General features: G+C 37.3%; 5 protein-coding genes and 3 long non-coding RNA genes across 11 annotated transcripts; 3 read left to right on the forward strand and 5 right to left on the reverse strand.

Moving 5' to 3' along the window:
* Positions 1 to 7,942: 7,942 nt before the first annotated feature.
* LOC139147454 (uncharacterized) lies at positions 7,943 to 11,859 on the reverse strand. Of its 2 annotated transcripts, none has more exons than XR_011555723.1 (3): positions 11,704 to 11,859; positions 11,069 to 11,122; positions 7,943 to 9,419 (listed from the first exon to the last, which is right to left on the reverse strand). It is a non-coding gene; the product is annotated as an uncharacterized lncRNA (long non-coding RNA). The 2 variants fall into 2 exon arrangements; XR_011555722.1 differs by lacking the exon at positions 11,704 to 11,859 and adding an exon at positions 11,380 to 11,650.
* Positions 11,860 to 14,199: 2,340 nt separating this feature from the next.
* On the reverse strand, positions 14,200 to 17,705 carry LOC139147460 (uncharacterized). Of its 2 annotated transcripts, none has more exons than XR_011555725.1 (3): positions 17,558 to 17,705; positions 16,926 to 16,979; positions 14,200 to 14,388 (listed from the first exon to the last, which is right to left on the reverse strand). It is a non-coding gene; the product is annotated as an uncharacterized lncRNA (long non-coding RNA). The 2 variants fall into 2 exon arrangements; XR_011555726.1 differs by lacking the exon at positions 17,558 to 17,705 and adding an exon at positions 17,237 to 17,376.
* Positions 17,706 to 18,485: 780 nt separating this feature from the next.
* Positions 18,486 to 24,499, reverse strand: LOC139147459 (uncharacterized). The gene is made up of 3 exons (XR_011555724.1): positions 24,360 to 24,499; positions 23,218 to 23,271; positions 18,486 to 20,244 (listed from the first exon to the last, which is right to left on the reverse strand). It is a non-coding gene; the product is annotated as an uncharacterized lncRNA (long non-coding RNA).
* On the forward strand, positions 24,469 to 34,610 carry LOC139147457 (large ribosomal subunit protein mL38-like). Its single transcript, XM_070718563.1, has 8 exons — positions 24,469 to 24,628; positions 29,930 to 30,061; positions 31,156 to 31,364; positions 31,794 to 31,866; positions 32,098 to 32,143; positions 32,811 to 32,969; positions 33,301 to 33,437; positions 34,152 to 34,610. Exons 1-8 carry the CDS (start codon positions 24,496 to 24,498, stop codon positions 34,265 to 34,267), a joined length of 1,005 nt encoding a protein of 334 aa, XP_070574664.1. The 5' UTR covers positions 24,469 to 24,495; the 3' UTR covers positions 34,268 to 34,610.
* Positions 34,611 to 39,172: 4,562 nt separating this feature from the next.
* On the reverse strand, positions 39,173 to 84,116 carry LOC139147455 (DENN domain-containing protein 11-like). Its single transcript, XM_070718561.1, has 8 exons — positions 83,816 to 84,116; positions 57,235 to 57,334; positions 55,858 to 56,016; positions 52,378 to 52,549; positions 51,800 to 51,938; positions 44,737 to 44,865; positions 43,871 to 44,090; positions 39,173 to 42,774 (listed from the first exon to the last, which is right to left on the reverse strand). Exons 1-8 carry the CDS (start codon positions 84,066 to 84,068, stop codon positions 42,576 to 42,578), a joined length of 1,371 nt encoding a protein of 456 aa, XP_070574662.1. The 5' UTR covers positions 84,069 to 84,116; the 3' UTR covers positions 39,173 to 42,575.
* Positions 84,117 to 84,159: 43 nt separating this feature from the next.
* On the forward strand, positions 84,160 to 86,010 carry LOC139147456 (CST complex subunit STN1-like). The gene has a single exon (XM_070718562.1). It carries the CDS (start codon positions 84,324 to 84,326, stop codon positions 85,461 to 85,463), a length of 1,140 nt encoding a protein of 379 aa, XP_070574663.1. The 5' UTR covers positions 84,160 to 84,323; the 3' UTR covers positions 85,464 to 86,010.
* Positions 86,011 to 87,146: 1,136 nt separating this feature from the next.
* On the reverse strand, positions 87,147 to 109,580 carry LOC139147461 (bifunctional polynucleotide phosphatase/kinase-like). The gene is made up of 16 exons (XM_070718564.1): positions 108,731 to 109,580; positions 104,828 to 104,874; positions 103,418 to 104,089; positions 102,749 to 102,828; positions 102,468 to 102,525; positions 102,076 to 102,096; positions 101,135 to 101,221; positions 100,537 to 100,657; positions 99,747 to 99,814; positions 92,660 to 92,752; positions 92,028 to 92,096; positions 91,659 to 91,686; positions 90,373 to 90,434; positions 90,027 to 90,136; positions 88,633 to 88,720; positions 87,147 to 87,783 (listed from the first exon to the last, which is right to left on the reverse strand). The coding sequence occupies exons 1-16, from the start codon at positions 108,981 to 108,983 to the stop codon at positions 87,595 to 87,597; spliced, it is 2,046 nt and encodes a 681-aa protein (XP_070574665.1). The 5' UTR covers positions 108,984 to 109,580; the 3' UTR covers positions 87,147 to 87,594.
* A 9,707-nt stretch (positions 109,581 to 119,287) lies between these two features.
* LOC139147462 (uncharacterized) lies at positions 119,288 to 133,393 on the forward strand. Of its 2 annotated transcripts, none has more exons than XM_070718565.1 (12): positions 119,288 to 119,459; positions 119,939 to 120,002; positions 123,430 to 123,683; positions 124,325 to 124,551; positions 125,320 to 125,520; positions 125,887 to 126,056; positions 126,539 to 126,684; positions 127,875 to 128,011; positions 128,275 to 128,458; positions 129,361 to 129,522; positions 130,720 to 130,868; positions 132,173 to 133,393. In XM_070718565.1, exons 3-12 carry the CDS (start codon positions 123,503 to 123,505, stop codon positions 132,431 to 132,433), a joined length of 1,818 nt encoding a protein of 605 aa, XP_070574666.1. In that variant the 5' UTR covers positions 119,288 to 119,459; positions 119,939 to 120,002; positions 123,430 to 123,502; the 3' UTR covers positions 132,434 to 133,393. The 2 variants fall into 2 exon arrangements, with proteins under 2 accessions (XP_070574666.1, XP_070574667.1); XM_070718566.1 differs by having other exon boundaries at positions 119,288 to 119,444.
* Positions 133,394 to 144,179: the final 10,786 nt, after the last annotated feature.

Genomic DNA, 144,179 nt, shown 5'->3' on the forward strand with positions numbered 1-144,179 from the left:
TGTCTCAGGTTTTCTGTAGAAAGATGCATTTTTATTAACAAAATAACAGTTAAAAAAGGCAGTTTTTGTCATTATTAGCTGTGCTTTTATGGTTTCAATGTTACAAGAAAAGGTCCTCTCAAACACTGTACACATCAGATTTGGCTAAAAAAGCTCTCTATGGCTCACTTAAAGATTGACACTTTGAAATTCCTATCTTACAACTGACATGTCAACAATTTCATTAAAATATAGAATGATTATTTAAAATACTTGTAAAATATACAAAATAATATATACGTATATATATATATATATAGACCTATATATATATATATATATATATATATATATATATATATATATATATATATATATATATATATATATATATATAATGTATTATATTGCCTTGCTCTGTCCATTGCGTTTTAATTGGTTGAGCTGAACTACGTGATTACCCACAAAGACACAGTAATGGGTTTGTTTTCATGCCTGTGAATATGAATAATATCGTAAACATAGTAACTTTACAGCTAAAACAAAAATTGTGATTTGTACAAAGATCATAATCAACCACAAAATAAAATGGAGCATTTGTGGGCCAAGTTTAGACGCTTTTTTCAAACAACTCTCTGGATTTGCAAAATTTTTGCAGTGCGTGCACTACCCACTGACAGGTTCTGGGGCCCCGTTGTTGTTTGCATGGGAAATTTCCTTAAATTGTGACGGTTTTTCACGGTTTGTTGATAATATAATTGAAATAACAGACTCTTCGCTGACCATTAAAGTTTATTTATGGGTGCTGCAAGAGGAAAACCGAATAAACGGGCGAGGCTTTGGCTTTCCTCTCGCCCTTGCCCATTGATAAACGTTAATGGTCAGTGCGTCGTCCGTTATTTCTATATTTCTTCTAATGTTAATTGTATTTGTATCTTTGCATCATTTGTATTTCAGGTGAAATAAATAAATAAATAAAAACAAAGTAAAAAACTTCTCTAGTCAATGAACACACCTGCATGCTTTTTATGGTCACTTCATTGTAACTCTGAAATGTTTTGTTATATCACCGTCCCTCCACCCACGTGGTTATATCATTGATTAAATGACCACTGTATTGTTCCTACAAAGTGTACATGTGATAAACTTGTCAGACTCTATATGTCCTTGTGCATAAGCATGCATGTATATGTTGGAGGGGGGCATTGGAAAACCCCAGGAAATATCAGTCAATCAATCAATCAATCAATCAATCAATCAATCTTTATTTACTCAACACATACTAACAGAGAGTATGGTATGGTACATCAAGATGTGTTACAAATGTAAGTGAACAATACAGAGAAAGAAAAACAACCATTCATCTCTGTAATACGAAAACATGCAATGATTACATTCATTGGAATGCTTGAGCTCAGTATAAACATTTGCTCTTTAAGAAAACAGTAAAAGTCTGAACAACAAATGAGCAAAAGTTACCAGGACATTTTTCAGCCCGGAGCTGCTGGAGGGTTCAGCATACATTTGTATTCTTTAGAAATACAGCTAGATCAAGAACATTTTGTTCCATAACTTTTTAACAACTTCTTCTTTTTCTAAGAGACTATAACATTTACAAAAATCTGTACCACTACTTTGTCCCAATAAAATTCTTTCTGAAGTATGATTTTTACATGAAAATAATAAATGAAATTCATCATCAATTTCATTATAATCACATCTCTGACAGATTCTTTCACTCAAAGGTAATCTAGGTTTACTTTTTCTTCCCATTTCAATACCCAAGTTATGGTCACTCAATCTGAATTTGGACAAATGTTTACGGAGTGTAAAGTCAGACAAGCAATCTAAGTAATTTTCGAAGACAAACTCAGTTTTGAAAATTCTATATGTACGTAATTTGTTACCATTTCCATTTTTTCTTACATCATCAAACAGATTTCTCCTCCATGAACCCAAATATTCACTTGTAAGATTTTCTTTTATTTTCTTCTTCAGTTGACAATATGATTTCACTCCCAATGAACTGAAAACATGTATATGATTACAATCCCCCAAATTGTGATTAATAAATTTCACCCAAGAAGATTGAATTTTTCTGTTTTCTGTGAGTGCCTTTTTAAGAGTGTGATTTGAAGGCAAACTGTTCAGTCTACACCAATATCTTATAACAGACATATAAAGTGAGATCTTCAATGGTAGTCTACCCAACTCAGCTCTTATGCCTTCCAAAGGAGTAAGTTTACTGACTCCTAGAATAAATCTGTAAAACGACATACAAAGACTTTCAAGACAATTATCAGTACTAGTGATTTCTGTTGCCCAAATTTCAGAAGCATATGAAAGAATTGGAACAATCAATGTGTCAAAAAGTTTTAAACAAAGTCTAGGATTTAACATTCTTTCCCATAAAATTGACCTTTTTATGCTGAATAAAGCTTTCATTGCTTTGTTTTTAAGATTATTCTGGTTTTGTTTGAATTTTCCATGAGGGGGTATAGATTTTCTTCATAATTTAAAAATCACCAGGAAAATAGAAAATCCTCCACACACACACACACACACCAATATCAACATGAATTCCTTAAACATGCAACACTAAGATAACAAACTTTCTCAAAGGATTTGACAACATCGCTCTTTAATAGCTTCCAATAAGTATTCTTATTGGAAGCTATTAAAGAGCGATGTAAGTATTCTTGGGGATGCAAATGAGACGTCATCCAGTGCACACGTAGAATTTGGCGCTCCTCGGGAAACCGAAATTGGCATGTAAAATTTGGTCAGTACAGCCCAAAATTCAGATGAAACATGCTCTACTGAGACCCTGGAAGTGAGGAAGAGCGATGGGTGTGGACTTGAACACGTATAGACTGAGAATTGGCCAATTTGCTGGAGGGAGACCATGTGGTCAAGTCAAAACTCCTGCCATGTTGGTTTCTTTGTACTCGTTCCTAGTGTCGAGTGGGACCATGTCGCTGGCCGTAAAGGTATGCTTGTTTTATCTCTTGATAATTGGAAATGTAGAGCAAAACCCAGGACCCCAGAGTGAAACTAGAGAAACCCAAAGCGGCACTATACCAAAACGAGCGTTGCGAAGTACATCAAAAAGTGACTCTGACATTACAAGTGATATACGGTCTGATATACAAATGTTGAAAGACACCATGCTGAATAAACTTGAAACCATCGCTGCTGACATAAAATTGATGAATGGCAGATTCGAGTCACTCGAACAAAGAATAAATAATGTTGAAGATGAAATTTTCACGATGAGAGAGGACATTGCTGGAATACGAAATGAAGGTTCTGATATCACTAACAGAAATGAAACCGTTGGAAACCTTCAAGAAGAAATACGGCAACTCAGACAAGAGATGGTGAATACCAGAGAAAGTGAAGATGACTTGATAAACAGAAGCAAAAGGTGTAACTTAATATTCTCCGGCATTCAACAAGAAAATGAGAATGAAACATGGGAACAGACCGAACAAAAGGTCAAGGATACCATTCGAGGAAAATTGGAGATTGACAGAGACATAAATTTCGAAAGAGTCCATCGTATTGCAAATGAGCCTACAGTGAACGGTAGTAAGTTGATTGTTGCTATGTTTAGCCGTTTCAAGGATAAAGAAGAAGTTGCACGTAAATCCAGAAAACTACAAGGAACGGAAATCTACATAGATCAAGATTACTCTAGAAGAACACGAGAAAAGAGAAAGAAATTGTTCGCGTACAGAAAGACACTGAAAGAAAAGAAAGATATCACCAAGATGACAGTAATCTTTGATAAGCTGATTGTGACAATGGCGGATAGCACGCGCCGCGTGTTCATGTGTAACGGAGAGTCTGCGGACGTAGTGGAAGTGAAGAGTAAAACTTTGTAGGGATTCGGCCAAGGCCCTGATGTAGAGTACAGACAAAATGATTTGAGATTCATGGTCTGGAATGTTCGAGGCATTGCCTCACATTTATCAAATAGTGACTTTATTTCGTTCTGTCAATCTTTTGATATTTTTGGTTTAGTCGAAACGTGGTCACAAGAAAAGGACTCTGTATGTATTTTCAAAGATTTTGTCTCATTTAAATGTCCAGCTGTTAAATTTAGCAGGAGGGGGAGAGCTAGCGGTGGTGTAGAAATATTTGTTAACAAAAAATTAGCACCAGGTGTCAAACAGATAAAGACTGACTTGAATAATACTGTTATTATTTTACTCCGAAAGAAGATTTTTCATTTTGTAAAGGATGTTCTCCTAGTGGTTACATATGTATTACCAGAAGGCTCAAAGCTGTATGCAAATCGCAATGATGACGGGGTGGAAAAACTGGAAAGCCACCTGGTTGATGTGCTGAATACTTTCAATGGGGATGATGTTAGTATGATAATAGCTGGTGACCTTAATGCAAGAACAGCGTCCATGCAAGATTTCGTTGAATTTGATGATTCAGAATATGGAGTAGGTCACTGTTATGAATCAAATAGTCTCAAAATTCAACGTAGTTCACTCGATCAGGGGATAAATAATTTTGGTCTGTCATTAATCACGCTTTGTAAAGACATGTCACTTTACATGTTAAATGGTAGGAAAGAAGATTCTATCAAAGGGGATTTTACTTGTATTTCAAATGAAGGGCGTAGTGTTGTCGATTATGTACTGGTATCAGAAGAACTATTTCATAATATTATGTCTTTTCATGTACCGACTCGAGTCGAATCAGATCATTTCCCATTATGTTGTTCATTTAAAGTAACAGTTGAGCGTACCAGGGAGGTCCAACACCCCCCCCCCCCAGCCAGCATATTACGTTGGCGTGAGGAGTTGGTACATCAATCTAAAGATAACATCGGTTGTGGAGAAAGTCGAGAATTTTTACATAGTTTGATGACAGCCAGGAACTTTGGTGTAAATGATGTTGTTGAAGGTATTACACAGGCTTTGAAAAGTTCGGCTAAAGGTATGTTTACTGAAAGAAAACATGAAATCAGTGATGACTCCTGTAGAAAGACCTGGTTCGATAAAGAGTGTACAGAATCTAAATCAGGTATGCATGGTATTGAATTGTTCAATTACAGATGAAGAAATACTGAAGGCAATAAGCAAACTTAAAAATAACAAGTCAGCGGGACCAGATATGTTAATAGCAGAATTTTTTAAGAATTCAATAGATGTGTTGTTACCTTTCCTAAATAAGCTGTACAATTGTATTTTTGATCAGGGAATTTTCCCGAATAGCTGGTCAGTCGGTACAATAGTACCACTATTCAAGAAGGGTGATTCATGTAAACCAGAAAACTACAGGGCCATCACACTTCTTAGTGTATTTAGCAAGATTTTTACCAGTATCCTAAATGAACGGCTAAAAGAATGGGCAAAGGAAAATAAAAATATCCCAGAATGCCAAGCGGGCTTTCGGGAAGGTTACTCCACAGTAGATCATTTCTTTACACTGTTCGCAATAATACAAAAGTCGTTATCAATGGGAAGTGGAAGTAAATTGTATTGTCTCTTCGTCGACTTTGAGAAAGCATTCGACTCTGTCGATAGAACTCGTCTTTTGTATAGGTTAGCCTTAGAAGGCATTGACGGTAAAATGTATCAGATGTTGAAAGGAATTTATGCAGACGTGAAATCAAATGTAAGGAGTGGTAATGTAACAACAGATTATTTTGATCTGCATAAAGGTTTACGTCAGGGCTGTATGTTAAGCCCGATTTTGTTTAGTTTTTACATAAATGAGTTAGCAAAGATGATGGAAAATTCCGGTTTATCCGGAATCCAGTTAATACCAAATGATGTGATACAGCTGTTTCTGTTGTTATATGCAGATGATATAGTCATATTTGCATATACAGTGGTGGGTTTAAGAAGACTTATTAATATCCTGTATGATTTTACTTTGAAATGGAAAATGAAGGTCAACCTTCCAAAAACTAAGGTAGTTGTGTATAGGAGAGGGGGATATCTCAGTAGACATGAGCGTTGGTTTTTCGGTGAGCAAGAGCTAAAAGTAGAAAGTGCTTATGAATATCTTGGTCTAGTTATGTCCTGTAAAGGATCACTAGTTGTAACTACAAGAAATACGGCTGTTAAGGCAAGAAAGAAAATTGCAATGCTAGGAAAATATATCAAAAATATGAAAGCTCTTTCTCCAGATGTGTACTTTAAACTTTTTGATGTCTATATTTTACCTGTACTTAGCTACGGGTCAGAAGTTTGGGGCTTTCAACCATATGAACATCTTGAAAGAGTTCAATCATTATACTGTCGTCGATATTTAGGAGTTTCAAACAGCGCACCAACATGTGCTGTGTTGGGTGATTGCGGCAGATTGCCGTTATTTTGTTACTATGTTAAAAGATGTGTAAAATTTTGGATACACTTATTGGAAATGCCAGAAACTCGCTTACCTGCTAAAGCATATAAAATGCTATTCAAAAGAGACGAATTGGGAAAGTATACGTGGGCTACTGATGTGAAAAATCTTCTGTATCGATATGGTATGGGGCATGTATGGTTAAATCAAAGTGTTGGTAATACAGAGTTTTTCCTGTCAGAGTTTGTCAACAGAGTAAAAGATACAAAAAGGCAAGAATGGTGGTCAGATATAAGCACATGTGAGAAAACTAGTTATTATAGAAATTTTAAGACAGATGTAACATTAGAACTGTATATTTCAAGTATAAATCTTTTTAAATATCGACGAGCCTTGGCAAGATTTAGATGTGGAAACCACCCATTAGAAATAGAACTTGGACGTCATAGAGGTGTGGATAGAGAATTTAGGATCTGTCAATTATGTCACAAAGAAATAGAGGATGAATATCACTTATTATTTAAATGTAGTACATGGAACTATTTAAGGGAAAAATACCTTCCAAGTAATCTTTACAGGTCGCCATCATTGTTTACTTTCAATATACTTATGGAAACAAAAGACGAAAATCAAATAAGAAATCTAGCTCTATTTATCTATCACACTTTCAGAATTAAAGAGAAACTGTAATTATTGCTATTTTCCCTTCATTGCTGTAAATGTATTATTTCACGCCATACTTCTTTGTATTTTTGATAAAAATACTTGTCTCTGGAAGACACATAGATATTGTAAGTATAGGATAAAGCCTGAGTACGAGGGCTCTTCTGGTATATAAAGTCCAACGTAACGATAAAATGTCGAGGCCGCAGGCCGAGACATTTTATCCTAGGGTTGGACTTTATATACCAGAAGAGCCCGAGTACGAGGGTTTTATCCGACTTAAAAACTATTGCCCCTAACTGATATGTTTTCGTTTTCAATGTGTTTACGTCAACCGTCCTCTTTGTCAATGTAACATGTTTAGGATATGAATTAAAACCTTTTTTTTGTGAAATAGCCTTCCAATGTAATGGAACATCCTATAAATGCCCTTGGGCACATTAGTTTATGTTTGTACCACCACAGATTTTGTGTTGCAGCTGGTTTCCGCTGTGTTACCAAATTTGAATATTAGGGAAAAAACGTACCAGATGTCTACAGAATATGACATGTTCACTTTTGATTGGACAGTACTTTACTACGGCGCTGTCATTCGTTTCTGGAATTTGATGACCAAGGCTTTATGAGTGAATAAAACACCTTGAATTGAGCACTCTGATTGGTCAATCAACAGTAGATAGTTTTTAAGCTCATATAAGGGCCGGAGGCCTACATTATGAAGGAATAAAGTAACTTATTATTAAATAAGTATTCTTTTCAAAGTCTTCTGAAACTTTCCCTTTTTAACATCACAAACAAAAGTAATACACTACACACACAAAAATTTTCAACATTTGTGTTTGTTGCACGCCCAAAATTTCATGAAGAGCAACATTCCCAAGTCTAATGAAAGACTATAAAATTTAAAAAAAAAATCAAACACAAGGTAAGAGCCAATCACCTTTCAAATAGTGAGGAAACAGTATCAAACAAACTTTAAAACATGTTCATTCTTGAGGGCAGGATGACTTTGGTTTATTGTCACAACATTTTAGAACATGGAAGAAAACTGGCAGTCACATACACAGAAGTTTTAAAGAAATGTATTGCATTATTGTCTATTGAACAAAGCAAAATCACCATTGACATAACACTCATGGAAATTCATTTTTGCAATGCAAATTTTGTTAACATTTAATCAGTATCTGAGACACCATACAATGACAAGAAGGAAAAGAACATGTATAGCGTATTCTTAGAAATATATTTTTGATATAGGCAAACTTATAAAACTTAGCATCACAAGTTTTGTTGTCTTGGTATCCAATACAAAGAAAAACAGTATATATCTTGTTATTATTCCAGTGTTTATTGCTATGAATAGTCTATTTTTCCCATGAAACATTATGGTAGAATGTGCCTTGGGGACAGATATTCAGACTCCCAACCTTTTCCAATTCTTTTCTTATCTGCCACTTGTGAAGGTTCATTTTAAAGCTCTTGCAGTAAAAAAGATTTTCACTGTCTTACTTTTTTGAAAATCGAATTTTTTTTTCTCTACAGAGTTAATACAGGGATGGCAAATGTTTTGAATTTCATATATCGGTAAATCTTGGGTAATTGTTTCTCTAGTACCAAAATTTGCTTGCTGACCCCTGATATTTATTCTTGTTTTGGTAAGCGTATGACTGGAAGTTTCATTAAGGAAAGTTTGAGCAAAACTTTAAGTCTTCCACTTTCGAGGCACATACCTTAAACTGCTGACTCTATTATCCCAAGTTGTTTGTGAAAAGACGGTCAAACTACACTAAATTGTACACAATCGGGAGAGACCACTGTGTGTTGGGATTGACTGGGTGAGGGGTTCATGTTAGCTTGACCTAGGATGAGCTGAATAGAGAGTAACTTTCCCATCTGCTGATTGACAATAAATTGAAATTGTAACTCAATGAGAAAAAATATAAACAGTAGATTAAATGACATTTAACAACATTATCAGTCATTAAGGCAGTACACTGAGAAAAAATTCCTCAAAAGACTGAAGGAAAAAATAAATCTGAAGTATGAATGATGAAATAAATCACTCATTCATTGAAAAATTACAAAATGGACATTGCTCAAACGATCTGAATTTCCCCCAAATTAGTTCCATAATAACAAGTTGAAGACTCTCCATACATCCCCTTTATATGGGGTCTATAGTAAATCCTAACAGCACACAAACTTTTTGACTTAAATATAAATCACTTCTGAAAATCTTGTGATTATGTGTCCAAGGCTGTCATCTACATTGTACAAAAGTCATGGTTTCTTTGTCACAATACTCCAGGTTAGATATCAAAATGTTTTTCATGTAAATAATAATATCCACTCGAATATCCACAGGACAATCCTTATCAGCTGCTATCCTTTGGTGTGTCTTTCTTCTCGTATTTCTTCATGACACCCTTCAGGTCTGACATGATATCCTTTATCTTTGGAACCTGACAGATAACATAAGAAAAGTGAATGTTTCTAGTGTTAAGAAGTTCAAAAGTAACAACACCACATGATTGACTGTAAACATATAGTCACTTGTACACAAAACCTCATTTAGTTACATATGTCAATTTTTTTGATGAAGATCAAATCTCTGTTAACCCTTAGAAGTCTAAAGTCAGTTTTGTCACCTTTTATAAAATATAACCCAGACAATCATTGTTTCAAGTCCAAACCTTTTTTTTCAGATTTTTTTTCAAAAATATTGATTAAAAACTGTAGGCTATGTAAAGTGCTGTCCATTTGATCCAAAATTATCAAAAGAATTACAGAAAAATTCATAAAAATTGGTAAAATGTTGCACTAAAATTTTGGTGGGAAAAATTACAGTACTCAAAGGGTTAAATACAGCAATGAGCCACAACTGACATGAAGACAACAGAATAGGAATTTTTGAATGCAGCTGCGAATCTCACATGCTGGGAAATGATGAACTTATAGAACTCTTGTGCGGCACTACGAACAATGATACATAAAGTCATTCCATATTTCAGTCTGAGTAAAACACAATATAACCAGCATGCTTTGTCAGGCTGCATCGAGCATAAACAGGATCTGTTTCCCAAACACTTTGAATGGCTTCAAATACTTTTGCAGACAAGCTTGATGAATCCTACTTTGTACTTGATTTTGGGCATGGTTCTCATATATGGAGATAGATTTCCATTTTTGCAGTCAATATATGGCGGTACAGTAGCATTAGGGCCCCTACAAGAGTACTGATCATATACCCACTGCATATCCACCTATCATGGTGGAAATTTGCTGTCTTCTTTCGAGAAAGACATCAGAATGGTTAGTTGAAGAATTAGAGCAGTGGTTTGAAGTCTAACATCAAGTAGTTTCTTATCCATTTCAGAATTTTCACTTGATATTTTGGAGTTGAATCTGTGATGCTAATTATTGCTGTAATATGAACTGCATCTTTGCTAGCGGAAAGGTGCTTCTTCGGGCATTGACCCTCCATCAAAACATCACTTGGTGGAAAGTGCCTGTAAATTATCTGACTGGTAAATGCCATCCTATGGTAGGAAATAGTCCGTGAGTGGTCAACTCCTCAGTGCTGTGCTGTAGTGCTGCAAGATGGCAGCCTTGATATAAAGCTAACAAACCAGGCTAATGTGAGTGACCTTGAGGTTTGTATCATTGAATTTCTTCTTTCAAGAGTTTGATTGACAATAAAAGAAAGGTAGTGTACTCACTTTCAAACAGACTGATGTCTTTGTTAGAAGTAGAATTGAATGTGGCATAGCTTTAGCGTTGGTGAAATCGTCCGGACCGAGATTTTTGTTTAATACTTTGCCAGTCCTGACTACAGGATTTTCTTGCACAGTTTGGTTGCGGAGACTGTACTATGCCAACCTAGTCAAGCTATATGGGTCTGCGAATCTATGAACTGTTGAATTAATATAGCTGTATATGCCGTTGTGGTGAGAGTGACCAAGGGATGACCCTATTTCAATTTTCATACAACCACCTCCTAAAATGCCACATTCAAAGCTTATCACTCTCTGTGAATACGGTCATTCAATGACTGCACTTATAACTCATCAGGACATTAATATCATGGACTGGCAACTGCTAGTTTTCTTACCTCATAATTCTGCGCTGCATAAACTCCAAGCACCCCACCTACTACAAAACCAGCCTGAAAAAAGATTAAAAAGGGAACATATATCAGCTACAAACACATCTACAGAATATGCATTTATGTTAAAGGTATGGCTAACTGAGTCAACTATGGGTATTGGTAATTGAATATTAATATGACATTTCCAACAAACGTAACAGTCGGTGTAAGTGTAATATTGGGGGAAAAATATGGATATCATGTGAATAACGGTTTATGAAACTCCATGTACAGTTGGGTTAGGGTTAGGGTGAGCTACAGTTATAATCAAGTACCAGAAAACCCATTTTTCCTCTTCTTGGATAATTGAATTCAGTCAATCTTAATTGGTGATGCCCTTGCGCTCAGCTTTCACATGAAGTCACTTCACTCTAAACTTCTGTCAGATCTCTGGTCTTCAAGATTAGTAGTCTCTCTGAGATATCTTGTCAAACATTATGCCTGTACACACCCCTGTGCCTCTATATATATACTACCACAGATGCTTCTCATGCAATAATAGGTGAGTATTTCAGGTTCAGTATTTCATCAGAATATTGTCATTATCCTTTGGAACTTTCACTACTCTTTCAAGTCGAATGCATTACCGAATGACTCACCAGCGCTCTGACACAAATAGGAGTTTGACATGTTCCCATGGCAAGGAAAGATTCCCATTGTGGTAAAAATAGATCCATTACCCTAACCACTGAGATATGTACACGCAAGCAATGGGTACTTTCTTGTCAATAGTTTAGAGTTCTTTAGAACACGTCATTGTCAGTAACTTCACAATCACAGTTCCTCTATCACTCACTCGACTCTACAGCACGGTCACTTACTGTAGTGCGAATGATCTTCTACATTATTGTTGTTGTTTTGTCCTCGATCAATTTATTAGAGTTCTTTCTTCCCAACAGCCACTTAGATGAGCTCTCAAAATCAGTTTTAATATCTCTGTGATCGATAGAAGCGCAGTTGAGGGACCGTGGTAGAAGTGACGTCATCTTTCAAAATTAACGAAATCGATATAATAGAGAGCTAGCTCAACATCTGAGAGAATGTCGTAGACCTGTCAAGGCGGGGGAGGGTCAGAACTGCCTTTATGGTATGATACCCATACCACGGGCACTAGACACGTCGCTTCACGATCGGTACCGATTCACAGTAAACTGTTAACTGTGAATTAGTACCGATCGCGAAGCGACGCGTCTAGTGCCTGTGGTATCAACAAGGTACGTTGGAGTTTGATAAAGTGAAAATGTGTTGTTCATAATGTTGCTGTTATGTTGACGTGATACATTTAGATATCCTGCATGTGATATTTTGTTTGTAAACAAGAGTCTCACAGGCGCAGTTCCGACTGTATAGACACAACCACAACAGGTCAATGCTATGTCTCTGATACTTTTACAGTATTTGCCATGTCTGCCTTGGGGAGAGTGAAGTTCTTTTGCAGACAGACAGACAGACACACACACACACCAATGTCAACATGCATTTCTTAAACATGCAGCACTAAGAGAATAAACTTTCTCAAAGGATTTGACAACATCGCCTCTTTAATAGCTTCCAATAAGTATTCTTTTCAATTGGTCTTCTGAAACTTTCCCTTTTTAACATCACAAACAAAAGTAATACACTACACACACAAAAATTTTCAACATTTGTGTTTGTTGCACGCCCAAAATTTCATGAAGAGCAACATTCCCAAGTCTAATGAAAGACTATAAAATTTGAAAAAAAATCAAACACAAGGTAAGAGCCAATCACCTTTCAAATAGTGAGGAAACAGTACCAAACGAACTTTAAAACATAATGTTCATTCTTGAGGGCAGGATGACTTTGGTTTATTAACACTACATTTTAGAACAAGAGAGAAAAATGGCTGTCACATATACAGAAGTTTTAAAGAAATGTATTGCATTATTGTCTATTGAACAAAGCAAAAATCACCATTGACATAACACTCATGGAAATTCATTTTTGCAACGCAAATTTTGTTAACATTTAATCAGTATCTGAGACACCATACAATGACAAGAAGGAAAAGAACATGTATAGCGTATCCTTAGAAATATACTTTTGATATAGGCAAACTTATAAAACTTAGCATCACAAGTTTTGTTGTCTTGGTATCCAATACAAAGAAAAACAGTATGTATCTTGTTATTATTCCAGTGTTTATTGCTACGAATAGTCTATTTTTCCCATGAAACATTATGGTAGAATGTGCCTTGGGGACAGATATTCAGACTCCCAACCTTTTCCAATTCTTTTCTTATCTGCCACTTGTGAAGGTTCATTTTAAAGCTCTTGCAGTAAAAAAGATTTTGACTGTCTTACTATTTTGAAAATCGAATTTTTTTTTTCTCTACAGAGTTAATACAGGGATGGCAAATGTTTTGAATTTCAAATATCGGTAAATCTTGGGTAATTGTTTCTCTAGTACCAAAATTTGCTTGCTGACCCCTGATATTTATTCTTGTTTTGGTAAGCGTATGACTGAAAGTTTCATTTAGGAAAGTTTGAGCAAAACTTTAAGTCTTCCACTTTCGAGACACATACAACCTTAAACTGCTGACTCTATCATCCCAAGTTGTTTGTGAAAAGACGGTCAAACTACACTAAATTGTACACAATCGGGAGAGACCACTGTGTGTTGGGATTGACTGGGTGAGGGGTTCATGTTGGCTTGACCTAGGATGAGCTGAATGGAGAGTAACTTTCCCATCTGCTGATTGACAATAAATTGAAATTGTAACTCAATGAGAAAAAATATAAACAGTAGATTAAATGACATTTAACAACATTATCAGTCATTAAGGCAGTACACCGAGAAAAAATTCCTCAAAAGACTGAAGGAAAAAACTAAATCTGAAGTATGAATGATGAAATAAATCACTCATTCATTGAAAAATTACAAAATGGACATTGCTCAAACGATCTGAATTTCCCCTAAAATTAGTTCCATAATAACAAGTTGAAGACTCTCCATACATCCCCTTTATATGGGGTCTATAGTAAATCCTAACAGCACACAAACTTTTTGACTTAAATATAAATCACTTCTGAAAATCTTGTGATTATGTGTCCAAGGCTGTCATCTACATTGTACAAAAGTCATGGTTTCTTTGTCACAATACTCCAGGTTAGATATCAAAATGTTTTTCATGTAAATAATAATATCCACTCGAATATCCACAGGACAATCCTTATCAGCTGCTATCCTTTGGTGTGTCTTTCTTCTCGTATTTCTTCATGACACCCTTCAGGTCTGACATGATATCCTTTATCTTTGGAACCTGACAGATAACATAAGAAAAGTGAATGTTTCTAGTGTTAAGAAGTTCAAAAGTAACAACACCACATGATTGACTGTAAACATATAGTCACTTGTACACAAAACCTCATTTAGTTACATATGTCAATTTTTTTGATGAAGATCAAATCTCTGTTAACCCTTAGAAGTCTAAAGTCAAGTTTTGTCACCTTTTATAAAATATAACCCAGACAATCATTGTTTCAAGTCCAAACCTTTTTTTTTCAGATTTTTTTTCAAAAATATTGATTAAAAACTGTAGGCTATGTAAAGTGCTGTCCATTTGGTCCAAAATTATCAAAAGAATTACAGAAAAATTCATAAAAATTGGTAAAATGTTGCACTAAAATTTTGGTGGGAAAAATTACAGTACTCAAAGGGTTAAATACAGCAATGAGCCACAACTGACATGAAGACAACAGAATAGGAATTTTTGAATGCAGCTGCGAATCTCACATGCTGGGAAATGATGAACTTAGAACTCTTGTGCGGCACTACGAACAATGATACATAAAGTCATTCCATATTTCAGTCTGAGTAAAACACAATATAACCAGCATGCTTTGTCAGGCTGCATCGAGCATAAACAGGATCTGTTTCCCAAACAGCTTTAAATACTTTTGCAGACAAGCTTGATAAATCCTACACTTTATACTTGATTTTGGGCATGGTTCTCATATATGGAGATAGATTTCCATTTTTGCAGTCAATATATGGTGGTACAGTAGCATTAGGGCCCCTACAAGAGTACTGATCATATACCCACTGCATATCCACCTATCATGGTGGAAATTTGCTGTCTTCTTTCGAGAAAGGCATCAGAATGGTTAGTTGAAGAATTAGAGCAGTGGTTTGAAGTCTAACATCAAGTAGTTTCTTATCCATTTCAGAATTTTCACTTGATATTTTGGAGTTGAATCTGTGATGCTAATCATTGCTGTAATATGAACTGCATCTTTGCTAGCGGAAAGGTGCTTCTTCGGGCCCTTCATCAAAACATCACTTGGTGGAAAGTGCCTGTAAATTATCTGACTGGTAAATGCCATCATATGGTAGGAAATAGTCCGTGAGCGGTCAACTCCTCAGTGCTGTGCTGTAGTGCTGCAAGATGGCAGCCTTGATATAAAGCTAACAAACCAGGCTAATGTGAGTGACCTTGAGGTTTGTATCATTGAATTTCTTCTTTCAAGAGTTTGATTGACAATAGTAGTAGTAGTATTTATTTATTAAAGTGACATGTGACATCACTAAAGTCATATACATCACTTATAAAAAAAATACAATATCTCTAGAGTGAGTGGTCACCCAGCCCAACGGGCTTATAAGTCACTATAGTATTGGAACCATTGAAATACATTTGGCACTCAAATAAAAGTACAACAAAAATCTATTTAATATCATTTCTGAAATAAAGTGCTACGTCGCCTATGAAATGCCTTGACTATATACTTCGCTGTAATTCTAGTATTATTTTCCATTAGGAATGCAAGTTTTCGAGTGTCGTCATATAAAACAAAATCTTTTTATCAAACTTATACTGGGCATGTTTGAAGGCACAACGCAATTCTCGTTTGAAACGGGAGTTGCCTAATCGACAAGACAAGAACAACTGTTCTTTTTCATGCATGGATTTCCAGAGGGTATTAAGCTCATCATTCCAATAAGGTTTAGTATGCCGATACCTTTTTTTAGTTCGTCCAATAAAATGTTGAGATGGCAACAAGTTATCCATTTCTTTGACAATACAATTACATAGTTCTGAGTAAATGCCATCAATACACTGTTGATTTTCACGACAAGTTGTAATATTGTCAATGATACCAATCAATAAACGTCGGGTAATTTCAGAACCCATAAATGATGCAGGAATATTACCAAGTTTGTACTTTTTTTGTCCAAACTTACCATTACTTGTGACACGCTCATGAACATCGTCAAGATGACGTGCACAATTCAACCTTGGAATAAAATCAAAAATAATGGCGGAATGATCAGGCTGTCTACATCGATTGCCCAACAAGGGTACTAGATTGTTCTCATCTATAATTTGAGACGTAGTTTTAACTGTAAAATTTACACATTGATGAAGACAGTCATGTGACACATAAAAGAAAGGTAGTGTACTCACTTTCAAACAGACTGATGTCTTTGTTAGAAGTAGAATTGAATGTGGCATAGCTTTTGCGTTGGTGAAATCGTCCGGACCGAGATTTTTGTTACTTTGCCAGTCCTGACTACAGGATTTTCTTGCACAGTTTGGTTGGGGAGACTGTACTATATATGCCAACCTAGTCAAGCTATATAGGTCTGACAATCTATGAACTGTTGAATTAATATAGCTGTATTATGCCATTGTGGTGAGAGTGACCAAGGGATGACCCTATTTCAATTTTCATACAACCACCTCCTAAAATGCCACATTCAAAGCTTGCACTCTCTGTGAATACGGTCATTCAATGACTGCACTTATAACTCATCAGGACATTAATATCATGGACTGGCAACTGCTAGTTTTCTTACCTCATAATTCTGCGCTGCATAAACTCCAAGCACCCCACCTACTACAAAACCAGCCTGAAAAAAGATTAAAAAGGAAACATATATCAGCAACAAACACATCTACAGCATATGCATTTATGTTACAGGTATGGCTAACTGAGTCAACAATTGGTATTGGTAATTGAATATTAATATGACATTTCCAACAAACATAAAAGTCAGTCGAAGTGTAATATTGGGGGAAAAATATGGATATCATGTGAATAACGGTTTATGAAATTCCATGTACGCTTGGGTTAGGGTTAGGGTGAGCTACAGTTATAATCAAGTACCAGAAAACCCATTTTTCCTCTTCTTGGATAATTGAATTCAGTCAATCTTAATTGGTGATGCCCTTGCGCTCAGCTTTCACATGAAGTCACTTCACTCTAAACTTCTGTCAGATCTCTGGTCTTCAAGATTAGTAGTCTCTCTGAGATATCTTGTCAAACATTATGCCTGTACACACCCCTGTGCCTCTATATATATACTACCACAGATGCTTCTCATGCAATAATAGGTGAGTATTTCAGGTTCAGTATTTCATCAGAATGTCATTATCCTTTGAAACTTTCACTACTCTTTCAAGTCGAATGCATTACCGAATGATTCACCAGCGCTCTGACACAAATAGGAGTTTGACACGTTCCCATGGCAAGGAAAGATTCTCATTGTGGTAAAAATAGATCCATTACCCTAACCACTGAGATTTGTACACGCAAGCAATGGGTACTTTCTTGTCAATAGTTTAGAGTTCTTTAGAAAACGTCATTGTCAGTAACTTCACAATCACAGTTCCTCTGTCACTCACTCGACTCTACAGCACGGTCACTTACTGTAGTGCGAATGATTTCTACATTATTGCTGTTGTTTTGTCCTCGATCAATTTATTAGAGTTCTTTCTTCCCAACAGCCACTTAGATGAGCTCTCAAAATCAGTTTTAATATCTCTGTGATCGATAGAAGCGCAGTGGAGGGACCGTGGTAGAAGTGACGTCATCTTCCAAAATTAACGAAATCGATATCATAGAGAGCTAGCTCAACATCTGAGAGAATGTCGTAGACCTGTCGAGGCGGGGGAGGGTCAGAACTGCCTTTATGGTATGATACCCATACCACGGGCACTAGACACGTCGCTTCACGATCGGTACTGATTCACAGTAAACGGTTTACTGTGAATTAGTACCGATCGCGAAGCGACACGTCTAGTGCCTGTGGTATCAACAAGGTACGTTGGAGTTGATGAAAGTGAAAATGTGTTGTTCATAATGTTGCTGGTATGTTGACGTGATACATTTAGATATCCTGCATGTGATATTTTGTTTGTAAACAAGAGTCTCACAGGCGCAGTTCCGACTGTATAGACACAACCACAACAGGTCAGTGCTATGTCTCTGATACTTTTACAGTATTTGCCATGTCTGCCTCGGGGAGAGTGAAGTTTTTTGCAGACAGACAGACAGACAGACAGACACACACACACCAATGTCAACATGAATTCCTTAAACATGCAACACTAAGATAACAAACTTTCTCAAAGGATTTGACAACATCGCCTCTTTAATAGCTTCCAATAAGTATTTTTTTCAAAGTCTTCTGAAACTTTCCCTTTTTAACATCACAAACAAAAGTAAAACACTACACACACAAAAATTTTCAACATTTGTGTTTGTTGCACGCCCAAAATTTCATGAAGAGCAACATTCCCAAGTCTAATGAAAGACTATAAAATTTGAAAAAAAAAATCAAACACAAGGTAAGAGCCAATCACCTTTCAAATAGTGAGGAAACAGTACCAAACAAACTTTAAAACATGTTCATTCTTGAGGGCAGGATGACTTTGGTTTATTGACACAACATTTTAGAACAAGGAAGAAAACTGGCAGTCACATATACAGAAGTTTTTAAGAAATGTATTGCATTATTGTCTATTGAACAAAGCAAAAATCACCATTGACATAACACTCATGGAAATTCATTTTGGCAACGCAAATTTTGTTAACATTTAATCAGTATCTGAGACACCATACAATGACAAGAAGGAAAAGAACATGTATAGCGTATTCTTAGAAATATATTTTGATATAGGCAAACTTATAAAACTTAGCATCACAAGTTTTGTTGTCTTGGTATCCAATACAAAGAAAAACAGTACATATCTTGTTATTATTCCAGTGTTTATTGCTATGAATAGTCTATTTTCCATGAAACGTTACGGTAGAATGTGCCTTGGGACACATATTCAGACTCCCAACCTTTTCCAATTCTTTTCTTATCTGCCACTTGTGAAGGTTCATTTTAAAGCTCTTGCAGTAAAAAAGATTTTCACTGTCTTACTTTTTTGAAAATCGAATTTTTTTTTCTCTACAGAGTTAATACAGGGATGGCAAATGTTTTGAATTTCATATATCGGTAAATCTTGGGTAATTGTTTCTCTAGTACCAAAATTTGCTTGCTGACCCCTGATATTTATTCTTGTTTTGGTAAGCGTATGACTGAAAGTTTCATTTAGGAAAGTTTGAGCAAAACTTTAAGTCTTCCACTTTCGAGGCACATACAACCTTAAACTGCTGACTCTATCATCCCAAGTTGTCTGTGAAACGACAGTCAAACTACACTATATTGTACACAATCGGGAGAGACCACTGTGTGTTAATGTTGGGATGACTGGGTGAGGCGTTCATGTTGGCTTGACCTAGGATGAGCTGAATGGAGAGTAACTTTCCCATCTGCTGATTGACAATCAATTGAAATTGTATCTCAATGAGAAAAAATATAAACAGTAGATTAAATGACATTTAACAACATTATCAGTCATTAAGGCAGTACACCGAGAAAAAATTCCTCAAAAGACTGAAGGACAAAAATAAATCTGAAGTATGAATGATGAAATAAATCACTCATTCAGTTGAAAAATTACGAAATGGACATTGCTCAAACGATCTGAATTTCCCCTAAAATTAGTTCAATAATGACAAGTTGAAGACTCTCTATACATCCTCTGTATATGGGGTCTATAGTAAATCCTATCAGCACACAAACTTTTTGACTTAAATATAAATCACTTCTGAAAATCTTGTGATTATGGGTCCAAGGCTGTCATCTACATTGTACAAAAGTCATGGTTTCTTTGTCACAATACTCCAGGTAAGATATCAAAATGCTTTTCTTGTAAATAACAATATCCGCTCGAATATCCACAGAATAATCCTTATCAGCTGCTATCCTTTGGTGAGTCTTTCTTCTCATATTTCTTCATGACACCCTTCAGATCTGACAAGATATCCTTTATCTTGGGAACCTGACAGATAATATAAGAAAAGTGAATGTTTCAAATGTTATGAAGTTCAAAAGTTAACAACACATGATTGACTGTGGACATATAGTCACTTGTACACAAAACTTCATTTAGTTTAGTATGTCAATTTTTTGATGAAGATCAAATCTCTGTTAAGTACAGCAATGAGCCATAACTGACATGAAAACAACAGAATAGGAATTTTTGAATGCAGCTGCGATTATCACATGCTGCAAAATGATGAACTTAGAACTGTGAACTTCTCTTGTGCGATCTTACAAACAACACATGATAGAACAAGTCATCGTTGATGACACAGTCCCTGCTTGCTAATGGGTACTTTGATTACAGATTCTGTGATAAAAATACTTTGATACAGACGGCAGGCACTCAATGGCCAAGAATGAGTTCCATGGTGATGAAAAACATAAAACCAATGTAGGCCACTGTCCTAAAGGTCATTAAATGAGTCAACTGGGAATTACTTGACAGGATGTTGCAAAACATTTTTTCATACTATCCTAACACTAATAGATTATCACCGGTACTATATTTCATAAAGTTTAATGCAGTGTTTACAACACTATGAGATCAACATCTGTATCAAGTTTCATCAAATTTGACGTTGTATTTGTGGATATATCACTCTAATTAGGAAAGTTCATTACACATGCAATTACATATTAATTAAAGTGACTGATAAATGTCTTTTTCACTGTTAAAGCAATGTGAGCTTAACATCTGTACAAAGTTTCATGAAATTTGATGCAGTATTTCTTGAAATATCAGCCTAATTATGAAACTTCAATAATTGACATGATACTGCTACATGACGTGAAACAAATTGACGAGCATGTATGAAATATGTCAATGTCTTTGTACCTAATAATGTCTGAGTTATGGCTCAGTTCATGAGAAAATCGTAACAAAATCGCCGCCACGCAGCGATATTTGATCTTACTGTTTAAAAAATCAACACATATATGTATGACATAAGTCAATGTCCAGGTACAAACTGAATAAAATCAGTTGAGACTTGCCAGAGTTATGGGTCTCGACATGAAAAAAACCATGATAAAATTGCCACCATGTGGCCATATCGGACCATATCAAGAAACAAATCAAAGTACATATTTATATCGAAGTACATATGTATACTATAAGTCAATCTCCTTGTACCAACTTTGAATAAATTTGCTTGATACATGTCTGAGTAGTGGTTCAGGACATGGAAAATCGTAAGAAAAATGGCCACAAGGCAGCCATATTGGATCGTATCAGAAAACAAATCAATGTGCATATGTATGACATAGGTCAATGTCCTTGTACTGACTTTGAATAAAATCCATTAAGATATGCCTGAGTTATGGCTCTGTACATGAAAAAATCGAAACAAAATGGCCGCCTGGCGGCCATATTGGATCGTATCACAAAACAAATCAATGTGCATATGTATGACATTGGTCATTGTCCTTGTACCAACTTTGAATAAAATTGGTTGAAACATGCCTGAGTTATGGCTCTGTACATGAAAAAATCATAATAAAATGGCCGCCTGGCGGCCATATTGGATCATATCACAAAACAAATCAATGTGCATATCTAGGACATTGGTCATTGTCCTTGTACCAACTTTGAATAAAATCGGTTGAAACATGTCTGAGTTATGGCTCCGTACATGAAAAAATTGTAATAAAATGGCCGCCTGACAGCCATATTGGATCATCACAAAATAAATCGATGTGCATCTGTAGGTCATAGTGCTATGCTTTTGTGCCAAGTTTGAACAAAATTGGTTCAGCAGTGTCTGAGAAACTGTTGATGACGGACGGACGGACGGACGGATGGACGGATGGGACCCAATCTATAAGTCCCCGCTGGACTTCATCTGCGGGGACTAATAAATGATACATACAGTCATTCCATATTTCAGTCTGAGTAAAACACAATATAACCAGCGTGCTTTGTAAAGCTGCATCTAGCATAAACAGGATCTGTTTCCAAAACACTTTAAATGGCTTCAAATACTTTTGCAGACAAGCTTGATGAATCTTACTTTGTACTTGATTTTGGGCGTGTTTTTCATATATGGAGATACATTTCCATTTTTGCTGTCAATATTTGGTTTTACAGTGACATTAGGGCCCCTACAAGGGCATCACTTTGATCATACCCACTGCATAGCCACCTATCACGGTGGAAATTTGCTGTCTTCTTTCGAGAAAGACATCAGCTTGGTTAGTGGAAGAATTACAGCAGTAGTTTGAAGTCTAACATCAAGTAGTTTCTTATCCATTTCAGAATTTTCACTTGATATTTTGGAGTTGAATCTGTGATGCTAATCATTGCTGTAATATGAACTGCATCTTTGCTAGCGGAAAGGTGCTTCTTTGGGCATTGACCCTCCATCAAAACATCACTTGGTGGAAAGTGCCTGTAAATTATCTGACTGGTAAATGCCATCCTATGGTAGGAAATAGTCTGTGAGTGGTCAACTCCTCAGTGCTGTGCTGTAGTGCTGCAAACCCTGAGGTTTGTATCATTAGATTTCTTCACAATAAAAGGAAGTTAAGCTAATATACTCTATTTCAAACAGAGTGATGTCTTAATTTGTTAGAAGTAGAATTGAATGTGTCATAGCTTTTGCATTGCTGAAACCATCCGGACTGAGATATTTGTATTGCCAGTCCTGACTAAAGGATTTTCATGCACAGTTTGGTTGGGTAGACTGTACTATGCCAACCTAGTCAAGCTAAATGGGTCTGACAATCTATGAACTGTTGAATTAATATAGCTGTATTATGCCATTGTGGTGAGAGTGACCAAGGGATGACCCTATTTCAATTTTCATACAACCACCTCCTAAAATGCCACATTCAAAGCTTATCACTCTCTGTGAATACGGTCATTCAATGACTGCACTTATAACTCATCAGGACATTAATATCATGGACTGGCAACTGCTAGTTTTCTTACCTCATAATTCTGCGCTGCATAAACTCCAAGCACCCCACCTACTACAAAACCAGCCTGAAAAAAGATTAAAAAGGAAACATATATCAGCAACAAACACATCTACAGCATATGCATTTATGTTACAGGTATGGCTAACTGAGTCAACAATTGGTATTGGTAATTGAATATTAATATGACATTTCCAACAAACGTAACAGTCAGTCTAAGTGTAATATTGGGGGAAAAATATGGATATCATGTGAATAACGGTTTATGAAATTCCATGTACGGTTGGGTTAGAGTTAGGGTGAGCTACAGTAATTATCAAGTACAAGAAAACACATTTTTCCTCTTCTTGGGTAATTGAATTCAGTTAATCTTAATTGGTGATGCCCTTGCGCTCAGCTATCACGTGAAGTCACTTCACTCTAAACTTCTGTCAGATCTCTGGTCTTCAAGATTAGTAGTCTCTCTGAGATATCTTGTCAAACATTATGCCTGTACACACCCCTGTGCCTCTATATATATACTACCACAGATGCTTCTCATGCAATAATAGGTGAATATTTCAGGTTCAGTATTTCATCAGAATAATGTCATTATCCTTTGAAACTTTCACTACTCTTTCAAGTCGAATGCTAATCTGAATGACTCACCAGCGCTCTGACACAAATAGGAGTTTGACACGTTCCCATGGCAAGGAAAGATTCCCATTGTGGTAAAAATAGATTCATTACCCTAACCACTGAGATTTGTACACGCAAGTAATGGGTACTTTCTTGTCAAAAGTTTAGAGTTCTTTAGAACACGTCATTGTCCCGTCCCTCCGTCACTCACTCGACTCTACAGCACGTTCACTTACTGCGAATGCTTTTCTATTCTACATTATTGCTGTTGTTTTGTCCTCGATCAGGTTATCAGAGTTCTTTTTATCCCAACAGCCACTTAGATGAGCTCTCAAAATCAGTTTCAATATCTCCGTGATCGATAGAAGCACAGTGGAGGGACCGTGGTAGAAGTGACGTCATCTTCCAAAATTAACGAAATCAATGGCGAAGCTAGCCCAACATCTGTGAGAATGTCGTAGACCTGTCGAGTTAACTGAAAAGTTCTCGCTCTACTACAAGGAGATACTTTATCTGTAGATAGAGAAATTCTCTTACCGCAAACCCAAACATCTTCTAACAATATCAATAAGACTCTCTTGGACATTTACGAATATGGATACACCGATTTCTGTACGTGAACTGCGGTGTCATGACGCATGCTCTGTCACTTGCTCACCTCTTTTAATCAAACATGGCTGCGCCCTCGAGCTCAGCGGCTCGGTTGACGGCGATGTCATTTTTTAGGGTATGTCCATTAGCATGCGTTCGTATCGTGAGACTGAACACGTCACAACTTAACAACAGACGCTATCTCTGCACAAGAGGTAAGAGATTCCCCGAGAATGTCACATAAGCCGTGAAATGATGAATATAGGCATTGGAAGTGCACGCAACCACATGGGCCCAGGGTCGTTCCACACTAGCTGCAGTCATGGATGTTACATCCAGGCTGCAGTGCAGTAGCTCGAGGTTTTGCCTGGGTATTTGGGTCGGACGGCAAAACCAGATCTGGTTTTGCCGTCCGACACAAATACCCAGGCAAAACCTCGAGCTACTGTACTGCAGCTACAGTTATGGTAGCCCTACGAGTATGGCGAGAGTGTCCGGCTTTGGAGGTGGGAGGCGGCGTAGCCAAAGCCGGACACTCTCGCCATACTCGCAGGGCTACAGTTATGGATGTTACATCCAGGCTGCAGTGCAGTAGCTCGAGGTTTTGCCTGGGTATAGGGTGACCGGACGAGAGGCCCTCCTATTCCCTACAGTGGGGCTGACACAAGTTTTCTGAGAGTGAATGCTCGAAATCGAAGGCATAAGGGGGGACCCAGGCAGTGATAAATTGTACAAATTCACCTAAAGTATGCATCATTTTTACACATTTATGTATATGAACATGGTAATGATGTGAAAATCTTGAAGTTTATGAACACATTTTGTCAACAAACGTCAAAGGGGACGCCATCTTGGAAGTCGTCTACTCGCACGCGAACGGTCACTATGAGAGATCGCGTGAACGGAAACACTTGCATTTCACAGTGAATGTTGTGAAGACTAGGAAGTCAAGATGAGTGCAAAAATTTCCTAAAAAGGTCTTTTTTCTTCCGAGAAACTGCTGACGAAATTTTTACTTTGAAACGGCTATGACTTTTGGCATCATTTTCCAGAGGGAAGGAATGGCCATGCGGGCAAATTGTACCTTAGATATTTTTCTACTTGTTTTGTGCTCTAAAAAGGCTCAGTTATGCAGCGCAAATTAGCGCCCACGGTTTTTCCAAAGCAGGAAGTAAATTTCGCAATAGTGCCGTACTTGAACAAGTATTTTTTCACCGGTGCGCACCTCTCTTTGACCAGAAACAATGGCTTGTATCCATGATACTGTAAACACAAAGGTCAGCGTGAGGACAATCTTCCATTTTCTTTCACTGGGACTCATCAACCCATACAATATTCTCACAGAAATAATTTGGAAACTATCGATGCACCTTTCACCGGACTCATTATTGTACAGTGAGTCATCTTTGAGCCATTTTAACAATATTTGATCCGATTTTTGGTCATATTGTCTCATTATTCCTCATTACAATATTCTCAGGGAAAGAATTTGGAAACTTTGATTTTCCAGAGGCTGCCAAATTGTGATCATGCCAAATTATTTTTTCAGATTTGGACTTTGTACCAACACTTTCAACAGGTGCCATCAAGATTTTGGCAAAAAATTTCAGTTTTAAAAATCGTCCAGTCACCCTACTGGGTATTTGGGTCGGACGGTTTTGCCGCCCGACCCAAATTCTATTTAGGTCATGGAGGATGGAGGGACACAGATTCATGTGCCATTTTTGTTATGATGCTGTCATTGGAACTTCGATGTCCGGGGGATGGGGGGTGGCGAGGTGGGATTATGGGGGGGGGGGGGAGGGAGGTGGTCAGCCAATTTTTGAGTGGAGTGGGACTATTCTGTTTAGGTCATGGGGGATGGAGGGACACAGATTCATGTGCCAGTTTCGTTATGATGCTGTCATTGGAACTTTGATGTCCTATGTTTTTAACATATTTTAATAGTTTCTTTGATCTGAAAAGTAAATTTACCAACTTTAATAAACCATTGAAATCTGAAATCAATGGAGGGGCTTATACTTGGACAAGTACTACTATGGCGAAGACTCCTCAAGAAGTAAAAAAAATGTCCCGCAATGCAACAGTACATCGTAGAATGAAGTGAACAAACTTTACAAATTTCAAGTCGCCAGTTTGGCAGTTGTTTTGACAGGTCTGAGTGGCCAGTGCGTAAATCAAATTGCCATTTTGCTGTTTGGCGAGAGGTAGTGTGAACACTTTATCGATTATCAACATAAAATAGTTATTTTGATTTTATCGTACATATTGTCATTTTGATTTATCATACATATTTTGCCCGCATTGGTATATGTGAATGAGATAATGTCTCAAGGCTACCTGAACCTTGTTGGTATTTTTAGCTGCACATTAATCATAATTAGCTACTATAGACTATAGTCTATAGAAGCTATTGGCAGGGCTCCCGCTACCTATTCGCCAATTCGCCAAATTCGAAAGAAAGTTAAAAATGGCTACAAAAATTCCTGTTTGGCTAATGTAGTGGCTATTGAATTCTTAGACCTCCTCAACAGAAAACTACAGCTAACAATAAAATGTTGTAAGATGTTGAAACAGTTTACCCTCCTTCCTACAAAGTTGCAATGTATTGAAACAGTTTAATCTCCTTTCTACAAAGTTACAAATTCCCTGGTACGTAAAACAAACACTGTTGCTGTTCGATACTACAATACATCATGAACGTAAGGTCCATGAATACACTGAGGCCTGCTTTGCCTCTGTGAGTCCTGGGTCGTCCTTGAGTCTAACAAAAGTTTTACCTACTTTGCTGTATCAAAATTTGGCCTGCAACTACTCAGTTTGATAGTAAAAACCATAATTTCAAAGGAAACTTTCACAAACGGAGCCATAATACAAAAGAAAAGGAGAAAAACTGAGGTTTTCTGAAAGGTCAAGTCTGGGTCATCTCATCATGTGATGTCATGCATGAAGACCCCCTAATTACACAATTATGGTTCACAAGAAACCACCTAGGGTGGTCCAATAGGTGAAAGGTAATTTTGCTGCCTTTGGCATTCAGCTTGACTGACTCCCATTCGGCCTACTTTCAAACTGCTATAACTTATACAAGAAATTATGTGATTCTGAATGATTTTAATATTTTTGTAGATTCCACCAGTTTAATAATCTAGAAGTGAACATCACCAGACATTTCTTGATGATATCAAAATATCAAATGAAAATATATCTGGGCTAAAATGTTATCATAATCATTAAAACAATGAATGCCCTCAAACAAACAGTGATATCGTTGTGTCTTGTTTTACAAGAGTTTTGTTTGGCCCAGCCCTTTTTGTCTCAAGAAAAGTACTTATACTCAAGATGCTATTTCAGCCTGCTTGATCACAACTATGATATACAAGTAAAACGTGCCCTTAAATACCACAATAATCGTATCTACACTGCCATATATTGTGCTATACCATAAATGCTGTCTTCTGCATGGAAAAATGTTTTACTTGTGTGGCTCAAACATTAAGGTTATGGAAGACTGCATAAATTTGCCACAAGAGAAGCCTGTAACTAATGACAAGCTATCATACTGTGAATACTTACTGAATGTGGCAGAAATATTCAACCTGCACCTCTTGTAATATACACTTAACATTGCTACCAGATTTTTAGAATTCAATTGCTATCTAATTTTATTTCTGGTGTTTAACGTTTACCACCAAAATGAGAAAGGATTTCTATCCCTGAAATGTCATAAAAACACAGATTAGAAATGCAAAAACTAAACACATATTTCGTTAATGTAAAAACCATCATGAACATCAAACAAAACATCTTGATTTGTAAATTAAATTAGGGACTCCTGAATGACGAGAAAGCTGTTGCCACACTTGAGATCATAAACTGGCTAAAAGTTACTCAAAATGGCTAAAAGATTTTTGATTTGGCTAATGAGTTGGCTAATCATTTTGTGACTTAGCGGGAGCCCTGATTGGGATGGGTATCCGTCCGGCGTCCGGCGTCAGTCTGTATGTATGTATGTATGTATGTATGTATGTATGTATGTATGTCCGTTTGTGAGGCGTCCGTCCACTCAAATATCTTGAGAACCGCAGTAGTACTTACTAATTTGATATTTGTTGTGTAGATGAAAAATATGATTTTGAGAAGAACTTTTTTTAATTTTTTGATATTGTTGAAAATAGACAAATTAATGCCAAAAAGGTGTTTTTGGTTAAAAATCTCCTTCTTCATAATCGCTGGTCAGACAGCTTTGTTATTTGGTATACAGGTCCCTAGGGATAACCCAACTTAGATTTGTTCAAATTGTGATGAAATGTGCAAATGTGTATTTTTAAGGAATTTTTCTGTCATTTTTCGTCAAAATTTGACTAACATAGTATGTTATTCTTGTACTGTATAAACCCTATCAATTCACCCAGAAAAAAATAATTAATATGATTTTAAATAATTGAATTAATTAGGAAATCATCAAAGCCAAATAATTTTAGTGTGGAATTATCAGAAAGTTCAACTTTTTTTGACAGTTCATAATGAAATGCTTACCATCTTGGAGGATTAAAACATGTAAAGGCAACTTTCCTGAATCCCAACTTTGATATATTCTGAACCACCATTTATGTTATCTAAAAGAAATTGCTCATAATAGTTTGTCATGATAGGGTGGTGAAATAAATAGAGATAGAGAAAGTTCTAATTTCCATTTATGGTTGACTTGGTAAGGATAAAATAAGATTACTTTTTGAGGAAAAAAATAGAGTGGTCAATTAAAAGAGTGGTCAAAGTGATAGGGTTTTTATGGTAAAGCTGGGCTGTAAGATTCCTCGTGCTATTTATAGCAATTATGCAATCTGTGTAAACAGTGCAATGAAAGTGTAACATGATTCCTTATAATGCTTTTGATGACCTTGAACTTCTTAAGTTTCAAACATTTGTCTCTTCAGTGTGCTTTCTCTAAGTACGTACAGTCTCAACTTATTCAACAGAACTGACTTACAATGTTAATTTGAAAGTTAAAATGTGCTTGGTTAATAGGATGAAAATACTGATATTAAAAGATAACCAGCTCAAGATTCTTTATTATGACGTGAATCTTGATTTATGCAAGTCTTGTTTACTTTAATTAGAATGTAATTAACTCTCGTTTATTTGCTATTATAGACTAATATAGTCTGATGAAATATGCAAATCTGTATTTTTACGGAATTTTTTTCCATTTTTGGTCAGGCCATCCTGAAATGAGCTATCAAAGATATCCACCTTCTTCATCAATACATGTGTCACAAAAGGTTATTCTCTACATAACACAGCAGAGCTCTGTCAACTGTTGAGTCGCTTGTTTTTTCAAAACCGCTGGTCAGACAGCTTTAATATTTGGTTTACATGTCCCTAGGATGACCTTAGTGAGATAATTTCATACAGTCAGGAAATACTTAATTTTGTATCCATGTCTATAGTAGCTTCAGGGACTTTGGCCCTATTATAATTAATAATGAGATGATCCGCTTTATGCATATTCACAGCTTCAATTGGTGTAGACATTGGGCTTTCAAAGCCTAGGGAGTCAAGGAGGACAGAGTTCCAGCAGAGACAAGCCTATCTTAAACAAAATAGAAACGATGTGAAACTTGAACAAGCTGCAAGGCACAGAAAATGTGAGTATACCATGAACGCTATATGTGTATATATGTGTGCACCTACCTACCATTACCAGGTAGTAATTGAAGTGCATGTATACATAACTACTTTCCTGGTTATACTGTAGAATTAATCAAATAATGCTTTTTCACATCAGGGAAAGTCATGAAGCATTGTGTAATATATGGTAGATTGTTCCTGTAAGGATGTATGTTCTATGACTCCTGCCATAGAACTACACTGGAAATTGCTAGAACAAGCCACTTCTACCTTATCATTTTAGTTTTGTACATAGGTGTATTAAAAGAAATCTCACTGTCTCCATGATTCATTATTTAAATACAGGTATTTTTGAGGTAAAAGAGAAATCACCAGTGATATTATTCCCACTCAGTATTTTTGCATGTACATATATCTTCTTAATTCATGGCTGTATTAGATTAAATCATAGCATAATGACTGCTGAATTTTAATGTTACAAAGGATAATCTATAAATACACAAGAACTGACATGACATTACTATCAGCTTTACGATTTGTACATCTTTGCACACATGAAATGACATAACCAAAAACCAAAATTATAATTGTGCTATATTGATTTTACAGTTGATCTAAATGTTAATAATTATACCGTTGATCTAATGATAGATTTCCAGTCACTTGTTTAATACCAACTTATCTATGAATCTCTGTGAGTATTAAACCTTGTACCATATGTGAATAGTTTCCTACAACCATGTATGGGGATGGCGTATTTAAAGTCACGGCCAAAGGCGTGATGTTTCAAAACATTTCTAAAGTCAAGTCTCAAGATCAAGTTGGCCGTGTATACCCTACCATATGTGTCATTTGCCATGATTCAGCAGCCATCTGACATGTTTGCATGTAACAAGTAACCTAAACTGAATATCAGTGTGAGAATTTGATCAACATCTTCAATATGTAAGGATCTGTTTGAAATCAGAAGGTCAAATTAAAGGTTTTGCTCATGAAACCTGTTTGGGTTTATTATTGTGTAGCTCAGCTCATTATCACACATTTTGCATTAAACTTGACTCAGTGCTCTGCATGCTTTTAGTCAACAGTTTGTTGCTGTCTTTATTTCCAGTGAAAATTTCCCTAGATGAGATGAAGAAGGACTGGGAAACAACAGCCGGTCCATATCACATACTGGATGTGGCCCACCATTACAACATATTCCAAGACTTGTTTGATGGTGCACACTTCTTACCTCAAATAATTATGCATGTTAATTATGAACAGAGTCAGGACTTCAGTGTGCCGGTGTATAGAGGAAATGTTGTCAGTCCAGCAGAGGTAAGTATCTAAATATACAGTCTACACAGACACACAGACTCTTGAATTTGTCAGACGTGTACTATTATGTTTGATTCACATTACCTTACTGCTATCATACGTTGGAGAGAATAGTAATAAAATGATAAAAAATTACTCTACAAATCATAATGATACAATGCTGTTGAAGATGGCACACCTCCTTCCTGTGTAAAAAATGGTGGCAGTATATACAGTAAAGTGTCTGGGTGATGGTGAACTTTAGAAATTTCTAAGTACTGCCACCATTGAGCTGCGCGAATGAAAGTACAGGTTGTTTACGTGATTTTCTTTAGCTGGTTACATACAGTGGAAGGCAAGTATGTGCACGGTCAGCCTCCAAGGTTTAGATTTCCCTCCCTAAATGTATCAGTGACTTCATGAAAAGTGCTCAAATGATTTACCTTCCAGGCCACCAACGCACCCTCAGTTTTCTACGAAAGTAGTGCAGATGACTTGTGGACATTGCTCTTTACAAATCCAGGTTAGTTTGGACAAAGTTTCCTTGATCATATTTTGTTTATTTGTTTGTTTGTTTGTTTGTTAAATGTACATTTTACTTTTTACATGTTCTCCATTCTTGTTTTTGATATATAAGTGTTTTTTCTGTTTTGAAGACACACATACAGGAAAGACTGACAGAGACAACAAAAATATGTGAATGTTATACGCCAAATGTTTTCTGTAGGATCAGTTTTTCTGTTTTCATCAACAGATGGCCATCTTCTTGACAATGAAGCCGAGTATCTTCACTGGATGATGTAAGTAGTACAGCTGAGACTTGTAATTCTGAATCATTTGAATATTAACAGTATACAGTCACCTGTAATCTAAATATGCCCATATATGGTCAAAGGGGCATTCCTCGGTATTCAAAATGCCCATGTGAGGGAGCTGTTTTTTAAAAGCGGCCACCCGCTTCAAATCTCTGATTGGTTAGTTTTGCTCTTTCCATGGTAACTGTGGCAAAATTGGAACAGGTGACAGTATACCTTTAACAAGCTAAGCCGCCTAACTTCCAGGATTTCAAAGACTTTGGAATCCATCGATGAATGTCTGGACACATCTCATCCCAATGACACTTGTTTGATAGTAAAGTTTTCATGAGGTCACCAGTGGAATACTAGTTGTAGAAGCTAGGTGTGCTGTATTTTATCCTAGTTTAAAGGACAGAGGAATATTGTCGTTTATTTGTAAATTAGGACAAAGCAAATACCATACTTATCTTTGTATTTCTGTGTTCAAATGTAAAGGAAGCAAGTACATATTTTAATGAGCTTTTGTAGTTTATGGCTTATGACAGTTGTTTCAAAAAGCTCTGTGTTTTCCAAGCTCTATAGCAGATCCTTCACCTTCTTTGAGGTCCATCCACTTCCATTCTCACTTGATAATTTGAGTGAACAGCTTTATCTTTAAATCTATTTTCAGAGGCAATATACCAGGAAATGACTTACACAAGGGAGATGTCCTTTGTGATTACTTGAAACCATTCCCTGCTTCAGGCACTGGTTATCACCGATTAGTCTTTGTCCTCTTCAAACAAAGTCAAAGAATAGATTTTACCAGTGAGCAGAGGCAGGCTCCGTGGTAAGTCAAGAATGTTGAGTGATAGAATACACATTGTACAGGAAAATCAAGAAGGTTATTTTTATAGGCAGATCGTATAGAAAACTTATTGAACATCCATGTACTGTAATGTATCATAGGGTAATTTACCGTACACTGTATTGTATCAGGAAGTCATGTTACTGAATGTTGTTGCTCTTCAGAATTAGTTTATTTTGGCATTTGTAATTATGTTTATCTGTTTACTCTTATCTGGAATCTTGATGCGTAATGTTTTATATTTTTTGTCTGAGCATGGCGAAAATTTCTGTATCTATGAGGGACAATTACTCAAATTTTTTCATGTTCCCAGTTATAGCCTCCGGGAGAGAACATTCAAGACACTCGACTTCTACAAAAAATTTGAAGACTTGATCACTCCGGCTGGGCTCAGTTTCTTCCAGTGTCGATGGGATAAGTCAGTCACTGATGTGTTCAGACAGACTCTTGGTAAGCCGTTATGACTACAGGGTGAAAAAATACATACTGAACAAGACTGCACTGTATGCTAGCCCAGAAAACTAAAACGACTCCTTCCTAACAGATGTACAGTGTTCTCCCCAGAGCTATTATAGAGTGGTGGCCGCCACTCTATAATTTTTGGTAAACAATAGAAACTTATTACCATAACAATTACATTTATTGTTATGCAAATTAGCCGTCATTCTATCAGAAAATCCTGGGGAGATCACTGTGTAAGAAGTCCATATTGAGTTTGGAAAAATCATTTCATTAATATAGTTGGTCTGATAGACACTTTGATTTTCATACTTGTCAAATTTGAGATTGTTTCTGAAAAAGAGGTAAAAGCTCAAACACATCACAATTTATGCAGTGTTCCTGAAGTAGCAACAAGTTCAAATTTACAAGGATTAAAGGTTTTGTTTCTAAGGTGCATATACTTGTATAACAAACAGTTAGCCTGTGTTTTAAGCTTGTTAAAGGCAATACAGAAATGATTCATATAAGATGGAAAATTGGAATACAGGACATTCAGATGATGTATGGAGATCTGTTTGATGCAGATAATATTATCAAGTTGTACACATTATGCAAATTTTACACCTGCAGAAGCAACATCAGAAGACAGCATACTTTCCTTCAGATGGAGAAATATTAAACCATGTAGTTTTGATATTTTATATGTACATGTATCTCTTGCAGACATGAGGGAGCCGTACTTTGAGTATGACCACCCACCTCTCTACATAGCTCCACAGAAGAAATGGCCACGCAGGCGGAGGATACAATACCTCAACAAGTACATCCCACCGGAGTGAAATGATGAAGGAACAGCGATATTGCCCGGATGATTAATCAGTCAGAGACTGTTTAGTACATGCTGTGTAGCTTTGCTTGGTGATGACAAGATAATGTGTAATGATTCTTTGAAGTGTACAGCTTCCTGTTTTAAGATGTCTTCATTTTCAAAGAACATAGGGAAGAATCAGATGTTGAAGATAGCTCACACTATCGTGGTGTGTTACCAAGCAATGCAATGTGGTTGCTGTCTTGGACAATTCTACTGTCATAGTATGATTTCAGAATAGACTCTGTGTTTTCAACATGTGGCATGTACTTTTTGTTCTTGCAAAGTTTTAAATAAAAATAGTTTATCGTCAATGTATTTGCTTCTATCAGATACTGTTTCTATGGAATACTATTTTTAATCGTCTGTCTGTGCAGTGCAGTGTCATATGCAGAGATAGCCAAACACAGCCATGGAGTCTGTAGTTGTAGTTACCCAGAATGCACTGTATAGCATTCTAGTAGCCATCATCAGTCTTGGAAAATGACATTGAAAAATCTGCAAGCCGAGATGTGGTGATAATAACTAGAGCATTGCATCTTGGGAGCAACTGATCCATGATGTAAGAGTCACAGTTCCTGACATGTTGAAACAAAGTCCTGGAAAATATAGTTTCAATTATGTTCTAAGTAATGATGAGGAACTATGACTATGACCCTTGGATCAGTTTTCCCACAGATGCTCTTGGCAGGATAATGCCATCTTGGCTCAAATTTTCAGTGGTATTTTCCTTGGCTGTTTATGGGCCCCGGGTTATGGTCGGTTTGAAAAAAGCCCCCGAGTGCAGTCTGTGTTAATCAAGACAATTGAATCTGTTGTAAGGTTCAAAATTTCATCAAACTTTGATATCAAAATGCCAAAACTGCATCAGAAGTAAAGGTTAAATTTCTTTGTGTACTATATCTAGCCAGTTCCCCACAGCCCTCAGTGTTGAACAGTTGCATTTTGCACCTGCACTCATAGTGTGCACGAATTTCCATGGATGTTGATAGAGGGCGCTCTCATAATGGTAAAGAATAGGGTGGGGTTGGTTGGGTAAATCGAGGAAGAGTAATGTTGTTTAAAAATTGAATGCATAGAATTTCACCAAGTCATACCATAGACAGTAGAGAAATGTGTTTATCTACTGTCTATGGTCATACTTTGTTGAAATAAGGGCTTGTGAGAAAAGTAGATGGTGAAATCTGTCATTGTGTAAGCTGGAATAACGTCATATCAGCCTAGTGTCTTGATCCACAGCTCCTACGGTAAGATGGTTAATGACTAGTATGTGATAAACGCCTGCTCAATAATAGTCCCACATGTAAGCAAACTCTTTCGCCTGGTCTTATACCAGTCTCCATCCACAACAGAGAAACTATCAAACATGTGAAAGACAACCTTGAATCATACTTGTAATATTTTTACTACCATGCAAAGTAGGTGAAAATGCACATATCGTTAGGTCTTGGCTAAAACTGCTAAATTAGTAGAATGGGGAAGTGATGGGCCTGGCTGGATAAAGGTTAAATTGGCCAACATATAGATGTTACTAGTATTGTTTAGCAAAGTATCTTATGAACATGAATAAATTATCATTTCTGCTAGAGGAGATTGAAATTAGCAAATTTTGAATAAATCTTAATGAAATATTTTGTTGCAAATTAGAAAATCCTGGCTGTTCCTGTGTTGTCAAAAAAAAGAAAGATTTTTGAATGGCCATAAGAAAGGAAATTTACTTGTATATATTAAATAGAGTATGTAGGACTACCTGAGTCGCTGATAACTTTACTTTGAAAGCAAAACGTTTAGTAATCACAAAAAAAATTTTATTGGCAATTTGCACTTTAGTATGTTCATTGCCAGTCAAATTTTATCAACATTAATTTAATTAATATCCAGTATTGTGATAATTTAAATGTAAAACTACAAAGGAACAAGCAAAAGAGAAGTAGTTTTGGCTTTGATGTCCATGTGTACAAATCAGAGAGAAACTGAAAGTTCACATGCTGTGTGCATGGGAGTCATCTAAACTGTCTTGTCATGCTGATTTGCATATTACCGATAAAGCAACATCTGCTTGTAACTGTCAGATATAATTGGTGGTGTTCTTTACAATTGGATTAAAACATTCACTCCCCACACACTGTCGTGATATTTCAATACTGATTACTTTATTTGCATCACATCTTGTTTCATGTTTACATGTTACCATGGTAACAGACACACAATCAATTTTATATATATATACATATACACATTCCAAAATGAAAGCCAATGGGATGGCCTCACAAAAAAATTGCACATAGTGTAGATAATAATGTTTGTATTTACAGACTTATCAGAACAACAGCTGCAACTGTTATTTTTCCCAATATTCTATCTTTTTTAAGTTCCATACCTCAAAGGGTTTTAAAATATCAAGAAATAAGAATCTAACCGAAGTCTGCCTTTAGTGTGTATTTGGTACATGTATCTTGAGAACCAATTAAAGATTCAGACCTTCGGGCTCCGTCAGCTGTAATCTTTGATGTACAGTATTTTTCCATTATTTTCATTTCTATATTAGTTTTTAGTCCTGCCAAAATTGTGTCAAAATCCAAATGTGATTGTAGTACCGGTATGTCTATTTATAGTATGCATTGGTATCTTGACAAGCAATTAAAGGTCCAGACCTTAGGGCTCGATTAGCTGAAATCTTTGACGTATCTTCCATTATTTTTGTTCTGTTTTTATATTACAGGTTCTTGTTCTTCTGCCAAAATCATGTCAAAATACCTAGTATTCCACCTATTAACACAGCCTGTATGAGTTTAACGTCCGATGTTATTGTTAAAAGCTGAATTCTAGTCAAGACTAGAATTCATCCGTCCACACTAACACTTTATATTGTACTCAATGCGTAGTGTTTGCAAGGCAAATACTCTGTATTTCAACACACTGTGGGAAGATGAAGAAGAAACTTGTCTTCCAGGACAAAATAATGAAAATATTTCCAAAGTTTCCTATTGTTCCCTAACCCCTTCACCACCATGATTCAGCCCAATTCCATTGTTTTTAATGACAAAATTGGACCTATACACAGGAAAATGGGGGTGTAGGGGTAAAGATGTCTTGACAATGACACGCAGACATTTTGTGAATAGATGCCCCGTAAGGAACAAACGTAACTCGTCACCCAGCTAGATTAGACTACAGTGATGTGTGTCACAAAAAATGACATGAATGTGAAAATAAAAGTTGCAGCTGATGCTCCTTTAAGCAAATTAGAGGCTTTAGGATTCCAGGAGTGTCACTGCATTTGTACCTTTCACTTGTACACTGCAGTGTCCCAAAGTCTCGTAGGAATTCAAAAATACTACATGATTACTCTCAAGGGTTAAGGAGGGTACCTATGGAGACTAACATACTCATAGCCATTGTCTCAGGGTTATAAATGTACAGCTAGTATATCGACGCACTATGCATACATACAAAAATGTTGGCCATCTTGTCAGAAATACAGAAAATTTGAAGTCTTCCTGCCAGCCAAAAAAAGGAAATATATATGTATGTTCAAATAAAGGCATGTTGAATACTACACTGGACAGTCATTGTACCATTCAAGAGCAGAAAAAGTCTGTTTTAACACCATTATTGGCGTGTAGGTGGATACAATGTCTGATTTACCAATCTACACTGTTCAAAAAACATTGTAAAAGAATTCCTGTTAAATTCGTATCACAGTTTTGTGGTCCTCAAAATCTACCAAAGTTTCCATGTTAGATAATGGTTCACAGAAAAAAAAAATTATCATCAAATACACCTGGAAGATTTCAACTCCCTTTGACAAACACAAAAGTGCTGAAGCAAGAAATCTGGTTGAACTGAGCGCGCTCAGATGGTGTCATCATTGAGTTGATATGTTGTGTTCATATTTGAATAGAGTTTGCCTTTACAAGAATCAATGGTGACTTCAATCTCTTTTCAAATGGACTCGTAGATTTGATGAGCTGATGACATAACTACATAGCAGCAATCCTTTCACTGAGGTAAAATAGACAGGAACAGCCTTTAATAAATATAAATATGAATGAATTCAAAGTGATAAAACGAAACGAGTGGAATTCTGTCAACTGCAGCCATTAACAGGCAGTTCATTATCTGTATACGGTACAACTCCCCTAACCTTTGCAACCCACAAGAAGTCTGTCCACACAGTACTGGAATGACAAATTTCAGTGATTCAATTGTGAATTATTTTTCAAATATATGTACGGATTTCTATTTGAGAAGAGATAAGCAGAGAGAGAAAAACAGGATTTTTCTCCATCAGACAATTCTTGAAATGTAAAGAGGTGGACATAAAATATCATGCAAATCATTAGAAATCAATTCTTACAATTCACAATGGCGTCCCTTAGTGTTTGTACTTAGTGTTTGTATCTATTAGATGACAATAAAACCATTACAAAAGAAAATGTGAAAAAACCGTATCTTTTTTTAAAAATAGGACTCCATGTAGACTTGGTTCAAGTCGGTGAATTAAAAAAAATAAAATCATTTATAATAGTTTCTCTTGTGTCTCTCCTATTTCGTACAAACCTATCCGGAATTTGGCAGCTCACGCCAGGTTTTCCCAGCTATTGAATGCGTCGAGTTTGAGTCTGCGCAGTAGTGAGTTAGTTTCTGCCGGATTCTTGTGATTCCGGGTGAAACTCCGCTGCATAGCGTTCACTCCACTCATCGCGTTCACCCTACTCATCGCGTCCACTCACGCGCGTTTCACATGAAAGCAGAATACAAATCATTGCGTTCACTCCACTCAAACATTCACAAATCACAGACTTGAACCAAGTCTAGACTCCAGGCAATGCCTAGTATAGCAAAGAACAGTAACTTTTTTCCTTCTTTTCTTCCAAAATCTCCCATAATTTTTTTCCTATTTTACCAGTGATTGTGAACTTCTACACTTTCACTATTACAGTGTACCCTGTTGGGAAGTTTCATTTCTTTATCAGAAGAGACTTTCCCTTCCCAATGATCACAATTTTTATCAGAGTTTGCATATTCCTCTCATCATATCAGCTACTGTCCTCTTGACCACAAAAAAATAAATGACCCTTTTTAAATTTCTTAAATTTTACATAAATTTTGGCAAGATAACAAAAACACTAAAAATACACAACACTGAAAATTTCTATGTCAATTTTCCAGTGAATCTCAACACCAGTGATTGTACTTTTTTGACAAACATTAAAACTCATCTTCTAAAATAAAATGCAGTTCTGTTTATTTACACTAGTGTTGCCAAAATCTTGGCCTGATTGGACTATTGTTTCTCATACTATTTTCCCTGTGGAAAAAGTTCTAAGTTGTGTCACTTTATAAACACTGGCAAAGATTTCTTTTCCACATACAATCAATATGTCACTCTACAGACTAGACTTTTCTCCTAGTGCCTGGTTTGTAACATAACTTCTGATCCATGCCCCACTCTGGTAGACCTCAAAAGTCCGGCAAAGCCTGGCCTGATGCTAAGGCAGAGTAAAACCAGCCGGGCTTCACTTTAGCTTATTTAGACATGGGCAAGAGAAGCACACATTGCTTAGGAGAGTCTATCTGCAGACATAACTGAATGGAATGACATGTCAAAACTCTTTTATCAAATTACCCATTACTCTTAAGACATTTGAACCCTATTATGCTTCCCTGCAATACCTTTCTGCCTTCATCTCCTCCAACCCTATTTCCCTGTACTAAGGTCCACCGTCACCAAGGAACACAATAGGTAAAAACAAATCTTGGATTAGAAAAGTTGGCTTTGCAGTACCAGTAGCACAAAACAATGGAAGACACAAAATTTTCAAATTTCAAGCGAGCACACGTTATTGACAGCACACATTCAAAACACAAGAAGAGCCAGAACAATGAAGTGGCTGCAATATTTTTCAAATGCTGACCAACACAAAAGAACAAATTTGCAAATTTATGATCAGTATGAAAGTGGACATTGCCAGTGTCCAACTCTATTGAGATATCTCCTAAAAGATGTGGTTGTCCAAACAACAATGTTTTGAATACTCTTGTTCATCTCATTATGTATCAAAATTTGGTTCTTAGCTCTAATGTTTTTTATCACAGTGGGGTTGTATAAATGAGTGTACCTGGGTGTCAGAAATGAAAATTGAAATCTTTCACAACTGGCTTACTTGCATTTTGTAAACAAAAAATACAAAGTCAACTAAAAACAACAATCAAAATCCCAGATTTGTAACCACTTTACAATAGCTTAAAGACAATTTTGATCAGAATAAACCAGAAAAAATGTTATTGTTTCACTCAACTATACAGAAATAACCCTATTGTTTTCCTCTGCAATGGTGGACTTGTAAGCACAGAAATGAGGGCCTAAAAGTTGAGGTACTGACACACCGCAACAGTCGTGGATCAATTTAAACTTTGATCAAATAAAGTGATTAGGAATTTGTGATACAAAGTACTTTTCATTAAACTTGACAATCATGTGATGTCTTCAATGATAAACGTGTTATACTTTTTGTCACATGAAATGACTAGAAATGATGTAGGGAAAAACTGACAGTTTTAGAATCAAGAGATTGCTGCCTCTTATAAATAAATTTCATTATTTTGAAAAGTAAAATTAATCTATCTAGCCATTTTTCAACCACCAGTGTTTCCGCCTATTTGAAGTTAACAAATTTCATTCTAGAGTAAGTACTCAGTAATTTCTCTCATCATTAATTGTATGAGAGTTGAAAAAATATACTTTTTGATTGGCAACAAGGATCTGCACATATCATAATTATAGTTGTACTATAAAATCATATACGTTCATACTTTCAACCACAGGAACATACTGTCCCCTGAACTATGACCTTTGGTCTTTAAGAGAACCACTCTATCATCTATACCCTTTTCTAAAGGCGAACATCCCTGATGGGGGGCACGATAAACAGATAATTTTTGCATTAAATTTTCAAGTGAGAGTGACATGTTCAGTGTTTTTGAAAATGAAGAATTTTCATCTGTATTGGGTTTTGAACTAAGTGTTGAGTGGCCTGCATGTTACACATGGCAAGAAATCATTTGGAAAGACTACAATCAGACTATTTGTAGCGGAAAAAAATTTGCATAAAAATGAAACTTGACCTCTCACAAGCGCTCCTGAGATTCTGAAAATGTACCACAGTAAAGCGAATCCCTGCAGACAGTGTTTCAGATGTTACAGACTACGTCTTGGCTGCCTGTCAATATTCTTTTGACCAATCACAGGTGGCCTACAATAAACCTACCAGTATCATACAAGTACAGCTTAAAACATTGGCACACATATTGAAATGCAAGGTAGTGATATCAAAACTTTTGAACAGATTCTGCACAGCCTGTGTGTCACTCTGACTTCCCTACAATCCATGACCATTTTCGCTTTTTTATTCAACGCAAAGTTGACTTTTGCAAGGTTTTTACACCAGCATACGCATTTTTTTTTTTGAGTAAGCAAATATGCAGATAAGGTGACTTAAAGTATCTTTTATCACAAATGTCTAGTTTGGTTGGCTCAAACTACAAGTGGACAAGTAGGACAGGGTTAGGAAGGTATGCACAGGAATTTTGTTTTTCCTATTGTTTCCTTAATCACCATAATTGTGCGTTAATTTCCATTCAACAACTTTCCTCCAATTATGAAACAGGGTAGTATGGAGAAAGTATTCATTACGAGGTTATGAACGCATTCGTTCAGGGATGAAAAATTACCAGGAATGTCATGAATATTTTCAACTTGGGATCTTAACAATCTACAAATTGTATAGGAAGGAGGGGGAGGGAGTTATCCATAAATCTAACATAAAAGATTTTTCTACAGATCAAAATACATTCAAAAATAACCAACTTTGCATTGGCAAACCTTTGACTTTTGACTGTAAAGAAAATATACACCTTACTTAGAAATGTCTTTGTTCAGCTCAGACTTACAAATACCTGTAACTGACAGAAGAAAGAAATTTTCACATAGCACCAATCACATCCTAGACAATTCAGCCGATGTGTCAAGGAAGAAAAGAAATATAGTTAAAACTGAAAAAAAAGAAAAACAGGACATTTTCTGACAAGTAAAGACATGTAGTACAATAACTTCTGAATATGTGATAAAAACTTGAAACTTTCTCTTGTTTGTTATGTTCAAAACATGTTAAAATAGTTTACAAATTAGTTGCACATAGTGTGATGCAAATCATGCAGAGTTTAGTGGCAGGATCTAGGGGGGTCTGAATCGGTCCGGACTGGATCAAACCGGTTTAAACCGGACAGCAAGGATTGTCAACCATAAGCACCACGTCAATGCCGTAGAGTTCAACAAGGTCCATGATGAACTGTCTGTCACCGAGGGGATCTAGACCCATGCCTTTCATGTGATCTGATGTGAGGGACTTGTCCTGTGAAAGCGAGACGTCATACAGGGTCTGGAAAAGGCGGTTGTTTTGTTCAAGGAAAAATCTGAAACAGAGGGAACAAGGGTCAAACAAGGATAAGAAACCCCATGAATTTCATTGAAAAGCATACTTATTTTGGTATGGCTCATTACTTGATTATGTGTAAGTTTTCAGTCCAACACAACCATTTGAACAGATTTCAAAAATTTCACTTCACAGAAGTTGATATCAGGTGAAATATACATTCATGATGCAAATGAGATGTTCATTGTTCAAGTCAGCCAATATATGCAAATAGTTTCACCTTAGTTGAAAATAATTGAGCTAATCATAGACAGTCGAGAAAGAGGATGGGAAGCTACCGCAAAGAACAAAAGAACTGTGAAGAAGTGACGAGATATCTAGTTTGGAATAATTAAAACGTGCGAATCAATTTTTGCATAATTATCAGCTGGGTGATAGCTGCTGCTCGACATCTGGTAGTTTGCAGTGAAAACTTCATTGAACTTATTTTCAGCATAAAGTTTCTTTCCGATTGAAGTTGGATTCCATTATCCTAAAGATTGATTTATTCCTAGATGCGACAAAGAAACATTGCATTCCTTCTGAATGGGATCATTCTCTGCTACAGAAAAGGTGTGTTTAGGACACACTGAATGTAAAGCCTGCAAGCATGTTTTGCGAGATTGTGTGACAGTTGGATGGTAATTAGATTTGTTTATCAATGGGTATGCAAATCCAACGTAATTTATTCCAGCATAAATCGTTGAAAGGAAATACCACAGCTTCCCATCCCTGTTTCTCGACTGTCTATGAGCTAATCAAAACAGTCCACATGAACATGCATCTAATCTTCCTGTTTTGGGACAAGAACTCCCATACGGTCGCACAAGGAGGATTACATGATAATTCAATCAAAGTGAGATGGGTACTAAATTTTGATTGCCTAAGGTCAAACCTTGTTGTTGCACTGACTCATTGTAGGAGCGCTTAATGGCCTGTGGATAGTGTAATTGTCTGTAAACAGAAATAATTGGATGTGGAGTTGTGAATAGAAAATTTGGAACATGCAACCGATGATTTTGGAAGATTATACTATTGCAAGAAGCAGGCTAGATTTCCATCTCAAATTTTCAGAATATAATTTTGGAATAACTTACGTCGTGAAAACGTGATCATCGTCCAAGCTATCATCCCCAAGCTCTTCCATATTGAACTGCTGTGCGGAACGCTGCGTGTTCAGCTTGTTCATTTTGTCCCTGTCCGCCGCATTCACCTTAAGCATTTCTTGTAAATTTTGATACTGCGTCGTCACGTTCTGGTTGTCCACGTACACATCATACAAGTCCTTCTTCTCCTCAAAGATCTTCTCTGTCGTACCTGTGCAAATGTGAACACACAACTTTCAATTACTGTGTTAGACTTGCATAGTCATTGAATCCGTCAAAAGCATCTTTTCAGCCCAGCAACAATACTGGAGTGGAAATCAACGGGACAAGTGACTGTACCATTCTAAAGAGACTCAGCTTATATGAATGATTATGAGTATGATATACGAGAAAGTCAATTCAGTTGGGGGTAATGATTTCTTCTACGTGAGTGAGTAATGACGTTGGCTTATCTGCCATACAAAGATGTTATTTCAATCAAGTATGGATCTAAGCTACCATGAACAAATAACAATCATTTCAGGTTCTTCTGTTGTGTCTTTCTACGTCATTGCAAGGAGAATTTACAGAAAGTGAGTGCATAGGATGACTTGTGCAGATTGTCAAGTGCTTGCATTTTGGCAAAAAAATTGTTAAAATGGTCACGTGTGTCTCAGAAATGTAGTGGGGGACAATTTGATGGTGATAGAATATGACATACATTCTAACTTTTGCTACCTTTGATTTCATCAAACGATAACAGTGCTGTTACAGTCTAACATTTCAACATTCATTTTCACACTGAGTTTGCATAACTTATTGTATCAACACATCACCACAAGGTACCATGGTAACAATTGTTCAAAACAGCAACTTACATGCTACGTAGGCTAGCTCTGTTTGAAGATTTTCGATGTCTGCAATGTTGACGTAGAAGTGTGGTTTGATGTCTTTACCCGACGGCTGAATCATCACATTGTGTTGGCCGAGTAGACATGCACAGTACACTGAAATGACAGCAAAGAGTTTGATTATGAGAGAAAAGGAAATATAATATCAAAGTACCGTAGGACTAAACTATTTACATTTTATTTCATTCATCATCAGAATGATGAATGTCAGTATAAAGGTACATGTACATGTAGGTCCCTTAACCTATTCACCCCTGATTCCCAGTAAACAGGTCCACAATCACCATTGATAACAGCAGGTTTCGGCCAAACTACTGTGGTGATAGGGTTTAGGCTGATTTGCTGCTTGTATCCTGTATCCTTCACACATACATGTCAGGTAATAAGCGGTTGGGGAAGTGATTTCCCTGCACACACATAATGGCGGGTGTGCTGTTTGCCAAAATACAGGCATTTTACCAGTCTGAGAATATGGTATAGCCCCCTTTTCACCGTTGATATTTACCCGACCCGTCACCAGACTCTCTGGGAGCTATTGACTCAGACTGTGTTTGTAAGTAATTTCATGATTCTGCTGAGAATCAGAGAAACCATGCAATAAAAATTGCATAATACGGCATGAAGTCAACCTGAAAGATAAAACTAAATCTAGTCAAGTCACGGAGTCACAAAAACGGTCACTCACATATCTCTTTCCATAACATGTTGACTTCAATCAATTCAGGTACAGGGTGTCCCTTTTTAATTATTTAAACTTGTTGGAATTGAAGGTATCTGTATGTCTAGACATCATAAGATTGACAAGTCAGAAAATTTATTCATGAAAAAGATTGTTAAATGTGAAAGTTGAAACACAGGATGTGTCGTCAAATCCATCTACTTTACTCTCTTTGATACCATGGTTTACATGTGAGAAAGGAAACTTTATTCTTTTTCATCATAAAGCTACAGGCCATCTCATAATATTATAAGAGATGAGGGTCATGGGATAACAGAATCAATACACAGCCTTCAGCCCATTTCCACCTCAAGTGATTGGCAAAAGATACTGAGTCTACGGTATATCATATAAATTTACTGTTTGCCAGTTGTGGCAGCAACTTTCTTCTCAACTCAAATCCGTTCAGAATTGAACAGGATGATAAGAGTACCTATTTTAGTGTACTGTCTAGAATGTGGAGTATTTTATTAGTCCCCACGGACACCGTCCGGGGGGACTTATAGGTTTGGTCATGTTCGTGCGTGCGTGCGTGCGTGCGTGCGTCCGTTCACGCAGATATCTCTGAGATGCCTGGAGCGATTTCATTCAAACTTGATACAAGGATTACTTCATATGGCATACAGATGCACGTCAATTTGTTTTGTGATACGATCAAATATGGCCGCCAGGCGGCCATTTTATTACGATTTTTTCATGTACAGAGCCATAACTCAGGCATGTTCCAACCGATTTTATTCAAAGTTGGTACAAGGACATTGACCAATGTCATACAGATGCACGTCAATTTGTTTTGTGATACGATCCAATATGGCTGCCAGGCGGCCATTTTATTACGATTTTTTCATGTACAGAGCCATTACTCAGGCATGTTTTGACCGATTTTATTCAGAGTTGGTACAAGGACATTGACCAATATCATAGATATGCATGTCAATTTGTTTTGTGATACGATTCAATATGGCCGCCAGGCGGCCATTTTATTACGATTTTTTTATGTACAGAGCCATTACTCAGGCATGTTTCGACCGATTTTATTCAGAGTTGGTACAAGGACATTGTCCAATGTCATAGATATGCATGTCAATTTGTTTTGTGATACGATCCAATATGGCCGCCAGGCGGCCATTTTATTACGATTTTTTCATGTACAGAGCCATAACTCAGGCATATCTCAACCGATTTTATTCAAAGTTGGTACAAGGACATTGACCTATGTCATACATATGCACGTCAATCTGTTTTGTGATATGATCCAATATGGCCGCCAGGCGGCCATTTTATTACGATTTTTTCATGTACAGAGCCATTTCTCAGGCATATCCGCATGTTTTGACCAATTTTATTCAAAGTTGGTACAAGGACATCGACCAATGTCATAGCTATGCACATCAATTTGTTTTGTGATGCGATCCAATATGGCCGCTGTGCGACCATTTTGTTACGATTTTTTTCATGTCCTGAACCATAACTCAGACATGTATCAAGCGAATTCATTCAAAAGTATTTTTATCACAGACCTAATGAAGAGGACTCTATCCTCTTTGAGGACCTGTAATCAAAATACTGATTAACAAGTGGGGACTGTGTCATCAACGATGACTTGTTACTATTGTTATGATTTATCACTAGTCAGTGAACAAATTCTTGGCATCATGCTCACTGTGTGAGCTTGCAGTTCTAGTAAGACTATCTCAAATATGTACGCTGGGAAATTAGATTATAACCAGAAGGTTTACGTACTACACTGAGCGTATTGCATCCTACACTGTATTTGAGTACTGAGACACACTTGAAGGGAAACTACCTACTATGTTTTATGATATGTACATTATCTTTGTTCTGTAAGACAAACAAATTTTCTTAAATATGCTTTCCAAAAAGTATATTGACCTTCATAGTGTTTGCCTTGACAACAAGATGCATTGCATACACCGGGCAATGTTATCATTCACAAAATGTCTGGACTACAATACAGTACAGTAGTAAAAAAAAATATTGGAAATTCGGAATTTCTGACATTTTTTTGACTACTGTATTTTAGTCCAGATTCAAATTGCACACACATATATGCTGTGTCGACAAGTTGAACACTTGGCATTTCAATGTAATTTTGGGAGTAGAAACACGCTCCAGTTTACACACTCAATAATAATACTAGAAAATACAAACAAAGCTAGGCATAACTGCTTCACCTGCATTCCAGAGATCCTGGTCACTTTACTGATCAGACTTATGATTCATCAGTCAAAACAATGTTTATGATTGTATTTGAATTCATAAGTGGGGTTTTTAATGGCCTACTTCTTTTCATCTATACCCACGGGCAATTGGGCAGACAAGATCAAATTGCATAAACTGAAAGAATTTAGATTCTAATGGGCATGCTACATTGCCTCATCACATATTGCACGGTATTAATAGTTACAATATACCTATGGTATAAAATATGAAAATAACTCAGGTAATATTTCATTGCATCAGTGCCTTTCAGGTCACATTTGCAAATTCCTGTATTTGGCAGGTGTGCCAAATAAACTGAAGTTTGTAAATGCTGGCTGTCATAGATGTACTGATGAATATTAAATAATAGTTTTACTCAGGGATTGCCCTCAATTTTAATTTTGTACTATGTGCAAGACTTTGCTTTTCATTTTCAAAAGAAGCAATTTCCATGGAAAATTCAATGTGGAAGGACTGTGGTTACAACCTTGAACATGGTAAATGTAAATGCAAAGGTTAACCGGCAAGTTCTGTTACTTAACTCTTTGAAAATACAACTTATGCAAGAAATTTATTTGTACCATCCCTGTACAATTTTCTTGAATTGGACTTTCTTGAGTTTCTCATGCACATATCAAATTGGCTTAGAAAGATGGGATGTGATTATTACAGTTACATCCATTCTCTAACTCAACAAACTTCTAGCTGCATCATAATTTCCATGATATGACATAGAATGGGATGGTATTTCTTCACATAAACTGACCAGACATTATATGAGTTCGCTCTCTGCCAATTAAATACTGGATATTGTGGATTGACAAAAGCGAAGATCAGAAAAACTTCATTGCTGGCACGTACTGCTTTCCAGGCAGCTTCACACGTGACGGACATTTGGTCTCTACTTTATGAAATTTATGTCTAACTAATTTACTTGGATTATTTCACAGCAACAATGACCTGTATTCAAAAAAATACATGATATCTGAAGATACTAAAGCAAACACTTTGGAGATAGCAGATTGGGTCACTATTGTATATTATGTTTGAATCGTAATTGGTACAATGACTATATGTACAGATTGATACGAAATAAAATGGTAATGTGGTGTAATTGGGGACAGTCATAGGATATGAAAATTAAAAAAGTAAGGAAATTTCTATTAATACTAATCTGAAAACCATGGATGAAATTGCGATATCAGTCATTGGTGATGAAACCGTCACGCCGGTGAAAAATTCACTCTGACAAAAACAGCCCCAGCTTCTGATTCTAAATTTAGAAACACAGATGACAGGTGCAACAAAAGGGGACACGTTTCTTGAGTCGCCTTGAATGCCAATGGTGCTGCACATTCAGGCGTTTATGTCAGTCACCTGACAAGGAGATTTTCAAGATCCGTTACGGCATTGACTTTCATGTGATAAGCTCCTTCACTGTTATGAGGCTGTACGGTGTCCCCACCCAGGGACATATTGCACTCACTTACATCAGTGAACGCTATTTGCACTGTCTCTTAAATTGACCATGACAACTGCAATCAATTATGGTCAAGATGACAGAGGAACATTCAATAATATTCATGAGAACGGAGTAATATGTAATTAGATAATCTATACGACAATTACTGTACCGGGAGAGTCTACAATTGTAAGGGGGCCACCTGCATGTCTTGTCACGTTCATTAAAGGGAGTCTTAATTTCTGAATTTTGAATCTCTGTGATGTCAACTATTCATGATAAACGTAATGTGCTTCCTTGAATAAATATTTTGGATCATTCTGATTGCACATGCCGAGACATAAACTGCACAGTAAGCTTTATCCATTCAGTTTAAAAAATATGTACCGGTACACTCAGTGTGACAGTTTTCGGACAGGGTAGTAAATTTCGCCCAAAGTCGTTTCGTAAATGACCAGCAATACGAAATCTTATTACCATACCTTTCGAAACTTTATTGTGGTTATCCTCAAACTCAGTTGACACGACGGGAGTGATATTTCGGGGTCAAAGTTGCCAAAGTTTTGACCCCATGTCGATGGCGTAGTAATCGGACTGCAATCCCAGAAATCGGACGTCGTGTTTGGAATGTGATTAGGAGCTAAGTATTGATAATTTGAAACTTCAAACCACCGATTTTTAATTTCGATGTGTTTAGAAAACTGTATATAAGAATATTTCATGATAATTAGTTATGTTTAATCCATGGACGACTCAACTATATTTCGACGTGTATAGCGCTTCGATATCGGACACGGGCTGTCTCCGTGTGTGTTGCTTTCGGCACCTTGTATCGTACGGTGTGGCTAACTTCGCTAAGTTTGTTCAGTTAGTATTACTTATAATTGTTTCCATTGCATATTTCGTTTGTATTAAAATCGCACAGGCATTATTTAATAAAAATAGCGAGTAGGCCTATATTTCATCGTATGGAATTATTTACCTGTCAAGTTTTTATGCAGTAGGCCTAAGTCACTTATTACGTTTACACATGCTAAATATTGTCTGTCCGAAAACTTGTACACTTCTTACGTTCATTAAATGTACTTTTTTTTCTAGAAACAACTGCGCAGTTTTCGTTAAAACTAGGCCTACACGCAATCGTAGCGAACAATGGAAAGAATATTTTCAAAATCATTATTTCCCCCACATTCAAAATTCAATGCTAAATCAGGACTTTAGTCAAAATTTCAGTTACTTTGACCTGACGGCAGTATGTTGACAGTATCACTGACGCGGTATCAGACGACAATTTGTGACCGCCGCTCGTAGCGAACTCAATAGCTTCTACCAAAAAAACTATCGAAAACGGGACAACAGTCTCACCTGACTTAATATGAGGTCACATGACCTGTAAAACGCTATCGATACGGAGCAAAGTGAGTGTAACTAACAGCATGTCACTAAATGTCCGAAAACTGAGGTCGTCCGAAAACTGTCACACTGAGTGTACTATGGAATTTGGATCATTGAAACCTAAAAAGTTTAAACCAGTGATTCTAGCCACAGTTCCTCCACCTTGATCTGATTGTTATTCTGTCAATATCAATACATTTGAATTGCAAATTTTCTGCGACGGATCTAACCCAAAAAAATCACCTTTCTTATGAATAATATTAACATACAAATCAATGTCATATCTGTTCAGACTGTTAGACTGTCTTCTCACTTAAAATTAATGCACACAGATCCACAGCATTGTTGAATTTTGCTGTCACACTGAATATTGGCTATGTTCATGAAATAAAATTTTCTTTCATGACCAAACCAGTCAAAAACAACCACTGTGTTTGTGTGAATACTGACTGCAGATGCAGGAAATAAATTCTTAGACATGGGGATAAAATTTTTGTTCCTCACATTTTCTTGGCATGTGGAAAGCATATTTCCATCTTTGTTTTGCCAATTTGGAATATTTCCCGGACAGATTTAAGAAATATGGATGCTATATTAATGAAGGTATCCTGTTTAGGACAAATGCATCCAATATGTTTGTGCGCACTGAAGCGACAAGTTAGAGCATGTTTACTGATCAGTCACTACACATGCTATTTGTAGCTTTTTTATTATAGGTGTTCTAAAAAAATAAATCTTGAAAATCAGCAAGAGTAGAAATGGTGATTTAGCAGAGGAATTGATCAAGTTTAACATTTAACTGGTTCTATGAGAATTTTACTATATACATGAATGCCATGGCGGAGTTGTAAATTCACACTTGTCAGACATGACACAAAATGATATACAAAGTACACAGGATGAAATTTGTCTATTAAATGTCTTTCAAACTTATGTATCAAGAGAAAGTAACAGACAGGATTTCAAAATGTTGTAGCATCGTCTGCTTTCATCCCCTGAAGCTCCAATTTAATCGAAAGCTTTCTGAATGCCATGAAACGTGAGAGCAATGATTTTTTTTATCATAGTAACAGTTCTATCATAGAAGACATGTTTACCTTCAATACATGATTTTAACTGATCAATCTTGTTAGCTGGAGGGTTATGATAGCATTATCAATGTCTGATTCAGCCCTTACTCTATTCACTGACACCCCCTCCTGGAAATATCTCAGCTAGCCCATGGCTCTTACCTCTGTAGCACACCACCCCCATGGGAGGCGGCGAGAAGAAGAGTATCCTCTTCTGAAGGAGTATATATTTCCACAAGACAAAGATCTGCTCTCCGAAGAATTTGATGAATTGTGAAAAGCAACCTGCCGGGTGGGTGATCTGTAATGCAGTAAAGAAAATAATTTTCTGTGGAGTGCTTTGACATTGATAAGGCATCTGTAAATGCTATCATGAACACTTTATAATACGTACACTGGTATCTTGCCATTCATTACAACATGCTGTTTTTTACCGTTCTCATTGAATTGTGACGTCTTTGCAGTTTTAAGTGCTAAACAGTCTCATTTTGTTTCAATTATTAATAACCTATTTGGGATGACTGGCAACACGCTCCTTTTCAAATAAGAATCCCACAGTCTTGTTGTCATATTTCGTTTCTTTTTTGTTTCATGGTTTTCCACACCGCAATAATGCAAGTTGATCGATCAGTTCAGCTTTCTTCTAATAAAGACACCATAAATAGAAAATAATTGGTCAAAGGTACAACAGGTGTTATCTAAATTGATGATGGCATTTTTTTCTGTTTTGCACCACTTACTTTCATGTCTGGCACAGGAAGTTCATCGATGCCCGGCGTGGTTGCCGGGGTGTTAATCACGGGTGATGAGTTGCTAGAAGGGTCTGTGTTGAGTGAACTTGGCAGAGAACCTTTCCTGTCCTCATAGAAAGCTTTCAGCTGTGTGTACCTGCCCGGTATTTCTAACTGGTGTCTGGAAGAAAAAAAGCCCCAAAACAGCTGATATGTAATGTTCACTGATGAAATGTCATTATGTATCTGTAAAAAGCTTCGGATCTGAAAAGATTACATCAGTTCTGGCATCAGTTCTGAATTCTCATTTCAGCTTTATGATGAAATTGATTGCCATAGTAACCAGTAATGGATGCGATCTAAGTAATAATCAATTTCTTTGACATTTTCTGCATTGCAAGATGAAAACTCTGAACTGGGATTCTGTCTATAATCATTTTCACTCTGCTGGATTAAGTTTCACATCTTATGTGACCACTATTGCCCCGGTACTACCCCGGTATATTGCCCAAATCATGCCCATGGATATACATGTACCATAAATACTGCCCTTGGATGTTAAAAAAATGTTGTACTGGGATCTATACTTTATATATTACCCTGTGATATACTAAATAAACACGTATTGCCCTTAGATAAAACAGTTAAGTCATGTTAGTACTAAGGCACTCTTGCAAAGGTCATCTCAAACTTATAAATGTTGAGCCAGCAAATGTACTTCCAGGTTTAACTTGGGTGAGGAAGAATTGAAATATTTGTGTGGAGATAATTGTACAGGAAAGGTGTGTGTACATGAGAGTGATTTGACCTTACAATGTACAAGGTTATCAAATTTATTGAAACTTTAAACCTTGAGATTGATTCGTGAAGCATGGTATAACACACATATACCAGATAGCCCAAACAATCTTATCTTCAATAATTTATTTTCAAAGCACTGATACGGACATGCCTGCCAGTATTTCTTTTCAAGATATTAAATCAGATTGAAATTGTACACCTGATACATCAATATCCTGTCAGTGCATACCCCCTGTACATGTAGCCACTCTCATTCATTTCATCCCCCTGACTGATTGTCAATTCTCTGCTTCAACAGCTTTCATGTCTTGGAGCATGATTTCATGGACAAGATTGACTGACATCAAGAAACCAAGCCAGACCTAGTATGTTAGTCATATACCATCACTTCCATCCAGACGCTAAACTAACCACCCATGTCATGTTGACGCGGTCTACCGGTATTTCACTCGGTCCAGTTCTGACATCATCCGTTGCATCATGTCCTTTTCCTTTTAATACCTGATCAAATCAATTTCTGCTTTTAGAGACTGACAGACTACATGATAAATGAAATCTGTTTCCTGTGTGTGACAGCTTTGCCGACAAGTCATGTTTCACTGCTAACTAGAGCACTCGAACAGGATATGTACTGAAACCATGCCATGAAATACACATTTTCTACAAACACTCAGAAGGCTTAATGAAATTTAACGATATGAGGTACACATGTCATCTAGCCTGTCAATTTCAATTCAACTGACCAAGCAATAATCACTTTAATGAGAAAAACTGATGAGTTAATAGATTATCACAATAGACGATGCCCCTGAAGGGTGACAAAGTGGGAAGAGAAAGTAATGAGTTTGTTAGATGTCTGAATAAAATGGCATAACTGAAGGAAAGTTGGCCAATCTTGATTATGAAAATATAGTTTTCTCAAACACCTTTTTGAAACAACTTTAACTAGCCCCTATACACCCTCTAGGATAATGTTGATTTGTAAAATTGTTCTATGTGAGCATTACAGTCTTGTTAAGTCTTGCAAACAAAAAAATGTAAAGGCTGATCTACAGTCATTTTTCATGTATTTTCTATAATTTACTTCTGTTTGAAAATACAGCCTTTTTTGTCCTGCTGAAATCATGTCACAATGCTTTGTGTTCAATGTATCAAGACAGCCTGTATTTGAGTAAAAGTCCAATATTGTTATTTTTGAAAATAGAATTGTACACAGAATTAGACGAGATTTGTCAACAATAACATTGCATATTGTACTCCAAGTGTTGTGATGGCATGGCTACTATTTTGCAATTCAACATACTTTGGGAGATAAATACTAAACTTGTTATGTGGAACAAGACTGATGAAAATATTATCAAAAGTTCCAGCCACTGCCCCTGTTAGTCCTTCACACCTTTATCACTGTGGTAAAGTCTAGTGACATTGCTGACAACAGTTGATTAGTGAAAATCCTTGCGATGAAAAGGTGAAATTGATAACAGCCTTCGCATTTCTGGCTGTTTTCAGCAGACAGTGACCCAGATTTGACCTTTCCTTGCAAGCAATTTCCCGTCGACTCAGATGTTGTATTCATGGATTCAATCTTCCTCCCCAATGACGCATATTTTAAGAATAACTCAATTCATTTCATGCAAAAGTCATATTTAACCGCGCTGTCACAGATGCAGCTGTAACCTTCACAGCTTGCAGTCAATTTCATGAGAACCTTCCATGCTAATCTTTGCATGGCATTACTGTATACTTCTGGTGAACTTGAATTTCCGCCTGAGTTGTTATTTACTCACTGGTCATGTGCACCTCAATGACAGAGACACATTTTCCTTCAGGTTGTAAATATCAAGTGAGAAACACCTGTATCAGAAATAATCAAGTTTCACACCATAGAACTATCAAGTCGTGAACAAGTACATGTACATATTGAATTCACAAACTCTAGCAAATGCAGGCGTCTACAATTGTTCAAATTTCTTTTGAAATTTTCTATCTATACCATTATCAATAAACTCTTTGGCATTTTCAGGCAATAATGCATTGAATTCCCTCTAGGAATGACTCAATTCATTTCTCTGATTCAGCGCCAGTCAGTTCTCCGGGCAAAACAATGCCGGAGTGAGAGTCTGACAGGTGCTACGGCATTTTATTGATTTGCTGGTTAAACTAATTCCTCACAGGGAACCATTAGACGGCTAGGTATTTGCAGGGATTAAAAAGGAAGACAGATTCTCCTGGCTCGTTCAGGGGATGCCTTGCACATTGTGCCTGTGATCACATGTAATCAACAGAAACACTAGCCACTGGGCACATTGCTACTGTAAAACCCATTTCTGCTCACTTTCTTGCTTCCTCAAAGACAACATGATGGGCTCATGTTTGCATCACATTTTTAGGGCTAATGTGCAGCATCTCAGAAGCTGTTATCCAATTGGTTGGCTGAATCTTATCGTTATCATTGAATTATACACGACAGACTCCTTAAGTTGCCGAGAATAGTGAAAATCGACCAATCAGATATAACCTTCTGAGCAAGCTGTACACTAGCAACATATTTACCATTCTATGGGACAACAAAGAACAGCATCACAATATTGACTTGGTTGACAATGTAAGTGGAAACCATTTTACATGGAGGGTGGGAGACTATTCCACTTCACAGAGGGGTAATAGGGTAGAGAAGCATGAACTTACCTGACTTGTGATTCAAGGAACTGCATATGTCTATAGAGTAACGTGTAAGAGGTTGCTAGGATACCGACCGATTTCATCCGCGCTCCCCTCTCCACAATGTTGTCTACGCGCATATTTTCAAAACAGGCAAGACCAAAGAAATTTCCTTTTCTAAAATATCTGTTGGTAAACAAAGAGAGTGGAAAAGTCACTGAGAATTGAACGACTGCTTCAGAAATTGTTATTATGAAGTCGCTTGATTTATTGAGAGAAAGAAAAACTCTGTCTGTCTCAGCGTGCAATCTCAGACAATTTCATGCGTGAGTTCTCTTCTGATTGAGAAAATTTTACATACACCTCTATTGGTACAGGGCTGACTCAAGAAAATTCTATGAATTCCTACATTGACTCAAACAGTTCAGAATTTTAGAAGTCAGACAGTGAACACTGTTTTTTTGTTTGTACAGATCTCCCATGGTTGATAACAGCTACTGTACACAGTCAATTCATGTAGGTGTGTTTGCTTTATTCACTCTGAGAAAAGGTTAAGTTGAGATCAATGTGAATTGTGGTGAAATGTACACACTGCTGCAAAATGCGATGATAAAGTCTAGAGGTAATGTTACTGACGTATGTATCACTCGGGTGAGGAAGATAGCGGTAGGTGATGATGTGGAGTATATGGAAATTATTAAATTAAAAGTAATGATGATAATGATGATTATTCAACAGGGATGATGATGACGATGATAATGATGATGATGATGATGATGATGATGATGACAAAGATGGTAGTGATGGGGAGGAGAGTTTTCTACGATGACTATGACTACTACTCCTCAAGACTGATCATGACACATCTATGTTGGAGACCCATTAATGAAGACGATTTCACAAGACAGTGATTATCAGTGGGCTCAGAAGGAGCTTTCATAATATTGCCACTGATGAGAAGTATGTGGGCAGTGAAATGATAACAGACTTTCCTAGCATTGTTTATCCCCAAGAGGATATCTGATGAAAATTAACTGTTTCTGTTCTGTCTGTGCTGAGTACTGAGACTCTTCTGTGAGCATACCGGTATATCAAAGGCAAAGCTCACAGATAGTGAATTGCTGCAAGATAACAGCATGTAAAAATCAGTGAAATCGGTCAGCAGAGATTATCCAGAAGAATGTGATGTTTTAAATGTCACCACATTCAGTATCTGTTATCAGCTATCTACATAAAGAATCTACAACTTCCGGGATTTATAAGTTATACAGAATACCATGGATTGAGATACTATGTAACACTGTTGGTAAAACAGGGATTTCACTCAAATTCTACAGAAAAGCATGCTGATAACTTTCTGAAGCCTCTGTGAGGTCCCATGGTATCTGTTAACTTGAAACTTACATAAAATCACTGTCAATTTTGTGAGAGCCACTGGCCATGGCCTTGAACTCAACCCCTTCAAGGTCAATCTCCTCTGGCAGGCACCATTCTATGATGTTCCCTGAAAGAAAGTGGTAAAAAGAAGCGGAAATTTAGAAATGACTTAGAAAACCACAAAACACTTCACTTACTCTGTGAAAAAGAAAAAGATCTAAAGCTATGATTCAATGAATTTTCAGTGTTATTGTGAAATTCTTCAACTTTTATTTTAACTGTTTCTTAGTGAGATATGACACATATCAATTGTTTCATAAACACATTATGCATAAATTTGTTGTCAAAATATATCTCACTCTACCCTCTATATGTAGATGTGACGGAAGACAAGTAAGACTGCCATTGCAACCAACAGGCTGTGTTGCTGAGCTACGATTATCAACACACTTTTGAAACTCATGTAAAACAATAAATCTGCGGCTAAAACGTTACCAGGGTTTCAACAACTGAAGTAAATTATTCACACATTCAACAAAAAAGCACAACACTGTTACTACACAATATCAGCTAATAAGGATTTTTTATGAGTGGTTTTGGATCACTTTTTTTGACAAAGTTCTTGTCTGCAATTACATGGAAATTAAAGGTTATTTTCAAACCTTCCACAATTTGCCATAATCTAATTGCAAACTGGAATCAATGAATGGCAAACATACATATTAAAACTCATGGCACTCATCTCTCTTTCCTCTGTCATACCAATCACCTGACAACTTAGCAAACAGCATTGTAGTAATGGTGTACATTATGCCATTGTGCACTCAATGTATACTTTTACAGCTGATTTTTTATTTACTGAACTCAAGAAGTAGTCTAGGACCTCTCCTTGGTTATGATGTATGGTGCGCTACCACTGGTGGGACATCTACCATACCTGTACTCTGGCATACCAAGTGCTGTTTTGTACACATCAGACTGTGTTGTATCATAATTATGACAGGTCTTGCCATGATCATGTAACATGACATCTAATGCATTGTTTAAAGTTTCATTTTTCCCCTGCACTAAGCAGCTTGTATCAAATTCAAGTACTTGTCACTGTATTGTGTTCCTCAAATGAGAATACACTCACTATATGAAGGTCATTCAACCTTTATGAAAACTTGTTGACCTTGTGTGTCTATACTTTGTGGCACTATGGCCACTTGTATCCATGACAACAAGCAAACCATGAGATGTCGGTGAGACAGAGTGGGTGGGAAACAGCAGTTGAGTATGTGTGCTACAGGGTGAGAAATCTTTTAGTTGTATGGTGAGAACACAGGAAAAATGGGAAAAAATCCTTGATTTGGTGTTTGGACTTATTTCACTGATTACATCTACCAAAATTAGAATCAGAGTGCTCGCCCAACATCTGAGCAAGACTGATGTTTTCCCTGCCTTATGAGCATTTTTGTGTGGGAAGTAGTGCAGTGTATAACTGCACACACCTCATCTGAGGTCTTTATAATTCCTCATAAACTTTTGGCGTCTATGTAACGATTTATAATGAGAGAGAGAGTTAGATGGATTTGATCAATGAAATCACTCTGACTAGAATCAGACTGTTTGTTTGACATTTCAGGTTGGTTTTCTTGTTTATTAACCTTTTGCCTATACACCAGCACAACAGAAGATTTTTCCGACAATTTTTGTTAAAGTTCACAAAAAACACATCTAATACACACTGACAAACAGGTGGGTGGACAAGTACCGGTTGATGCAATCATGGTGGGACAGCATTGGGAGAATTCACTGGAGATATCATTGTAAATGTACCATCAAATGCGACAAAAGCTCTCCAGGGAGGCAAACAACACGACTTCTGGCTGACTCACCTTCCAAGATCAATGATACCGGCTGGCTGCTGCAAGTAGATTAAATTTTCACAAGTAGCGGCCATTTTCAGCGGCCATGGTTATTAATGTTACATTTAACAATGTTTGTTCAATTGCCTGCTCTGTTTGCACTGTGTGTTCAGTTTCACACGTTCTGGCTTCCGAAATGTCAGTGAGTATTTTTACTACCTTGAACAGTGGTGCATACATGTATGACACTGAAACTGTATCTACTACTGTGTACATGCTTTTTTGTAAAAATAATTGCTCAACTCTACATAAAGTTGAAATCGTGTGCTCTCTGTCTGCAGTGGAAACCTGGTATACCCGGTTCTTTAATAATTAAACAACAATAGAATTTTTCAACTTTTGAATCACCACGGTATGACAATAAGGGACAAAAACACATTTCATTTGACAGGTATTTATAAATTTTATTGGAATTTTTATTTATAACATGGTCTTTGCAAAGGTTCCATGCTGTACTTGTTCTACCAAGACACCATAATTTCACGCACCACAAATAAACATGAACAAAACATAAGACAAAATTATTTACTTATTTATGCAAGTGTAGGTACATCCTTGTTTCCTTAATTCTGTGTTGTTGGAATTCAAGTATTGCTCTCCGCGTGAACTGAGTGACAATTTGCATTTTCCTATACCTGGCATGTCTGACAAGATAAGACACAAATAAGAAACTAGCACTTTGGTAAGGAGTAGCTTCAACAATGAAACATGCACTGCCGATAATGACAAGAACTTTGGTAGAACCCATCAGTCTTCCATGACAAAGTTGGCCCTCTTTACAGGGAAATTAGGGATGGTGAGGTTATTTAATCCACCATCAGATTCATTGACGCCGCCATTGGAAGACTGTAATGTACAGTGTACATCCCCTCAAGGTGACTTTAATGCACTGGAAATGTACACAGGTTCCTAGAAAATGTCTTGAAAACACATTACCTAATGTGCAAAGGTTCCTAGAACGTGTCTGACTCTCAAAATTGCATTATCTGGCACGTGACTTGCATAGCGTACACAGTGAGTAAGGAACAAACAGCCATGCATGTACATATAGACATTTTGAGCAAAACCTGATTTATTCCAGACTGGAAAGGAGGACAACACAAATCACAGTTGTCTTCATGATAACTCTCTGGTCAATTTTTGCGCTATACTACATGGGTACATATTACAATATTACGTTATGGGATGTTAATTTATAACTGATTCAATTTGAATATTTTCATTTACTTAGTATGTATACACAAAACAGGATCCATGTTACTGGAGCAATAGACTCTCACTAAATTTTGACATATTTACGCTATAATGGACCTGTTATACCAAATGTATTCATGAACTACATTTACAGAAACATTGGACAAATTTGGAAAATAGTTCTCTTTGTGTGAAACTTAATGAAATATTGTAGAAATGTTACATACATATTTTTTCAGAATATTATTGAACTTTGTATATAGTTTTCAACATACTCAACATGAAATGAACTGAAAATCATAATGTACAATCAGTGACAAAATGGCTGCCTTCCAAAAAAGTGCCCATTTGATGATGTCTTTTCTACATAAAATACCATGCACACAAACGTGTTCTTCTTCTCTCACTACAGCTTATTCCATTGTTTGTTCTGAATTTAATCAGTAATATGTGCAAATATGCTGCATAAAAATGCTTTGTCATATTCAATGGACAGTAAAGAATCTGGCATCAGGCTCAGTTGTGACAAAGCATCTGCACTACATTTCAGTAAAGTTAGGCCGCGTTCAAAAAAAATGGTGAGGGGGGGGGGGGGCTGGAGGAATCGCGATTGAAATCTTATTTTTTTCAGATCCCCCCCCTCAATACCCTCAAAAATTTTCAAGTCCCCCCCCTCAATACCCTCAAAAATTTTCAAGTCCCCCCCCCAATTACCATATAGCCGCATATTTATTAGGAATGCACGCAGAGTAAAAAAAACATGTAATGTGTCGTTCTGCACGCAAATGTTCAACACTACCTCTTATCAGCAGGTTGTAGAGCCATATACCTAGGGCAAGTTCTTAAATTGATTCATTTTTAAATGCATCAGTGAACTTTTTGGATTTCTCAGTCTCAGCCGACTTGAGTTTATCCAACTCTGGCCAGTTCAATGGCACCAGCTGAAAAGCACACAAAATGACAATCATGAGAGAGTATGAAAATTGTGTATTCCTAGCTACGTTCAACCAAATTGTGAAAAAATGAGCACAGTGACCTACCAAAATTTTTTTTTCAAAAGTACAAGACACATACAACTTAGATGCCACTTATAAAATGTTTTACAAAATTGACAATACTGGAAGGTTAAAATATTCCATGAAATTAATGTTTTAATCTCAGAAATTTTGGGTGTAATAATGGCAAATTTGATAAAAAATAAAAGATTCCATTTAGTCACACATTTTTCCATTTAAATTAGAGTCTTTACTGTTCAAAGTTTTACTTTTGTGTTATTGGTACAATGAGATGAATGGTTTTATATATTAATTTTAAGTGATTTTAGAAAAACTGACTTTTCATCGTATATTTGTATAAGATCAATCATGGTGACCCCATCTTTTTTCTCTAATATTTGATTGTTCTCATATGCCAGAATTCAAAAATCCATGGTAACTGTTAGTCCCCTAGTCTTATATGTGTTGCTCTCTGGCTGGATCTTGTGTACAAGTAATTGTATGTTACACTGTCAATTGAGTGTCCATGACCGAAACTCTTCTTAAACTACATCAGAGTCAAGCTACATGTATCACTGTCACTGCCAGTATGTAGTAGCAGGGCAGTAGTTGTATTAACTTTATATTTTGACGATATTTTTGTTCAGTTTATACAATTGTGTTCTTGTTCTATTCCCTATAGAATGTTGAGCTATCCAGTATTCAGCTTGCCAACACAGCCTACGTGTACCCTGCATTTGCATCATTCAATTATCACCAATATTTAGACAAACGGGCTTTGTTGACAAACTGTATATTGTGTTTTTCAGCATGCTGTAGAGAGACACCAAGAAACTGTGTTTGATACATTGCATAGAAATATTGAAAAATTATCAACAGTTGTAGCTCCTGCCCCATTACAAGGCCAACTTGTTCTACGACAATTGAATGGCATTCATACATTTTTAGACTTTTTCGAGATTAAAGACATAAAAATGACAAAACGGTTCTAGATTTTGTTTAATTATTACTAACAATAGAACCATTGGACAACATCAAAATGGTGGGAGTCAAAATATTTTCAGGTCCCCCCCCCTATAGGCAGAGCAAAACTTTCAAGTCCCCCCCCTCGACTACCCCAAAAATTTTCGAATCCCCCCCCCCCCGAATTCCTCCAGCCCCCCCCCCCTCACCACTTTTTTTGAACGCGGCCTTAATGACAAAATCTGACGCATTCTGCACTTTACAAGATTCATCATTGAGAGGTATTCAATCACCAATTCTCTGCAACCATTACTCCTGCGCAGGTATATATTTGAACAGCCAATTTGACATTGGTTCCTAACTAAATTTGTTTAAATTTCTGTGAAAAATAGCCTTAAATTATTAAACTGTTATTACTGTTTCTGAAGCCAGACAAGAGGAGCCAAGAGGAATACATGTTTCTCTGATCAGAACCACTGTACATGTACCGAGAAAATGATGTCATCAAAAAGTACTTGTAAATTTGGGTGTGAATGCATACCTACAAATCGCACGGCTGTATACCATTCAGATTTGATGAACAATGATTAATGAGTCATGATCAGGGAAGCAAATTATACATGATACATTATCTATAATGCATATTGATTTCATGTATTCGTTATCACTCACTATAATATAGCCTTTTTTGAGAACATGTTAAGCAAATATAGACTTGTTTGGAATGTGGCATTTCTTGCTTTAACCATCATCCTGGTCATTTTGGCAAGAACTGATTAGTTTATCTACATCACTTTCAAATATTTGGATTTCTATGAGAGGTAGCAAACATATTTTGCACATTTTCATGACAATGTCATTAATAGATTCTTCGAACACCCGAGTTATTCAAAATTTCATTGTTTCATAGAAAATAAAGGTTTCATATTCCTCATTGACATACATGAACCAGTAGAACCACATGAATTGATAATTGCATGATATAGTTTCATTCCTAACCTTTTGCTTTGCTGTTGAGGAACTCTGTCAATCACATTTTCATGGACCTGGTACGCTTCCATGAACTTCTATTGAAATGTCCTGTTATTGTACATACTAATGTATCTTACATTACTCAGAACACAACTACATGTATCTGAAACCCAATACCACCGAGTTCTGCTAAAAGCTAGTCTTACTTAAGATTGACCCTCTGAGTAACTGGTGAATAGATATAAAAAGTCCCTTTATCCTGAAGTAGCTTGGGGTTGTTGTAAAGCGCATGAGTTCACAAGTTCTTACTTTGTGTGACATTGCGATGACCATAGACTGAGAACTAATGAAGAATGAATGTTCGCCTCCCACTCAGTAACTTTCTTTCTATACTGACCCTCTAGTGCAAATCAAATGGAAATAACCCCCTAACTAAATGAATCATATTTACAATGACCCTCTAACTGAATGTTTAACATTTGAAATGACCCTCTAACTTAATGAATCATATGTGAACCCCTAACTAAATGAATCATTCTCAGGTGGATCTTTTTCTTAAAATTACTACTGAATTGGACTGCAAGAGTTGAAGATTTTCAGCTCTGTCACGGGTATGCCATGATTCTAAACAGCTAGACTTTTGTAGGGTACATGAATCTCATTATAAGGTAAATAGGAGCAACGGCAAAAAGAGAATTGGTGTCTTTGGCATTCTTTGATGAATTTTGATGACAAATGCCGATTAACTGTCACTTTAGTTTCTGTGATCATGAAGAGTGTATTCTGTAAATGCAATTAAAATTGTTTATCCCCTTCTGATAACCTGAATTCCCTGATTGTGGGAAAGTTCTCTACATTTTCACAACACATGTACCTCCAGAGACTTGCTGTTAAACCAAAATTAATGACCAACACAAATCACCTTCCATTCATACATTTCAAATTGGCAAATTGGGCATAAACAATATTAATTTTTCCAATTGAAATAGCATATGCAAAAACTTCCTTTCAAGACAGATCAGTTGCACTGCAGTAATTACCACACAGATGCCTGAGGGATTTCCTTCTTCACGAATTAATACACAAATTTGCTTTCATTCCTACCTGGGTAAGATATTTCTAACTTCAATTACGAAAGTAAACCCATTTGTAACTTGAGCCATTTGTGACATAAATTACCACGATATTTTATGTAAACATTCAACTGTTCTTGTGCATTTATCATTGAATGGGAGCAAATGTACATATTTGGAATAAGGCCGGCTAATTACACGTATAAATGTCACTTAAAGGATACAAACCAGGGTGGTTGATTATTTTTAAATGGCCCTGAACCGATGCAGATGTTAATTTCTTTGACTGGTATATTTCACAATGGATTGAAAAGTGCTGCTCAATACCTTTTTTACCCTAACAAAAGAAAGAAAATGAAAACCAAGGCAATTTCTGATCACCAATCCCCTGCAAGAATAACCTTTAAAAAGATTTCAGTCAGTACCTACATTGTACTCAGCAAATATAAAGTCAATATCTCAGAGGGACTTAGTGCAGTGAAGTCAAAAAAGAGAAGGGCTGTCTTGAGTCTGAGAGAAAAATCTGAGATGAAAGTTGAGTCTTCTGCCATGTTTATCGACTCACATTCTCCCTGATTTGATTCTTTCCTCTAAAATTCAGAACAACAATACCCTACCATACCTGTATATCCTATTGCCGTCCCAATTAAAATCATGACTGGTCCCTGTTGGTCAAACTTTCAACAGCATATTCCTGGTCATTTATTATGAAATCTTATATCTACATCCGATCACTTTCAAACACACTTAAAACTGGCAATGACTAGTTTCATATAAAATATGGAAAAAAAGAATCAACTTAATAAGGAATTTTAGTTCATGATTGGATGACTGCTTGCAATTCTATCAGAAATCAACTCAGCTGTTAAAATGTTTACCTGAAACTTCAAAATTCACGAATTGCACAGGTAATGTTATCTGGTAGGATTTCTAGAAGATCATCTTCAAAGCACACCGGTAGTGTGATATGAGGGAAAGGGAACCTTGTTCTTTTTGATAAAATAGTTAGAATTGTACCGGTATATGGTAAACGATACACTGCAAGGAAGTCGAAATGCTGTGATTATTGAAATGTGATATGCATGCAGAGTCGGTACCAAGAAACTCTGTTGTAATATCAGAGCAATTTAAGATGAAGCTGAATGATCATGAGAATCTTGAAGAATACACACACAGTATCCAGAGGGCAAAAACCCAGCTAGAATATAACTGAAGGTGTACGGTGTTAAAATTGTAAAGTGCTCTTGACGTTTCAATACATGTCAGAGAATATATACGTACCCTATGGATGCACTACAATGGAAGTGACTGAGTACATTTAAATTGATAACCCCGAGTATATAGTGTAAAATTAGAAATGAAATTTACAAATATTTGAAGAATCTTCAATAACCTGGTAGGCAAAATGGTACAGCGTGTACTGGCAATGTACATGACTATTGTGTATACAGTATTTGTTGTTATTTTCATCACAAGCACCAAATTGAATATACAATCAAGTGTGCGTGATCAACAGTAATAGAGGAACAGGCAATAAAGGTTTTACCGGTCACCGTTCACTCGGCAACAGTCTATGCCTGTGAAAATGGCAACGCACTTGCCAATCACCGAGATGAAAACAAATGATCTGATTACCAGTTTAATAATGATTTTAATTAGAACACTTAATAGAACAGACATCCAGAACTTGAATCATGTTAACTGTGGCATCCGACAGTGATGACAGGGAGGTTGTAAGTGACATCAGTGTCTGCCATGCAGATTTGATTGTGACACTTCCTGTCATTAATTATACAGATCAGTGGGAGGATCATTAGCACATGTAGGAGGGAAGATTGCGAAGATTGTTATTACATGCATGAATCAGTTGCACACCTACATACACTTAAAACATACTGTATACCAGATACCATACTTTATACAACATCTTTTGCCTCAAGGAATCGTGATATGGTTTCAGCGAAAGTTACACAAAGACTTAAAGATTACACAAATTTTTCAGAAAAAAGGCAATCTTAAAATAACTTTCATGTGAGATACAGTATGATTTCCTTAAGCCCATTTCTTACATTGGAAAGTAAAAACAACAGACTTTCAGTGAATTACAAGTCAACATCTCCATTTGTCTATAAGGAATGATCACCACTTCATTTGATTGAGATTAAGCAAAGAATTTATGAAGCAACTGGTCAATGTCCACCATTGCTCGTCTCCACAGTGTGTGTACAGTACTTGTTAATGTAAATTTTGAGCCAACATGAATACATCCATACCAGCTTTATAATTTTATCAAGCATAGAAATACATGGACACAATGATTGATGTAATACAAATCACAGCATATCACCTGTGATGTCAAATGGACAGAGGTTCACATAATGAGATTGCCTGGGAAGGTGGGATTTTTCTGTCTGAGAAATCACAAATTTTCTGACATCAGCCTTGATGAAAGATTTCAGAAAGCATACTGTTACTCTCTTCCTCCCTAAAATACCTTCATGAGATAGAATATTTTGAAACCAATTGAAATACCTTTATGAAATAGAATATTCTAAAACCGATCAAAATACCTTTATGAGATGGAATATTTTAAAACCGATCATAATTTAAATTTGAATCCAACCGACCAGAGATCGGAGCAGCACTATACATTTTAACCATCTTCAAGCATGGATCAATGTTGTACAAGTGTTGAGAAATGGAATTAGGATACCGGAACTATAATATAACGTGTGTTTAGCATAATTGTATAATTACATACAAAAACATGCACACACCCCAATATACACAGGTTTATTCACTACATTCAATTATTTGTACAATTATTTGTGTTCAAACTCCTTTACAATTTACCAAGAAATTAAATTTAAGATAGAATGATAAAATCATATGAAGAGTAAAACAAGTTATATATGGTGTTACAGAAGAATACTTGAGGAAATAAGTCTAAACAGGAAAGGCTAATATTAGCTTTATTGCCAACTCCCACTCTCTACTTCACAAGCAATAAAATCTGTGGTTGCTGGCTTCTACCGATAAATACCTCATTTGGTATTTTGATACATTTTTTACTCATTTGTAGGTGTTTTCTTGAGTGGGTAGGCCAAGATTTTCAGAAATCACTTTTTGTTTTGAAAACAAAAATCGGTACTACTGAGGTACCGGTATGACCAAAATATCAATAATCAAAAGATAAAATATAAAATTAAGCATAAACAATAGAATGCATAATTGTGTTGTCTTCTTTCCTGCCTTAAACATCTGAGTTTAAACTAAGAAACCCAATGAACACTTGTAAAAGACAAGACAGCAGCTGGTGCATAGGTTCAACAAATTAGTGAAAACTGTGGTGCCATTTATACATAAGCTTTATCTAATGGCCAAGATGAATTTTAAACTTGAGGAAATCAAGGCAATAGAATTCAACAAAGCCATCAGTAATGTAACATGAGCCATTAACATCTGCAAATCAAGCTAAAATCCATACACATGTACATATTATACATTTACTTATCGCCAGCAAACTAGGACACGGCAGCCCTACCTACTTATAACTGTGACCTACAAACTCTGTGAATAGGTCAATTGTTATTATATCTGTGACAGTTAGTAAGTAATGTGAAGATAAACGAGATTTGAAACTCAACATTGAGAGAAAAACTATATACTTGCCAATTAATATATCTCTGAACACTCTTGCAATTTCATTGAATAGTTTTGAGATTACAATAGCAGGCAGGGTAAAGATCTCAGTCTGAAGTATAAATGGATTTGGGACTTTATATCGGATGTAAATGTCATAAAGCGGATATTACAATCTTTAATACTCAGTTCTGTCACTATAAAAATGCTCACAACAAAAATCAGCTCATGTAATTATTTCTAAGAGGCACAGTGAGGGACCGTGTCAGAGGCAAACCTGAATGAGACTGTACCCACACTGAACAAATTTACAAATATGTATAATTCTAGGGGGTCCACTTGTTTCAAGTAGAGGCGTACCACGCCCCGCCCCAGGACACGCCATTCTTTTTATTACCCACTGTTCTTTGGGGCACCCTTAGAGATTATGATATTAATGATCATGATACATTGTAATTCAGGAAGGGAAAGAAGCAGTAAAGATTTTTCAATACTAGATAAACGTACAAAAGTTATGCTGGCCTGCTCATTGCATGGTTGTCAAACCCCTGAAAATTAATCAACTCCAAAAGGGAAATAAAAATATGAATAATATAATCAGCGAACTGATTTGTTTAAAAGTACCCATGGCCAAAACATCTTGATTCATTGAGCTAGTTCAACAAGTCATTAATTAATTGATTAAAAAATAAATAATGAATTCGAAAAGAGAAATACAAATCTGAATAAACATAATCAGTAAACTCATTTGTTAAAATTACCTATGGCAAATGATGAACTTCAAACAATATTGTAAAGTCCTTTACCAGAGTTTCCATTTTTACAATAAGAAACCTTTGATCATCATTGAAGTTTAGAAAAATTTCTCAGCAATGCTCTCCTTGATAAAGATCTGTGACGTCAATATTATTACAATACAAGAAGTAATCAATGATATGATCTGTAACCTGCTTTCTGTTATAAATACTATGAGACACTGAGTACAAAATCGATTTTCTAAACACATGTACTGTACGTTTAATAAAATCGCTTATGCAGGTTTTTACCAATTTATTAAAGATCAAGTTTATTCATTCATTATATTTTGACAAAGGTGACAACAAACGTTTGTTGTTCATGGAGAAGAGATGATTACTTACAAATAAACTAATTTATACAACCATCAAATATTTTTGCAACGATGTGAACAGTCATGAAAAATAAATTTACAAGCATCTGACTGGTTTGTCTAGACCTCCATCATATCACATACAAATTTTTATATTTCTCATAGCAGTAAGGAAACCGTTCCCTATTAAAGCTGTTCCAGTTTATTTCATTACAACTTTCAAGTTTGATAATACCCAGACTAACTTTCCCTAAAAATATCCCTTTTTAGGCCAAAATGAAGAAAATATAGTTCAAGGATGTCAAAAATACTTTTTGGAAAAATACTAATTTCAAACCATGGCATAAAGTTAGCTGATCAAGTGTTGTACACTACTATGGTATAAAAGGAGGCAGAGAAAAGTTTCCCTTGAGAGTGGTTCGTTGATGAGGTCTGGAAATCTGAACTCTGGAAATATTGTGAGGAAAATAAATCCCATGAGTGTCAAAGCTGAGTAAAACAAAGATAACAAGGGTCATAGTCCTTCACCCCTAATAAACACTTCATTTGGACAAATTGGTTTACCCCATCATATCCTGCAATGAAGTTGAATGCGTGCAGGTTGAATAATTTGAATGACTCCACTTTGGTGGACGATGCGGTTTACATCACACTGATGTGACCAGACTACAAAGAAAATCTTAAAAGTTATGCTGGTATGAAACACATTCACTGGATCTAACAAACGATGGTGTTGACTTATTGTGGTATAACATACCATAAATGACTGTGACAAAATATTTTTGTAGACTTCTTGACTTTAAATACCAAGATATGACTATGCTTTACTGATTTGTTAATCAGTTAACAGTTGAAGAATCATCTCATTTTTTCAAGCCTGGTATATGTGAATTATATTCTGCTTTTCAGAAAAAATAAAAACTACATATAGGTAGATATAATGATATGTAATGGTGTTACAGTACATTGAATTAAAATATTCCCTCAAAAAAAGAATGGATGTCAAAATATATGAATATGGAACATTGGTATGATGTTATGACTTTACATTTTTCTCTGAAACATTTTCTGACACATATTGAGATCTTCAGGGAACATAACATAACCTGACCACTGAATATTCTCCTATATTTCAAAGATTGAATTTCTGAAATTTATCTGTAAAAATGCTGTGTTTCTGCACTCTTTTTCATTCAGAAAGTGGCCTTGAGACTCTATTCAACTTCCTTGCTCACAAGAGAAGAAGTTGAGATTACACGGTGTCAGAGTAGCGGTGCTATGCCCTGGAGCATGGTAAACACAGCACGCGGAATTGAGTCGATAATAATTCAATGCTAAACTGACAATTCCTGAGGGGAGGGGTGTTACACGTAGTGTTCATTTGAACAGCAACTTTATTGAAGGATAGGGGCCACAGGTTCACAAGGAGACGTGCGCTTGCCAAGGTTGCCAGAGATGAAAAAAATAAGGTCAAAATAGTGTTTCTGAGGTCCTCCAAAAGAAATGCATGGCTGTCACCTAATGTTTGATGGCTTTGATAAGCAACTCTAAGGCAGAAATACTGCCTCATAAATCTGTTCAAGACATATACTTCGCTGTGAATACATGTTACTTGTAACTTGTGGCAGCTGGACTATGTTTGAGCAATGTCTAATTGTATTGAAAATGGCTTTAATGTATGGTAATTCATTAATTTATTAAACAATCAAAGGTTATGGATTTACAAAGTACAGTGAACTGTATATTATTGAATGTGTATTTCATTGACCTTATTTCTACCGGTATACTTACAGAAAATAAAAATCCTGAAAATTGTATCCAGTGCAGAAATTTTATTTATGACTGAGTAAGTGAATTATTCAGTTTTATTATGCTTTTACCTTTAGTCAAAGAGGATGCGGGCCTTTGGAGGTTTATAGCTAAGTGGCATGCATTTGTGCTTGTACGTTAATTTTGAAATGCAGTGATTTGTGAGTCATCTATAGAAACATTTATTTAGTGCAATGAAGAGAACAGAAAACCACTGTTGTGGCTGAATTCATTGTAATCTAAAGAGTTCTAAACTTTGGTTGGACAGACAAACAGAGAAACTGGTGAGAAAGTGTTTAATGGAATTCTCACAATCCTTTTTTATTTAGATAAGAAACATCATCATCTCACCACTATGTTGCTATGGTGGTGTTGTAAATAATTTTCTCTGTAAAGATGGGCATTTGTATTATAGACCCTCAGATTTTTGTTTGTTTTAACAAGTTACTGAGTTCCATGGATGTACCATTATAACTACTGTCTGAACACTGCAATTGCCTACAAAAAGTTTTACACTTATACAGAGTGCGATGAAGACATGCAGACTGATCGAGTATGAAATTATACTTCACTATCTATGTACACATACCCAGTACATGTTTGATAATACAGCAAAATCAGCATTTAGCAACTTTTACTTTTTACTGGGTTATCATTGAGAAAATGGATGCAAGAACACAAATGCTTACACCTGGTACTTCATGTACTAGCAGGAAACCCTTCTATAAATTTTTGTTGTATTTTCAGTATGTTGGATTACTTGAACACTAGAAAATGTGATGTTATGATCCTTTTAAGTAGAGAATGTACTGAGGCAGCAGAAGTCAGGTCTGTAGATGTCAGAAGGATTTAACATGCTTTTTGAAATGCATCGATGCAAATCTGCATGTATTACAAAAGCCACCACAAAGCTGCCGAAACATTTGCAAGCAGTTATTAAACTCAATTACTCGCGATTCTATCAGAGCTTTTCAGAATGTGCGATGTCTTCCACAGAGGCAAATCGGCAAAGTGTGCTGATACCATGGAAACGATACGGCAGACAGGCAGCTATGTGACTTGGTGGCAATATTTGTCAAACCATATTTGTGCTGGCGATAATTGTAATATAAGCTAGTTTAGGCATGAACATCCCGTGTCCCCAGCAACCAATAGTAAAACCAAACTGCCTAATTTCCCGTCATCGTATGCAGGAGATGTAAATTGAATCAGCATCGCTGAAAATTATGCTACTTGTGCAATCCATTCAGACAGAGAGGAATAATTACACTGTAAGAATCCAATTACTTAGAGAAACTATCGAGCAGTTGTTTTTTCCTGGCTGCAAATGAACTGATATCCAACACAATAGTATCCAAGGGCTATTATTATCATAACTGTCCGACTTTTCCTCACTGCTTACATGTACATTCAAATTAAGGTCTCTCATGCAAATATTCCTTTCTGCTTGAGGTATCCCATCCTATTCCTGCAATGCAGAGTCCTGGGCACAAAATAATGGTCTGACACAAAACAATTCAGATAATATTCTAACGGAATATTATCTAATCTACTGAAAAAATATTCTGACAAATTACTTCTTGAGGAGAACAGAGTACAGTCCCAAATGCTTGCATCACTGCGTTCATTAGCTGGACAATGTCCGTGAGGGGTCCTACTAATTACTGCCCGTGACTGCCCGTAGCTGCCCGAGGACTGCCCGAGGAGCAAGTAGGCCAAATTTCGCCCATTTTAACACTAAGCCAATAGGTTGAACTTAAATCATGCCCAGCCAACCAAAAATATCATTGATTTGGTGTTTTCTGTAGCGGTTTTAGAACCCGAAACACGCCAGGCTTTCGACCAGAAAGACGTCCCCATCTTGCTTGTGAGATCATACCATTCAGTGCAAGGGGTGGTAGGCTGTCAGGCTGTACGCGCTCGGCGAGGTTATTGTGCCACCTCTCGGACTGAATGGTATGATCTCACTATCAAGCCTGCGACGTCCTTCAAGCCCGGCGTCTTCCGTGTTCCAAAACTGCCGGAGAAAACATCAGGTTAACGCCAAATCAATGATATTTTTGGTTGGCTGGGCATGATATAAATTGAACCTATTGGCCCAGTGTTAAAATGGGCGAAATTTGGCCAACTTTTTCCTCGGGCAGTGCTCGGGCAGTGCTCAGGCAGCTACGGGCAGTCACGGTCAGTAATTCTGGCAGGCTGATGCAAAAGAGGAATTCTCTATGGCATAAGCCTGCTGGACATACATGTAGTCCTGCTCACGGACATTGTCCAGCTGGTGAACGCCTGTGGCCTAGCTGCATGCCTTAATCAACTCTGAAGTGAAATAATTACATAAAATCTGGTCTTCATGGCATGTGCATCAATCCAATAAACTACCGGTACAGGTGTTATGCATTCATTTTCTAGATGAACATATACTAGCACCTTATGTTCCCTGTTCAGCAACAAATGCGATAACGTCAACATCGCCGACAATACCAGTAGCTGATCAACAAGACGTAATCTATCAGAATGATAAAAATTCCTTTCCTCCTCTTTTTAAATCACTCCATCATTAAATTTTACACTACATTTGAAAACGTCTAAATACCTCTCTATAGCCATACACTATGAAATACTCAGAAGTGTTGCTCAGTGATTAAACTCTGGAATAAAAAGGATGTGATATGTTCCACAGATTCAGTATGCCCAAGAGATCAGGTGCTGGCAGTACAAATAAACCAACGTGTACAAACGTGTACATGGAAGGACGTGCGCATCTGTGCACATGGTTTTGTTTGTACTGTGGTCAATTCAAATTCTGCGTTTAATCTATTTGTGACAAACTCTTGACCTTTTGGGATTTCTTGAACTTCAGACATAATACACTTCTAACACTTTTGCAATCTCACACAAAAGGTTATGAAGATGAGATGATTTCTAACCTAGTAAATCTTAATTTCAAAAAACACCAGTAGATATGATGAAATGAAAATGAATCATTGTTGCATATTATTCATTCTGTTGGGACTAAATCAATAACATGAAAACTTCTTTTAAGTTCCACTGTACTATTGTACAATCAGATAGTCATATAGGATACACGTAGTTATGGGGGTATGTCTACAAATGGTGTTTAAAGACTAAGCTTATTTGTAACAGCTGCAGCTCAATCTTAAAGTCCACAATTAACTATAAAGGTTGTATTTTCCACTGTTTTTGATCTGCTGCTGAACATAGTATCTCATTCTACTCCCCAAATCATGTAATAATGCCATGACTTCACGTCAACACAGCCTACATGTATGTGTCACATTGTATGTTACTGTTGAAAACTTAACTTTCGGCAGGACAGACCAGAATTCATTTGTTAAAAACTAACATTGCATTTTGTACACAAAGTGTCATGTCAGCCAGGTTTAGATTTTCAATTTTACCATGCCATACTCAATTCAAAGAAATGAGAAAATTAAGCTGTTTCATCAGAATTAAAACAATGAAAATGTTATCAAACGTTACTGGAAAATACATGTACTTTAATTTACCGTACACAAATCACAGTGGAATGGTACACTATAAAAATCTACACAAACAAATCGCGCTTTGATATCACTACGTGTATTTCATATAAATTCAGAGACTGTTACATATGCAAATTATCAACAACCCTTTTTTTGAATAGATTGCTCCATGACAACATGACAAGTTTCCATTTCTTGACATTATTAAATTTCGTCTAGATGTGCCGGGAATCTTTGCAACTTCAGCTGCTCAAGCTCTACTGACATTTGCTTTAATTTGACACAATAGGGATACTTGGCTTGGTGGTCGGATTTCCACAGTAGTATCTTATTCTGTTTTCTGAACACAGTTCCTGTTCTTGATAAAGGACAAATCCAACAAAATGACTGTGGACAGCAGTCATAAAACACTGAATCTCACCTTCAGTAGAATAGAAAAGAGGAAATTCATGTTTGATATTTCCTACTGTCTCTTTATTTCAACAGTGTTTAAGGCAATTTTATATTTATCATTGAGTTTGTATAAATTTTCAATTATCAAGACATCTTTTGTCCAAAGGAAATGGTGTATTGTGTGTTGATTATAAGCGCTACTAATGTTATATTTCTTCCACTGAAATATTCATGGTAAACAATATCAGTATTGTCCTATCATGGTAGATTGTAGAATATCTCATTTCAGTAGAAAACATAACCTTATCACAATATCACATCCTCTTCTTTACTGAAGAAGCAAAACAACTTGAAACCATATCAAATTTGACCCCAACACTCTCATACCTTTCCCAGCGTATAGACTCGCACACCACAGACAGCAGGAAAAAATAATCTTCTACTGTTTACGGTTCAACATCAAATTGCACCCATAGACTATGGAGCACTATATAAAGGTGATATTTCACTATTGAGGGATACGTAACAACACAGCTGTTAGTGACAACCATCTAAGCAGATCAAAATTGGTCATTTATTGCAGCTGGTGATTTGTCTGCTGAGGTTGTAGCTGCCGGTCAAGGCTCCATTGGCAGTAGTTTTGGCTGTATTTGAGAGTATTTGTGTCTCTGTGTGCAACACAGAGGGTTTTGCTTTCCTTCCAAAGCCAAGTCAAAGTGTTCAACTTGTCAACACAGACTGTATGCGTGTAATGTTCAATGTTATTGTTGACAACGGTTGATAATAATTTCAGTCCAGACAACAATTCATTCATGTATAGTCACATTGCATAGCATACACAATGCTATGTGTTGGCAAGGCTGACACTTCTTATAAGTACACTAAAGTTCATTAGGTGTCCTTGTTTGCTGTCCACGTGCTGGTAGGTTTTAAGAGAAAATTAAGAAAACAAACACAATGTTAACACTATTAGAAATAAAACATCATTTTTCCAAAAGAAACCAAAACAGACATACAGACACCATCGACTCACCATATAAGCTCTCTTTGGTATTTATACACATACCAAATATGAGCTCATAAAAAATGAGCTTATATATACACTTGTGTTTTTTGTCTGTGTTTGTTTTTTTCCTGGCTGGCTGGTAGGTTTTTCAAAAATCCAAGGATGGCAAACAAAGAATTTTCTTTAAATGGCCTTATCAAGAGTTAAAGCTTTTGTCCTTTCTCTACAAATACATTTTTATTCAGAAAATTTGTACTGATGTTCGTCTGTCCTGGATGGCTTCACTGCTGCTCCTGGAAACAACATTCCGTGAAACAGCCTACAAGAAGTAATTTGCATTTTGGATATCACAATGTAGACTGGACTTTATGCTGGATGATTGTTGCACTCTGGTTTGGACAATAACTGAGCAAAAAGTACATCAGATTCCAAGCTGTATCTATTATTCTTGAACGCAACACGTCTCTTCCTGGAAACAACCATGTTCTTCTGTGCTTCAGATAGTATCTGTGCATGCTGTGCACTACCTTATCATGCCAGTGAGAATTTCCGGCTGTGAAAACCTCCAACCGGGAAAATTTCACCCACGTCATGTGTACCTTTTTTCTTCACATAAAACTGTAGGGAGGCCCGTTAGTCATTCTTTGAATTTATATGAACGATCGCTCTTGACAGTCAGGGAAAACTGCAGACATTTTCAAATGTATCTACAACATTTGGAATTTCACAGGCGATTTGAAGTAATTACGTGAGGCACAGACTCTAAATGTCATCGTAGATAAGGTTGTCAAAATTCATGAGTATCTTATATGCTAGCATAAACAGGTCTTTCCTTGACCTAAATAGCAAAAGGGCTGGCCTTATTTTCCAACATCGAGAGAGAGAGAGAGAGAGAGAGAGAGAGAGAGAGAGAGAGAGAGAGAGAGGTACCCAAACAAAGGTAGGTCAGACTCAGGTGAGTACCGGTATATGTCATCGAGAAGACTGACAGATTGGTGAAATTAGAAACAACGTCAGTTACCTTTCTGCATATAAGATTAATTTACGATGACGTTCTATTTAATTTGAAGTAATTATACCTCATTTAGTTTGTCCTTGAAGTTATAAATGGGTCAATTAGTCATTATAATGAACTGTTCAAGACAGACTATCATTGAGAGTGACCCACTTCATGAGCTCTGGACGTGTTCATTATGAAATACAAGATCCCTGAAGGAGTGCCACTACTGTTGTTGTAGGAAAATTCAACACTTGAGTGGTTCACTTCCCCAGCAATTGTTCGCAATCACCTGTACTGGCAAAATAAAGCATCTGCTTTGTGAGTATTAAACGCTCACTCTTAATATCTGCATCAAATTATTATCATATTTCTTACTATTATCACCGATATGCTACGTACACTGCACGCCTTTGCAGTGAAATCGTCTTACAATGATGGATGTACTGGGAACTGCGGAAAAATGATTATCCTGGAGAGATGTTTTTGTTTAAGACTGGTGCCGATCTGGTTTGGTGATGAATATAGCATATTGGGTAGCGGGATAAGTAAACTAATAAAAACATGGAATATATTGATGAAAATTTACAGACAATAATAGATTGATACACGTGAAATTGATGATGATGATAAAATCTACCAAAACACTGTGTACACAATTGTACACATGTGAAGCAACAAATAACAGATATAAAACCTAATACCAGATTTATCATGATATCATGAGCACCTTTTGTTTGTAGATTCTTATTATTTCTTCAACTTTTGACTTCTGCAGTATATGTACATGCACATGCAATAAAGCATGCTTTATTCGATGGGACACATAACAAAGCATATTTTACACAGAGTTCTATGTGGCTTATAGTATCCAATCACACAACAACATGCATCTTGTTTTCTTTTCACTTTTCTGTGCAACTCAATATCTAAATCCATATCTAATGCTATATCAGCCCTGCTTCAGAGGAAGAAAAACACCATTATCATTAAGTATTAATCTTTGAGATTTACGCTGGCAATGAGAAGAAATCGACTTTGTTATGTATTCTCTTGGAAATTCACAGGCTGAATACCTTGAAAAGGGGAAGACGCCCGGCCTGCTTTGCATGTCGCCATGGCAACACGTCTTCTCACTCACTTGTGATAGGTTGGGCTCATTAGGAGAGAATTTTGAGATAAGTTGCGGCGTCGTCAAGGGGATTCTCGTACAATGCTTGATCCAACAACTGCTTGTGAAAACTAGCAGTGAGCTGATTTGAAATCAAGATTTGTAAACACCTGAATCTGATAAAAAGCTTTGGAAATTTCCCCAAGGTAAACAGATGCCGCGGTTTCTCCATGCAGTTTTGTACGTTATGTTAACATGAAAACAGCTGCATTTCTTGTTATTTTCTTGTGTTCCTTGTATCGTTTTTCTTTATTCCTTTGTATGGCAAGTCAATGCTTTGGTAAAGACATATACTTTATAATGCATAGTTTTGCCATGGTATAACATGTACGGTATTCATGCAGGAAATATACGTTTATCTGTACATACCACGCCAGTGCAAATCATATGCAAATATCAAACACTGACAAGCCTGTGTTCTTGCTCTACGTTATTTTGCTTACATTTCTAATTTCAGGAAAAACCTTGCTGAGGCAGTACTTAAAAAGTACAGAAATAATAAATATTGAAGTACTGGTATGATACCTTAGATTGGTGATAAATTGCTCACTTGACACTAACGTAAAAAATAGGGTGATTTGGTGAAACAAGCACAGAAAATTGTAAAAATGTACAAATTAGGGACGTATAAATCAGAAACAGAAATCCAATCTTTCTTACTTATAACATTCATACAGCTTTTTCAAAATTAGCAACAGCTGATTATACCGGTACATCCATATATAAACTCCTGACAATCTAGCGGCTTACATCAAAGTATGGATTCACAAGGTGTTAGGAATTTGGAAAAATGTAAAACTACAAACTGGCTAAATATATCCAGACAAAACAACTGTTTTGGAAAATGTCAAAATAAAAAAGCCCATCCACTTTGCACAGGCAGTGTATACCGATGCCATTGTGTATTGCTCTAAGGACTGGTAGTTCTGCGGGCCACTGCACAGATACCTATATTTAATACGTGATTACATACAACTGCGTGGATACTTTTCGAGATTCAGTTGCTATTATACCGGTGCTACAGAAACTGTAGGTTTTAAGAACGACAAAAATACCATGCATGTGTGTAAGTGTTTGCAGGTCGACATTACTTCTACTAAATTCTCAGTTCATATTTCATGGATAAGTGCACACTTTGATAAGCTGCTCTCAGCTGAGGCAATTTACATGTACGTTGGTTATTTTTGCTTCAAACACATAAATCATTCGCATCATACTACTCATACAGAGATCAATGCAGAGTAGAACGTTGAGTTAAATTCACTCTAAAGCTTTGATGCTGGTTCACTTGTACTTTATACGACAGCTCTTTGAATACCTTTGTGAAATAACATCTTAAAATAAAACGACATTACATCATGATAAAATCTACCCTGAATTTTAAAATACAATTTTTTCAACAATCAATATTTCAAAAGAATTTTCCTTCAGAAGATGACCATCAAATACATTCACGTGATACCCCGTGAAAAATACCAAAATTGGAAAACGGATACCATAGCTACTTTGAGATAAAAAGTTCAATGAGTTCCATCAGAGGCAATATGAAAACGTTTTTATTAACCCTTTCACTTAAATTTAAAGTAAATGGATACGTTTTAACAAAATGCTCTCCTTCATGAACACATGCTGACACTGCGCATTGTACACCAACATAAACTTTCATTCAAAAACATCACAGTCTTTTTGCAGTCCTCTTTTTCATGAAATGCTCATCTGTTGTTGCAGTAATTTTTTTCAAAAGGGAACAGCTTACAATACTGCAACGTAGGCAAAGAATTACTGTGTAGAAACATGCGTTTTCAATATTTTGAATGTCACTTTTATAAAGATATTTCAATAGATGACCTTTGTTTTGTGATTTCCAGATGTTTAACCACCGTAACTTATGCAGACCAGGAAATGAACATGACCTTCATGGTTATAAATAACTAAATCAACAAAATAGTAACACCTTGATAGTCACTAATTGGATTTGTCAAATTCAAATTTTTTAAACTAAAATATGTATGTGAGACTGTGCTCTTCATATTTGTTACAAATGCTGGTATATTAAGTCTATATATTATTCAAAAACTCAACTTCAATGTTGCAGACTTCCATGCTGTGAGTATAGAGCAGTTCAATTTGTTCTGAACAGACTGCGATATGCATGGCAATACAGAATTCTACAAGGACATTAAAGCAATGCATACCTTATGTCCAGTGTTCCCGCTAAGGCTTATTTGCGCGCTAATTGCGCAGTGTCTCCGACTGCTCTTGCAGTGAAATTTCATGTTTTGCGCAACTTTAGTCTATCATTTCAATCGGTATTAGTATTGGAAACAATAACTCCGAGCGAAATGTGCGATCTCAGCGTAGATTTTACTTCCGCTTTTCGAGTTTAGCGCCCGTTAGCGTTAGCATATACATGAACGGACCCAGCTGTGAGGCAATCAGGTGTATCTCAAGTTGCGCACCCTCTCGAAACCTCAGAGGGAACACTGCTTATGTCAACAGCGATAATGACATGCTGTAATAACAATAAAAATTACTTCTCACTGCATTCTTAGGTGCCAACAAAGCTATTCTCGGTAGCTGTAATCCGTAAATAAGCGTGTGTAATACATTAAACATGTAATCCTTCAGAGGCATTCTTTTCCTGTGTTTGTGAATGACTAAATTTTTAGCAGTCTTCTGATCTGTACAGTATTAACCCTTTTCCTGCCAGACAGTATCACTTCCCCATCAGCCGAGTCAGTAAAAAGTGGTATTGAGCCAAAACATGACGTGTTTTCACCCACTTGGCTTGGTATGTTATAGCATCTTTAGTAAAAAAAAATCAAGTTTACAGTATTTATGTTTTCAACAGCCTTCAAATGTACAGTATTATGTTAAAATACACCATATGGAATATGTTGTGTTTCATTAATTTTAACCATCTTGACCTGATGGTGAAATATGGACTTGGCAGGAAAAGGGTTAATATAAACAATCTTTGAGGTTTCTCACTGGTTTAACTTTAATCTCACCATATTGTCAACGATGTGCTAGTGCTTACGTATTTACTGAAAAAAACTGGGCGCATGAAAAAGCTGTTCATAAATCAGCAAAAACCAGCTAATATTCACCATGATACTTTCATAATGCTGGCACATGTCTTTTTCCCCTTTAATAATATTAATATTATGAAGTTATCTTGCAGTGAAATTTCAAATACTTCCTTATTAATTCATATTTCATCATTGATTTGTATATTCACTTATCTGACAGCTGCATGTATGCAAGTCCCTGGTTTAATACGATGACTAAAAATGGTTGGCAGTATGTACAAGTAACTGCATATTGGATAAACACACATGTACTGTACATGATGACAAGTAACTCTCAAGATTAGCTTCACTTCAAATACGTAATTGCTTACAAAATAGCTTAAATTATATCAGATGAATGCATTCTTGCGATACAATCATCACTAAAACATTACTGTAGGTGTATGAACAAGACTAGTGTTTCTGTTTCTATAAGAATGGTAAAAAGAATTTTCTCGTAGACTGTTAATGTTTTATTTCCATGACTACATCATCTGATATGCCAAATCCCATGTCTATATATGTATCTTTCAGCCCTACAGTCAGATCTGCATGCTGGAAATCCGTGTCTCCTATCATCTCAATATTTTAAGTCTCAGAATGGAGAAATAATATAATCTCTTTACAGGATGATGCAGATGTAAGCAATAATGAAGCCTCCATTTCTTTGTAAATATAATATGAATGTTCCATTTTTTCAACCTCACTTAGGTACAAGTCACATTTGACTGTTCTTAACATTGAAGCTAAATTTAGCCAATCAATGTTGTTCGTCAAATGTTTTATTTCCCAGATCTTTTGAATTCTGATGATGGAGCTGTGTAATCCACACGGTCAGCAAGCTTGTTTTAAACTTGCAATGAAACATTTTTTGCAAGATACAAAATAGTAAAGATAGTGAAATGCTGTGACCTTAAAGCAGGTCACGTCACTTTCAAAATAAATATTACACCGAGTCCGCCCTTACCCTTTGATAAGGTCAATCCATTATCAAGGCCTTTAACACTCGAGAAAATATATTATTTACAAGATCTTTGCTTGGCTGTGATTTTCTTTCCAACTAATGACTGGTGTAACCTGGTTTTTTTTCCACTGCACCATAAGCATACAGCTACAAGTATAGCACCAGTCAAATGACATTGATAATATGTTCTTTGACAATCCTCTGAGCTTATTGATTCCCGTGGGAAAGCGTTGGCTGTATGTGATGAGGGATTTAAATATGGCATCGGATTGCTCAATGCAGGTGCCTGTAACAATAGCTCAACAATGTCGATATTTAAGTTTCCCCACACCTTAAAATTTTCCTGTCTTCCAATCAATCTTATAATCTCCAATTTTCATTAATATTAATCATTGAAAAGATGATTTTTTCCCCCTAAGAAAAAAGCCAACTACACTTATGTATGCAATATTCAGCCTCAGGGATGTAGAAAATAGCCGGCAGCTGGCGAAAACAACTGGCTGAGAGCTAAAATTTGCCTGCTGTGAAAATTTAGTTTTTTTGGTAAAAAAATCAGGACATTTTGCACAAACTTAATGTGCACATATATTACTTGTAACCGCCTGTAGTTTTACTTTTGCCACCTGTAACCAAAATTTCCTACATTCTTGAGTATTTACTTGAGAAATTGTCAAAAACAACGCCCACAGTGGAAATCACAAATTTGCCTTTACTTGCTTTCTGTGAAATACCCAGTTACAGTACAGTTCACAAATTTAAATCAAAATGATGAATTACTTTGACTAAGAGGACAGCAAGGGGCAATAAACAGAAACTGTTCATTGAACTTTTGGAACAAAAATGAATTACCCCAATGCTTTAGTTTCATGCTGGCTAATATACACAGAATATTGTTCTACAAGTACTCTGCATCATATGGAGTACTTGTACTGAAACTGTAAATTTTGTCAGAAATTACTGAAGCACATGAGTTGAAATGGAAGACCATGAATTGACTACCCTGCTGTGATACGTTATTAAAATCTTGAAGATGATAAAATACATATGATTTGCCAAAATGTGGCATCACGGTTAGTGTTCCACATGTAAAAGACGACTTCACTGAACTACCGCTTTATATATTTTGATTTACTTGGACTTATCAAACATACGAAGTGATATATAAAACACATTGTAATTTTCAACATAAGCGTATGGTGTGAACATCTGTGCACTATTAAAAAATTCCAGCGTTGTCCATCCTTTACTGTTAAAAAATATGTCAGAAGTTGATGGAAAATTGAAGATCTTATTAAAATTGATATAGAAATATCATTACCCTTGAAAGTTCTATTTATACTCTTAACGTGCCATAAATTCTAATACTTACAATAATATCTTTATAACACCCCCATATCTCAGATTATCCAGTTAGCAGTATTTTGTAAAAGCCGATTTCATAACGAACAAGAAAACTTTTCTGCTATTTTTAACAGCGAGAAAAATACATGATTTATTGCATTTGGAAAATTGTTATTTTCGTAATTTCTTCAAACGAAATAATCCCTGACTATTTAGAACGGTGCTATTAATAGCGTCACACGTGTCCCGAATCACTCTATAAACTGTATAGGACAGAATATCGCTGGAAAGCGCAAAAATCATCCTTAGCGCGGCGGTACCGCCTGCGGCTGCCGGTGTCGATGCACGAGAGATGCATACAGGTCACTGCAGGTGATCGTAACATCACCAATAAAATTAACACCGGGAAAATCTTCCCTATCGTCGACATATGATGAGATCAGGAAATTATCTAATCTTTACTTTTGTATAGTGTACACAATGAAGCCATACGTACCCGATCTCGTATCGAAAGCGACGACAAAGATCGCGACGATCTGATCCTGCTCCGTGAGATCACATACAGAGTTGCTGGCGCTGATGTTAATAGTATCATCCTGGTCGTTTTGGCCCGTCCCGACAACCGGTACGGCAAGTCCTGCCTCCTGCATGTACAATTCCTTGATTTTCTCTCGAGGGTCATTGTATTCAATTGGTGGTTCCTCTTCTATATTCACTAAAAGCGGTGCTTTATCATTGATGTCCGCCATCTTTCGTACAGTTGGATTTCGTCAAATGACACTCAAACACATACGCTTGAGTACTGACCTTTGACTTTTAATCAAGTTGGAGGGCGCGCTTCCTCAAACGGGACAGCAACAATGTGCACTGCAAACTGCACTTTCTGAACACTGTGCTCACATCATCAGCCAACGCAGAGTGTGGCTAATGTTGTTGCGCTGCCGAAAGGTACGCTATTTCTCTTGTAATATTGTTGAAAGTTTCGCCATTTGACATCTCCAGTCATGGCTGCTACCGAAACTCAGTATGAACTCCAACCCCAGATCCATTGGGGACTGGACCCGGTCTACAGTTCGTATGCCAAGATGTACATCAAAGACGTCCTCGAAATGCCCGAATATCCACAATTTCAGGGTGCCTTTGCCTACAAAAACCACCCTATTTTGAAAGTTGACGTCACTGGGTTGATCGTGAAAGTTGTGGAAAAACCGTCGCTGTTCTACTTATGCGTCGATGACTCCACGGGAGTCATTGGTTGCACCTGCTGGAAGCCGAAGGATCTTGGGGAACCGACCAGTGCGAATGCAGGATGTCAAAGCGGTGACAGGGAAAGCGCGAAGACCTCGGACATTTTGCAGGAACTTGAGGAGTTGGCCGAAAAAAGTAAACCCAAGCGATTTAATCTGGGAGATTTCCTTCATGTAAGAGGTCGAATTAAAACATTTCGGGGACGAAGAGAGATAAGTGCATCATATTATGCTAAATATGAAGGCGCACATGGGGGCAATGCTGAAATAGTCCGAATGTTCGAACTTCCAAATATCTATAGATCCATTTACAACAAACCCTTCACCTTGCCAGAACGACTGGCTGCAGAGATTGAAGCAATCAGGGAGGAACAGATATCAGGGCTGAAGACAGAGGGCAGACTTGTCCAAGAATTGATGGATAGACTGCAAGACTTTCTCAAAGACAGAGACATAAAAACTTTCAGTTTGCAAGATTTGCAGACTATCCCTGAATTTATGGACATTGCACGGATGCCATGTAGGGAGTTTCATTCCAGAGATGCGTCTCCGGAGAAGGTGCCAGCCAAACAGATCCACAGCATATTTAAAAAGGCTGTAGAGGGAATGGAAGAGACCGGTATCGTCTTCAGGAAGGAAGGCCCGGAAGGGCTGTTTGCAGTTGTGTGTCAGTCTGAAAACTTGGAGAACGCCATCCTGTCCATACTGCAGAGAGATTCTAAAAAGGCAAAGTTTGCAGAGAAAGGATGCCACTACATGCACCTGATGGACTGCCTTCGCAACACAGAGCAGTTCAGACGAATCGGTTTGCAGACTGTTCTGCAGGCATTAGATAGACTTGAATGCCAGAGTAGCATAATCAGCTGCACTCGTAGACACTACATAGCATTTTCATGATAGTTGTAAGCTATCAGTTCCTATCACTGAGTGTACTCTCATACTTTTGAGATTTCTGAACTCTTTGAGTCGATTTAGGGACTTCCTGACATTTTCTTCCCTCAAGGAAACTCTTTTGAGTCACTTGGTATGGCAAATTAGCTTAATTCACACTTGTGCACATCAAGCCAAACGCAGAAATGAAATGCATTAGTCGGTGTAAGCAACTAGCAAGTATGCATTATTAGTTCGATTTTATTGTCAGGGAATTTTCTTGAAGAGAGTTTGAGCTTTTCGCATAGTTGCAGGTAGTGTTACAGGGACAGCCAGTCATACCAGAAATACTGAACCAACCGAGGGAGAGTGTGAGTGCCAAGACTATTGCAAAACTGAGTGTTGAGAGAAAAACCAACCGGGTCAATCTCATATGATCTTTACTTGTAAAATCAAGATTAGTCTGCAAGTTGGTGGAATTGTCTGTTTTTCTGTCAATACACACACACAGTTTTTAAACACTGTAGAAATACTGGTGAGATAGAGCCAAGTAATAAAATGCATGTTGAATTTCCATGATGTGTGTCATTGATTCTGTCCTGTTACTGACAGCTCCAATTTGAAGAAAATCCATATATCTTACATTATGAATCGCTATCGTTGATTCAAATAAAGAACTTGTCACAAACTGTCTTTTGGACTTTCTTTGTAATCTTTGTAACAGGATGAGTTGGCCTAGTAAAATACAAGTATGACTTTCACTATTTCCTTTGATCTCAGACAATACCGCAAAACTTCAAACAGAATGGAGTTCCAGCAATGGGGGATACAGGCATTCTGTCTCAACTTTCCAATGAATGTCCATGGAACATTGTCATTGAAATTCACACAACTATTGCCTAGTTGTGTGAGTGTTTTTGAAACACAGTCAATCCACCACTGTCAAGGACTGGGAATAAGCTGTGTGTTGCAAGTGCTGATGAAATTTAAAAAGAAAAGTTTTGAAATAAGAACTCTTGGTGGCGCCATGACAGGACATGCGATTTGTTCAATGATTTATTGCAGCGTGGGTTATTAAACTCTGATACATAGTAGTGTTTTTGCAGATGTTAAAACTGCTCAACCAGACGTCAGAAGAGTATTTCTGTACTGGGGATGGCAATTGTATGAAGTTACTACGTGCACATGGGGCATGGTTTTCTTATAAATTGATACAGATTCTTCTCAATCATAGTCTTGAATTGGGTGTCTACTATGATTCATCTGTGATTGTTCCGTCACAAACCATTCAATCTTGGACTAAAATGGGTTAATAATTTGTGCAATAAGCCACACATTCCCATCACATACCTGTATGTGAAAGGCGGGGGTGGTTAGGGTGCAGCAAATTTAAACACTCGAACAAAGCACTGACAGAATTCTTATCACAATTGCTCAATCAGTAACCATGTCCTTGTTCATGTTGTTGCTCATTACAGAATGGACAAACTTGTCGAAAAAACATTTTTAAGTTTTAACAATGACTTTACGCATAAACTGTCAGGAAATTATGGGGTTTACAGTTGTCAGGGATGATATACGGGTAAGAAAGAAAACGTCATGTAACATCTGTTATCTACCAAGACTACATGAGGAAATATCTCTTTTGGCCTAAAGATGACTTTCTTATGAGTGTGATGTTTCAAATCAGTAAATAAAGATAAACACATGTATAGATATATGCAGTCCTTTAATTTCATATTTCACCCATTACTTAACCCATCAAACCCACTAAACATCCAATAAATATAGTTTCACATGTGAAGAAAATGGTCATCATGTAATAAATTCTCAGGATCACCTTATCATCTAGTGAAAAAAAAATTACTGTATGAGTCAGCAAAAGTCTGTCATTAGAGACAAAATTTCTTGCTTCAGAAAAAATACCCCAGGTATTACTTTTCAGCATGTGCCACTTATCAATGTAATACATAGTAGTATACATGCTCATTGTACAACTGTATGAAAAATCTAGAATGCATAGTTGATATGAATGCAAATTTTGTGAAAGACTGTGAGAAGAAAACACATCAAGGTTTTGTCACGAACTCCAATGTTACAGTAGTCAAATCAAATCAAGAATATGATTGCATGTGGTTTTTCTTCAAAATTTTTGCTGCTACTTTTCCACCAGGAATTGTCTGTACAGTAGCTCGTTCTCAGTTGAGTTGAACCGGGGTACGAAGTTCACTTTCACAATTTCTGAAAATCCTTCAGCCAGCTTGGGTTCTGCAAACTTATTCTTGTAGGAATGTAACACCATGTCATTGATACTGTGGTCCTTGCCCACTCCGGAAATATCACGATACTGTGAAAGACAAAGATAATTGTTGAAACACAAATTGAATCCGTTCATCATCAGACTTAGGTTCGATCCCATGGTGTTCACCCCTCCACCACCATGGTTTGGCCCAAAGACACTGTTATCAATGGTGGATGTTGACCTGTTTACAGGTAATTGGGGTGAACAGGGTCAAAGGATTGAGTGGATCAATATACAATGGGGTGAAAGAGTTAAGATATTCGATTGATGTGGAAATGATACAGTGTATTGCTACATGCTGAGCAGCAGTATTAGACGACCACCTCAATTCTGAAGAGTGGAATGACCCTATTGCAAGTCCTTCAGCAAAGTTGGACCAGTTCATGGTGAAATTGGGGGTGGTGTACGTTGATGAATAACTCCCTACATCTTAGATTTAAAAATCTGAACATCAGTCATATCTGTTCACTAGTACAACGTTTACAAGCATCACTTTATGACAAATACTGAATACACTCGGATAAAGTTTGATGTGAATTCAGTCTGTCCTCTGTATGACTTGCATCACAGTTAGTATCTGTCACAGCGTGTCATCCAAACTTGTAGCTCGACAGAAGGTCGAGGTAAACAGGCAAAGTAGGTCATTTTCTCACGTCCGGTTCAGGACAGGTTTATATGCAAAGGCACATCAATTGGTAGACATACCACAGTGTAGCATATCAGAAGGTCAAAAGAGCAACCAAGGTCCACTCTGTTCTATTTTCGATATGCCTTTTCAATATGCTATATCAATAGTGTCAAGGTACGCATTCTTGTTGACATATCTTGTATGCTGACATAAACACATGTGTTTCAATGTAAATTTTTTTTTTCATAAACAGACCTATGACTTACTTTTTCATTGTGTCTTGCTTGTTCCAGGGTTGCTGTGAAGAGGAAACATCGGCAAGAAACTCCAGTTTTCTTGGCACAGCTGGTGTATCTAGTGATAAAAAGGCATACGAAAATTAATACATGAACAGGGCAACTACAACATCCACAGAAATGTGAATCGTAATTTCGCAAGAAAATTTTATTCGTGAAGGGCAAAAGCTTGCTTGATTTTGACTTTCAGTGCAAATACAGACTCTGAAAGCACAGCCTATCAATCCTTTTGAGGTTGAGGGTTTCAATGTAATGTTCATAAAGTCAAAGAATTTTTCACCCGGATTACATTGTATATTCCCTAGCCTTTGTAGATGTAGGTATTTTGTCAATCTTAGTACCCTCACACATGTCCCCCACTATCTGATGTAGCATTAAATGACAGAAATATTTCAAATTTTTCTGTTATTCACTCAAAACTGTTCATAGGCAATGACCAGGATGGGTTTAAAGGTTAAAATTACTGGTATTAACAGGATCAAGGCAGTAACGACCTTGTCAACTAAACAATCAAACAAAGCAAATTCTCTGCATCCACTTGCCAAGAAATTATCCTCTACTACGAGTATTGCAAAGTATTACTGGTAACATCCATTGTAAAAATCAACGATTCCCTTGTACTAGTAACCTGTTCACTCCAAATTCCAAGTAAAGAGGTCCGCATTCACCATTGATAACAATTAGGTTTGGGCCAAACCTTAGTGGTGAAAGGGTCGATTATTTCATCATGTTTGATGATACATCTGTGCATTACATATATCTTTCTCCATTACCCCTTTACCCCTAACGTTTTATGTAGAGGTCTACATTTGTAAATGAAAACAAAAGAACCAGGTCGAACCATCCTGGTGATGGAGGGGACAGAAAAGGTACTAAAGAAAACTGAGGCGAATTTCAATCCAAAGTTATGGCAACTGAATTCATGCAGCAAGTGGAGCTACAACTTGAAACCGGGTCAACTTCATATATTTATCAAAACTTAATTTCCTATAGTGAATGTGATAAAGAAGTAGGCGTTCTTGAAAAGTTCCACTATAAATATTTATGAAATGCATTTCTATGTTTTTGTTTTGGTCTATAGAAAACTGCCTTCTACATAAAAGTAATGACACCACAAGGATGGAAATTCTAGCTTTTGCAGACCTGCACTGGATTGGTAATGATGTCAATATGTAGGTGTGCAACCAAAACAACAAAAGCAATTTATTTGCCTTTCTTTCGTTAGTGTTAATAGGGTTCCCCCTCTACTGTCTGCAGTTGAAACTGTTACTTCAATGAAGCATGTCGCTTCATTAGTATGCTCAATTGCTGGTATTGATATTTTCTCTTTAAATTTCTCCTTTGCCCCTTCCCAGTTCCCTCACCTTTTCCTTGACTCCACATCTGGACTAGTGTTATCAATGACGACACTTTTTCCCTTACTCAGGGCTGCCTCACAGGCTGATACACACTTCTGCCAAGTGCCCATGGTGTCCTGAAAGGCACAGCCATGGAAACGTATTAATAACAGCACTTTCAAACGATATAATCAACAAATAAATGAAGGATCATAAATTTCACATAACACATGTGCATCCATACAGCAGAGCTAAATAACTCCTTGTGCAAGTCTAATTGATTGTGTACAGTGGCAAGGATAAAATCGGTGATGCATTCACAAGGCAATGACTGATGGCTAATGTTTAATAAATGTCCATATCATATACTCACTCTGTTGACATGGACATATCCCTTTGGGATCAGATAGTTTTTGGCAAATGTTGATTTTCCACCTGAAAACAGATAAATGTACCTATGAGAAGATTTGCATAATCTAGGATAAGCAGCCTTTCAATCAACTTTCCTTTCAGTTTGTGTCTTTGCAACCTAATTAGATTTTTTGACGGCAGACAAAATGAATGTTGGAAAATAACTATTTCTACATATTATAGCCCAAACATGTGACTGTGTGCCAGACGGTATGTGACATTTGCCTGACATCAGGAGGGCAAATGGTCTCTTGCCTCTAGGTTGCATAGTCCCTGTTTTGGTTATCTTTTTATTACATGCTTTTTACATAATTTTCATTCCAAATGTTTGCATTTTATTTGCAAATGAAAATCATACATGTGTGCTTTACGTCCATGTTAGACGAAAATCTGTTAAAAGGATAGAACGATTTTCATTGTCAAATGGTGCATTGATATATTTTTCAATTATATACTGTTATCGGTTTTTCATGCATAATTTTCTAAAAACTGGATTTCCGATGTAAAACATGTAATTTGAACATTTTTTTAATCCAAAAGATGTCAAGTTGAGAAAAGTTCCAGTTCTCTCCAGTCAAATGATGATACAGTGATCTCCCCAGGATTTTCTGATAGAGTGGCGGCTAATTTGCATAACAATAAATGTAATTGTTATGGTAATGAGTTTCTATTGTTTACCAAAAATTATAGAGTGGCGGCCACCACTCTATAATAGCTCTGGAGAACACTGGAATATAAGGCTCTCGACGTCGTCAATGAGTTATGATTTTATCCTATCAGTGGGCATGCGACATTTGATATACACGGCCTGTTGTAATTCCACTCGCACACAAGGGAAAAGGAAGAAACGTGATGTCACCACAGAGTTTCAAAATTATGGAAAGGTGGAAACAAAACTTGATTTTGGATAAGCAGATATGTTGCATATACATGTGCCATTGAAAATGCTCCTGAAGAAATACTGGAAATTTACAGGACAATTCCCTACAAGATTGAAGACGTGCACAAATGATGCTCACTTGAAATACGATTTATGCTTTCTGCTGTAAGCCCCTTGAGTGATGTCAAACTTCAGTGTAAACCTAATGTTTTAATAGTCACCTCAGACCAGTACAAATGGAATGAAGATGAATATGAACGAAAGAGAATCTACAATTTAGATTTCAAGGAAGCAAAAACTGGTTCCCTAGAGAGTACTACAAACATGATTTTTTGGAAATATGTGTACTGAATAAATAAGAGACTTACAAGCTGGAAATCCTACAAATACAATAACCTGGGGATAAAAAGATAAAACAGTGAGACATTTTAAAATATATCTTTATAGGCAAAATTTTACTATTATAATATAAAACTGGAAAATCATACCTTGAGTAAAGGTATGTTTAGTAAATTATCAGTATTAAGTGTCATTGAAGTCTAACCAACAGTTATGCGGCCGTATTGTTTATAGTTCACGCTTTTCATCAAGGAGCCTTCAATCCTTACAGAAATTGCACAGACTGCACTGATCATCAATAATAGTATTAATCTCTATTCACATCTTTGTGTATATTCATTTCTACATCAGTAGTCATAAGTATTTGGCAGGGAAGAGAAATGACAACAATTTCTAACCTCTTGTTCTTGAGACGTAACACTGGCTGAGGATGGATCCAACAGTGGCGTATTTTCATTAACATTTCTCTGTTGATTGAAGAATAATTTATGGCTTTAATTACTAAATGTGAGAGTCCAAATATCTGTCCCCGAGGCGCATTCTACCTTAAGTACCAGTCACTACGCACTATTTTTTTATTATTTCACAGCTTTGTCAATACCAGTGAATTTTGTGACGTCATCCAACAGATTATTACTAATTGTGTCTCCAATTATCCATTGTTGTGGTCTCAGATGTTTTCTACATCAACAAATTCACTGGCATTGTCAAAACTATAAAATAATGGCAAAAATGCAAACTTTACACAACGTAATGTACTCAGCTTTGCTTTGTTCATTATGCATGCAAAGTTTTCTTTCGTCTATTGTGGTCTTGGAGGGGGTACATTATAACGTAAATATAATAGTCTCTTTTTTTAACATTACAAATTGCACAGCTAAAAGCAAAATTTAGTGCTTTCAGTAAAATATAGAAAAATCTTCAAATGATTTGATAATTTGAAACAGAAAAAGAGAAAAATCATGTCCAATAGATGAAAAGCTGAATTATGCTATTGTCTTATCTATAGAAACAGTACGCATATACTCACTGGATCAAACTTAGGCATATCAAATGGTGCCTTCTTGTAACCAAGGAAATATTCCTCCGGTGTGTAGAATGTCAAACCGGCATTCAATGCAAACTGAATACAGAAAAAATCAGCAAGATATGAAGTAATTCTTTTAGTTTATCTATCTTGCCTAAGCCTTTCACCACCATGGTTTGGCCAAAACCCATTGTTATCAATGACAAGTATGGACCTGTTTACAGGGAATTAGGGGTGAACACGTTAAAAATGAATCTTCTAAAAGTTGCAACAGTCACTCTTGGTACACATTTGTCAAATACCAAGACTTCAAAATCAGGGAGATGGATTCTCTGTGAGTATACTGGTACATGCAGAATCATGCATGGATTGAAATATAGAAATCTCAAAGAGATCTGCACAACCATTCAGAATAAGTACTTTAACACTTTCACCGCGGGACGGTGCATTTTGCGCCAACGGCCAGACTGCGGGAGGCGCGTAAATGCGCCAAGAACGTACGCGTTTATTTGCGTTCGATATACGTTGGCTTGTCTGATCTACATCATGTTTGTTGACTATTTCCTCAAGCCTAGCGTAGCGTACGAGGTAGAGGTCAAACCTAAATGAGCATGCGCGCCAAATTTGTAAACAAATGCCACCATACTCGGTCATTTCTACGCCGTGATTTGTAAGGATCGTGTGATCAGTTGTTGTTTTTCTGTCAGAGGGTATTTAAAAATGGCGACACGGGCACAATTTAACACCGACTAAGCCCTTGAGCATGTTTTTCTAGACAGTGATGGTGGAATTGTCACTGATCATGAAACTGAACTCGACGGAGATAGCGGAAGTCAAATTTCAAATTACATTGTCTAATACCGAACTTGAATATGTTCCCGAACCAGTTGAGCAAAGACAGAGATTGCAAGCAAGACAGGAAGGTAGGCCAGCTGAGCATGCAGAGAGAAAAGTGCGAAAAAGTGTCAATGACCAACGTCGCAGACGTTGATGGGGTATCCTGTGGATGTTTAGTACGACATCAATATATCAATGACATCGGACACATCGGACTAGCTACCAGTATATAAGCTTATATATAATATAGCTCTCTTTTGAATGTCAGATGATACCTGTTGTTCGAAGGTGAACTTGTAATAAATATTCATATTAACCTCATTTATGTGGAATATGTTTTAGAGTATGTGTTCCCCCTACTGAATTTGAGTTAATAAAACGTAAGTAGTAATTTTTAAAGTGTTACGCTGAAAAAAATACATTTATATATTGAAATAACAAAAAATGCAACATTTTTTTGAATTTTTTTGTAAAATCCAATATGGCCGCCATGATCACGTGACCTTCTAGGTGTGTCACATGACCTTTTGTTCATTTTTATGATGCTCTGTCATATTGCAATACTCACTGAAAAAATTGTCCCGAATACTCTTATAATTACAAAGATACAGCTCATGCATGTAAATCAATATTTATAAGGCCATATATCCATAGAAAACTACGCACAGGAATGCATGTATAAAAATTAATTACGCAGTGAAAGTGTTAAATAATCCACATGTAAAGACCTTTTATCGCATATTAATGCAGCTGTATTATATATATCACATTATGTTATAAATGTATCATGCAAAGTTACTGTACAGTACACATACCGGTACACTGCAGTGCAGTGGAGAGCAGAACGATACAGCACAGTACAGCGTAGACTTGGTTCAAGTCTGTGATTTGTGAATGTTTGAGTGAACGCAATGATTTGTACTTTGCTTCATGTGAAACGTTCGCTTGAGTGGAGTGGACGCGATGAGTCGGGTGAACGCTATACAGCGGAGTTTCACCCGGAATCACAGACTTGGCTTTCTTGCAGGGTTTGCGTTGCTATAAATTATTCATGAAATGACGTTTTTATTTACTTATGTATTATTCATGAGATGATATCACTAAATTTTACATATTTGGAAGAGTTATCTAATACGACTCCAAGTTAGACGTGCCATGGATGTAAAAAATAGATGGACGCGCATAAACTCACATGGCGTTGTTGACAAAATGTCGATTGCGAAAGTCAGCACGACCTTTGTTCAAAGTCAGCACGACCTTTGTTGTATCAACGAAAACGTGTGAAAATTTCTGTGTTGTTTGTGGAGCCCATGTTGCAAAATGCGATAATCGTCGCCGGTTATTCAAGGATGGAAAGAAGAAGTTGTCAAGCGGCTTGTTCCGTGCGAAATTCAAAGGCCGGCAAAAGGGTTTATTTGACGCCAGTAACACTAAGTTCATGCGTTCTCCTTATTGGCCAGAATAATGGCTGGAGCGGTCAATCATTTTTTATATGCTTGACGTCACTGTGTACACAGTCCGTCTGGCCGCCGGTACTTTGCAAGAAGTCCAAGTCGGTGAATCCGGCAGAAACTAACTCACTATACTGCGCAGACTCAAAAGTAATGCATTCAATTGCTGGGAAAACCTGGCCTGGGCTACCAAATTCCAAATAGGTTTGTACGAAATAGGAGAGACACAAGAGAAACTATTATAAATGTTTTTATTTTTTAAAAATTCACCGACTTGAACCAAGTCTAAGTACAGCGCAGTACAGTGCAGTACAGTACAGCGCAGTACAGTCAGTACAGTATAGTAGAGCGCAGCACAGTACAGTACAGTGCAGTGCAGGACAGTCAGCGTAGCACAGCACAGTACAGTACAGTACAGTACAGTACAGTACAGTCAATGCATTAGAGTACAGAGTATTATGGTCTTGCCCTTAGAATTGAAAATATGAATGGGGGCACTTTCTATGTAAAATGTGACGTAAATAATTCAGTCTTGTCTTGTTTGTAAAATGCCCTAAGGTGATGCTTGCTCCAATTCTGTGGAATTAAAGGTATACTGTCACCTAATCCATTTTGCCACAGTTACCATGGAAGGAGAAAATCTAACCAATCACAGATTTTAAGCAGGTGGGCGCTTTTTAAAAACAGCTCCCTCACATGGGCATTTTGAATACCAAGGAATGCCCCTTTGACCATATATGGGCATATTTAGATTACAGGTGACTGTATACCTTTAATCTACCAGTAAGCACTTTTTTAAATAGGGCTAATGAGCAACTTCTCAGAAGCTTTCAGCCAATTGGTTGGCTGAAACTCATTGTTTTCATTGAATTATTTTCCAAACACCAAATAAAGCAGTAGAGAATAGCTTTTGTTTCAGATTCCTAAAGTTGCTATAATAATATCTGATCTACCAATCAGATAGTGATAACCTTACACTGCCAGTTCAAATGTGTTGTTCTCTTGAATAGTCATATCAACTGAGAGAGTACAGAAAAGCACAGTACAGTCACACAGTATGATTTTCTTTAAACGGGCAGTTCTCAATCCCTGGTTTCAGCATTAGTGGTTGTTCACATTGACTGTTTATGTGATTTAGTGCTTTGTTCTCCTTTGAAATTTGTGCAGAGTTAGTTACACTGATATGCAGATAAGAATGGACAGTGAAATTGATCTAAATGTTATCACACTTGTGTACCAGGTAATTGGTTTGTAAAGTTGTTCCAAAACTTGCTTCAGAAGTTGCACTGACTTATATTAACTGCGTGAAAATCAAAGAGCTTTTATGGACCCATCATAAACACACACCAAGGGAGTACACTTAGCAGTGCACATACACAGAATCATATTTCTTATATACCGCTCTGAGTTTTCATTGTATCACAGCCAAGTCAGAGTCTAGTTGTCATTAAACTCTTGTTACCTTTGCATTGTATGAAGTTCTTTGGCAAAAAAATCATGATCCACAGGAAAAGAGGTGTACATACGCCAGAAGCAGTACGTGAGAAAGTTGTCGAAATGTACGGGGATAGAAAGTCAGGAAATCTTTACCCTACACACACGGACACTAATCAGTTCCTACTTTATCTCAACAATTTACAGCGGAAGCCTACTGTGAAACAACACTATCATCCGTCTGTTGTTTGCCGCAACTCAACTAAAATTACCAATCCTGTAGTAAATTTTGAAACAACTTTACAAACCAATTACACAAGTGTGATAACATTTAGATCAATTTCAATGTCCATTCTTATCTGCATATCAGTGTAATTTGCTCAACAGTAAAGCTGATAAAGAACCTGCCCCTTTAAATATCACACCCACACATGCCTTGAAATAACTATCACCAGGCATAGCAACTGTGTACATATGTAGTGTAGCATGGTTAAGTATACTACAGTGCTGTTTTTTTTCCAAACTAATCAAAATGTATGGATAGGATACAAATAACACTGAAGGACACGCTGTGTATACATTGTTGTTTGTGTCGCTCAGGAACAAATACACCTGACTCAAGTGACAGATTTTGCATGTGGTAATTTTGTTGTGTTACTTCCTTATAACCTGTCATAACTGGAAAACTGTACATCAAGTTTGGCACACACAGATTCAAAGCACCTTTCCGTTGCTTACAGATATATCCTTTGAAAGACAAGAAAAATCAATTTATATGCTCTACATCTCAGTTATACCAGTAAATTATATTCTAAAAATTTCTATACATATTCTGTTGTACATGGAGACCTAAAAGGCTCAATTTCCAGAGCCCTGGGTCATATCTTCCTTATGATAGAAATCAGTCCCTGCTTGAGGTGTCTTCAAAGGTAAGAAAATACAAACATACCCCTTAGCTAATGTTATATTGTACTACAGCTTTGCATGGGCCCAGTATACTTCAGACTTGCCAAAAGGAATTGAAATGTATGTCTCCACAGTATATAGCTGCAGTACTGTAGCTTGAGGATTTGCCTGGGTATTTGGGTCGGACAGCAAAACCAGACAAATACCAAATACCTAGGCAAAACCTCGAGCAACAGTACTACAGCTACACAGTATACAGTGTCTCAGCTATCAGTATAAGGTCTGGCAATATTTAAAATACATCATTAGACATTATTCTGTTGCTATGATGACATAATGAAAAAATACTGCCGCAACTCTGTTATCACAGTTTGTTTTCAAACACACAGTCAGTTATCAATAGCTGATATTTTGCACATACCCAGTAGTCTGTTGACCAGATTAGTTTCACAATTTATCACTGTCAGCTCATTGACAATGGTGCTGGTCAAGAACCACTTCACTTTAATGTTGTTTTCCTTGTCCAAACTCCAAACAACAAATGGAACTCAAGGTCACTGGACTCAAGGACGTTCACATACTATTGATGTCAAAACACATGGCAGAATCTGAATGCCAGGATAATTTGAAACAGGATGTTCATGGGAAAAACCAAGGACTTCATCCAGTCAGAATAAAATATTTCATCATATAAACATGAATGAATAACCTTACAGTTAACAATCCACTTTACAAAGCTTACCAATGTGTAAGCCAGTAACCAGATGCAGTGATACGTAAGGTAAACAAGTTGATTGGATCTTTTTTCTATCAAAGAGAAATTGACTCACATACAATATATTCAAATTGATATCGATACAATGATATCAGAATATTTTTTCTTTGAAAAAAAAACCTGTGTTCCTGTCACCGAATCATTGAGTATGATAAATCAGTTGTAAAATGACTACGAGTGATTTTTGCGAGAAGCGATAACGAGTGTTCGAGGAAACCACGGCTAAACTTTGACAGAATCATTTCATTTCTGGAAAGTGGAGGAAAAGGGTATGGCAGCAATATTTTTTCCCGTCACTGTGACAGCAAATTTTTTTGCTATTGTCAGTCATGTATGCAGAAACAAAAAAAAACCGATTTTTTCTCAGAAACCAATTTTTTTACATTTGGTTCACAATTCTACCTACATGTCACTGGTTCAAATCTGTACTTATAGAACTTCTTGTGTTCTGTGTTAGTAACAATACCAGCAGTTTACAATCCATGTTTCTGCTATTTAAATTTTATGTACATGAGATATCTGGTACAAAAATCCATTCTGAGTTGACTGATCATGGGAAATGCTGTACTTTAGATTCCTTGGAGTTACTTTCATTCAAGCAGTCATAATTGTACCTAGAGCTACAAAAAGATATTTTGCATGTGCAATGTGATCCATTCCAATATGTTACAGCATGTAGTGCAAATCTCATTGTGTGCAATGAGTTTAAATCAGACTTTTGTATCATAAATGCTGGCAAATTCATGGAACTTGTTATCAAATATTGAAAATGTTGGTGCGACCACAGGCAGTTTGCCTCTGTAATATATATGACAGAATCAGCTTTCCTAATCCATTGATTTCAGCACAGAGGCAACGACTTCTGTCAGTTCGAACATGTTTTTTCTCAAGCCATTACAGGATCGAATTTTTTTTCCCAAAAACCCTCAATCCAATCCCCTCCCCCCAGAAATCAAATGATTCTTCCCTCATCACTACATACTGCATACATAATTAACATTGAACCATCGTGCACAGACCGAAGACACATAGGATAGGACTAGAGATAAGAGAACATAAAAAAAAAGCTTGTACACAAAACTAGCTTTAATAGCAGTATTCTTTATGATCTATGACGGACCGTTCATAAGCCCACCTGTGGTTGAATTCTTGGGAAATCCATCAAGAGTTTTAATAGAGGGATTTGCATAAGAATGGCAAAAGTGTGGGCTCACTATAGTGCTGTATAAGCAACAGTTGGTGAGCTCATACTTGTATATATATTATACCATTGCCTGATGCTGATAGGAGTACAAAAGTGAAAGTTTGACTCCAGCCATCTAGTGAGACTAGATACACATGTAGAGTCATCGTTTACATGTACCTTACTGCTATATCACAAACTGTAGCAATACTTAAGGTCAAAATTTAGACTCAAACCTTTGAAAAACTGAAAATCCTGATTTAGAAAATTAACAGGACTTTTGCAAGAATATAAGATGGTTTCCAATGACTTTTCAGGAAAGATTCAACATTTTTAGAAATTTCTACAAGTGTGTATCTTGCATGAAGCTGATGAAAATATAAACTTGGTGTCTTAGCTCCAATCCAATAATTCTAAAAACTTGAATCTACTGGATGTATTGGAGGCAACATTTTAGAGGTTGGTCACTTTTCAGCCATTGTCCACAAACGAAAAATTACCTACCAGTCTGTCACTACAGCTGAAGTCTTTCTTTCTCTTTGGCGCCCAGTTTACCGGCCGCCCTGCTGCATCTGTGGATATCATGCAAAATGAAAATATTCTATACACAAAATTTTGCGTTACCAGAAAAACTGAGTATTTTCATATATACCTTGCAAAAATAAAATTTATGACACTGACAGTGAAAGACCTGTGAATAAAAATGTACAAGCAGCTTTCTAACATCTGGTAAACACGTTGTTTTAATACCAAGAAAATATTTGACCTTGCACACACAGATCAAATATTTGTTACACTCTTGAAGATTGAACCAGGAAGTATGGAGTACTCTCTATAATACTGTCCATTAGCACAGGACTGAACCTTTGAAGGGTATTGGCTTATAATCACAAAAGCTATGAAAAGTCTCATTGTTTGCAAGAAAATATATGTTTTTTCTCAACTCTTCCCTGAACTGACATAACTGCAGAGTCAAATATTTACTGTTGTAGTGTCTGCATCAAACAATACCGGTAGTACATGAAGAGAATGCCACTTTAAGTATATTTGTGAGGAGTACATCTAAGCTTACCGAATGTGATTGAAATTTGGTTATAACCAATATATGAATTTTTTATGAAGTATCCCAAATTCTCTCATATTTGGGAAAAACGGCTGGAATTTTCTAAAATTACAAATAATTAGCCTTTACGGCCAACTGTGACCCAAGATTTCAAATGTCCAATTGCTTTTCATGTTTTAGGACACACAATTAAACAATGATTTTCTCATCATGAGAAATAATTTGGCTCACCTCCAACATAGAAGCTTCTCATTTTATCTATTTTTATACCATCATTTCCTTTGTCTTGTAGAAAGTCCAACATCCCTAGCAACGGTTTCCGGTACTTTCCGCCACCAGTAGCCACCAATACCTAGTCACAAAATATAAGATACAATGAAACAACTGAAAGAGTCTGGATGATAGCAGAAAATCACAAAAATTTTTGTGAAATGGTTTCATGTTTAATACTTGTGACGAGATCTGTAGAGAGAAGGCATTTGGGAATGTACAACACATCACACAGACATGATGTGTTGCAATATGCAAAACATAACTGATTTTTGATTTTGTGATCTTTTGCCTTTTGTGTCAGTATTCCGTAAATGAAGGAACTCCCATAAGCCCTAAAGTTTATACTTCATTAACTGAAGTGAAGCTAGACTTTGAAAAGCTAGACTTTGGCCTGACAGCATTACATGTAATTTTTCAGCTAACATAACTAACTAAAGCTGTTCAGGGGTTTCAAAATGAAAATGCAGCTGACAAATGCTATATTATCCAGGTAACCTCTGACCTATGTTTGTTTAGTGAAATAAATATTTTACTTGACTGAAAGTACACAACTCACCTGAACTGAAATTCCAAGTTTATTGATAACATTGATGGCCTTGGACTTGAATTCATTAACATGCAGCTTTCCTTTCTCTATGCCAAGCTTTAATGAGAGCAATGGTTACAGACAAGAAATTGATTATATATCACATGAATCTACACTTCAAGAAAGGTCATGGGGTCAATCATACCATTTGGGATAAGAAATGATATACACAGGGCCTCCTCTAATTTCACTATTTTCAGTTATACAGAAGTCTTGAGGATTTTAGTAGTATCAGATATGTTTCTAACGAACAAGAGTTGCTTGACTATTGTTTAAACTATCATAGAACAATGGATGCTGTGACCTTCCACGTCAATCAACAGTGACATGAAAAAAGTGTATATAAGTGTATTTTACATATTATATATGATATACAACTTCCAGGAAGTTTTGATAACTAGCAGAATACTCGAAGCCAGCATTCTCTACTTATAGTTCAATATTCTGAAAATATAAATTCCTCATGTTATAACATGAAAAGTTTGAGACAAGGAATATCATTATGGTACACTCTGCACCAGGATTTACAAAAAAATTTGAATATATAAACTCTTTGCATTTGACATTTTGAACATTAACCCTTTGAGTGCTGTAATTTTTCCCACCAAAATTTTTTTCTGCATCAGTTGTCCAATTTTTTATGAATTTTCCTGTAATTTTTTTTATAATTTTGGACCAAATGGACATGACTTGTTATTGCATACAGTTTTTAATCAAAATGGGGGGACTGAAAAAATTGCCTGCACTATATTTTATAAAAGCGACAAAATTTGACTTTGGCACTCAAAGGGTTAAAGGTATGCTCCCTGTCAGATAATTGGGTAACTACACAGAAACATCGCGGTTTCTGGAATGTCCACATCAGCTAGCCAGCATAATAATGCATGGCACGTCGTAATACAGATACATACCTGATTGGTAAAGAACACAATCTGTAAATTAAAGTAAAAGAAAATTTATTTTGGATCATGAAAGTAATTCTTATTGGGACGCATGAAAATAATTCAAATGATTTTCAAATTAGTTTTCCAGCAAAAAGCATCCTCTGACAACATGGCATGACAATGCTCCAGAAAAATTCTGAATGAAATTTGAAAAATATTTGTGCTACATATAATAATATTTCCAATTTCTAGACATTCTTGAATTGACAGAAGTACTACAAGCCGTGACAACTTAGAGTTCGGTATTTCAGTCATTAGCAGGAATATCTATGGTTTGGATGTGTTCATTGTTTCCAAAACCTTAAAATATTAGAATGTAACTAAACTGATGTAATAGAATTAGATGAAATCATTTTTACCTTGTAACCATCTGAGGAAAGCTTCTTCAACTTCTTTGGAATTTCTGGGTACTGTATTCTGAAATAAAAGGTAAGTCAACATGTTGTATTTGCTGATACTGTGATACATCAGGCAAACTATTGCATTAACCTTATTTACATGAAGGCATAAAGGCCAAGCAAATATACTGATTGTGTGGATGTAGGGATTGCCATTGTATAACAAGCGATAATAAAAACAATTTTCTAAAACAGCAGAGTTAGAGGTGTTTGTACAACCTGGCACTGGTGTCACATCTTACCTCCAATCATCAGGTCCCGTGGGGAAGACTTTTCCAGATTTGGTAGTGATGATTGTACCGTCGATATCAAAACCAGCAATCTGAAGGCAAATAAAAAAAAAAATACTAGATGTGGTTGCAAAATGATGATTTCAGCATCATGATACTCATTTACTCATTTAGATGTGAAATAAGGTCAAAGAAACACACATAATCCCTAGTAACAAGTACATATAGAAGGGATGTCTGTTTCTTTCCAAAACAAATTTGTGTCAAAGACAAGATATCATGGACTTAAGACAGAGCAGCACTGAATATGTAAGGCAATGATATAAATCAAGAATTGGAATGGACCATAGAACAAACAAAATAATGTGCACAAACACGCACAAAAATATGTGTATTTCTATAAGCATTTGAATTTGTGGGTTTGTACCATCATCACATGATCTCCTAGGCACACAGAGTCTGTCAAACACATTGTGTCATTTTAATTCAGGAGTAGAACTATTCTAAAAGATGTTAATCTCTGTGAAAATGTGGAGTAACTTGTTTTGCTCTTTACAATTTTCATTCAGACGTGTTTCCGTAAACTCAACAAAATGTCCTTTTCAACAGTCCTATCATCCATACATGAACCTAAGGTTCACACTGGACTGATGGAGTTTAATTTATAGAATCTGTCTTTACCTTTGTACCTGCCATCACTCCTTCCTGTGTGAATACAAGCAACTTGCCATGTTTCTCCCATGTTGATTCCTTAGCTGGTTTGCCTCTCTCGTCTTTCAAGTCAGTGTCCATACTATCCTCACACTTACTGTCAACTTTATGAAGTCCAGCAGACATCTTGCCATCATTTGTGCCATCTCCATCTTTTGTCTGGCTGTCCTCTTCCAATTTGATCTTTTTATGATCAGAGGGGCCACCCTCCTCCTCCTCCTGAGGAGCTGATCTTTTAACCTTTGGCTTACCAAAGTAATCTACTAAGTTCTTCTTATGTCCAGTTTTCTCCTTTTTTGGCAGTGATGAGCTCCCCTCTGCAGATGAAACATTCCCCTCCTCTGTCGATGAACTCTCCTCCATTGGCACAGAGTTCCCCTCCTTAATGGTGGAAGTCTCTTGAGGTGTCTCATCCTGCTCTCCAGAAGGCACATCATTTTTTCTCTCTGTTTCCGCTTGCTGTGATTTCCTGGGCGAGACGTACCTGCTCTCTGTGTCACTGTATTTACCGATCTCGGAACTGAAGTAGAGTTTGTGCTTGTAACTGTCTCGCAGAAAGCAGAACGTGTCTCCGTGCTGGAGAGATGCCACTGAATTCTTGGCAAGCTCTTCATCTTCAAGGACAGCAGGATTCGCTCCAAGCTGAGAGCATCAAAGAGTGTGAAAACTTTCATTCTCTGTGTAGCCAAATTTGGTATCTCATAAAGCCCTTTAAATGAAATTGGGTGTTCCTCGATGTTGATAATGTATCTTTATATTTCTTGTAAGGTCCTCATAAGAAAGAAATATTTTCTTTACAAATTCATCAACAAATTTAAAAAGTAACAATTACATTTTAGCAATGACAAAGGCAGATTTTGCTGTTGTGACCTTCAATCATATTTTTTTTCAAATCAAAAACAAAAGTGAAAGAAATTGGCATATGAAGAAATACAGGCCTAATTAGTCAAAGTAGACAAGGAACTCTTTCTCTCTACCGTTTAAGGAATGTAACCATGTGTGGTAGCAGTCTCCCTGCCTTCAGAGATGTTTCAGTCCGTTAATTTAAAGCCTTGGCAATAAAGTGAAATTGCAATATGGCCAAAGGCGCTCCAATGATGACTAAGTCTTACCAGGAAATCTGAATCAATGGTGTATTGTATACACAGTGGTATGTATAGTGTGTGCAGAACTGGTGGGAAATCTACTGCTATCATTACATACTGCAAAATCAATTTTTAAAAATGAAATTATCAATATGAAACATCTTTACCAATTTTATAGCATGCACAGATACAGGGCTTGACTGTTTAATTCTTCGACCAGTATTTCTGATATGCACGCTAAAATAAATGGACAATTGGCAGACTAAGAAACTGCTGATTGACCATCTTACTGTACCTGTTTCAATCGTACTGTCTTCTTGGTGTGGTTGGCAAGGAGTTCCACTGTTCCAATTGAAAAAAAAACACAAAGAAACTGTGATCACACAGTGCAGCACAAACTTCATTTTGTATCATTTTGTTCATTTTGTATCATGTCAAGATATTATAAACAACACCAAGCCAATTGCATAGATATATCAACAAGTCTTAAAATGCTACGTCCAATTTGGTGAAGACACCATGACAGACAGGTAGGACAGTCAAAATTGAGTTTCGAGGAAAACTCAGGGTTAAAGAAGAAGCATTTGGAGTCTTTATGACTGGTGAATGGATTGTATTTGTACTCAACCAGTAAAGCCATGACATGATTGTGTGTCTCAAAGGACGGTCAAATGAATGGTTGCCCACAGAAGATACTTTGCATCATACATGTATGGTCTCTGTACCATATCATAGCACTACAACATGTTGGTTTATACAAACACACATGTTTTTACTAAATCATTCACCATGTCATAGTATTACAACATGTTGGTTTATACAAACACACATACTTTTACTAAATCATTCATTCTACATATGAAGATTGATTTGCCTCAGTTTTGAAATGAACTACTTTTAGTGATACCCTTACAGTCACAATAACCTGTACTGGTGCACGGAGTGCCTGCCTGTTATCTACACAAATATCAGTATGGGCACACAAACTTGAGAAATGTACATCTGATCACGGATGCTTACTTCAGTTCCTGTTAAGAAGTGGCATTTCAACATTGGCATGTCTCTGTAAGGGTCCTGGTAATTCAAATTGTTAACAAAGGCTGGTAATTTATTGGATCATTATGTCATTAAACGTGCAGGGTATACTCATGCAGTCCCACTATACTATTTTCTTCCACACTTCCTTGATTCTCAGAATTGTTACAAGTAATTTTCTTTTCTGAACACGGAGGTAGGATGAGGACTTGTTTGCCTCGAATAAAACATTTTTCTACTCCTGTTACATGAAATTTGGTTGATGTATGGCAATTTAAAACAGGGCAACAAACACATCAGTAAGGTTGAGCTCATGGAACAGTAATCTCTGATGACAGAGTGTGAGTAAAGTACAGTTCTCAGCTTTATATCTGGGAGCCTGAACAGAAACTACACCAGTACAAAATAAAAGAGTATTATAGATATCATACAGTAAGCTGCAAATATTATCTTCCAAATTGTGTTTTCTTACATCATCACTCACCCTATTCATGTTGTTTGACAGTAAAAGCGTCTTGTTGAGAATGATTTTAGTGTTTGTTTCTGTGCAGGGCCTGACAGTGACAGCATAGGCATTCAAAGTCACAAACTAGAATACTAGTAATTTACGTTACATATATGACATTGAACACTGCTCACCACCTCTTACGAAGAAAGACTGACGAATAATATTTCTCCCTCTCATTTCCTCTTAATAGATACTTTATTTTGCTTTTGATCGAAGTGTAGGGCGTGTTCAAGGAGTGGTCAGGGGAGAAAGCGGACTACTGGTATAAGAGTGCAATAAAGTAGTCACTGTACGTATTTTAGGGGGGCTGTCTAAGATTACTCAGAAAATGACATTTGTTCATCAAGATCAAAATCCCTTTAAGATTCTTCTCTTATGCTATCATGATATTTTGATGGAGAATAAGGGTGAAACTTGCGCCAAGTAGGCTGCATGTTTCTTCAGATTGCGATGTAACCAGGGCCTGAAAAATTTAATTTTTATCCACTTGTCCCCGGACAAGTAGCCTCTATTTTTCTACTTGTCCGTAGCAGAAACTCACTTGCCCTGAAAATTTTCAAAAAAAATGATTCTGCTCTTACCCAGATTCATGAGATTGTGGGACCTCTCCTACCATGGTTTGTGACAAATTGGTGGTATTTACAGTTTATAATTGTAAAATAAGTACATTACCATAATGAAAATTATTTAATATGCTTTCATCGTTTATGGGAATTCTTTCCAGTTACCACATTAGATGTGTTTAACAGAAATAAATACTGGTAAGATGTTTCACCACATTTATGACTACAAAAGTAGAAGTGATTGAAGACAATAGTCTAATAATGCAGACATTTAACATGGTTTTTTCACTACTGCTGTAAAGATCACTTCATTTTTATAATTGCCCAAATGATTGATACTTTTTCATTGAAATTGCAAAAAAAAAATAGGTTGAAAACACTAAATATCTGAGAGAAACTCCTTTCTCTTCATAATAGCAATAGCAACTTGCCATACCACGGCTTTGACAAGCTAGGTGGCTTTTGTTAAGGTCCGCTACAATCAAGATAAGGGTCTTGACCATATAAGGAATTCAGCATGGTGACCAACACAAGCTTGCTGCGTACGATCGAAGAGTGGCATGAGACTCCCTCTGGAGAAATTTCTGACTGCAAAATACTACTTTGAAAGACAGGGATATAGTGCTTCATCAAAATTTTGGAGTTACTGATATTTTTAGGTAAAGTTGTGAGCTTCCATCACACCACATAGTGCCGTTGAACTTTGATGCTCCGTGCAGTGTGAGTGTGGCTAGAAATTTCATTCTCCGTACACACTGTGTACTGTACTGTAGCTAGCAGGTTAGTTGGGTAGAGAAACCGTGGTTGTCAATTGATAAAGTTTGCTTTACTGTTTCACTGTCCTAATTGTTAGGTGAAAAGTTAGTTGTTCTATTTAAAATGATCTAGGCTTCCGCTTCAAACATCACTGTCTGGTTATTATCTCGTTACATTTTACATGTAAAATGAGTGGAGAAGTACGTGGGGCCCGGCATTTGCCCCAGGGTCCAGTGGCTAGTGGACGCAAATCGACTTGCTTATACCATGAATCGCAAACTGTAACAGAGTAACTGATTTTTCTTTAGTGTTTCGGTTGAGATGAAAAAATAAGCCCTGATTTGAGTGCGTTCCAGTGACCCATGTCAGGTACTTTTGGGGGACATTGTTTCTAATTTGCGTCAAAAGACGAAAGAACGCACTCTTGGCAAAACACTGAGTTGACTCTGAACTTTCTGCCCGCGGGCAAGTGAGGGCTAGTTTTGCGCTAGTCCTAAGTATTAGAAATCAGTCTGTCCCGGGCATCGGGCAAGCGTAATTTTCAGGCCCTGGTAACTATAGAGACATGGCGAGGGATGAAGCAAACAAACGCAAGGAAATGAGTTTTACTTCATTATCAGCCATGTAATTGAGGTAAGGAAAAAATACAGGATGTTCATAGTGACACATAAACATCAGTTCATAGGCTGTGGCTGCTATGGTCATGAAGTAGTTGACTGTTTTTCTTTTTAAAAATTCTTACGGTCACGAATCTAGTACGATACGAAAGTAAAGTTCACTGATCATGCTTTGAGCTTAAAGGGACATAAGCTGTCACTTGTGGCATAGTTTTTCAGTATTCTGTTTCTGTATATCAACCATGTCTGGTCCTAATCCGTTTGTCATGCCGAAATTTCGAGTATATTTTTGTTGACACAGCTTGTATGTGTGTAGACTGTAGTGATCATTGTTTATTGTTTACAAATGAATTCTAGTCCGGACTTGAATACAATTTTCAACAATAACAATGGAGATGACACTCATATAGGTTGTGTTGATATGCTAAATACTTGGCATTAAATTACAGTTTAGGGATTCAATGCAGAAAGTGAAGGGAAACCACAAAACAAAAGTTCTGAAAAAATAGCCAAAAGATACAGCTTATGGTGCTTTAAAACCCCTCTCCCAACCATCTATTTTTTAGGTCCATGGCCAACCAAAGCGGACGAATTTCGCATTTAGAGCTTCTGCGACGATCTGTGTCGTCCGTCTTTTTAGTGACATGGGTCGTGGAGGTAAGTTCCATGCGTGGGTGTACATGTAGCGTAAGTCCCAAACCGTGCTTTTGATATCTCACCGTGATGTCTCGAACACTTCTTGTCGCTGATTTTAGTGAGCGGACCCCGACCTAGGACGATGGGGTCCAAATGTGGGAGTTCAATCGGGTCGTGGGTTCCTTGACAACAAACCAGGAAGCAGCCATCCCCTGGCAACTCAACGTCGCGTGTTGTACTCGCCATAACCAGCAAATTCTTCCAGCCTAGTTTTGCACGGTACACGTTTAAAACTCGCCACGGGATTGCGCGAAGTCCGAGAACTTGAAGAAGCATGCAGTCGTGTCGTACGTGCTGCGAGATCGCCGGAAAGGCGGCTTGAACGAAGTATTGGCTTAGCAAAATACATACAGGGCGACGGTCAAGTTTGCATATTACATGAGACAAAAATACAACGACGGTTGACAGTCGTGATGATCAAGCGATTGCTGCACGGCTTTCCAGAGTCACCTGGACAAAAGCGGTAGCTTTCATTTCAAGTAAGTCGCCATTTTGAATTTGGTGCCTTTATGCGCAGGTCCAGTAGTAACAACGACTGACCAATCATATTGCGATGGACCTGGTCGGGTGGAACTAGCCATGATAGGAGACGGGATGCCCGATGCCGTATGATCATGAGAAAGTCACTTTCAGCGTACGGCATGCGTCAGATGCACACAGTTGTGGGAGACAAGATTCATCGTATTTTTCACTTCTACAGGTCTTTCAGATTGACCATTTACACTCGCATGTTCATCACATGTTTTCTTCTAAGTACACACAGGATTTGTTGATTAGGGGCCCAAGCCGACCGGCTGGGACCCTATTGTTATTGCTCAAGTTCTACTACTTCCTCTTCTTTAGGGGCCCAAGCCGACCGGCTGGGCCCCTATTGGTATTGCTCGAGTTCTACTATTTCTTCTTCCTCCTCCTCCTCCTCCTCTTCTTCTTCTTCTGCCGTTTCTTTGTCAACCTAGATCTCTTAAACGGCTGAACGAAAACTTCTCAAACTTGCAGGGCAAGTGCTTGGTAGTTAGTTCTCGTGCACCTGACCCTTGAAATTTCGATTGGTCACGTGACCTAGCCGCCATATTGGATTTTCAAAAAACCTAAAAATGGCTTCTCCAGAATACCTAGGGGTCTAGTCGATTTGAAATTTTTTGTATAGCAAGCATGGCCTAAGGTCTTAAGGATTTGCAAATAAAATCGCATGCGGTCACGTGACCTTGGCCGCCATCTTGGATTTTCATTAAATACCAATTTAATCTTCAAAAATCTTCTTCTCCAGAACCAACGCACCGATTGAACTGAAATTTTACTCATGTCATCCTTAGAGTGATCTCTTTCAAGTTTGCAAAAGACATCTGGATCGGTCACGTGATTTGGCCGCCATCTTGGATTTTGCGTAAATCGCAATTTAATCTTCAAAAATCTTCTTCTCCAGAACCAACACACTGATTGAGTTGAAATTTTGCTCATGTCATCCTTAGAGTGTTCTCTTTCAAGTTTGCGAAAGGCGTTTTGATCGGTCACGTGGTTTGGCCGCCATATTGGATTTTCAGAAAATCGTGATTTAATCTTTAAAAATCTTCTTCTCCAGAACCCATGCACCGATTTCATTGAAATTTTACTCATGTCATCCTTAGAGTGATCTCTTTCAAGTTTGCGAAAGACATTTGGATCGGTCACGCGATTTGGCCGCAATCTTGGATTTTACGAAAATCGCAATTTAATCATTAAAAATCTTCTTCTCCAGAACCAACGCAGAGATTCGACTGAAATTTGACATGCAACATCTTAAGTGTGTTCTGTTTCAAGTTTGCGAAAGGCGTTTTGATCGGTCACGTGGTTTGGCCGCCATATTGGATTTTCAGAAAATCGTGATTTAATCTTTAAAAATCTTCTTCTCCAGAACCCATGCACCGATTTGATTGAAATTTTACATGTAATATCTTAAGTGTGATCTCTTTCAAGTTTGCGAACGGCGTTTCGATCGGTCACATGGTTTGGCCGCCATATTGGATTTTGAGAAAATCGTGATTTAATCTTTAAAAATCTTCTTCTCCAGAACCAACGCACCGATTTGACTAAAATTTGACATGTAATATCTTAAGTGTGATCTCTTTCAAGTTTGCGAAAGGCGTTTTGATCGGTCACGTGGTTTGGCCGCCATATTGGATTTTGAAAAAATCGTGATTTAATCTTTAAAAATCTTCTTCTCCAGAACCAACTCACCGATTCGACTGAAATTTGACATGCAACATCTTAAGTGTGATCTCTTTCAAGTTTGCAAAAGGCATTTCGATCAGTCGCGTGGTTTGGCCGCCATATTGGATTTTGCTAAAATCGTGATTTAATCTTTAAAAATCTTCTTCTCCAGAACCAACACACCGATTCAAATGAATTTGACATGTAACATCTTAAGTGTGATCTCTTTCAAGTTTGCGAAAGGCGTTTTGAACGGTCACGCGGTTTGGCCGCCATATTGGATTTTGAGAAAATCGTGATTTAATCTTTAAAAATCTTCTTCTCCAGAACCAATTCACTGATTCGATTGAAATTTGACATGTAACATCTTAATGTGATCTTTCAAGTTTGCGAAAGGCGTTTTGATCGGTCACGTGGTTTGTCCGCCATATTGGATTTTCAAAAACTACCAATTTAATCTTCAAAAATCTTCTGCTCCAGAAGTAACACACTGATTGAGCTGAAATTTTACTCATGTCATCCTTAGAGGGGTCTCTTTCAAGGTTGCAAAAAACATTTGGATCGGTCACGTGATTTGGCCACCATCTTGGATATTGCGAAAATCGCAATACCATTTTGGATTTTGTGTAAAACATATGATTACGAATGAAACCTATAGTTACTATGAGATGATGTTAAAAATCCTTCTTTACAACAACTAAAAGACTTTTTAATGCTCAATTTATTCACATATTACCATCTCTTCAAGAGCTTGAAACCATGTTAACCGCTTGGGCCCCCCCCAACGCTGCTTGCAGCTTTAATCCTCTTTTTCTTCTTCTTCTTCTGCCGATTCTTTGTCGACCTAGATCTCTTAAACGGCTGAATGAAAACTTCTCAAATTTGCAGAGCTAGTAGGTGTTAATTAGTACTCGTGCACCTGACCCTTGAAATTTTGATTGGTCACGTGACCTAGCGACCATATTGGATTTTCCAAAAACCTAAAGATGGCTTCTCCAGAAGACCTAGGGTCTAGTCGATTTGAATTTTTTTGTATAGCAAGCATGACCTAAGGTCTTCATAATTTGCACATAAAATCGCATGCAGTCACGTGACCTTGGCCGCCATATTGAATTTTCTAAAATACTCATTTAATCTTTAAAAATCTTCTTCTCCAGAACCAAAACACTGATTAAGCTCAAATTTTACTCATGTCATCCTTTGAACGATCTCTTTCAAGTTTGCAAAAATCATTTTGATCGGTCACGTGGTTTGGTCGCCATATTTGATTTTGAGAAATCACAATTTAATCTCTAAAAATCTTCTTCTCCAGAACAAATTCACCGATTCAACTAAAATTCCACATATATCATCTTAAGTGTGATCTCTTTCAAGTTTGCAAAAGGCGTTTGGATCGGTCACGTGGTTTGGCCGCCATATTGGATTTTGCAAAAATCGTAATTTAATCTTTAAAAATCTTCTTCTCTAGAACAAAAACACCGATTAAGCTCAAATTTTACTCAAGTCATCCTTAGGGTGATCTCTTAAAAGTTTGCAAAAAACATTTCGATCGGTCACGTGGTTTGGCCGCCATATTGGATTTTGTGAAATCGTAATGCAATTTTTAAAAATCTTCTCCTCCAGAACAAATACACCAATTGAACTAAAATTTCACATTTATTTTCCCTAGTGGTAGTCCTTTTAAGTTTCAGAAAACATTTTGATCAGTCACGTAATTTGGCCGCCATATTGGATTTTATGTACATCGCAGTTTAATCCTTAGCAATCTTCTTCTCCAGAACCAATGTACAGATTGAACTAAAATTTTACACTCATTATCCCTAGTGGCAGTTCTTTTACATTTTCGAAAGGCATTTGGATCGGTCATGTGCTTTGGCCGCTATATTGGATTTTGTGAAAAATTGCAATTTCATCTTTAAAACTATTCTTTCCAGAACGATCCAACTGAAATTTTACTTCTGTCACCCTTAGTGTGAGCACTTTCAAGTTTGTGAAAGGCGTTGGGGTCGGTCAAGTGGTTTGTTTGCCATATTGGATATAGCGACAATCGCAATTTCATCATTAAAAATCTTCTTCTCAAAACCAACACACAGATTCAACTGAAATTTTACTTATATCTTTCTTAGTGCGAGCACTTTAAAGTTTGCGAAAGGCATTTGGATCGGTTAAGTCGCCACAATGTTCATAAGGCTGCAGTGTAAAACCTCGTCAGTCAGAAGATCGATCAGTGATGTATGTTATATTGTACACTTAAAAGTCAAAGACGGCACAACAGACTGCAATGCCCGCTGTCAAATTCAGCTAGCAGTCACACGAACCCTAATATCGGCCCCTTGTTTAAGGCAACTTTTGCGACCAGCTTTTGTACGCCGGGTGAAGCTTTGTCGAGTATACTGCCACGGAAGTATTTAGAGGAGTGTGCCACTAACTTTAAGGGGTGGCCGACTGCTGTGATTGACTGAATAAGAGACAAGGTCCCGCCAGGGCACAATTACTGGGGTCTACGCGCGCACAGCTGATATGTGAGTGTCAAGGATCATAAACGAAGCTATTCCGGTAATTTTATATGTAGGTGTCTGAATGCACGCTCACTTATTCATCACGAATAAAAAAGAAAGATACATGGCATTGCAAGGTGTGGTGATTTGTTTATGTTTGTCTATCTGACATGCATTGAGTGGCCCTGGTGTGGTGTGTAACTGAGAGCATGTACCTGATTAAAAATGTAAACAAGACCACATCAAGCCCAGCTGTAAATGTCATAAAAATCGCTGATACACATCTATTAAAACAACACCTTGTTTAATGAAGTTCTGCAGCTTGATCTAACTTCACTGTAATTGCTGTGTGCCATTGCACGCCCGGTCTGTGACCGCCGAAATGTACCCTTTATTTATCAGCGATTCGGGGACTCTAATATCGATACTAGACAATAGTAGAATGACTTGCCCTATGCATCGGTACGCCAGATGTGTGAAATCGTCGATATATTTACTGCATGTTTATCGGGAATTTGGGGACTCTAATATAAATAGCACACAATACTAGAATGACTTGCCCTGTGCCTCGGCACACAAGGTCTGTGAAATTGCCGATATTTACCAGATATTTATCAGCGATTTGGGGACGATACTAGATTCTGTCAAATCCCGGTAAATATCCGATATATATCGAAGAATACACCACCTTGCAGTTCTGGTCAAACCCGACTTCCAAGGACTGACTTTAAATTCGATACTGAACGATACTGGATTCTGTCAAATCGACGGTAAATATCCGATATCGGAGATTTCATTACCTTACAGTTTTGGTCGAACCCGACTTTCAATGACTGACTCTAGCTTCGATACTAGACTATATACTTTCTGTTAAATCGCGGGTAAATATCCGGTATATATCGGAGATTTCACAACATTACAGGTTTTGCCAAACCCGACTTCAAAGGACTGACTCTAGCTTCTATAATAGACGATACTAGATTTTCTCAAATCGCGGGTAAATATCCGATATATATCGAAGAATACACCACCTTACATGCAGTTCTGGTCGAACCCGACTTCCAAGGACTGACTCTAGCTTCGTTACTAGACGATACTAGATTTTCTCAAATCGCCGGTAAATGTTCGATATATATCGGAGATTTCACCACCTTACACTTCTTGTCAAACCCGACTTCCAAGGACTGACTCTAGCTTCGATACTTAACGATACCAGATTCTGTCATAACGCAGGTAAATATCCGATATGTATATCGGACATTTCACCACCTTACACTTCTTGTCAAACCCGACTTCCCAGGACCATGGATGTAATTTTTTACATCCATGCCAGGACTGACTCTAAGCTTCGATACTAGACGATACCAGATTCTGTCAAATCGCGGGTAAATATCCGATATATATCTGACATTTCACCACTTACTGTTCTGGTCAAACCCGACTTCAAAGGACCGACTCTAACTTTGATACTAGGCGATACTAGATTTTGTCAAATTTGCTCACAGCCTGTCGGTAAAATTGCTATTCAAAGCTGGACGCTCTTGCCATAGTTCTAGGTCTAAATAGGTGTGACCATTTCAGTTGATAGTGCAGCTGTTCAGAAGAATTGTTTGCACAACTTATTACAGTGGGAACACTCAGTAAACATGTACTTCCTTAATTTGTGAAGTTTATTAGTGCAAAAGTAGCCCTGCGTTCAGGTGTGTTTGTTCCCGGCAACGGTCTGTGGTTAACTGGAGTCTCTGCGGCGAGATTCACAATGGCGATCTCCATGGGTAAATTTAAACGGCCAAAGCATACGGCTTTTTTAACAAAGTAGAGCGAGTAAGGCACTCCTGAACGGCGAAAATGTTGGTGGTGTATAGCTGCCAATAAGCAAATATCCTTACTGATGTTAGAAACTTGTGTGAATTGGCTTCCTTGAAGATGAATTCGCAAGATTTTTCAGCTATTGTGACGTTATATCGGAAACAGATTTTCAGAGAAGGCGCCCGCTCGTCCGCCGAGTACAGTCGACGTACTTCCGCATTCATATTGTGCAAATCCGCAAGTCTTGTCGCGATATTTGAGCATTTAACTTGATCGTCAGTGAAACAAAAATATGTTTCTCCATATCAAAACATTATGTGTTTTATATTTTAGGGTTCTGTTTAACATGTTTAAGTAATAGACATGAACATTTGGATTTATGATTCGTGATTTCCGCGATCCTTGGCATGATTCAACCTGGCCGTGGATACGCACTGACTTTTTTGGTGATGACCCCTGACCCAATTGTCATCGATACGCTGTGCGCTGTCCGAGCATCGCTTGCTAAATTCATGGAGCTACCAAAGCTCCATGCTAAATTCAAGCGTAAAGCAAATGTATCGAAAGTCTAACATGCACAAATTTGTCAAGTCTTGAGTATTTTACTTTTGAACTGCTATGAAAATGGATATCTACGTATAATTCGTTTGAAAAACTGGTATGCTGAAGCAGGTTTCGTGCCCTTATAGTGCGATATGTACAGTACAGCAGTGATAGCGATTGCAGTTTGTTACTAAGGCTGCGTTCACAAAAAAAGGTGGGGGGGGGGGTGAGGTATTCATTCAGGAAGGGGAAATCGAAAGTTTTGGGGGTAGTAGAGGGGGACTTGAAAATTTTGCTCTACCTGCAGGGGGCACTTGAAAATTTATTGGTTCCCTTTTATGTTTTACATTTTCCGATTCCAAGTTTTTTTGTAGGTAATCTAATGAAGTGAATACCATTTTTATGTCATTCAAATGTTGTTATGTTAGTAATAATTTAACAGAATCTAGAACCATTTTGTCACATTCCATGACTTATATCTTGAAAAAATCTAAACATGTGTGATTGTCGTAAAAAAATCTAACTTGAGCCTAGTAACAGGGCAGAAGCTGCAACCGTTGATGATTTTTGCAATCTATCTAATATATCAACTACAGTTTCCTGCTGTCTCCCTACAGCATGCTCAAACACAAAATGTTCAGTTTGTCGACAAAACCTGTATATATAATATGTATTTAGGTGATAGTTTGATTAGAGTCCAGACTGACAGTCAGTTGTCAGCACTGATACCTGGTACACATACACAGGCTGTGCTAGCAAGCTGAATACTGGACAGTTCAACATGCTGTAGAGAGTAGAACAAGAACGCAGTTGTATGATAAACTGAACAAAAATAGTGTCAAAATTATCAAAGTTAATACAACTTCTTCCTATGGGCAACTGTCACTATCAGATACCGCCCTGCTACTGTAGTATATACGTGAGCAGTGACAGAGATACCTCTGACTCCGATATACATTGTAGTTGAAGAAGAGTTTTTGTCTCATGACAGTAAAACATTACCTAAACAAGATCAGGCCAGAAAGCAACACAAGGAAGAACACATAAAATTTTTTGCATTCTAGCATATGAGAATAATCAAATATTAAAGAAAAAAGAGGGGGTCACCATGCTTGATTTTCTAAATTTTCACAGTTTTGTCAAAACATTATACAAAAGTATAACTTTAAACAGTAAAGATGAAATGAAAAAATATATGACTAATTATTTATTTTTTAACCAAATTTGCAATTATTACGCCAAAATTTCAGAGATTAATACATTTATTTGATGGAATATTTTAACCTTCCCGTATTGTAAATTTTGAGTAGTATCTAAATCATATATGTCTTGTACTTTTGAAACAAATTGTTGGTAGGCCACCGTGCTCAGTTTAAGACGCCATATTTGATTTCTTGAAAATCGCAATTTATCTCTACAAATCTTCTTCTCCTGAACCAAAACACTGATGGAAGTGAAATTCCACTTTTATCATTCTTAGTGAGAGCTCTTTTCAGGTTTGTGAAAGGCAATTAGATCGCTCACATGTTTTTTGCCGCCATATTGTATTTTGCATGGAACAGATAAATGTGAGATGATGTTCAAAATTCTTCTTTACAAGAACTTGACTGTTTTCAAGCTAAAATTTTGCACATAATATAATCAGTGGAAGATTTGGAAACCAGGTTAATCGCTTGGGCCCCGCCAACGCTGCTTGCAGCTTTAATTTGTATCTTGTTTTCCTTCCTCTCTTTCTATCTTCATGACATGGACCAGGACAAATCTTTACTCTTTGTGCGTTGTACTACGAATGGACTTCTATAGCATAATAGAAGATTTTCAATGGACATCCATTGCAAATCGAGGCAACATATGCCCGCTCTCCCTACACTATATTAAAGTTTTATGGTGATATTGACTGGCTGTGTAGTTTCTGGTCGTGTCACCTGTAACATTACAGAAAGAATATCCAACGCTGCTTTATTTTTACAAAAATACATAATAGAGAGAAGTGTAATGTGCCACATTTTTAGTCCAACATCACTGTTTTGAAGTTCGTTCAAGTTTCAGTAATTTGTCGACCAAAAGTTGATATATTGATAGGGTAAACACAAAACAGCAAATTTTGTGAGACAATAAAAAATCTTACCGTTGAAAAGGGAACCATTTCAATTTGGTACGATTTTATCGTTTTTTTGAATGCCAGTCTTGCAATTCTTGCGATAAATTAAATTTAATCATTAAAACCCAAATGTAAGTTTTTTACCTCATACATGTACCGCCTTCATCCTTTGAGTAAACTTTTGAAGCCAAGATAAACTTTCGACTCTCAGTCTCTGCTTTTTTAATGTATATAGTATGGGGGGCTTTTCATGTCATTTTGATGAGAAATATTGCTCTGAAAAAAAATTAGGAACATGTGCTTTTACCAGGGCTCCATTAAAGGGACAAAGTCGGCCATTTTTCGTGAATTTTGTTTGATACGAGATACTACTTATATTGTTTGACATGTTGAAAGATACTGAATGAATGGGTAACCATGCATATATTCGACCCCGGTTTTAGACACGATACATGAGACCATCGCGAAAATGAATTAATGGTCATGACTATTATTTCATTTTCGCGATGGTTTCATTTAATTTTTCTAAAACCGGGATTGAATATATACATGGTCACCCATTCATTCGATATTTTCAACATGTCAAACAATATAAGTAGTATCTCGTATCAAACAAAATTCAAGGGAAATGGCCGACTTTGTCCTTTTAATGCCAAGTTTTTAGCATATCAACACAACCTATATGAGTATAATCTCCATGGTTATTGTTGAAAATTGTATTCAAGTCCGGACTAGAATTCATTTGTAAACAATAAACAATGACCACTACAAATATACAAGCTGTGTTGACAAGAAGAATACTCGAAATTTCAGCATGACAAACGGATTAGGGTCAGACACGTTAGTTGATATACAGAAGCTGAATACTGAAAAACTTGCCACAAATTACAGCTTATGTCCCTTTAAATGGGGAGAGTTTAGCAAATATCATTTCACCTTTGGAAATTTTCAACACTTCAGAATTTTAAAGTTTACGTAAGGTTACGATGAAGTAATTACCAGTCGTCTTTTGCCTACACGGCACTAGAAGTCAACATAATCTCCGGTGTATATTGATGGTGATATTGACTGGCATTGACTGGCTGTGTGAGGCACTCTCATTAACAGACGCGGATACTACGATCATCGAAACCGGGAAGGGATGAAAAGAAAATACGAAGCGGACTTCCCCTAATGTTTGCGGCTCCGTTTCTGTGGCCAGTTCCGAGAATCTCGTCGTGTGGTCGCAGGGGTCGATTTTGCAACAAAAATTATGTATTAAGTAAATCCAAGGTTTATCAAAGTTCGCTCCCCAACAGATCTTAAGACACTTTGTATTAGAAGTAGCAGTCTAGCTGAAGAAAAAAGTAGGTCCCGCTCCCCTTGCTTGTATACTTGGTAACGGTCAAGTTCAAAGTTTTATCCTAGTCAAAGTTCATTTTCATTCCATTGGCCATTAGCAGGAACGCATCAGTTTGTCTATGATTGAAAGAAGTTCGGGTATTCAAAAACGTTGAGGACATTGAAGGTTATCAGTCGATCATGTTGTTGACATTCTTTGTGGTAAACCACGCTTGAAGGCAGGGGACTCAATCCCAGGGATCAAGTTCGTTCTAGTCTGTAAGCATTATGGAGGTATCATAGCCTTTTGTTTTCCTTTGAAATTGTCAACTAGTAAGTAAATTTTCTAGCAAGACAATCTGACGTCTGATCCAGGCCTTTAAATATTGTCTGTAAGCGAAGGGGCCGTTCCGAATCGACCCAAAGTTTGGATGGAGACTTCGTGCGGATAACATGATATGAAACTGTAGTATAACCAAAAGATAGGATACAGCTTCAATCTTACAAAATCACAAACATTGCAGAATGGCCTTGCTTTCTCATTATCTCCCCAATCATCACTTGTAGGACCCGATTTGACAAATTTGAGTAACACTCAGGTAATGGATCGTCAATTCAGATCCGGGTCGAAATGAAACTCGGACCCGGAAACTTGTAGGCTACGTGTGACATACAAAATACACCGTTTCGAACCGGAACGACCCCTAATCTCCGTACATTTGTTATGCCAAGCATTTATTTAACAGAGCCACAAGTATGTATTTTTTATTCAGTCCGAAGCTGGCAGGTTGAACTGGTAGCAGCACTGATCGGAGCCTTCGACGGATGCAAGAGTTGGTAAGATCCATGAACCGTACATTACAATTTCAACAGTATCAACTATGCTCCATATATTTTATGCTGGCTTCATTGGCCGGCTTTATCGTCACATCAGCCTTTTGTGGCTAATTTCTTTTGAAGTTTGGCGAAAAAATCATGATGCTCTTTCCGTTTTTCGCTATTGTGTCGATATCACCGAACATTTCAGCTGGCCTGGCACCTACCCTTATCATTTCATAATACTTTAAGGTATTATGCGCCTCGAAAGTGAAAGACTTAAACTTTTGCTCAAACTTTCCTCAAAAATATTTCAACCATTCTCTTTCAAAATCAAGAATAGAGATCGGGGTCACCGTGCAAATTTTGGTACTAGAGAAACAAATTACCAAAGATTTACCGATATTTGATATTCAAAATGGCCGCCATCCCTGTGTTAACTCTACGGAGAAAAAGTAGATTTTCGATTTTCGAAAAACTAAGCCGGTAAAAAGTTTTCTTACGCCAAGAGCTTTAAAACGAATCCCCACAAGTGGTAGATCAGAAAAGAATTGAAAAAGTTTGAGAGTCCGAATATCTGTCCCGGAGGCGCGTTCTACCTTAATGGAAGTCAATTCATTTTCGCCATCATTGCAATATCTTTCATGTAATAAAACTTGTAATCGTGACATTTTCCAAACTCCCCAAACTCTCTTACACATTTTAACTATTTCTATTTCATACAAGCTTAGCTTTCATTGTTCTGAATTCCCGGATTACTTTGTTTCAGGGAGCCTCCATTTTTTACAGGGGGTCGTTCAGTGGAATTTAAGCTGTCTATAAATGCAAACAAATCACCTTTCCTCAAGTATTTTTTCTGGAATATGACTCCCATAAATCAAATGTAAAACATGACCATCTTTCTTAAATATGTATCCTATTAGACTGTCCGCATCTGTGAACTTGACACGCAAAGTGACCCTTCAGAATCGACTGATTAATTGTAAGCAAAGGGTCATAACCATAAATGAGCGCCGTAACCATAAATGGATATTGACCATAGTACTGATCTATCACCTTGCTCGTTTCATACTGGTGTTGTTCTTTTCACAGAAAGTTTCTAAACTGCTACAGTTGTATGATATAAATTTTAAATCACTACATTTACATTCATTTTCTTTAAATTTGAAATCATAACAATGATATCAAAACTGAGATACTGTATACTGCAGCTGAGGTTGTACTCATATCCTATTATTGCAAACAAAATCCCAAAAGAAACTGTGGTATACTGACCGTTTGTTATACCATTGTAAACGCCAATAGTGTCAATGTGACACAGAAAAAGCCAGCATTGTACAAATGATGTTTGTATACCATTAGGACGGGCACTGTTATGGGTAGAATCCAGTTTGTGTTGTTCGAAGACTTTAAACAGAAAAAAACCCCACTATATTGTCTTTCTATGTACTCTGCCACTTGAAATACTGTTGTTATTGCCGTAGTTCCACACAAATCTCTCGTAAACACCTTGACGATTTAGTCAGCGTATGCCGATGTATCAAAATTTCTCTAAAACGCTGGCTTGCTGAACTAACGATATATTTTTCAATTTTTTGGCGTATACATAGCGTATTCACAACGTACTCATGGGTTAAATATATATTTTGGGCACGCTAGACAATTATCTCGACGCATATTGACTTGTAACTTACAAGTAACGTGTGTGAACGTGTTTCAACCAGCACCTAACCTACCCACAACTTATGGCCCGCGCGTGTGCGGGACGTATGAACCATACGCTGGCATACGTCAAAAAGTTTTGTGCGCGTACAAAAGTTTTCGACGACTTCGCCGAACTACGACGTATACCAGCGTGCTCCAGCGTGCTTCAGCATGCTCTTAACTTGTACAAACTTACCCATAACGTATTCGACGAACGCCCAGCGTATTCGCCGAATTTTTCATACGTTGGTATACGCTGGCTACATCGTCAAGGTGTGACAAAGCCATCACATACATCCCCTTTAAATATATATTATAAAATTTGAACCCCTTCCGAGACAGTGTTATAAAACTCGGCTCCCAGACGGATTTCCTCGGACCCCCTTAATAAAAATGAGGTATTTCTTATCACCGTTCTATTTTTGTGAACTTATTTTGTTTGTGAATGGTCTGGAAATAAGACTTGTTTTATTAGCCCTGGGCAAAGCAAATAGACAAGCTGGCATTGCGTTTAATGACATCTGGCAGGATGTTATGGACGATAATTCCACAAAATATTGAAGTCTCTTGTATAAAGCTGTTCAGAGACTCCGGGAACTGCTAGGCACAGCCAGTGAAGCAGATCAGAGCGTATTCAACTTGTTCTGCCCTCGGTTGAAGGGCAATTTTTCATCTTTAACGGGCAACATGGAATAAAGTCCAGCCGGTGGGCGTTGAATGAGATAACGTTAACGTTTTGAAACTTTTTTTAATCAGCGGATCCGGTAGACCCTTTAGTTAGATCATTAATAACTTGCATGTAAATTTCTGGGTCGTAGTAATTCTTGGAGTTGATACAACAGTTTTTTGTTAGTTTGCACTGGTTGCCCATTGATTTACGTGGTGTATACTTTACTGCTATTATGACTTTCAAAACTTTAAATGACCTCGCACCAAGCTATATGAGTGAGCTATTCAGACCTCTCTCAGAAATGGATCATTTAAAGACTCGTAGTTCTAGTAATGGTAACTTTTACCCACCAATGTTAAGGACAGGCATGGGTCAAAGATCATTTGTGTATCGAGCTACTAAAATCTGGAATTCCTTTCCCCAAACTACTAGTATCCGAAGCGTTGTCGACGTTTAAATCAAAATTACATGGTATTCTTTTCATGAAATATTGTAATGAAGGCTCTGACCTAGACGAGCATGTTTTTCTTTTGTCTTCGACATCTTCTGTTCGCCCGTTCCATATATTTTGTTTATTTGACGATTTGTTAGTGTATTTTACCTCTTTACTCAGTAGGGCTCTATTGAAATTACAATTACTGCATTATAATCAAAATACCCTCTTTAAATAAAGCATAATCATCATCATCATCATCATCATCATCATCATCATCATCATCATCATCATCATCATCATCATCATCATCATCATTATCGTCATCATTATCATCATCATCATAAATTTCGAAATTTCATCTCAAAAAAAATTAGAAAAAAATATAACACGGTAAAAAGGTAAAATAACCCAAAACAGACTGAAAGAAGGCTTACAAAGGCTAATTGCTTTAATTCCATCTCTCATATAATGTTCGATTTTTCCATTTTTTTGGGCAATATTTTCAAATAACACCTTTTACTTTTTCAATGAAAACAAAACAAAACGAGACAATTTCTCATTTAAAAGCCGTATAGGGTGCGTATTGTATTTTGCAATTATAAATAAATCATTAAGTTTTTGTTTCTGTTTGGGTGAAGGACACTAAAAGGACATCTGGACAAGATAGAATAAACATTGCGTTTGTTTTGCGTATGAAAAGACTTACTTGCGATGGAAGAAAAGGCGTTTGATGTCATCATCATCGGCGGAGGACCAGTGGGCCTCGTCTTGGCGTCATGTCTAGGGAGTCGCGGTGTCAGATGCGCCCTCTTTGACCAACGGGAAACGACGACGGCGCAGCCAAAATGCATGGTGACGAATACCCGGTCGATGGAGCTTCTGCGGACGATCGGTGAGTTGACGCCAGTTGCACTTTTCAGAACTATTGGGCTAACATGGGAAGTTGGAGTAGATCCGTTGTTGCTCTGATGTTACAAACGAAACGAGATCATTGTAGTGAGAATATACGTTATTTTAGGTACAACAACATTAGTATGAATTTGTGCTCCGTCTTTTAATCTTCAATACTGATGTCAATACGCCGCCTAAAAATTCAAAAAGCCGCCATGGGTACTAGACCGTGCGCATCAGTCAAATAATTCCAACTTCAATGAAATGGGTGAAATATTTTTGGTGAATATGGATACAAATGTCAAATTTCAGAGTGAATCATTCTCTGTACTACTCTTAGAACATAAATGATATTGCAAGATTTGTCTCCACTTCCCGATAGTAAGGGTCAGAAAACCGAAACGGTTGTACATATAGCTCTGTCAAACGAACGCTAATAATGCGTTCAAAGAAATTTGTCATTTCCTATTCATTTTAGATTAGAATATACCATAATATTGATTCATACTTAGCGTCTCCTTTAGGAAAGTTGGGGCAAACGTTTAAGTTTTTCAACTTCGAGGTGAGTACTATCTTAAATAGCGTTGTCATGCGAGAGTTATACGGTACAGTTCACATAAAACCGGTTGCTGCACACTCCAGGACTTGCAGACACACTAAGGAACTGCAAAGACGGGACACCGCCGGACTATCCTTTCAACATCTGCTGGGGATTCGAGCCGGCGACTGGTCCACTGATAGCGAAGATGACCTACCCGTCGTTGAAAGACGTCATGGAAGGCCGAGCCGGTCACAAGAAATTCAGCTCCAAAATATCGGCTGAACTTCCCGTGCGATTGTGTCAGATATTCCTTGAACCGCTCTTCAGAGTAAGTCAACAATAAATGTTAAGAAACAAACGCAAAACAATATTTCTGCCCAGTAAGCCTTCCACCACTTTCCCTCCACAATATTTTTTGTTAGTATTTCAGTTCACGTTGTTTCTTTTCGGAAATACCAGACCTTCCTCCTTTTGTAGTAGGGCGGGTGGGTGGGGTGGGGTGGGGTGGGGGCTTCAAGTTGGCAAATTAAACTTGTTCTGCAGAATAACTTTTCCAATACTTTTCTAATCTACCGCTTATGGGGGTTCATTTTAAATCTCTTAGCGCAAGGAAACATTTTACCGTCTTAGTTTTTCAAAATCGAAAATTTTATTTTCCTCCATAGAGTTAAGTCAGGTAGGTAGGTAGGTAGGTAGGTAGGTAGCTAGCTAGCTAGCTAGCTAGCTAGGTAGGTAGGTAGGTAGGTAGGTAGGTAGGTAGGTAGGTAGGTAGGTAGGTAGGTAGGTAGGTAGGTAGGTAGGTATTTGCTGAGCATCATGGAAGAATTAATTAGGGAATATGATTACTGTATATTTACATTGTCTTTCTTTGCCAATAATTTTTGCCAACCACCCCCTCTGTATTTTATTCCACTACGCCCCTATTTCCTATAGCAGAGTCCAAGAATCTTAAAGTAACCAATGAGATCAAAGCAAACTGTAACGGTGGCATGGGTAACTTGCACTATTGCTTTGAACGCTGCGAGGGTAACATAATGGAGATATTTCATTTCTATTGGTGGAATAAAATTCTGCTTATGTCCATGAACATCCTTAGGAACATGCAGAAACATACGAGAATGTAAAGATCATGTTCGGATGGAGAGTTGAGAATATCCGTCAAACCGAAGACAGAGTCGAAGTGACAGCAGTCAATATCAAAGATGAAAGTGACAGCGTGAGCTACACGGCCAGGTATGCCATCGGATGCGATGGTGCGACCAGCGTGACGCGAAAATTGGTGGGAATCAATAGAGAGGTGAGTTAACGTTGTGTACATTCACTGGTTCTGTCCCGTTTAGTAATGTAGATCTAACTGTTTTAGGGGTTGAAAAATTTGGATGATTAAGAAAGAGTTCGGTTAGTAATAACTGAACCATTCAAGAACGATATTGCTTGAAACATTGTCGGCAAACAGCGCTATAGCCTACAACCTGAACCATGAAGCATGATTGTAAAACCCGTGTCGAAAATGTCTTTCTTCAACCATATCAGCATCCACAATCGAAATATTAGAGAGAGAGAGAGAGAGAGAGAGAGAGAGAGAGAGAGAGAGAGAGAGAGAGAGAGAGAGAGAGAGCCCATGCCAATGATAAAAAGTGGACCCTTTGCTGTTTGTTTCTAGGGTCAGTACAAAGTGGACTCGTACATCGGTATATTCTTTGAGTCTACGGAACTTGCAAGGCTGAAGAAGCACGGCAAGGCTGTGCTGAACTTTATCTTCACGGAAAAGTTCAAAGGTGGCCTGGTGTCGTTGGATGCACGAAAGCTGTACACTCTACACATGGGAACAGAGTAAGCCAAGTTCGAAATGTTATATGCAATGGGAAGCTCCTACAGAAAAATAATACCTTTTCTCACCCAGCGTCGTTCTTTAGACGGATTATATATGAATAGTTTTAAATTGGATTTATTTGTATTCTTGAAAGAAAGTACCTTTCTTTTCCGCCTAAAGTGTATTGAGACACAAAGTATTAGCCTCGATGCATTGCGAACGATATGCAATATCACTAATGACACAGGAATTCTAGTCCGGACTGAAAGCCACTTAGTATTAATAATATTCGGCATTGTACACTACATACATATGTAGGGTTGACAATTCTGCCATTGGACATTTCAACATGCTTTAAGTAGAGAACAAGAACATGTACTTCACAAACCGAAAAATACTGGTATTGTAAATATAAAATACAGGGAATGAAGCGTTCGTGTATTTTAGTGAGTTTTTACTGTAACATCATATCTCAGTGTCGAATTCAAATTTTGTCCGACAGTTTAACAAACGATAAGCCCGACCCAGACACGATAATTCGCACCATGATAGGAACCGACTTTGACTACAAAATCCTGGATTACAATGTATGGAGTGGGCATTTACTCATCGTTGACAAATTCAGAGTGGACAATGTCTTCGTTGCAGGTTGGTAAACATTTCACTTTCCTTTTCTTACCGTGACTTAGGGAATCTTTGTAAATTCCTTGAGGTACACGTTCCTCTTTTAATGGACAGGTCCCTTTAGTAATTCCTTTTTCTGATTAGAGAAAAATAGTCATATCGTAAATTAACTTGGATCTCAACTGTTATCGAGGCATAACAATAGTATAGACTGGCATATACGCTCGCTTTACTCTATCTAGTACAGTGGTAATCGAGGCAATGTTGCCAGCTCATTAGCTTGACTAGTATTTCTACCGGATTGCGTCATTGTTGGTTCGTTATAGAATAAACTTCCGTGTTGTCGTCAAATCTCTGATCAGTAAGTCTGAGGATGACAAAAAATACTTGTTATTTTTCAAATCATACACAATTTACGAAATTGCATGAGTGGACGGGAGACTCAGTCTGTTAAACATTGTCTGCGGTCCTGATTGAACGCTCACAGCATTGATGATCCCACTAGTATACATAATGATGACATTTGCGAATTCATTAACAATTATGCACCTGAAGCGTCCTAAAAAGTATTTCGTTACTAAGTTAACGGCACAAGCCGTCAAGTGCCAATGAAGAATAAAAAGCACAAACAAAACAGACTTACAAACAAAAACACACGAGCAATAACAACAACAACAACAAACAGCAACAACAACAACAACAACAACAACAACAGCAGCAGCAGCAGCAGCAACAACAACAACGACAACAACAACAACAACAATAATAATAATGATAATAATAATAATAATATAATAATAATAATAATATAATGATTATATGGCTTTACACATTTTGCTTTCACGAGAATTTCAAGAAAAAAATCAATTAAAGTTATTCTCCTGTTGTAAACTGAGGTGTGAATCAGCCTGAACAGGCACAGCTATCGGACCAAAGACGTTGTCGCCGACATATACAGCCAACAGATGAAATTTAATAAAAGTCAGCAGACTGGTGAGATCAGCACCAACAGTTAACGTTCAGTTCACGATTCAAAGGAGAAAGTGATGGGGTTTGCACACAAGGGGAACACACACAAGGCACTGTCAGTCGCAAATCATTCCAGAAAACTGACTGGAAGTTTTATATACACCGCAGCAGGCATTGGTAGCTTTCGTTCACCTTTCTCTTAAATTAGTAAAAAAATTTTCTTTTAATACCTGGCACTTCAACAGGCGATGCTGCACATTTAGTTAATCCCTTGGGAGCGTTTGGGATGAACTCTGGTCTTGGAGATGCTTTTGACCTTGCTTGGAAGTTGGAAGCAATCTTGAAAGGATGGGGAGGAAAACTGCTGCTCGACAGTTATGAGGTAATAGTTTAATCGTCAGAGAGAGAGAGAGAGAGAGAGAGAGAGAGAGAGAGAGAGAGAGAGAGAGAGAGAGAGAGAGAGAGAGAGAGAGAGAGAGAGAGAGAGAGCACAAATAGCAGTGCTCTTTGGGATGATCCTTGCAAAGTACGTCACTCAGATGAATTCAGTGCTAATAGCCGACACTACATGCAAGTCGCCAAATTGCTGGATGAACACCGCTAACGACACAAAATACCGCTGCTTTTGTTTTCGTGTCAATGCAGACAGAAAGACGAGAGTTTGCAGAAGCCGTGCAGGCTGCCGTGCGTAGGAACGTGAAGAACATGAAACAACTAAGAAGAATGCCTCTACATCGCTTCCGCTCGCTGTTTATGGTGTTTCCATGGTTATCATCGATTGGTAGCAGCCTCATACGGATGAAAAAGAAACATCAATTTGAAAGTCAAGGTACAAATACTGCTTTTTGCTCGGTCCCTCCGCACATTGAAGTTCAACAGTGTGTACAAGGAATCGAACTTTTTACTTCTTTTGTTTCCAAAATCCATTCCTAACACGTATGTTAAGACTGCAGGAATAGGCACATTTATTTATAATTCTTTAAACAGCCTTGAATTGTTAATCGGTAGCGGCTTCTGAAGCATGTCGATCTCCTTCGTTGCATAGACTGCAGCAAAAGTAAACTCAACGAAATAACGCCACCCTCATAATTTTTGTACACACGAATTCAAATCGTAGCCATTTTCTGACTCTAGCCCCGCTATACATAAGTGCAGTGCTGCTGCATTTGCCAGTCCATTGTGAAATCAGAAACTTTGGGGCTCAACTTGAACCGTGAGCTTGATGATGTTGGCAAACGATGTGGTTCATGCTCTGTTCTCAGCGATTTCACAACATCAGTCAGCAGACAACAACTGGAAACAGTCAATTCTATGTGTGTTACTTCATGCAAAGGACAAAATATTTATCAATTGTGAGAATTTTTGTTTTCGTGAATATTACGCCGCAGATATCATAGGTATATATTCAAATGTGCAATATCTGGGTACAACAAATGTGACCAGTTTAAAAATACATGTGTACAATAGATGATTCAGTGCATCACATTATTCAAATTGCGCCTTTTCATTTTTTTCAGTGCCTGTCGTTTAAATGGTTCAATTTTGTACGTACAAATCGAACACTAAAATATTAGTCTCAGATTTTGCCTTTCAATGTAAAAACAAGCATAAACAAACATAGGAAACAAAGTTCTTGAACATAAAATGTTGCAATTATAAAATGTTTTAATGAAGAGTAGGATGCTTTAAGTCCCACATGATTTTAGAAATACGATTTTATGCACCACACAGGTCTACAACTCGGCTTCAGGTACACCAAGTCTCCCATCATCATCCCAGATGGAAGCACGCCACCAACGATGACCGTCACCAATTATATTCCAAACGCGTGCCCCGGTTCCAGGACGCCGCATTGCTTTCTTGAGGATGGGTCACCTATCTATAGTCACCTAGGTAATGAAAAGTTGAAGAAAATTGTTCAAAAATTAGTCACTCATTCTTCACTTTCTTCCAGTGAACAGTAGCTACACAGTGGCTATCGATAACAGTGTTTTAATATGCCTAGATATATAGTTTAAGTTTATCAACAATGGCACAACACGGGGAAATTTTAGTCTACGTTCAGTAACTAGAAAACAGGACCAGGTGTCTGCATGTTACCAAAGAGAAGGGTTTGACAGTGTTTGATGAACAGCAAATGGAGCTGGCGTTTTCTCATATGTAACAAACGCCAGCAACGTCAAAGTGTGATACGATAGATTGTTTTTTTTTGTATTTTGTGTCTTGACACGTAAATCTCAGTGTTGCACACAGTCCTTCTTGATTGCATTTGTTGCCACTATCGGTGATAATTACCAAATATGTGTTCCTAATTAAGGCTGCGTTCACAAATATTTTGTGTATCGCGCAAGAACTTATAATTATGTTTTTGCTAGGGGTGATTTCCTCACTCCCTATTAAACATTTCAGATCCCCTCCTTATGGTTAGGATATTTCAAAGCACCATCCTATCAAGCCTGGAACTTACAATAAAATTGGGTAACGGGGCACTTTACCTTCTGATGTTTTCACTGTATATTTTGTCTGTGCATTCAGTGCAGGTTTTTCTTCTCAAAGTGCCCGTTATTCAGATTTTCAATGTAGCACTGTTAGACCTATATGCGTTAGCATTGTTGACAAGCAAATCATTGAAATAGGACAATTTTAAATGTAAATCTCAACAATAACAAAAATGCTGTCTAGGCATTTAAAGAGTGTGTTTACAAAAGGAGGCTAGTGGTTGTTTTTTGAAAGTAACCTTTTTCGTCAATTCTTCCTGAAAGGCAAGAGAATTTCATAAAATTGTGGTTGTTCTTTTTTGTGATTAAAGTCATGAAATGCTATTAATGATTCCATATTTTAGTTAGTCTAGAGTACTTATCGACAACCTTAATAATCAAATTGACTTTTAAATGTGGTACGTGAAAACATGCTGTGCCATCATTAAGGAAACCAAAACGTTTTCAGACCCCCCTCTAACACCCTTAATTAGTCCTAAACTTCCGATTACTTGCGAACAGAGCCTATACGTATCATCTTAAGTTCTCATTTTATGAAATTTAAGACAATACAAACTAACTTTTGCCGTCGCTTGTTTTGAAATAATTCCAGAGAACGGATTCAATCTCCTTTGTACGAGCAACGGCAGCCGAGTGCAGGAAGATGTCGCAGCGTTTGTCAGTGCCGCAAGGGCTCTCGGGAACATTCCGATGAGCACGCATGTGCTTGTCGAACCGGAAGTGAAACGTCTGTATGAAAAGGTAAAAAAAATGATGAGAAAGTTACTGGCAAATAATAGCCTTTTTGTGCGTTAAACTCGATACACCTTTCGACTTTTCGTAAATTTAAATTCTGAACACTATTTAAATACGCATCGTTTCAAAACTTAGCCCCATGTCCGGCGATGTTTATCCGTGTTAATCGATTTTTTTAAATAGATGTGTAATAAAATAATATAATAATAATCTTTATTTCGAGTACTTGCTCAAATTAAAAACACGAAAAGACAACAACGTCCGCATTGCAAAACAAAAAAGACAGGAAATGCACACAGAAAAAAAAGTTAATATCTCGATGTATCCTCACATAATGCTTTTCTTGATTTTCTGGATATAACTTAAAGGGACATTATCGCTATCTATTGACCCTTTTTCACCAATATTGTTGCAAATGAACAGTTGCTGATGTCGTTCGATTTATTGAAAGATGTCTAAAAAATGGTCGACTATAGACAACTTCCATTATATTTTGCCTACACTGTGTAGAAAAACGTCGGGTCAGAGGTTAACAGTAGCCCACCTAAAACCTCTGACCGAGGTTTTTCTACACTGTGTAGGCAAATTATATGGAAGTTGTCTATGGTCGACCATTTTTTAGACATCTTTCAATAAGTCGATCGACATCAGCAACTGTTCATTTGCAACAATATTGATGAAAAAGGGTCGAAAGATAGCGATAATGTCCCTTTAATAACGTTGTGATGATACTGTCACAATTCCATTGCTATCTCTCTGCATTTCAATACTCCCATATGGCTGGACAATCCAATCCAAAGAATCATCATGACAGATATTTCAAGTACACCTGATTACCTACCATAAACAAATCTACCTTTCTCCCTACCCCTTTCCTCTCCACTTTATTATTTACCTAAGTATACATTTCCTACTTACTTACTTACTTACTTACTTACTTACTTACTTACTTACTTACTTACTTACTTACTTACTTACTTACTTACTTACTTACTTACTTACTCAGTCACTTACTTACTTACTTACTTACTTACTTACTTACTTACTTACTTACTTACTTACTTACTTACTTATCTATCTACCTACCTCGTAACTAGCTCCCTTACCCGCAAACATATGCATGTCTCTACCTTTCGTACCAATCAATCAATATAAACCGTCTGCCTATTTGTCTACCTACTTATTTACGGACTTGCCTACATACGCAATTACTTAAAACTTGCAGAATACAAAACCACTTACTTTGAACACTACTTATGTTTAATTTCGAGAATGCTTACTTTCTGACGTTCGTTATTTATCTACTTCAGAATATGACATTGATTCGTCCGGATCACCACATTGCCTGGCGCGGTGACGCAATACCTGAGCTGACCAATCACAGCAAATCAGAGGCCGCTGCAGTCGTCATGAAAGTCGTTACGGGGCATATGACATGTCCCGACGAATGGCTGAGCAGGTACGCTTTCCAGAAAGAGAAAGAGAGACCGCGAAAAGGCCGCCGCGCCTTGTTCTTCAACGTGATTCTTGTGGTCGCCGCCGTGCTACTCTACCGTTTCTTCTGGATTTGAAGCAAGTGGATTGTATATATTTTGAAGTAAATTCGCTCTCGAGTCATGACCTGTATTCCTTACCCAGTTATGCTACAATTCCCGTCACATCGATACAAAACGGGTGGTTGATTTTTGTTCAATCATTTATAGGCTAAGCTAATCTTCAATTGTGACTCTTTATCATCTCTTCCCGAGATTCAATAGGTAATGTCCCAGAGTACTTTCATGTTTCCGTGGAAATGGTGTCCACATTTTAGAATATATAAACTTTCATTACAACTTGAACGGTGGTATATGTTTTTGGAGTGTTATACTACGACTTGGAAGAAGTGAACAAATCAAAATCTTAGTTTTTCGAAGACTGGGTGAACAAAATGCAATGACAGTTCAATGCTGGTACGCAATCAAATTTATTGTTCTTGTAAACCATTTTACTGAATGATTGTTACGATTACTTCTAAACAAAAGCTTACTTGAAGCTCCTAAAGAATATTCACACCAGTTTGAACGTTTTTTAACGATAACAGTTTTAATGACACTAAGTGAAACACTACTTTCTACTTTCTTATTTCAATGTCGCATAATCGACAGATTGTTGTATTTTGACTATTTTTTTGCATAAAGGGGCTTATAAGTATGTATATATATATATATATATATATATATATATATATATATATATATGTATATATATATGTGATGTGTGTGTGTGTCTGTGTGTGTCTGTGTGTGTCTCTGTGTCTGTGTGACGGGGGGGTCTGTGTAGTTCTCTGTCTGTCTGTCTGTGTGTAGGTGTAGGTGTAGGGGTGTGTGTGCCTGTGTGTCTGTGTGTAAGTTATGTGATGTTAAACTTGTATCTTTGTATCAAAAGAATTCAATGTGGTGCCAGTGTCAAAGCTAGCACGCTGCATCCCGTGACCTTTTCTGCGCTTGCGCAAATATTCAGAAAATGATTTAAAAAAAACTTTGGAAAACTTCTTTGAAATGTGTTGATCATTATTACTGTATCATATGTATTTCAAGTTGGTTCGATTACCATTTTTACCATGTTGGGTTACAACTTCAAGTGCAAACACAGCCCAAGAGTATATTTAGCACAGACTACTGACCAGAACCAACACACGTGTAAGATCATGTAAGATAGGGCGGAGAAGTCTTCAAGGGTTTTGTTCAAATTAAAAACGAATTAAGGGAACATGAGCCAAACAACGAGTACAATTAAAACATCCTACAGATATTTCAACTGACTGGCCATGTGTGTCGGGAAGACACCGTGATTTAACAACAACAGGCGCTTGTGCGTGGCGCCAAATGCATGAGCGCCCCCTTATTTGAGTTGTGGAAAAGTTGTCGGGACTTTGCCTAGATTCCATGAGAGCGGGCGCCTAGGTGAAATTTCACAATAGTTCAAACTGCAGGACATGAACTTTGTATGCCATTCACCAGAGATAAAGGACTGGACATAAATTACAGGGGGGGGGGGGGGTGGGCCGGTGTTTTTTCGAAAAAACCGCTGCGTAAAAATAGTGACCCTTCAAAAGTTCATGCACAAAAATTAGTGACCCTCCCCCTTATCCGTGCATGAAAATAAGTGACCCTCCCCTGTTACTCAATACCCCCAAAAAAAACCCGCAATGTGTTAAAGACCCCCTTCTGACTTGCTATACTTTTTAAGTCGCCCCTCCCGAAAGGAAGGCAAAATGTGGCCGATATAACGCGTTGTCCAAGAAATATCAAATCATATGTGTGTGATAATTCATGTAAATGTACTTTGCTTGAAGTGGCAGGTAAAAAGTGCATGCCTGTACAAAAAATGTAATTTTTAGATTTTATCGATAATGTTGATTCACTATACATGTAGTCGACTATAAGAAACTACGAAAGTGTATTTTCCAGTATAAAACTAGCTATATCTGTTCATATACAGATGTTTAATAACTGATATAGATATACTTGATTAGCATGGGTTGTTTACAAGTGCACATGTGAACAAGATATTTGATTTTGGAATTTCTGTCAAAATGTTGATCCACTATACATGGGAGTCTATGACAAAACTATACATGGGAGTCTATGACAACACTGTCAAAAAATTTTCAGAATTAAAAATTTGCACTATTTGTGCATATATGGACCCTCAATAATTGACATAATTGTGCTTGATTAGAAGAGGGTGGTAAAATGTGCATCTGTGTACAATAACTTTGTTTTTGGAATTTCGCATAAAATGTTGATCCACTATACATGGGAGTCTATGACAAAACTGTAAAAAAAAATTTTCAGAATTAAAAATATGCACTATTTGTGTATATATGACCCTGAATAATTGACATAATTGTCCTTGATTAGAAGAGGGTGGTAACACGTGCATCTGTGTACAATAACTTTGTTTTTGGAATTTCGCATGAAATGTGGATCCATTATACATTGTAGTCTATGAAGAAACTATGAATAATTTTTTTTAAATACAAAACTTGGCAAATCTGTGTATTTATGTATGCTTGATTATTGATATTGATGTTCTTGATTAGACTAGAGTGGTTACAAGTCCATGTGTGTGTAAGAAATTTGATTTTGGAATTTCACCGAAATGTTGATTCACTATACATGGCAGTCTATGGTGAAACCCTATGAATAATTTTTTTCCAATACAAAAATAGGTAAATCTGTGCATTTATGTACACTGAATTATTGGTACTAATGTTCATGATAGACTAGAGCGGTTTCAAGTCAATGGTTGTGCAAGAAATTTGATTTTGGCATATCACTTAAATGTCGATTCACTATACATGGCAGTCTATGATGAAACTATGAATAATTTTTTTCCAATAAAAAATAGGAAAATCTGTGCATTTATGTACACTTGATTATTGGTATTGATGTCCATGATTAGACTAGAGTAGTTTCAAGTCAATGGGTGTGCAAGAAATTTTATTTTGGAATTTCACTGAAATGTCCATTCACTATACATGGCAGTCTATGATGAAACTATGAATAATTTTTTTCCAATACAAAACTTGGTAAACCTGTGCATTAATGTACACCTAATTATTAGTATTAATATTCATGATTAGACTAGAGTGGTTTCAAGTCAATGGTTGTGCAAGAAATTTGATTTTGGAATTTCACCAAAATGTTGATTCACTATACATTGTAGGCTATGAGGAAACTACAAATAACTCATAGGTTATCTGATCCTAAATTGTTATTCAAAAGTTGTTCGACCTGAAGCTTCCAGTTGTTATTGATGACACTATGCACTATTCTGAACAGTTTGTATTCTGTCAATGTCCTCAAAAAATTAAAAAATGTACATACAGCGACATGAACGTTTGACACCGACCTATACCCAATGTATTGTCAATGGGAGAATGATGTCAAATAAGTAATCTCCCAAATTGTTATTGAAAGAGTTATTATAGGGGACAGTTATGCACAATAGTGTTGAATAAGTAGAAATCATAACAACTTAAATCAATGTGGCTGCTTGGATCATCAATATATTGTTTATTATACCTGAAATTTGCGCCCGAAGGGCGCGCCGAAATGGTAATGGCAGAAAATGAAAGTGCCAGGAGGTATTTTTTTTAGTATTCCAAAGTGTCACATGCATCACATGCAATTTCAGCTTTGATGCATGAAAAAAGGTGACCCTCCCCCATAGGCTTGCACAAAATTTTATGACCCTTCAAAAATGCTTGCGCGAAAAATGGCGACCCACCCCCAAAAAACACCGGCCCACCCCCCCCCCCCTGTAATTGTGTCCAGTCCCTAAAAGTATAATGCTGGCAGGTATACTGTAAACGTTTTATCTTATTCGGGGAAATTCATAGTAGTCTGTGTTGTTTAAAGCAATTTTACCGTGAATTCTTGGTATTAAACAAGGAAAACAGCAAAGCCTAATATAGGCGGACTATACAGCAACAGTAACAAACTCCTCCACAAAAAGTACTGTTTAATGAGACATAAAAAATCACCAGCTAAAATATGCTTAACGACTCAGATCGGGAGACCACGTCGCCGTGTGCACACACAGCTACATTTTGGATAGCCGCCCCTAGGGACGATTGTGATTTAGAATGTCTACACGACCCGATTTGATTTAAAAGTACACATCCTCAGTCTGATTTAAGAATGGACAGAAATCTACATACTCTCCGTCGCGATCTGAAATGAGTGCAAGGCCTGGCCCACTCTACATTGGTTCCAAAAGAAGCATATGACGTCATCATGACGTATAGTGATATCGAAATGCTGCTCTGAGAGAATTAAAATATGAAGTTACTGCAAGACAGTGAACATCTGGCAGACGAGTTGTCCACGAAAACATTCCAAGAGTTGGCGAGGTACACTGTGGTATACAATATTGACTAGCACACGGATTTGTATGTACTCCACAAAAGTTGCCTAAAAGAAAACCCGGGTCGAAAACAGAGCAAGTACGTGAATGTGTATGCGTATATGCCACCGAAAAACTATTCTATATCTTAAAGTTTCCACGCGAGCACTGCCACACGGCCTAGATCATGCTTTCGGCGTTTTGAGGAGAACATTCATGACGATTTATTCAAGTATCACGCTATTTCAACTTGAAAGCCATGCATAGAATTTACATACAATGGAACGATCACTTTGAGGGACTCTTAAAATGTTTCACAAATGCAATCGTAATCGCGCGCACTTGGATTCGACTTATTCCGAATGGTATGAGAGAAGAGTGAAGATTAGTGGACCAGACATCGTCTCTTGTCAACTATTAGTAACCTAGGGAGTCGTTAGGGTAATGGTTTGGGAGAGAGAGATGATACAATGCATAGCCAACCCCCAACTCCTCGACTGGCTCCCCAGTCGCCTGGCTTTTCTCGGCAGCTGAGTTACTGGCTGGCCAAGACGTTCACCCCACGATCTACGAACAGCCTGCCATTAGCGCGACAGTCTGCTGATGTTTAATCCTTCAATTTATTATGTTTTGATACTTATATGCCCACAGACTTGGAGCAAGTCTACCCCCACCTCCCGAAAACCGTTCAGGTTCGTTTTCAAAAGTCTGTGTCTACTAAACGTGACTTATGCCGTTTATTCTATTTTGCATTAATAATCATACTCACTAGAATATTACAGAAACATGTAGGTACTGGTATTTGACGACTTTTAAAACGCTGACTGTTTACATGTGGAAAATGATTGGCTAATAGTCGATTTTCACATAGCCCGGTTGCAAAACACAGTGATTATGAATATATGCTTTCATCAAGTTCAACGTTCTATGAAGTGGCCGTCGACGCAAATTGATAATAGACACTTGAAAAATTGAAAGTCAAAGCTTGGCCAAACATGTATTAGTGCTCGTCCCCTTCAATTACTATTTTTAATTTCCACCGGCAAAGAAAACAAACCCATTTAACGTCCGTCAATAAAAGTTAACGAGAAGCCGCGAACATGCATGTACTCTGACTAATGCTGTAACTCCATGCTGTTGACGGGCTATGCGATATTGTATGTTTAAAACGGTTGATGTGGCTGTGGGGTCTCTAGTCTCTAGTAATGTGCACAGTTTCATTCTTGTAACCAAAAGTGCACAATTCTGACAAATGTGCACAGTTTCATTCTTGTAACCCAAGTGCACAATTCTGACAAAAATCATGGGTTTAGCTGCTTGACTACTCCCAGAGGTAATATTTATACGGCGGGATCCACAACTACAACCCTGGTCCTGTTTAATGCTGTCTTGTGTCATCCTCGTAAAGAAGATACATAGGCCTTCATCTTCACCGATGTGAACGAATTAAGTGGGCCTGCCCGACCTACCGACCGATGTTAAACTCTCTGCAGTGCGCCCTCAGCAAAATGTGTAGAATTGATGAGCCAGCAGTCGTACGGGTCGGCCAAACAAACAAACAAACAAACAGACAAACAATGAATGAATGAATGAAGAAATCAATATTTTCTTATTATAGAAAACAGTTCTTTCATTGCCATTACAAACTATGCGATTTTGTTGTGTTTTAACGTTCTAGTAAATCATGTGCACTGAGAGGTACGTCGTCCTCAGCATTTGTTTTGGAAAATCCCGTGCGAAGCTCTTACCGTTTTACGGCGCGCGGCGGCGCACATCCAGAGCGACGCTTCGAACGATCAAACCCAGCCTGGATGAAACCCGCAATTCGTTCTGGGGCTCGTTTTTCATTGGCCAGTCGATGACAGGCCTGGCCTGGGGCGTGTAGTGTGTATAAGTTTCTGTAAACGAAACGGCTGGTAATTTGTAAACCAATTCACTTTCACGAAACACGGTTTCCCAAGCACACAGAACAATAAAAAAGTAGCCTCGGAGGGAAACAAAATGCACCGGACATGTTGGCATTTGATATTTACCTTGGAGACATAAATGGTTGAGCAGCGTGCTTCTATTGACTGGTAACACATAAATTTCCCAGATCCAGCTGAATGCGTAATTTTCATTGAAAAGTCGCGTACGTTCTGCCATGATAGGTTGCAAAACGCAATTCGAACTTTTTTGTTCAGGAATTGAAGACATGAACTCACTCTGAACTGTATAACTACGATAATTGCATATCTTCTTGATACCATTCCATAATATTTATTCATTTTCGATCCCAGCGACTTGCAATATATTTACTGGTGGCTTGAGTGTCTTTTTAACTTTCAGTTATATACAGAATTTTAGGGAGAAATGGTTCGGAAACGGCTTTGGTAACTCAGAACGTTGATTATAAATCCGCAGGCAGTTAACTTTGTTTTTTTTTTTGTAGTTATTTTTATGTCTCTTCAAATAAAACCAGACTCTAGACATGCAGCGGTCAGGGACCATGTCGCACGTCACATAAGCAAAAGCATGACAGCAATATCCCGTTTTAAAGGGGGCGTATTTCATTTTTTACGACTGTATGATATGTAAGTGTTTCATGGGATGGTGTGGTGGCGGCATACGAGGCATGTACGGTCTCAGCCTAGTCGTCTTTCATTGCCGCATACCTTTCATACCCTCATAACTCTTTTTTTCCCAGCGACTTTCTTTCAGGGGTCCCATTAACGTGATCTGGTATACGTGAATGGGGGGGGGGACAATCGCTGCTTCGCTGTCTGCTATCCACATACCGACGTTCACTGGGTCCGCAATCGGTGAGAAAATTTTTTTAGTCGCGACCGTGCGTATATCTGTTCAGGCGATCGACGCGCAGCTCAAAGCCACGTCTCTCCCGCGCCATCCCCCCGAAACGAACCGACACTTCGTGCATGGATTTTCTCAAACGAACGATAACTCTAAACGGCCCACTCAAGACCTCTGTATTTACACCACACATTACATTGTAAATTTGGTCGGGGTCCGGGACCTGGGCATGCCGGGGCACTTAGCAACGCGCTTGCACTATCAGCAAAGGCGACGCCCACGGCTCTATCTTTGGGAAAACGTTCAGACCAAACGTATATGCTACTAAAGTCAGGAGAGACAAAACTATTCCGTTCTTGAGAATTTTAGTCTCCATTGAAGACTTACGTTTAATCCAACTGGCGGATTGATTATTTTAGACTTAAAACTTTGACCTATAATGTAAGAAATCTCTGTTTATACACGTTTGCAAAAATGTAAACTTGTAGAGTGCTTAGAAGTGGGAAAAATATCTCGTCTACTAAAAGGTGCCATTTAATAGTTTACAGATCAAGTTTTAGTATTCGTCTCATTTTTTTCACATTCACAACAAAAAGTGAAGTTTTCCATAGTGTCGTAAAGGGTACTACCCAAGCCTACGCAACAGTTTTATTCCTTTCGCATTTCGTGTATCGCCGACTTGAGAATCGTTATCGAAATTCACACAGCCTCTGACTCTTCGACGAACAGAATTTTTGAAAGACTATATAAAGCACATTCATTGTTGTTACTGAGCTGAACTTGTCGAGCATATTTGCTTGCTTCTGTGTCTGACTTCGGCTTGCTTTCAAGAAACTTTTAAGCCCGTAAAACCATTATGACAGAGCGTATCGAACCCTGACGAGTTATCAGCGACTTTGAGATCTCTCTCAATAAGCCGAGCCCATACAAGGAACAGCGTGAGCGAGTTGACGGGCGCCGAGCTCTTCCTCCGAGTCGGCAATGACCAAAAAAGCCGCGCAGCAAATCACGCACTTTACCCAGTAGTGCTTCTGACTAATTTAGTGTAAATTTTCTCGCTAATCGCGGAGGGCAATGGCTACTTAAGATTTGTGGAGACGATAATAGTTGGGTAGTTTCAGCACTTGCGAAATCTAATTGTACGGCTCGCCACCTCTCCTTTGCGCTATCGTGCAACGTTCGAATCGCCGTGTACTTGTGCCAGAAGAAATTGAACCAATTTGATTTATAGCCCGACCATTTCCAAGTTTCTAACCAAGTCGCCACTCCAGCTAACTTTGATCGTATTCCACAGTTCTAAAATTAAAAAGAAAATCACTGGCTCCCTGGACTGATAGACAGAACTCCATTATGTGAAAAGCGTAGCCTAAAGACGGCTAAACCCGATATATTCCGATGAAGAGGGGGAAAAAACCAGTATAGAAAACTAATCATAATTCTAGAGGTACTAAGCCGTTTACTGTAATGTTTGTCTGGTAATCGCGTTATTGGATGTACACAATCTACCAAATTAACGAACCCTGGCCTTCTCCATGATACAGTACATCGACAACGATGCGCCAGCCTTAAGATACGGCTTCTCATTTTCCCCCGGAGCCGGTATCATGGCCCACCCGGGGGGATTTTTTTAACCGGATCCGCCGAGCCGGGCGTAAATCTTGGCATTTCCAACTCATTTGTGCGTTCTTATTTACGACCATTCTTGAAGAAACGATGAGAATAGGAATTCGAGCGAAAAAAACAATTCTGGGGCAAAAGTCTCGCGGAAAGTGAAGTTTAAAAAAATACGGAGGTGACAGCGGTCGCCGGAGTTGTGACTGTGACGTCACATTGTCCTGGTAACCGAGGGTGCACCGCTGGCCGCGACGATATATCCACAAACAGATGCTGACACTGCGTTGTTTCAAAGTTCTAGACCCATGCTAGTCGAACACTCATCAAGAAACCTGTCTGCGCGCCCGGATGACTGTTTTTTTTTTCGCGGGAAATGTGAGCTAGACGATGATGGGAACTGGTGTGGGTCTTTAGCTAACGACCCCAGTGACCGAAAAGTCGTACTCTGACCCGTGGAGCGGTAAAAAAGACGCCGTACAATAGCAAACGATCCGAGGTTATGTTTTTTATGGAAAGTTTAAACGATTTTGAGCGCTTTTATTTTACAATCGTTACATCAATGACAAGTGAAAAATATAAGCGACTCGCTTCGGAATTCTTGAAAAGAACCATCTCGTTTAGCCAATACACATCCAACCCCATTAATGACTGTTCTTGTCGTAATATGTTACACCCAACCAAGTGAACTCAAAAAGCAAAATAAACATTTTTTAGGGGTTTCGTTTTGCATTTTAGATGTCATTCAACTTCATGGATTGTCTGAAGCTTAAATTACACACTATTTTCTGGTTTTCACGCGGTGCCACAAATCCTACGATTTTTCGTCGTTAGGAATGAACAAACATAAAGTATGAAATATAAACTTGAAAGGGTAGAGTGTGTATGACAGACTCTAAACTCTTCCGTCTTTGCATTCCGTCATGTAAACATATCCAGGAAGGATATATGACTATACTTGAGTAGCATAATCTAAGCCTATAACATTTTGATTTTTCCCCCAATTTACAGCAGTCAGCCGAATCTTCGACAACTCTGGAAATTAACATCAACTTTGGCTTCTTTCCAATCCGCAAAAGTCAATAAACTTTTCCGCCGATGCGTTTTACTGCTTTTTTATTTCTTACGAGAATGCGACTCCAGCCATAGCGCTAAAACTTTCGTAAACCTTCAAGAGTGCTTATTTCTTACGCTGGAAATTTTTTAGCCATGAAATGAAATGAATAGAACACTCCGCGTCTTTTAATACGGAGTACGAATGAAGCAAGCTGTGTCATCAATTCCGAAATGCTTGTCGAGTCACAAGCCTGGGAGAATTTTGTGGTTTGCCATAAATCCGAACCTTGGAGATGACAGTATATCGGACGATGTTTTGCGGCGGAAGTCAAACGGGAGTCTTGGTTGAATTCCAAGACGTATTGACAACGCTGTGATTGGTCAGAAGCGAGGGGGTTCTGGTCATTGTCATTTCCCGGAGCTTAACTTCGGCGCCAAATTCCGCGCAAATTTACTGGCATGGCCGTTAGATTGATTGTGGGAATCCCCGAGAGGTCTTGCCTAATGCGAGCGGTGGCGCTGATGTCCTCTACAACGGTCGCTCTCTGCCAGTCGCTTTGCCAGTCACACGAAGGAGGATATCGCCTTTGAAGTTTCCGGCTCGACAAGTGCTCCTGAACCCCACCCCTCCCCTCCCAGAAAAAAACCCAAGTAAGATTAGTGTATATGCATCAATAAACCGTATTCGAGAGGTGATTATTTCATTACTAACGACCTTGTATGCGGTTCACAGTAGAAGACGATGATCTCATTTTGTGTGCCACGTACTGCATGTACAGAGAACATGTATAAAGTTTTTTGTGTGACACCTCGAACCTTTGGCGGTTTCTCTCTCCGGACAGTAAATACTGCTTTGTAAACCCAGACTTCATCGGTTCGCGCTTTAACGTTTTCACACAAGCCCAAATAGTATCGAGTATATTCTTAAATCGTTGCCGGGCGCCAATTTCATCTTTTTATGTCTTATTTTATATTTATGTCGCCGGAACGAGGGCCATCTGCTGTGGCTGTGCTATGTGATGGGCGAATTTCTAGCCAAACAAGTGTGGATTAATGGGAGTGTTGGCAGTTTACACATAAGAAATATTCTACCACATAATAAAATTGCTTATCAAAGCTTCCGAAGCTCTATGGAAGGAAAGGAAGAAGACGGGCTTGCATGCCAAGCACGAGATTAAATAGATTTCGTCCCCTTTTCATGTTGTTTTGTTTCACGACAAAGACATATCATGGAAACAGGAACAAACGGGAGCGACACTGCGACTGAGGAAGGTCCGGTGGACTTCATCAGAATAGAGAATCCAGGCTGCAAGCGCCAGGATTTTACCCCTCTCAATGATGTTTGTGGTTTCCGGATTAGCGCAGCTAATCGGACCATGATCTGTTCAGAAAGGGAGTTTTGCCCCGGGTAGTTGAAAGACAACCCCCGTAGACACGGGTATTCCTCCTCTGAAAAAAGGCGTAACGGAAATCATATATCAAAAGAATCGATGTCTTCTTTCTTTTTCTGGTGGTGATCCCCGGAATGATAACGCCCCGGGTTTTCAACCAGGCGACCGAGGGTGGCCGAAGTCATATATATGAGCCAAAAGGTGAAGGTTACGCAAACTGTTGGTTTTAAAAGAGTGCTTAAATTGTCATTAAAACCCGATACTGAATCATTCTCTGTGTCTGTGCAGTAAAGTTTACGACCGAGTGAGTTATGGGGTGATATGTGCAGAACGTCTCGGGTTATCGAATGGCGGACAGACTGGTTCCATATTGGCTTTCTAAAATAAACAACAACTGATGAAAGTTGTCAACAGCAATGCCTGGGAGTACTCCAACGAAAAGAAATGACTTGCAAACAAACAAATCTCTACTTTCTGAACTCACTACAAGTTGCAACATCGTTAATTACATCACTACTCTTCTGTTCGTGGTAAACGATCTCTCTTGAAAAATGTTGAGCCATGTAACGTTTACTGA

This window comes from Ptychodera flava, chromosome 13, assembly GCF_041260155.1.
Source record: "Ptychodera flava strain L36383 chromosome 13, AS_Pfla_20210202, whole genome shotgun sequence".
Classification (NCBI taxonomy): Eukaryota; Metazoa; Hemichordata; class Enteropneusta; family Ptychoderidae; genus Ptychodera; species Ptychodera flava.

What these genes read in the sequence shown, in the direction of transcription:
- LOC139147457 (XM_070718563.1), top strand. Translation starts at nt 24,496, where the DNA reads ATGGCTGCGCCCTCGAGCTCAGCGGCTCGGTTGACGGCGATGTCATTT. An exon ending in ATTGCTCTTTACAAATCCAG is followed by an intron (nt 31,867 to 32,097) that starts GTTAGTTTGGAC and finishes TTTCATCAACAG; the next exon opens with ATGGCCATCTTCTTGACAAT. An exon ending in GAGCAGAGGCAGGCTCCGTG is followed by an intron (nt 32,970 to 33,300) that starts GTAAGTCAAGAA and finishes TCATGTTCCCAG; the next exon opens with TTATAGCCTCCGGGAGAGAA.
- LOC139147455 (XM_070718561.1), bottom strand. Translation starts at nt 84,068, where the DNA reads ATGGCGGACATCAATGATAAAGCACCGCTTTTAGTGAATATAGAAGAG. An exon ending in CGCTTTCGATACGAGATCGG is followed by an intron (nt 57,335 to 83,815) that starts GTACGTATGGCT and finishes ACTTTCTTTCAG; the next exon opens with GGAACATCATAGAATGGTGC. An exon ending in TTCCTGTGCCAGACATGAAA is followed by an intron (nt 51,939 to 52,377) that starts GTAAGTGGTGCA and finishes ACTGCATTACAG; the next exon opens with ATCACCCACCCGGCAGGTTG.
- LOC139147456 (XM_070718562.1), top strand. Translation starts at nt 84,324, where the DNA reads ATGGCTGCTACCGAAACTCAGTATGAACTCCAACCCCAGATCCATTGG.
- LOC139147461 (XM_070718564.1), bottom strand. Translation starts at nt 108,983, where the DNA reads ATGCTTCTTCAAGTTCTCGGACTTCGCGCAATCCCGTGGCGAGTTTTA. An exon ending in ATATGCCTAAGTTTGATCCA is followed by an intron (nt 92,097 to 92,659) that starts GTGAGTATATGC and finishes TTCAATCAACAG; the next exon opens with AGAAATGTTAATGAAAATAC. An exon ending in GATATGTCCATGTCAACAGA is followed by an intron (nt 90,137 to 90,372) that starts GTGAGTATATGA and finishes TGTGCCTTTCAG; the next exon opens with GACACCATGGGCACTTGGCA.
- LOC139147462 (XM_070718565.1), top strand. Translation starts at nt 123,503, where the DNA reads ATGGAAGAAAAGGCGTTTGATGTCATCATCATCGGCGGAGGACCAGTG. An exon ending in ACTCTACACATGGGAACAGA is followed by an intron (nt 126,057 to 126,538) that starts GTAAGCCAAGTT and finishes TTTGTCCGACAG; the next exon opens with TTTAACAAACGATAAGCCCG. An exon ending in ACATCAATTTGAAAGTCAAG is followed by an intron (nt 128,459 to 129,360) that starts GTACAAATACTG and finishes TGCACCACACAG; the next exon opens with GTCTACAACTCGGCTTCAGG.